This window comes from Microtus oregoni, unplaced genomic scaffold (genome assembly GCF_018167655.1).
Source record: "Microtus oregoni isolate MIOR12 unplaced genomic scaffold, Mior012 000092F_000, whole genome shotgun sequence".
Lineage (NCBI taxonomy): Eukaryota > Metazoa > Chordata > Mammalia > Rodentia > Cricetidae > Microtus > Microtus oregoni.
Window position 1 is genome coordinate 1,579,987 of NW_024544601.1, and position 114,931 is coordinate 1,694,917.

At 41.7% G+C, this 114,931-nt stretch overlaps 1 protein-coding gene across 1 annotated transcript; it reads right to left on the bottom strand.

Moving 5' to 3' along the window:
* Nucleotides 1-4,137: 4,137 nt before the first annotated feature.
* LOC121442573 (sushi repeat-containing protein SRPX) lies at nt 4,138-80,059 on the bottom strand. The gene is made up of 10 exons (XM_041644157.1): nt 79,954-80,059; nt 28,649-28,708; nt 24,051-24,242; nt 22,023-22,199; nt 14,749-14,875; nt 12,937-13,058; nt 12,161-12,340; nt 10,420-10,553; nt 8,129-8,250; nt 4,138-4,616 (listed from the first exon to the last, which is right to left on the bottom strand). Exons 1-10 carry the CDS (start codon nt 80,057-80,059, stop codon nt 4,433-4,435), a joined length of 1,404 nt encoding a protein of 467 aa, XP_041500091.1. The 3' UTR covers nt 4,138-4,432.
* Nucleotides 80,060-114,931: the final 34,872 nt, after the last annotated feature.

Below are 114,931 nucleotides of genomic sequence, written 5' to 3' on the forward strand. Positions count from 1 at the left end.
TTTTATTCCCACAAAAAGGCATGGTTCCATTCAAGAATTTTCCAAGATGTATGGTACCCAGTGGAATTAAGCCTGAAAATAGCCCCCAGTGATTATTGTCTCTTAGTATCCATGTCCTTTTATGCTGTGCTTCCATATCAAAAAGGGTTGACCTTGGGCACACACCTTTAATTCCAGCACTCAGCAGGCAAAGGCAGGAGGATCTCTGTGAGTTCGAGGCCAACCTGGTCTACAGAGTAAGTTCCAGGACAGGCACCAAAGCTAGAGAGAAACCCTATCTCGAAAAACAAAAACATAAATACAAACAAAAAAAACACAAAAAGAAAGAAAGAAATAGAAAAAAGGAAGGAAGAAGAGAGAGGGAGAGAGAGAGGGAGAGGGAGGGAGAGGAGAGCTGACCTATGTGGCAAACTGGATACAGTAAAACAGTTTATCTCTTGAATCACTGTCATAAAAGACAATGTTTCTATTTTTGATCACTCTTGACTCATTTCCACTAGAAGAAACCAACTGTCATATTCTGAGAGTAATGAAGCCCATGTGGGCAAGAACAGAGGCACCTTCCAAGAACCAGTCATGAGAGTCACCATGAATCCTCTAGCTTTAGTCAGGTCTTCAGATGACTACAGCTTCATCAGAAACTTCAATACAAATTTGGCAAGCCAATACTCCCCCCAAATCCCTGACACACAGAAATTGTGAGATAATAAAATGTTTATTTCTTCAAGTCACTGAGTTTTGGAGTAATTTCACTGTAATAATAAATGACCAAGATAAATATCTACATCCTGGACTTGGGTCAACCTGCTTCTCCACCCCCTACTTCAATGTTCATTAACTTTTTGATATAGGTTAAAAAACTCCCATTGAACCATCCACTTATAGAAAATTGCCATATCTAGATTTTAAAAAAATATACCATATTGAAGTATTTAGGGCAATCAAAAAACTAGCAAACTAGAAGATTGTCATCACTTATCAGAAGTCAAATAAACTTCAGTTTTGAGATGTTTGATTAAGGATAAATTACAATATATACCCCTGTAGGTGAGAGGATGTTTAAATGAAGATATAAAATGTGTAGCCTTTTTATTTTAAAAGGTGAAGAAGTCAGAGAAATGATAGCAATTGAAAAATGATGAGGTATCTCAGAAAAGAGCCAGATGAGAAGACTCAGATTCTGTAACTAAAACAGACAAGATAGATTCTAAGCAGGCCTGATAACTTAAAGAATTAAATGAGAATTTCTGCTGACATCTACTGAGCAGACAGCGTTTTCTATTGGACTTTAGTTCATTTAACTGCCTATTTCTTCCCTATACACATGTGCTCAAGAATATGTATCCTTTAGTGTTCTCTCTCTCATGAACACACAACATGCAATGAGGGTTGTTTGTTGTTTCTATGTGTGTGTGTATTCATGCTGTTTATGAAAATATATATTTACACATGCATGCTTTGATGTGGAAGCCAAAGGTTGAGAAGTGGGAGCCTCCTTGCCTGACGTTTTACATGGGTGCTGGAAATAGAACTCAGGTCCTTGTTTTACACAGCAAGTACTTTACCAATTGTTATGAGCTATCTCCCTAGATCCAGCTGTTTCTTTCTAGGATTTCACAATGTACATGTAAAATATTCTGTGAAATTTCCAGGGAGAAACTTGTGTTCTAGAGATAGCAACTGATAACATTTTTGAAGTGTTTCCCATGTCATCCTATAGAGTGTTTAATTTTCAAATATCACAGGTCACACATGCATTCATTTGTATTCAAATAATCTGCATATTTGGGGGTCAGGGTCAAAGTGCTATAATATTTCCAAGTAACCAGAAAGACTAGTTTGAATAAATCAGATAAGTTCCTCTCACACTGTCCCATGGCATAGGGTACTTTGTGAAGTTCATCACCAATTGACATTCCTCCCCCGTTTATACTTTTTACTTTAAGCCACTATACGTTGGAACTTGAACTTTCTATCATTTCACTATTTTGTTTAAGAATAGATTATAGGTCAAACTGATACCAGAAATGTTTGGAAATGGTTGCCTAGGAATAAAATCTAGCTTTTCATTAAATTCCAAGGTGTGATTTTTCAGGCTCAACCACTAACAAATACAAATACAGGCCTAATAAGTAAAGCTGACCTCCCCACAAAGGGATCTGTTATGCAACCAGTGAGTGGAAACTTCTGTGGGTGTGTTGCAGTCGAGAGTTCAGCCCTACTTTTACATACACACAAACTGAGGACCGCAAAAGTTACTCAACTTCTCATATAAAATGGCATAGCACTTACCTTTAATCTATAAACTTAACCTGTATACTTTAAACATCTCTGAATTCCGTATAGTAGCCCATATAAGGGAAATGTTTAGACTTATGTTTCATACTTTATTGGTTTGGAAACAGTGAGGGAAAAGTCTGTACAATTTCAATATAGGCATCATGTGACCTTGTCTGAATATTTTCAATACAAGGTTAATTGAATCAACAGATGTAGTAGGTACCAAGGAAAAACGAGGTCAAGTGCATTTACACTCCTGCTTCAGTGCCTTCATTTCTAGGACCTTGTCTTTTTTCTAATTAAAAATATGGCACCAGGATTTATCCCTACTGCTTATACTGGCTTTTTTGAACCTATTCTCTTTGGATGGATACCTTGCTCAGCCTAGATACGGTAGGGTGGGCCTTGGACGGTTTCCAAAGCAGTGTATCTTACCCTCTCTGAGGAGTGAATAGGGGGTGGGGTGGGGGTGGGGTAAATGGAGGGAATGGGAGGAGGGGAGGGAGTGGGAACTGGGATTGGTATGTAAAATGAGAAAAGATAGTTTTCTTTTAAAAAATAAATAAATAAAAGAATCACAACAGAAATAAAAAGAGATGACACATTTTAAATCACATAAAATATATAATTACATCATTTCTCCCATTCCTGTCCTCTCTCTAATCTTCCCATATCCCTCCCTCCAAAACCCTCCATGTTTCTTCCCCTAACTCCTTCCCAAACTGATAACCTCTTTTTGTTATTATTGGTACAGATGTATGCATAAATACATAAATACAACCTACTGAGTCCCTTTAGCCTAGCTTGTGTTATATAGTTTCTGTCTGACATTTTGATTTCGGTAACCCATTTGAGGAATCATCCCTGAGAGAAGCTAATTCTCCTTCTCTCAGCAGTCATTAATTTTCTGTAGTTCCTTGTCTTGTAGTGATGTTCTGTGATATTTCTCTACCATTATTAGCATGTCCTCTAAGGAGGACATACTCCAAGTATCTCTGATACGATCTCTTACTGAGAGTAGAAGGAAATAAGGAGATTTGAAGACAGTTCTCAGGATTCTGAGACAGTACTTTTCCACTCCTAAACTTCAACTTGACTCCAGTGTCTGTATGACTGGTAGATTCATTTGTTTGAAGCTCCACCCATCAACAAACACTGAGATGCGCAATGTTTCACCTTCACATACAGACTCTAGAAGTGAATAATGGTTCCAGGACATTCAAGCATAACCCAATCTGTGGGTATTGAACTGTTTATATAGAATCTCATTATGGTTGCCTATAACCTATGTGTATCTTCCTGTATGCTTTAAAACAGCTCTGGATTACTGAGAATTCCTCATACAAGGGAAATACATTGTTACGTGGGGAACTGCAATTAGGGGAGTCAACACCTTCTCTAGCTTTAAGCTCTGACACCATTAGCTGCAAGACGTCAAAGGTTTGTTCTTTGGTTTTTGGATTATTATATTAATTTTCTATTCTGTCACTTGGGGTCTCAGCTCTCTTCCACTTCACTTGGCCCCTTGCCAGGACTACAGTTTCCCTTTTTTAAGATAAACAAAGAATGGCGGTTTAAAACTTCTAACTACTGGACCAGGCGGTGGTGGCACATGCACTCGGGAGGCAGAGGCAGGCAGATCTCTGTGAGTTTGAGGCCAGCCTGGTCTACAAGAGCTAATTCCAGGACAGGAACCAAAAGCTACGGAGAAACCCTGTCTCGAAAAAAAAAAAACAAAAAAACTTCAAACTACTGAGCACATGAAGCACGTAAACTTGGTGTTTGTAAGTTTGCTTCAAAATATTTTATTAACAAAAGTCTTATATAAACAATAAAAGGAAAGAAAAGTATGCTTGACAACGAATAATACGCTGAGAGTATGTGTGCGATTGTAGTTTCTAATACCAGACTAAAGGGAGAGTTAGAAAGAGTAAATATATTCCAATACTTTGAAACATTTCAAGGTTAAAAAAACATTGTGCCAATTTTTAAGGGCCAAGAAAGCACATAATAAAATAGACTTTAAAAATTACAAATGAAAATCTGTACATCAAGGATATTTTTAAGGCCTTCCCAGGTAAAAGGCACTCACTATGTAAGGCAGGGCACTACGTAAAAAGAGATGAGGAACCACCAAGAATGTAACATCACATCAGGTATTGCAAGTCTGGCCCATCTCAGCTTGTAGGATCATCTCTTCTTTTCTCAAGGGGAAAGTGTCAATGAGGTTGAAGAGAGCCATTGGTGTCACTAGGGAGACATAGCGTTCTTTGTCCGTTCCATGCTTATCCACTAGCACCATGCTGAAGGAGTAGAGTGGGATTCGAAGCAACAGCCTGGAATAAATAAAAAGAAGACTTGTTAAACCCTGACCTCCAGGACTTCTAGGGAGCAACCAGATCCCTCTGGTAATACTTTTTAGAGAAATGCTTGATGCCTAGATGCTATGAAGGAATGAATCATTTTTAGGCCCCCACCACTCAAAGTGTGGACCTGGGACCCATAGCATCACATGAAAGAACTTGCTAATGTCTGACCTTAAACCTAACAAATTAGAATCTGTGTTATTAGTAATATCTTCAGATACTTGGTATTCAGAAGAAAAGTTGAGAAATTCTGCTTTAGATTATTGGGGTCTGAAATATCTCAGGCTAGCTATGGTACTATAAACCAAAGTTGCTACACAGCATGTAGAACAAGGCTAGATTTGGGGAGCAGTAATGTCAGAGCTATAATGGTGATGATTATCCAGAAAAAGTATTTGAGCACTCAGGGGACATTTGTCCATGTCTAAACACACTTTTGGTTGTCCTAAGAAGGGAGTTATAGTTACTACTGGCATCTAATTGATAAGTGTAAGACATACTGCTATATTTAAACTACAATACAGGCCAGCTTTCTAAACAGGCAAATCCAGCCTCCAGTGTCCAAAGGGCTAAGGTTGAAGAAGGTACAATTGATTAAAGTAACATTCAAAAAAATGATAGTGATGACTATTTCAGGAATTAAATTAGAACTGTCTGGGTGTAGCCCAGACATTCCTCCTTATTTGACTATAATTAGTTCCACAAATAAGTTTTAAAAGTATTCTGGCATGGTTTCAAATGTGTGGTAGTTTTTCAACATATGGATTTCATCTATGTAGATGTTTTATATCACTACCAGCAAGTTAAAATGAGAAAGTCAAGAGAAAAGGAAGCAGATAGCTGAGCCCAGTGAAATAACAAGGCCACCCAGTCTCCTCTCCTGCTTTTGTTCCAGATGAAATAAAAGAGGCAGAACATACTCTGACATATAAATTTAAAGTGATTTCTCCCCTTATGAACGGTTCCGTGATTTTTTTAATTGTATAAAGAAAAAGTAGTGAAATGGGTAGGCCAGTCAGAGATAGGGGAAGAATTAAAAGAAAACATAATAATACACATGCATGAAAATGCCTTAATGAAACCCATTCATTTTTATGCTAACTTGAAAAATTAATAAAGATATTATTGCATAAAATATAAACTGACTGGTCTTCTCAAAAAGCAGTTTCATGAAATGAGGAAATAATTAGTATTTTCCCCCGTGGAAAGCTGACTTGCTAATACATATCTATTGACTAGAAATCCAAAGGAAGATGACTATACTGCCTCCACCAGGCACCCCACAGTCGAAGTCGCTGAGGTAAGTTCAAGCACAAGAAGGTTCCAGGAAACTAAGCAGGGATGGAAGGAGAAAAGCACCAAGTGATGCCACGGCTGGAGCCTCGAGGAAAGATAGCTGGATGAAACACTGCTCCACGTGGTTTTAGAACAGTTCTGAGGCCCAAATGGTAACATCCCCCTGGCTATTACACACATTCTTCATGTGACTCTTGTACCTTGATTAACACAGAATATTAACAAAAAAGGGAGGGGGGACAACCGCCGTGGGAAAGGAGAAGTGGTCACATCAGCAACAGCAACACAAGTGGGTCCCAGTGGAGATGTCTCAGAGGTGGGTGGTAAAGTACCTCATGGATTGTGAGGTTGCTTTGAGGTTGGCAGCATTTCTGAACTACAAGATGACAATTATCAGATTGGAAGGAACTCTTCCTGGCTCACCTTCCATTGTGAAAATACTTGAAATAACTATTTTTCAAGTCTAAAAATAATAAGATTATTAAGGTGATGTCCTTTTTGCTTCCTGTATACTCTGTTCTTCATTTAACAGTTTAAATTACACCAAGAATTTATTATTGTTGTGTATGCATTTATCATGTATGTGTGTATCTGTGTCTACCACCTATTATCCTAAGAAAGTAATTTTAAAAACTGCAACAAATTTTATTTTTATGTATGAACGGGTTTGTGGTATATATGTGTCTGTGTTTGTGCTTGCATGTGTGTATACTATATACTATATATGTGCAGGTACATGTACATATGTGTGCATGTGGCTATGGTAGCCCAAGGTTGGCATCAGGAGACTGATTCAATGGCTCTCCATCTTATTCATCAAACTGGGAGCTCTCAATTGAAACCAGAGCTCACTGACAAGGCGAATCTAGATAGCCAGCTTGCTCCAGAGATCCCTGTCTCTGTCTTCTATGGCTGGTCTCTTTGTCTTTCTATCTCCTGGCCATTGATATAAGTAACTTACATGACCATGTGTTCCCTTCATGAGAGGTGACCTTCACTAGAGACTCAAAGCAATAGAGTTTCCCCATCTCTGATTGTAGCCACTAGAATTATGAGCAAAAGAAACAACTGTAGGAGTTGCTTGCCTCTGGTATTTTGATGTAACAACAAGAACCTTACTAATACTATTATTTACTTTTACATTCTTTCTTCCCCATTTTCAGAAAACTGAAAGGATATGTGTGCTTCAGAAGTTAATGTAAAAGATAGTAAAGCAATCTGAGACTCCAAAAGACAAGGAGACTTCTGGGACCTTGAGAACAGAGACTGACTCTGTCCCCTGCAGTATACCAAAGATAAAAGCTAGGCAAGAAAGGAAAATTTTAAGAAGTGTTAGTTTAGCCAGGCGGCAGTGGCGCATGCCTTTAATCCCAGCACTAGGAAGGCAGAGGCAGGCGGATCTCTGTGAATTCAAGGCCAGCCTGGTCTATAAGAGCTAGTTCTAGGACAGGCTCCAAAGCTACAGAGAAACCCTGTCTCAAAATACCAAAAGTAAATAAATAAATGAATGAATGAATAAATAAATAAATAAATAAAAAGAAGTGTTAGTTTATCCTCATTACCCATCTCAAGGTGGCCAAGAGATACAAGAAAAAATGTAGGTTATTTCTGAAATTGTCTTTTAGCTGCTAAATATGGCTTTAATACGTTACTCAAGGTCTAACTATTAGGGATCTAGCTTTATAAGCATGACAAAAAGGAGATACAATTGTTGAAACAGAGATATGGACAAGTGCTCAGGAAAGAATGGGGCGGGGGGAGATCAAGCCTGAAAGGGCTAATTAGTATCTATCCTAATATGGCAAGAACTGCTGCTTATGTCATTTTGTTTTCAAATCATCCTCTCCTTCTAACAGAGAGAGAGAGGGAGAAGGAGAGAGAGAGAGAGAGAGAGAGAGAGAGAGAGAGAGAGAGAGAGAGAGAGAGAGAGAGAGAATATGCTTGGTTGGAAGGGAAAGAAAACACTAACAATTTTCCACTGCATAATTCAGTTGAACATGCAGAAACATGTCAACTAGCATGATTATAATACTCCCAGAATAAAAGTAATTAAACACTGAAGGTTGCCTGAATTAAATACTGAATAGAAAAAAAAATCAGGGAACCTGACTGGGTACAAGAGCAACCATGGTGAGATCCAAGTGTATTCACAGGGAATGAAATTTAAGGAGAGAGCAGCTCCTTACCTGAGCTGCAGAGCTAGAGCTGGAGGCATAATCTTTGCTCTGATCCTGCCAATGAGGGTCGGGAACACTCCTACCAGCTCCACCACTGTGACATGCCGAAGATCCAGGCCACACTGTGCTTGCTGGGGGTAGAAGCAACAGAGCAGGTGTGAGTGAGTATAACTAAGGAACTGCAGACTGGCACCCCAGCAATGGTCCTGTGGGTGCTTCTTTGCCCATTCCAAATTGTACTGAAAACAGCTGAAAAACTAAGTCTAATCTGGTGCCTAGAAAATCTAAGTATCTTCCTAGTGGAATTATGCAAAACAGCTGGGCAATGGGATTTTGGAATCCTAAACACAATGGTTACTCTAAGGCACTTCTAGACATGGTGAGACTTTACATGAGTCAAATTCCTAAAACTATCCCCACCCTGAAGTTTCTAATCTCATTCTTATAAGGAATTAAGATTTTTCAGAGTTCCCCTTTCTTTACTAATTATCCATCCCCCACACACTCCTGCCCTATGTTCCCCATACCCAAACCCCAAGGAAACAAGGAGAAACTCGTAGAGGATGTGGCTCCGTCAACTACATGTTAGGTGGTCTCACAAGGAGCAGCAGCGACAATCAAAATAAAAAAAATTAACAGAAGATAAATAAGATGAATCTGATTGAATGGGAAAAGCAATTTTTAAATCCTGAACTTTTTCAACAATACTATATGAAGCAATACAATTATTACTAAGTCAACCACATCCTAGAAGGTAAGTGTGAATGAGTTGGTAAGAAGAAAAATATAAGAATATCTAGATCCAAAATGCCATAGCCAACTAGCTAATCAGGAGTTTAACTGGGGGCTGGGGGAACGTGAATGGGCTAAGGTTGAGGGCTAGCAATAGGACAAATTTGGTCATGAGCCAAGGTTTACTGATATAGAAGGCGAGTTTATGGGTTTATTCATTTTTTCAGAGATAAGGGCTCAAGGCATGTGTGGCCATGTCATGCTGCTATGCCAAGGACCATAAAACCAGGTAAGTATATGCATTTACCTTTTATGAGGAGCAAGGAGGTTGTGCTGGCTAGTTTTATGCCAACTTAACAAAAAGCTAAAGTCATCTGAGAGGAGGAAACCTCAATTATGGAAATTCTTTCATAAGAGTGAACTGTATGCAAGCCTGTAGTTTTCTTAATTAGTGATTGATGACGGAGGGCCCAGCTTATTGTGAGTGGTGCCCTTCTTGGGCTGGTGGTCTAGGCTGTATAAGAAAGTAGGCTGAGCAAGTCATGGGGAGGAAGTTAGTAAGCAGCACCCCTCCCTGACTTTTGCATCAGCTCCTACCTCCAGGCTCCTGCCCTGCTTGCATTCCTGCCTGACTTCCCTCAGTGATGGACTATGAATGTGAAACTGTAAGCCAAATAAACCATTCCTTTCTAAGTTGCTTTTTGTCATGGTGCTTCAACATAGCCATAGTAACCCTAATTAAGACAGAGGTAGGTGTACAATAGCAGGTAGGGTGCCAGGGATTTATGATACAGATTTAGTGAATTTGGCTCTTATAAAGGTAACCCAAACATTTCATGTGGCTCTTCATGGTTCGTGGGTGACCTGTTCAGATGGTAAAAAAGTAGTGGAAGAAAGACTCACTAGTCATTGTATTTACGCTGACGTGGGTACTAAACTGCTGCCTTCGATTAAACCAAGATCGTTCTAACAGGAATTAATGAACGAGAGATCCTAGAAAGGAAGTGCAGCAGATCCTGCTTCTTTAGCGTTTGGTGAAGTTGACCAACTTCAAGACAAAAACAGGCAACTTCTAGTATGATCCTTGCAGTTTCTACCCTCCCCCAACATGTTGAGTGTCTCATTGAGTAGAAGCAAAATTCACTTTCATTAGAATAGGGGACATTCCCAGGGAGGGATATGGTGCCTAGAGGCTCTCGGATGCTTTTTATCTCCTTAGCCAGTCTATCGGGAAGATAACTGATGGATCACCTCGTGTCTATGAATGTGCTGGATAGGATCAGCAAAGCCAATTGTTCTTGGGCTGGGCCTGGACAGCATGTCAATTAAGCTTATTAGCAAAGACAGACAAACCTCGATGGTTGGAGAATGATTGGGTTAACTCTGGGGAGTCAATGTTAATAAGGTTATACACCAGCACCAGAAATGAATGACTGTCTTTAAAGTGCTGGTCCCTTAAACTCGCCCTAAATGGATTAGGCACTGAGTCTGGCCTTTGCTTTTAGCGAACTGCCCATCTTCTTCCTGTTAGAGGTCTCCCTCCCACCTTAGCTTTGCCAAGGCCTCACCTGCAGCATCCCCAACTGCAGTCTGTAGAGGAGGTTTCGAGCTGTGGGTGTGGACACAATGAGAAGTCTCCTTTTCTCGTAAAACTGATCCAGGAGTGCCGCTGCTGTTCTGACACCAACATTGACATTCATTGCTGTAATCAGAAATGGTCACATAAGTTCACCGCGTAAATTCTGGCTTAGCTTAGCCAAGCACATACAAAACCCTAAGTAGACCCTGAGATGAGAATTCAAATTTAAGCAGTTGATTTCAGAAGTGAGTTCCTGAAACACCAGTAACAGACAGACGAGGCGCCCTAGCTTTCTCTTGTTGCTGTGATGCATCACATTAAACTCAGTGGCTTAGTCTAACATAAATTCATCGTTCTTTTGATATGGCCACGAAGAACAGGAGCCAAGTTTAATTCTAATTCTTCCATGGAAACTGATCAATGAAAAACAGCTCTAAATGATTGGCTCAGTCCACATAGCAGCAAACAGTCTGCCTCTGAAAAGGAAATTACAAAAGAAAAATGAGAACACACTAGGTAGGTTTTATGAACTTGGTGCTAATATTTCAAACAAGGTTAGCTTTAAAATCATTGTTCATTGCAATTTTCATCCAGTCAACTACACTGAGTGATAATTATGTGTCAACATCTGGGCTATTGCTCTGAATGAGAGGCAGTTATTATCTCTAACATTGCCTTTAGGGCTCACAGTCTAGGACAGTTTGGGTCAATATAAATAGAGTTTACATAAGTCTACAATTTAAATTTTTCTAATAGCTTCATTAGACATGTACAAATAAATATGTGACAAGAGCTTTATATGTCAACCCAATATATTCAAATATTTCAACATGCCACCAATACAAAAAATTAGGGGTGCTTTATATTCTTTATTGTGCTAAGACTTTTAAATCAGTGTGTATTTTACACTGACCACATACCTGAATTTGGACTTATTTCAAGTGCTTCATGCCCATATACTGTTAGCAGGTAGATAGATTTATGAGATCATTTGATAATGTACTCCAGGCCTCAGTGTCACAAAAATGGGTATTATGTACTTATCTGAGGAGTCTGAGACTTTTCTGTTTTAATATATTAAATAGAAGAGCTTCATCCACCTGCTCTGAATGGTAGAGTTAAAGGAGGGGAAAAGGAAGAGATACCCGGGATTGAGACAAGGGGAAGCATACAAAAAAGTTAGTCTAGATTTCACACTCTCAGCCCAGTTGCTGTTCATCAGTAAGAATGACTGGCATACCAGGCAGTGGTGGTGCACACCTTTAATCCCAGCACCCGGGAGGCAGAGGCAGGCGGACCTCAGTGACTCTGAGGCCAGTCTGGTTTACAGAGCTAGTTCCAGGACAGCTAGAGCTGTTACACAGAGAAACCTTGTCTCTGGGGGAAAAACAAACAAACAGAATAACACTGGTACATTTTGAAGGCTTACCATGTACCAGGAACTGTTCTATTACAGCATTCAGTAGATGATCACATTTAAGAGAGGTATGATTTTCCTCATTTTACACAGGAGGAAGGATTTCAAATGCCCAAGTGGGGAACCAGAGAACAGACAAAAGCAAGATAAGGAGGCAGGTAAGATGAGCTACAGCATGGGCTTTTCACCTGCTCAGATGAGCAGAGCTGACACTGAACTTTAGAACGTGCAGGAAATGAAGCTGCTTTTTCCTGCCCTGGAATCAGGGGACATCAGATTCTCATGCTAGCTGGAACAAGAACTGCACGCATACCTGCACAGCTGGGCTCCGTGCCAGACCAAGCCAGATTGGATTGGCAAACCCGGGCAGGACTACCCTGAAGTTCATAGCCACCAATACAGGAGAATTCACAGGTAGCTCCGTAGTTGTCACCATCGCTGGAACACTTCATGTAACCATTGTCTGGGGCATTGAGTTTGCCACAGCGTCTGACTGTAGGGGACACAAACCCAGAATAGCCTTAGTCCCGAGCCCTCCTTCCATAAAGGAACCAGAGAAAGTGAGGTTTGTCATGACGTTACGCAACTAGTGAAATGAGTGAGAGGCAAGGAAGACTATTAAATGCCGCATAATGCTCACCGCCCATACCAAGGTATTCTTGAGATAGATAGTGGCATTAGCCACCTCGTGTTACACATGAGGAGCCTGAACCCTGAACAGTAAATGATACTACCTGTCCAAATCTTGAAACACGAAGTTTTCAAAAACGATTTACTCACACAGACAAAAAGAGGGGACTCCTAAGCACTCTGGTTATTTATCACAAGTACTGGAGATATCAGCTCAGAGACAGAAGCATTACTAAGTGGTAGTCTTCTTGGACAGACGGCGGTGCGCTCCTGTGAAGCTAGTCCTGTTTCCTACATAACCCACCCATCTTGGCATTGGTGGTAAGATGAAATACTTCCATCAGCATCACCAAAACCTAAGGCAAAGCTGGCAGCAGCCGTGCTACAAGGGGCATTCAGAACAGTCTGGCTTGGGGGCCTGGCCCTTCCTTTGACAGTCACAGGAAGCAATGGTCTCACCTCTTACTTTCACTCGGAACTTGCAGGTGCCCTTGTTCTCAGCTCTGTCATGGACTGTGTATTCAATCTTGTGGTCCCCTTCTGGAAAATTCGAGCCTGGAGGGAGGCCTTTTAGAATAACACTTAAGGAAGAAAGCAGAAATACCCAGGGTTATGCTTGTGTACCTAAATAGCAGCTGTTGAGTCTGGAGTCTGCTTCACAGGAGCAATTGGATCTCAGCTAAGAGCAGATTCATGGTTTTGTTCCTTCGTTTGTTTGTTGCTGAAGGATAGAATGGGGGTTGGGGGCTGAGCCTTCATGTTTTCCTTGCTGGGCAGACAACACAATACTTTATGAGGAAAATTCTTTCAGAGTACAGTTTAGTTGGCCATTTGGCAATTTAAGCCTGCAATAGGTACTAGAATGTTCTTTGCTTTTTCCATCTGGGTCAGTTCTCTGTGAATCCTTGACTCTCCTAACTCTTTGTTAGTAAAAGCAAATTTTTATTGTCTAACTTATATACATCTTAAAAGTATCAGGTATGGTTTATTATCTATGATTTAATTTAATGCTCATAGAATTTCTATTAGGCACGTAAAATTCTCCATTTTGTAGGAAAGGAAACTATGGCGACAAAAGGCTAAGGAACTTGACCAAGATTGGACAACACATGGCAACTATAGCATCTATCTTCTTAGCTATTTGAGAGCAACGTCAATTGGTATAACAATCAACTGACAGTTTCTGGTTAGTTTTCAATGTATAGAAAACTCACCTATTCCCTGTGGCCTCTAGGAGTGGTGATATTTTATGATAATAGCCATATGAAATAATCATTGTCACCACTGAGGAAAGCTTTACACACAGGTGGGACACACTTACAAGGCATGTGAACTGAGGAGTCTTGAGAAAGTATTAGAAATCCCACCACTCAGAGGTGTCACTTTTGACTTTAGATCCTTTAAGATCTTAAGATCCTTAGATAGCAAATGTAACTTCAGATAATCTTTCAAGTAGGCGTGATTGCTAATCTCTCTGAGACTATTTCATCATGAAAATAACAGGCGTCATCAATGGGACTCAAAAGAAACACCTATGTCAGAACTTTTAGACAAAAGAGGTTCCATGGTGACCTGATATTTTACATTTTGAATTTGTTGTACAGGACTTCAGCTGTTGTAGAAAGCTAAGAAATGATTATATGCCAGCAACTGAGTCAGGCATTGTACAAGACTGTAGTAATAAGTTAAGGGTAAAGAGTTCCCAACCCCAAATTATGCCAATTCTGAAGTGATTTTTAAAATTTTGTATGTACGCACATATGCACATAGTATAGACTATATATACAAGTACAGTATATATAGTATAATGTGTACGCATTTCATGTGTGTATAGTTAGTTGCTTTTTTCATATGACTTATTTTTAAACTCAATTTCATAAAGTTTCCCCTAGGGATTTTATGATCTTTATATATAGCAAGAGAAAATGTTTTTAATGATCAAACTTTATCTTGGAGAAATTACAATTAAAAAAAAACTAATCCTCTTGTTTAAAGAAGAAGATATCTTGGGGATTTTTAGAACATGGAAATAAAATATCCTGCTATGAATAAGAGACTTTGGGTAGTGACTGTCTCACATTTAGGAAATGGCAGAACATTTCCTAAGAGACAACATAGACTGGTCATATAGTTCAACACTCATGCTTACCTATAATGTACAAGGCTTTTAGGAGAGAGAGAGAGAGAGAGAGAGAGAGAGAGAGAGAGAGAGAGAGAGAGAAGGAGAGAGAGAGAGAGCATTCCAGCTGCCAAGTGTCATGGTCAACTTACTCAGTAAGAATACCATCTGCTGTATCTCTCCCCTCTGGGGTTTCCCAGGACACCCGGACTGTCAGCTTATTTGGTTCAGCAATACGTTCTTTCACACTTGGGCACTTGATTCTCGGAGGTTCCACATCTTGAAAACACAAAGGAATCCAGAAATAATTTGTTGAAGCGGTGGTCAACACTCAAAATCTGACAAACCAAGACCTCTAGACACTGGCCATTTCCAAAGAGATTGTTCACTCTGGATTTCTCTCTCTTTTTACCCTGTCCTTTCTCTTTGCTGAGTTTTAAAGGCCTTTTAGGACTCACCCACACAAAAACAGACCTGCCGTTCCCTCCCATTGCTACATGTGCTGGGTGTATATGTCCTAACTCTGCACACTGACTTGGCACCAGCATAGTTACTCAGCTAAAGCCAGAAGTCATTCAGTTTTAGCGAGCCTGGCCTGATTTAAAGACAGTGTTGTAGTATACCGAGCAGCGGTACCAACACTATCACCTACTTTGATTCAATTCAATGCAACAAAACTTTTAGGAGTGCCAACCTTATCCAAGGGTGTCATTTTAAATGCTGGCATTTGAGGTGAAAGTGAATTTGATGCTAAAAATTTATCAGCGTTCAAAGTGTATTGGGGGTGCTTATTTCACCAAAATGTACATCTTTCAGGAGGCAGAGAGCAGCACTGTTCTGGATAAGGCAAACTTGAATGTTATGGCTGTGTAATGGAGACACCTCTCTCAGTTTATATATGTCCACACTGAGGCTCACAGGGTTTATGTGCCTTATTTAAGTTACTCCACCCCCTCATAATCAAGACGGGTTGATAATGAGGGCTGGAAAAAAATGAGATGTTAATTCTACATTGGGTTGTGTTGCCTGTAATCAAAGCTGAAGTGCAGGCACCAGGGGAAATTTGGAAGTTTACCGGTTCTCCTGATGTCAAGCAGGTAGAGAATGTATTCAAAGACAGCACATGGCAGCCCGCTTTGCATCGTTTTACAAACCAGCCAATAATAACCTAAATGCTATTACAACTTAGGTGAAAACTTAATGTCCTCTCTGATACTGAATCACATCTCTCAGAAACTGGATGCATCAAGTAAATCCCTTCACACACTTTCCCCTGCTTCTTACAAAGATTCCTCATTTTATGTAGTGTAAGAGATAATGAATACTGAATAGTTTTTCAAACAGTTTTACCTTTATGTATCTAAATTTGCTTTCCTTCTAGGTCATGCTTCAATAGACTGTGAGTTTGCAGCCTTATTACACAGATCTTAAGCTGAATAACTATCATATTTCATTGAACATAAGTCATGATAAACTATAAGATGCATCCCAGCCCCAGTGACATTAAAATATGAAAGTTATGCCTTAAGAATAAAATAATGTGTATGTGTCACAATGATATGGAATACAGTTAAATCTATCTGAAGTATCCTTTTGTGACTCACTGAGTTCTTAAAAATAATCTTTTTTATTACTATGCTAGGTAATAGAAGACATGCTTCAGTAATTCAGGTGAGCATGTCAATGCTTTGGGTGAATCAGGTAAGTGTTGAATGTCTGCTGTCCACTTGTCAGAGAGTGTCAGCAACTGCTTTCTTGAAAATATGCTTACATAGAAGGTAAAGCAAAAGAAGAGAGTTTGAGGATGGTGATTAGGTGGAAGCCCCATCTCTCTCTCCCCAGACCCTGTCCCTTCAGAAAGTCCGCCATCGGCAGTTCCTCTCCCAGAGATACCAGGGACCACACCTACCAGCTATTTCAAACCCTGCTCATAAATCTGCTACGTGTGCCCTCATGTTCTGTCCCCTGCCTTCCTGAGGGCCACCCAGGAGTGCTCTGCTTTGCATTGCCCTGTTTATTAAATCTAGATTTATTAATTCTGTCTGATTTGGCTTATTACATCAGCGGTGGAGGAATCCAGCAACCGAGGATCCAATACTTAACAGATGAGTTACTGATTTCTACATAAAATTACACTATTTATGAGTGAAGAGAGATTCTTAGCCTCTGCATCAGGTAAACTAAATGTGGATGATACACTCTCTGCTTTCCTGTGTCGACTAGGTGAGCTGACAGTGCAAGCTCACTCCCCAGTAGGTGATCCGGGAGGGGTAGGGGGAGAGTCTCAGAGCTTCCCAAAGACAGCTTGAGTCTGCCTAACAATGACCAGTAAAATGTGGCCTAGTTGTTCCAAAGGAGGGCTTTTCTAAACATGCAACAAATATAAGTCATACCATATAAGAAGCAATATTTTCTGAAAGTTACTATAGAGACATAATTACTAATCCCCTTGAAGTCCAAATGACTGCAATGTCAGTTATTGTGTGGAAATCCTGAAGCCTCTGTGAGACTCCTATTCTGTGTTTTCTGTCCCATTCGCTGGAGAGATTTGACAAATCATGTCCCTTCTCTATATTCCTCTTTCATTTCTGAGTAGAAAATGCAATAATCAGAAATATTGTGCTGGCCAACATTGGTAGCAAAACTATTTACCAAGGAATCTTGAACACGTGTGTGTGAAACAAGGAAGAGTCACAGGGACAATGCCTTGGTCAACAACTAACAATAAACTGAAAGATCCTCTGTCAGTTTCAGACCTAGGCTGCTGTGGCAGAGTCTGGCACCTTCAGATTTCCCTAGCTTGGGGCAGTTGTCATGTAAAGCAATTCAAAGGGCTTTAGATCACAGTGGGTGGTAAGAAAAGAGGGGAGGGAGAAGAAGAAGGAAAGATGGAGATCCAGTCAGAGTCTAGTCCTGAGTCTAATTGCTTTATATGTGCAGGAGGCTCATCTTGGATCCTGCAGGCCGTTAATCATCACCTGAGCCATAATGGATCGCAAAGAGCAGCCATCCCCATAGAATGCCCAAATTTCCGACCGACAGTATCTCTTTGGTCAATAATTTAGCTGTCTGAAACCACTGTGTTCCAGGCAGTCTGTTGCACACAATGACGAGGGAGACAAATCTAAGAGTCTGAGGACTGGAGGGAAGGGATTGAGAGGGGCTGGAGGGAGGAAAGGGAGGGGAAACTATACAATTGTATTGCAAATACAAGTATACTTTTTAAAGGAATTTGAGAGTGATGATGGAGGCCAGAAACATCTATTTCCCCGGGCACATGAAGCAAATGACTGCCAAGGGCAGAACAAAACTTGTCTTTGAAAACTTGCCCAATAGTTTTCCTTTCTCCAGCCAGAGGACAATCCCTGTGGATGCCTCTGGAAAGTGGTTCCATTTCTTTGGCACTACAAGATTTCAAGAAACTTTCCAGAAACAGAAAGAAAGAAAGAAAGAAAGAAAGAAAGAAAGAAAGAAAGAAAGAAAGAAAGAAAGAAAGAAAGAAAGAAAGAAAGGAGGGAGGGAGGGAGGGAGGGAGGGAGGGAGGGAGGGAGGGAGGGAGGGAGGGAGGGAGGGAGGAAGGGAGGGAGGGAGGGGAGTAATGCACAAGCTCCACAACCAAAGTTGCCCGACTAAAAACTCATTTCTATTAGAGAAGGCCACACAGCAAAAGTTGGCCTGTGTGTCAGTTGCAGTGCTAAATCATGTGAGGCAAAAATGGGAACAGTATTTCCATCAACCAAGTGGTCGTAAAACTGGAATTAGATTCCTGATGGTATGTGTATTTACCAGCCTGGGGAAAAATCATATAAAATAATCTTTAACAATGCACTGGTTCATTTATTCCTACCCCTGCTGATATTTGTAGCAATGGAATAATGACTTGAAGCCGAACAACTATCCCCATGAGCCACTGGTTAAACAAAATCACCACACAGCAAAATGTTTGCCATCAATTTCCATATGTTATTTCTCAAAGATATATTTTATTCCAGGTTTTTAAATTTTTATTTTATCATCATCATTATTATTATTAGATTTTCAAGACAGGGTTTCTCTGTAGCTTTAGAGCTTGTCTGTCCTGGAACTAGCTCTTATAGACCAGGTTGGCCTCGAACTCACAGAGATCCGCCTGCCTCTGCCTCCCGAGTGCTGGGATTAAAGGTTTGCACCAACACTACCCAACTTTATTCCAGGATTTAACTTATGTTATTCTACTCTGCAGAAGACATAAAAAAGAAAGAGGAATTTCAGCAACCAAGCTGTTTGTATATTGTCCTTTGTTAAAGCAACAAAATGAGTATTCTCTTCATGACAAAAGGCATCTACTAATCTTTCTTCTTCCATGCTTTTAAAACTGTAGTTTTTTTCTTCTTGTTTTGAAGGAGGAAAATGTTTTGGTCCATAGCAGAGAGATACATCTACTGAAAATGGGGTCTCTAAATGAGGATTTGTGTTTACTCTTACTGTTCATTGTTCTACGGAATCAAATAAATAAAAAAATGACAGAAATGAAAATATCTCTGCACACAAGGTAGTTTCAGCGGATGGAGGAAAGGGCTTCTTAACGTCTTCACTCCCCTGCAGCTTACAGTAAGCTTTCTCTCCACCTACATGACCCTATTCATTTCGTAAAGAACTGAGCTTGACGTTAGTCTGAGGCAGAGAATGAATCCTGACTTGTGGCACTTACAAATGAGCCAGACCGCAGAACTGGCCACCTTGGAGTCAAAGACGGCCCAGCCTTCCCATTCCCTCCCAGTTTGCAGAAGAACTGGGTTAGCTTTCTTAGCTCTCAGCACAGTTCGGGCCAAAATGTGCTGTTGAAGGTTGTGTGGAAACCTGGGAACAACTCAAGCGCCATGTGTCAATTCCTAAAATAGGCTGAGGCTCTGAGTTATGCTCAAGGAAGCCTGTTCCTGCCAGCACACAAGCAACTTATTAATAAAGCCAAAGAAGTAAATGATAGCATTGGAGCAAAATTCACTGGGGACAAACTCCAGGTTGTCTGTCTCTGAAGTCAGAAAGCACTGCCTGCTTTCTCTGTCTGTTCTTTTCATTCACCTTGGAGCTCTAAGCTCTTGGGGACTCTGCACCCCACTTCCCATTCCCATCGAGTTGCATATACATTTTCCATTTCTCCAATACACTTGAAACTTGTCTCAGCAAACGGTAAGATAAATTGCCTGAAATTGGGGTTCATTTCTTACTTCCTTCCCTCTCCCTCTGGGCAAGTTCCAGGGCCATCTGGGCTGGCTTTAGACATGCTTGCTGCTTTTTGAGAACAATCAGCATTTTCTTTCCATTGTTGTGCACAATCTGGAAATCTGAACAATATGTCCCCAGAGTGCTTGCCAAAGCTTGCTTAGCAGAAAGAGCTTTGGGCTTCTCCTCTCCCACACCGTGACCTCTGCTCCTTCCAATACAAGGGAACAGAGATTTGACTGATTTCCTTTGGTTTGTTTTCAAGGGCTAGTTTGCACACAGCAAAGCACAAGATACATACCAAAAGCAGCATCTGTGAGGTGCTCTTCTGCGCTGAACACATGGGCTTAGCAATGTGCATGTCCAGATCTCACCATCACCACTGCCAGCACATTCTGTCTGTCCTCACCAAGGAGAACTTCTCAGCAGTGGAGACACCTCATCTTTAGAGAAAGGTGTATCCGCTAAATATTTTGTTGGCACTCAGCTTTGTCATATTGTCCCCTTTGGGGCCATCACTACGTCTTAAAGCAACAGTTGTGTAGATTCTTTTGTCAGCTGGGTGCCACACAGGTCTCGCTGACATGAGATAGAGGGCAGGAAGGCAGTAGGAGCCATTCTATTTCTGATAGCACCTTCAGTGGTTATTGGCTGAACTCTCCCTTCTCATCCATCACGGTGTCAATAACATGGGAGCGTAGAGTTGTGGCCTACACTACCATTTCGCTGTTGCTCTTCTAGCCTATGCTCAGCCCTTGTCCACAGAAAAGTGGGGAGTGGGGAGGAGTTGGGGTGAATGTGTTCCAAGTACATTGTATGAAAATCTCAAAGAGTTAACAAAATCCACTTAAAAACAATGCGAGATTTTGTTTTGATGTTCTCCAAGGGCAGGGTCTGGCAGCTCCCAGAGCTTAGGAGTGAATGGCCCTCTGTGACAGTGGTTCTCAAGGGCTTCAAGAACTTCAGTACAATCCCAGCACTTCAGAGACTTGGGCTCCAGTGGCAGTCAGCTGCAGAAAACACTGCCCTAGAGCTGGCTGTCTCAACCTCTAAAGAAACACCAGAATCCAAAGATGTATTTTGGTTTTCTACATCTGTGACCATTTCATGATTTTGTGTTCCTTGGTCTTTCTCCTGAGGTTGACGCAGCCTATCCAAGAACAGTATTTTTGAGTATAAAGATTTTTAACTCCTTCCTAAATTTGAACTCCTAAAGCAGGTTTTCTAACTTTGGCTCACAACGGAATTACCTTTGTTGGCTTTTAGAGAAGCAGACTGTTGGGCCGGCCTCAGCTGGGCAGGGAATTTGCATTTTCCTTGGGGATTTCTAATGCTGCTTTCAGAGCCTGAGCCTAGATCTCCAGCAGGAATATCACCTGAGCCGATTTTAGAACCCTATTGGCCTCTTCCAACTGCCTCTTTGTCACGTTAATTGAATCAGAATCTCTAAGGGAAGTCACAGAAAGGTACCCAGCTGGCAATTACAGGTAGCTATGGTGAGAACCCACTGCCCCTAGGCATGTGGTTGTCAATGGATGGGTAAATTTTCTTCCCCAGAGCCACTGAAAATATCTCTAGAGACATTTCTGATAGCCACGATTAGGTTGGGGACAGGGCATGGAGACATTGTCTTTAAGCACTTAGTGGGTTAAAATCTAAGAGCACTCTCCGATATCACATGGTACAAAAAGTAAAGGAACACAGTAAAAATTGTCTGACCCCAAATGTCTGCTGTTCTAATGTTCATGAACCTTCTCATACAGGATGAATCCCCCCAAGCCTGACTCCCAAGACTGACTGAGTTGAAATCTGCATTTTTCTCAAGGTTCCCAGAAAATTCTCAGGCACTGAAAACTTTCAGTACCTGAGTTTAGTGGCCCTCTATTTGAATACTTGAAACTCTCTAGAGGGCCTCTGAAAATGCAAAGTGCTGGGCTCTACCTCCAGAATTTTAAATTCAAGAAGTAGAGAGGAACATGAGAGTCCCATTTCTCATTAGTTCCCAGGGTGACAGCCTAGGCACTGACAACAGTCAGCCTAAAAGCAGGCTGCCTTGAAGTCAGCTAAGATAGAGTCTGAGGTCTTGGGCTGGGCCTAGGCACTGAAACACTATTGAATGCAATGCTGGCTGTTTAAATTGTTTCCCTTAATGTATACTATACCAACAAAGACCCACTGCTCCTCTCCCAAGAAGTGGCTTCTGAGGTCTGTGACGTTTACTTACCCACACAGGAGGCTGGTGGGCCACTCCAGGTCTTGGTGTCCATACACGTGACTGTCCGCTCCCCTTTCAATGTATATCCCGGTGAGCAATAGTACTCACAGCGAGAGTTGAAGTAGGCACCATCGACACACTTAAACCCTCCATTTGCTGGCATGGCAAGGGGAGGGCATCGCTTTTCTAAAAAGGAGAGAATCGGGTATTCAAGGTTTCCTAGTTTTTGTCCACAAGTTCAGAATCCAGACACTTGGAAAGCATGCAGTGAACAGCTTGCTGCAATATAACATGTGGCATTAAACAATGGCTCCTCATGTGTCACATAGAAGACATGAAGTTTCATATCACAGTTAGGTGGCTTTCGTATCCCAGCTGCAACAAGGTCTTAGACCGAATTTGCCAGAGGCAAACCCTGAGAGAAGGATTTGCATGCTAACACTTTTGGAAGGGAGTGTTGCCAGGGGAGACCAGTGAAAAAGTGGGATAACAGGAGAAAGATGAGGAGAGTGCCAACAAGGGGTGACAGATAGCAGAATCAGCCTCAGCTTGCTCCTTCAGGGGCACCCTGGAGGGAAGCTGCCAGTTCCCATTCAACCTCCACACCTGGAACCGCCATTTGTTACTTAGTCATTAGACAGAACTGCCCATGGGAGAGCCTTTCACTTGTAAAAATAAAATAAAATAAAATAAAATAAAAGCTGGGCTGGTAGTTCACACTGGTGAAGGAGATTCAGGAAACCAAGGCCGGACATCCTAGGCTACAATAAATAACTAAACAACCAAATAAACAAATAGGAAGTGGGTAGAAAAGCAGCAGTGAGAAAGAGTTTTCTGTAAGACGTTTTCTTCTTTCTCTGAAGAAAGCTGAAGCGTGGATAAATGTGGCTGTGTCTAGTGACACAGCCCTTCAATCCCAGCTTCTTAGGACATTGAGGCAGGAAGATGGCAAGTTCAAAGCTTGGGCTGGGCTACAAACTGAGATTCCAACAGCTTTCCAAGTTGGTGAGATCCTGCCTCAAAATAAAGAGGGTTTTAGTGAGTGAGTGAGTGAGTGAGTGAGTGAGTGAGTGAGTGAGTGAGTGAGTGAGTTAGTTAGTGAGTTGGTTAGTTAGTTAGTTTATAATGCTAGGAATATAGCTGAGTGGCAGATTTACCCAGCATTTGCCAGGCATAGGCTCACATCCCAGTTCTAGGGAAACACAAAAACAAACAAACAAAAAAAGAAAACCAATGATAAGGCATTCAGAAGTTGGGGAAGATACCAGGAACTAGGAACAGGAGACAGGGAAACCTGGTGAAATATTGCTAAGTGTATACTACACAGACCCAGTTACATCACTTACATATTCTGAGCCATGTGACTACAGTCCTGAGACTTAGTTTCCCCAACCATGTCTATCATATACTGTGAAAAAAACTTGAATGCATGTTAAAGACTTGGAGAACATTGAGCAATCAATAAGGCATGGCAACTTTGTATAATAAAGTCCCAAACTGGCTTCCCAATGCTATAGCCTCCACAGCTTTAATATGGGAGGACTTGTCATGAAGGTAGTCTACCTGCCTCCAGAGTTAGCCAGCAAGTCAGAAGCTATACAGACCATCTTTAAGACATTGTCCTGGAAATACGCCAACTTCTTCCCAGACCCACTCCCTCATGGATTTTCTTTTATTTAATCTACTACCAGGGGCCCCTGGTTTAGGGTCTTCCTTGTACCTATCACATGGATTTCACTTCTACCCAGTTACCTCTGTGGTAGTCTGACAAGCCCTGGAAGTGTCTTATTTGCTTCTAAATCACCAGCAACTCCTCGAAATCCTGTATTTACTGAACAAGTAACCTGTGCTGCGAAAAGTCTCTTGTCCATTCTTTCCCCCCAAAATGCACCATACCCCTCCCCAAAAAGATGCATGCATCCCTCTGCTATAAAGGAGAAATCAACTTTAAAAAAAAAAAAACCCTCTGTGAAAAGCTTCATATCATAGCAAAACAGCTTTGCCCCTGGAGACTCATCACAGGTCTGGTCTACTTACGTTTGCAGATGACCTTATCCGACCAGCGCTTGTTTGACTGGCAAATCAACTGGGAAGAGCCATGAAGCTCGTAACCCTTCCTGCAGCGAATGTCACACCTGGTCCCCAAGGCCGTTTTGTAGTATCCCCCCGGAGGGGCCCTGCAGTACACATCCCCATACTTCACCTTGATGGGGGAGCACCACGGAGTGTCTACAGGCAGAAACAAACGAAGGGAGACATAAGAAGTGACAGGTTTAGACAATGCAGCCCTTCACGCTTGTGCTCTCAGACTGGCTACAGTCCAGATTCTGGACTTCCAATCGCGCCCTATGCATTAGATATCTGTAGATAAGAAGGTAGGACTGGGAGACTGTGTGTCAGACATAACTAAAGATGAATCCAAGTGTCTCTAATTAGTTGTGTGATGCAGACAAGCTACCTCAACTCTCTGAGTGAGCCCCTGTGCCAATGATAGCAGGCAAATACGATAAGATATAGAAAATTGCCTAGCACAGTGTTGAGCACAATGTAAATGTTCAATAAGCACTTGTTCCTTCTAGCATGTCCCTTAACATGATATTCTAATCTCTTGGGACTAATTGATGCCATCGTGAGTTTCCACCTTAGCCATCAACGCACAACAAAGTGTCAACTAACTGTGTCTTCCTCCCAGCTATATGTGGGTTCTCTAGAAAGAAAACCACAGTACTCCTGTCTGCTCATTTGAACCAAGCTACACCAGTGTTCATAATAGAGTTCCATTTTGGCTTACACTAATGGAACTATTGCTCCCCTTTTCTATACATCCCTAGTTAAAGACAATGACACCCTCCTCAGATGGAAAATTTGTAGAGTGCTTTGATATTGGTCTCATAGTTGCTGTGTTGGTTAATTTTTGTGAACTTGACACAAACTGGAGTCATGGGGAGATAGAACTTCAAATGAGGAAATGCCTCCATCAGATAGGCCTAGGAAAGTAGTTCTCAACCTTCTTAATGCTGTGACCCTTTTAACACAGTTCGTCACATTGTGGTGACCCCCAACCATAAAAATATTTTTTCTCACTACTTCTTACCTGCAACTTTGCTACTGTTTTGAATCATAATGTAAATATCTGCTATGTGACCTCCAAAGGGATCCCAACCCACAGGTGGAGAACAGCTGGCCTATGGACATGTCTTGCTTAATGATTGATGGGAAATAGCCCAGATCACAGGGATGAGTGATGTCAACTCTGGGCAAGTGACCTTGCATATCTTGTAAAAGCATGGTATGAAGAATAAGCCCAGTTAGTAGCGCCCCTGTATAGTCTCGGCTTCAGTTCCTGCCTTCAGGTTCCTGCCTTGGCTCCCCCTGGTGGTGGGCTGTAATCTGTATGTCCAAAAAAAAAAAAAAAAAGCCTTTCCTCCACAAGTTTCTTTGATCTGTGTTTTATTACAGCAACAGGGAAGCAAAGTAGGCCAACTGGCCAGAGCATACCTAGGATGTCACTAATAATGATGAACTTCTCCCCTGTCTTTGGATGGTACTCTCTGAGAGCCATGCTAAAGAAGGACAAGACTGCCTTCTTAGTTGAGGACTTCCCGCAGCTGCCAGTCTATCAGTTCCCTGCACTATCTGGGGGCCAACAATAAGCCCCCTCGTCTCAGGGTGGGGTGGAGTTAATGCTACTTTTCTACAGTTCCCTGGCTCTTCATTGCCCAAAGGCACCACAGCTGCCAGAAAATGGAGAAAGTTCGCCATCATGTGGCCAGGAAGGAACACAGGCCTTGTTCTGCTCTGCCCAGGAACCCTCTCCTAAGGACATGTTTCTGATTGCTAGTCAGTCCTGCTAAAGTCCAGGGTTTGGCAACACAACAGTTTTTACTCTAATGCTTTCAGGCTCCCTTTGGCTAATTTTTTTAATTATATAATGGTTTGCAGAAAGTGGCAAGTGGATCCAAAATTGAAGACTCAGTAACGTTCCCTAGCTAGTCTAGTTGGATAGATGGGAGCTTACCCTAGAGCTTATTCACTTCTACCATGTGGATATAGATGTACAGGGCTCACATCAGGCCTACGGGCATTCCTGGAACTCTTTCTTTCTGGAAGACTTTGTACGTGCAGTCTTCGTGTACTATGTATATTTACGTTCTGCGTGAGTAAGATCTGTGCGTGCTTTCACGTATTACAAATTTACATATTTGAATACAGCATAATCAGATACTTCTCTCCCTCATTTTGACTCTTCAAATTCTTCTATCATTGTTAACCACATATCCAAAAGTTGTGCTGTTGTCACTCTGTGAAGAAAACAAATCTCATATTCATTTATTTGCAAAGGGCATTTTATTTTTTTCTTGCTTTCCAGGAAGAATCTTTGGCTAGTGTTTTAATAAGTTAACAGTGCTTTAGTACCAGCAATGGGAATGTGTGGGAATGACTCAGATGTAAAGGGTATATAAGCACCATGGGTTAGTCAAGTAAATTAACAAATGTTTAACATAGAGGCTTTGAGGAAGGAAGATCGTATGCTGTTGAAGACAAGGTTTAGCAAGTAGACATTCAAGTTGATGAATCAGGAAAGCCTCTGCACCCCCCCTGGGCCAATGTCCTGAGAACTTGAATTAAATGTAGTCTGCTGAGTAGGCAGCATGGTGCGGAAGGCTAATGGGAAACGACTAGTGCACTGCAGACGGGAGCCACAACGCCTGCGCAGACTCCAGTGCAGCATCTGTCAGCTGAGCGAGTGACACAGGACTGACTTGCTTCCTCCTCTCTAGAACCCTTGGTCCCCTTTTCTATTAACAGGGGATAATAATGACACATCACCGTGTACCTTCTCCTTCCCTCAATTAGTGCGAATAGATTATGCTATCCCAAGTAAAACCATCAAGGCTGTGTTCCATCCACAGCACTCAAGTCAGTAAATAAAGACAAATCAATAAATAAGATGTCACATCCTAGGAATCCAATGTATTCTGTTTAATCTTTCTCTCTACTTTTAAATTTGATTTAATTCAAATCATTTATTGGCGATACACTCTGTGCCAGACACTGAGGAGCTTAGTATTCCAGGGCGAACCTCACAGTTAATCATGGTTGACATCTAAGTTTTAGCATTAATGACACCTAAAAGCTGAGGTGTAACTCTTGAACAGAGCAGTTGTCTAGCATGAGTAAATCCTGAGGTCCAATCCTTATCATAACAGGAATACCAAGAAGAAAGATCCTTAGCTCTCTATTGCAAAAACTGAAGGTACATGTTTTGACATATGTGTACATACATATGATTGTATAGTGTGATGATTCCTGCCAGCGAGCTATTTAACTGACAACACAGATAATTTATCACAAATAGATTTATTCTTAGACCTCCAGGGAAGGTTCTGGGGTAGGCATAATTTTAGGTATATGATCTACTGGGAGGTAACTGGGCACAATGTCCTTAGGACACGAGGTAACCCCTACTGCAGTCTTTCTACATTGCGTGCGTTTTAGGAACGTTTTCAAGTAGGGACTCAAAGAGACCTGTAAAAACCTTTCGGGAAGTTTTATGAATCAGAGTATCTCCTTACCACAAACATCTGACTAGAACCTTTGTGCTTGATTAAATTACCTAATGCCCAAGACAGTGAGGATAGAGATTATTTAACAAGTGAGCTTTGGTGTGCAGAAATCAAAGCAAATACAGAAATACAGCTAGGCATAGGCACCAGTCCTTGTTTAGAAATCTTTCCCATTTCTCTGGAAAATTGAAGGACAGTCTTTAGGCAAAGGCTGACCGGAACTATTTCCATTCCCCGATAGCTCAGAAAAGTGTCTGCAGTCTAGGGGAGTACTTTGGTTTTATTGCCAGGGTATGGATGAATTTTTGGACCAAATGTCAAAATGGAACTTTACCAGCCTATTTTCTTCAGAGTTTTCCTCTACAGTAAGAAGGAGCAGTTTCACATAAAAAGCATTTAAATGTACCTTCGTTTCTATCCTGAGCTCCCTGCCTTCAGGGAAGCAGCAGGAAGAGTATTTGTGGATATACTTACCTGAGCCAGTATAGAAGGTCTGGGTTAGGCTTTATATACCTGCTGGGAGTGGATACTGGAGGAAATGTGGAGAGCTGGATTTCTTACTATTAAGTTCAAATTCATTTGAGCAACAACACACTTTACTTATCATTTTAGGAGCCATGCTGGGCTCAGAAAGAGCATGAGATGACCTGATGAAAATCAAGTTTCATATTCTCCATTTGCTCTGGACATTAGCAGCACCGGGTGCAGAGTTCACCTTGAGGGGTTTGCTCTGGACAGTCCTAGCTGTAATGTACCAATCAGCCTTGATTTTCACTTTCACCAGCCTTTGCAGAAGTAAGGAGAGCAAAGAAATGTAGGAGAATAAAATGACCACGGGCTGCTGAAAGACAGCACTTCTGGGATGTCTTTTTCTTCCCTTTGTTTTTCTGTCAGAAGGATGAGCGCCTATGCACATTTATTTTTTTTTAAACATTTATCTTCCAGGACAGAGCATTAGAACTCCAGTGTGTTGTCTGGTCACTTTATTACACTCTGCTCCGCACAGCCTTAAAGATAAATTCTCCTGGCATCAGCAGGTCCTTGTCAGCACATAAGCAAAGCATTCACCTTTATAGAGAGAGTGTGAGTACCAGACTCCATCATCTTCTAGTGGTGAGTCTCCAGATCCTACAATAAAAAAAGAACAGAAACTGCAGCAAGAAAAGCCACAAGTAGGGGCGCATTATTTCAAAGCGTTGCTTTGGAATAATCCATGCAAGGGGTGCTATTAGAACGCAAACCAGAGCAGAAGCTTCGGGTGGCCATTCATGAAGGGACAGGAACCTCTCAGAGTGAACCTGGCTAGGCTATGCTGGCTAAAGCCAATCCAAATGGGCCTCAGGATGCTTTTGGAATCACACATGGGGCCACCTGAAATTATGGAATCGGGAAAGAGAGTCAACTTCACTCGGAGACAATGCCAATGTATATGAAGCTCATGCCAGAGCAGACGCCGTAAAATGTGTGTGACTCAGACTCAACCCACAGGTCCTCCAGTAGACAAAGACAACCCAGTAGAAGCTAGTGTTTGTAGTACTTGAAATGGGTCCATCTGTTGAAATGAATGTGGGCAGAAGTCAAGAAGGGAAGCAAATGTCTTATCTTAATGACAAAAGAAATAGCTTCCTTGGGACATCTGTAGGAAACAAAGGCTGAAACTGAAGACCTGGGTTTTTATTCAGTTTCTCACCTAACTGAAGATAAAGTAAATTTCTTAAGGCTTCTTACTACCATCAAAGCCCATAGGCTCAGAGAAAGAAAAAGACAGAAGTATTTGTAATGAAGTCATTTGGCAGTTAAAGGCAAGTCGTTTTGAGCATATTAGATAGTGAGTTCCTATAAGTAGTGGATCCTTATCACTTATTCTTATCACTTGAAGCAGTAAGCAAATCTCAGACTTCAAACAAAAATCCTATATTTAAGTACCTCAGTCTGATTATCAGCCCTTAATCCGGCACCGTTTTTGCCACACATTTACTCCCAGGTACCTTCCACTGAACTAGAAAAAGAATGTCTCTCCTAAGAGATTACTTAAACTTCTGTGCAGGGGAAGCTCATAATTAAATGCCCCTGTTTCACTGGTATCTTTGACGAAAGACAGATAATGTAGAAATAAGAAGCGAGGAGAGGAGACCAGCTGAAATGTGACCATTTGGAAAGAATTTCCCAGCCAGAGAAGGCCATCACTTTGTTCTGCTCAACTGCAGGTTTCCTCACTTGACCCCAGGCTACCCGGGCTGTCTTGGTTCCATGTCAAATAATGAATGAGTGAACCTGAAACTTAAGAATGCACCAGAGAAACATAAAGTTAAAAAAAAGCCTGGTGTTAGCCCCCTTTATCCAGTCATTTCAATGCTGCAAGTCTATCCCAAGGAAATAACAAAATTCCATGTGAATCTTTAATCACTCAAATTTTAAAAGAAATAACACCGTGAGCAGTGAACACACACATACACACCACACACATACACATACACAACACAAACACATGCACATACCACACATTATCCTCTCGGCACCCTAGTTTTATAGTTCAGAGGATTCAGCATGAATTGGCACCCACCTATTCCATAAATTTTTCGTCCTCACTGGCTTTAGTTTGTCTCCTGTTCTGAACAGTGTCTGAACGGTTTCTCAACAGTCTGCCATGTGGACATCAGTATTTCTTGGGGCTCCAGATTACGTCCTTTTCTCCACACATTTCCCCCACACCAATCCTATTCATGTAGTTCACTTTAACTGTCCCCATGTGCTTATGAAAAATCCATTATTTCTAGCCTTAAACTTTCAAAGGCTCAAACTTTAATGGTTGTTGTGACTCCAAAACACAATGAGAAAATAGCTCTCAAACTACAAATTCCAAGGTCCTTAGATTGGCCATACTTCCCCTTAGGAAAAAATCTCTTTGACTACACATACCTAAATTTCTGGGCCAGGTTTGAAGTTTTTTGCACAAATTCTGGGAATATATGGATGTCTAGCATGTAACTAACAATTACCCTGGACAAACATAGAAGTATATGTCTCAGGATCAAATATGGCCTGCATGGTTGATCTTTTTTACAATAAAACATACCAACAGGCAAGCCAATATTTTCAGTTCTTATTATTCTGTGGGTCCTGATAGAGAAAGCCTCAGCTCCCCCAAGAACTCCATATTTCCGGAACACTTTAACACCACTGCCCACAGCACTTAGTACTGTCTGGGGCAAGGTTTACATTTCTTGGTGCCTAGGTCTAATATCTCAGCTGGACTGGACTAGCAAATCCTTTGTGGAAGGCCCTTTCATCATGTATACCATAATAATACAACCAGATGTTCAAGGCCTAGAGAACCAGAAACCACAAAGAGGTATTTCACAGTGGCCTGTTTTCAACCACAAATCCTTTTAAGTTATCATGGTGTAAATATCTATGACTAGATGAGCCCCCAAAAAACTTTGTTTAAGGGCTGTCCTGTTTACAAGCCCTTCTGTTTCACTGCTTCTCAGTGTTTGGAGGCAGGAAGTTTACAAAGCACAATCCTAGATTCCCTCACTCCTAGACTGGGAGGGAAAGCCTGTATTTTAGAGATTTGGAAGATGAAAAGTGTAACGAATTAGGTCGGAATAATAAGTAACCAGGCTAGCTCAAGAGTAACAGGAATACTTTAATGGTTAAAGAGGGGGAAAACTTACACTACAAGAATGGGAATTCCGAAATCCGATAGGTCCAGCGGCCACCGCAAAGAGAGAGCGCCCACCTGCATCTCCCAGTTTTTCTACCTGAGCTCCAGGCGGCCACACCCTAACCAGATGTGATTGGTTGAGCTTCCCCATCAGAAAAGAGAGGCATCACCCTATGTATTTGCTATTATTTGAGAATCTCATACAAGCATGTAATGTGTTTTGATAAGATCCACCCATTCCCTCCCTTCCAATCCATCCTATATTTTCACTACCATTTTTCTCTTCCAAATTCATGTGATCTCTCCTCCTCCTCCTTCTTTCCCTCTTTCTTCCCTCCATTCTCCGTTGATGCACGTATGTGAATGGGTGAAGCCTCATCTACTGGAAGATGGGCAGCCTCTCAGGGGTTGTATCCCTGAGGGGAAAAAAAAAACAGAATCTTCCTCTCACAGAAGTTGTGGAATAGAATTTATTTAACCATGTAAAGATGTTTTGTACTCATTTGTGTTGCAGAATAATTGTTTAATTATAATAAAGATGTGTTGCTTCTGTTTCTGCTGCATTTGTTTACCTATGTAAAGATGTGTAGCAGTTTCACCTTGCCTCCCTAAGGCACCTGATTTGTCTAATAAAAAGCTGAATGGCCAATGGCTAGGCAGTAGAGGAATAGGTGGGGCTGGCAGGCAGAGAGAAAAGAGAAGACAGACAGACAGACAACCCAGCCATCCAGACACTGCGGAAGCTGGAAAGCAAGGTGGCCAGTATGTGGATGAGGTAAGCAAGCCTGGGGCAGCACATTGATCAATAGAAATGTTAAGGTTTTGTTTTTTTTTTTTAAAAAAAAAAAAAAAGCTAGCTAGAAGCAAGCCTAAGCTAAGACTGAGAATTTGTAATTAATAATAAGTCTCTGTGCCATGATTTGGGGGCTGGCAGAAAGTGTGTTAAAGGAAGTCATCAATTGTTTTATTTATTTATTTATTAAAAATTTCCATCTCCTCCCATCCTCCCATTTCCCTCCCACTTCCTCCTTCCCCCTCCCCCTTATTCTCCAGTCCTAAGAGAAGTCAGTGTGCCCTGCCCTGTGGGAAGTCTAAGGCTCCCCCTCCATCCAGGTCTAGGAAGGTGTGCATCCAAACAGACTAGGCTCCCAAAAAGCCAGTACATGCATCAATTGTAATAGCACTTCAGCTGGAGAAGAGTCCTCCCTCATCAGTGCTGGCTTGATCTGGTGCATGCAGCAGCATCTGCAGTGAGCTCATACGTGAAACAGTCTTGCCATGTCTCACAAATACTTCTTTATTGTAGACATCAAGTAACCTGTGGTTTTGTGGAAGCCCTGTCTCCCTGTGCTATGGGTAGTTTTATATCGACTTGAAATAAGCTAGAATCATCACAGAGGAAGGAACCCCAACTGAGAAAATGCCTCCAAAAGAGTTGGCAATAGGCAAGCCTATAGGGTATTTTTTAAATTAGTGATCAATGGGAGGGCTCAGTCCATTGTGATGGTGTCATCCCTGGCCTGGTAGCCCTGGGTTCTATAAGAAAGCAGACTAAGCACGTCATGGGAAATACACCAGTAAGCAGCACCCCTCCATGGCCTCCACATCATTTACTGACTCTGGTTCCTGCCCTGGTTGAATTCCTACCTTCATTGCTTTTAATGATCCAAATGTTATATGGAATTGTGAGTAGAATAAACCTTTTCCTTCCGAGTCATTTTTTGTCTTGGTGTTTCATCACAGCAATAGTAACCCTAACTAAAACACCCTGTTATATAAGGATAGCTCTATTTAAACTCTTTATATAGGTTCATACTATGGATAGCTTTTAAAGTAGTGGGTTTTCATATGACTTTCCAAAAAGTTCTCAGATTAGTTATCCTCTTCTTTTATCCCTTCCTCTGCTCTGCCCTTCTATCCCCCATTCCATTGAGTCCTTCCCCCTTTATACCACTGTATTCTAGCTGTTCCTCTTGAGACTCTCCACTATGGTCCCTTCCTATATTCCTGACTTCTTGAGATACTCCAATTTCAGCATGCATATCTGAAAATGGTTTATCTCACCCAGAATGATTATTTCCAGCGCCAACCATTACCTTAAATGTCATAATTTCATTTTTCTTTATAGTTGAATAGTACTCCATGGGTAAATGTGCCACATTTTCATTTTTTTATTCAATAATTGATGGGCATTGGGTTATTTTATTTTCCTAGCCATTGTAAATAGAGCAACAATGAATATATATATATATATATATATATATATATATATATATATATATATATGGTCAGGTATCTCTGTATTAAGATATAAAGTCCTCTGAGAGTATGGTGGTGATATAAGGGATTGCATGGCTGATATATTTCTAGCTCTTTGAGAAAACTCCACACTGATTCCCATAATGGTTGTATCCGTTTGCACTTCCACCAACAGTGAATCAATGTTCTCCTCTCCCTACAACCATGCCAATCTTTGTTGCTGTGCTTTCTATCTTAGACATTTGGACTGGAGAAAGATGGAATTTCAATGCATTTTAAGTTTGTGTCACCGTGATATATAAGGATGGTGAACACTTTAAAAAAATAGTTCTTGGCCATATTCCCTTAGGAACTCTTTGAGTTCTTGGTCCCATATTTTATTGGGTCACTTGTTTTCTTGATATTTAGCTGTTTAAGTTCTTTATATAATCTAGACTCTAACACTCTATTGGATGTAAAGCTTTTTTTCTCCCATTCTGTAGTCTGTCTCTTTGCTCAAATAGTGTCTTTGCTCAAATGGTGCCTTTGCTGTCCAGAAGGTTTTAAGTTCCATGAAACCCCATTAGTTGCTCTTCAGGAAGGTATTATTCTTTTCCTCAGTGTATATGCAGGAAATTGGCAGGAGCGAGATGCCATATCCACTGTCCTCTCACCAGCATTGTGGGATAGACAGAATGTGACACTGGCAGTGATGGCCGTCAAAGAAACAAGTTTCCTAATCTTAGCGTGACAAGATCATGGTGACCTTTGACCATTGATACAAATTTTCTGACTTCCCCTGTTAGAGTTCATCTGATTTCTTTTCTCCTTCCATTTACTTTCCTTTTGCCCAAAATACCTAGTGAGGATTTTGTTCCCTATATCAAACATTGGCAAATATTTAAGCACACCAACTCAGTGATGAGCGTGTGTGTTTCTGCTGCAACAGTTAGGTTTTGAAATGTCCCTCAAGGCCTGTGTGTCTGAAAACCTGGTCCTCAGGATGGCAAGATTGGGAAGTTATGAAACTGTTAAGAATCGGAGGGTCCTTAGGTCATTGGTGGTGGGCCCTTGAAGAAGATTACAGGACTGTGGGACTCCAGCCCTGCCTCTGCCCCAATTCCTGGACATTACGAAGTGAGCAGCCTTCTCTGCCTCACATGCTTTCGAATAATATTCTGCCCTGCCACAGGTAACCAAACAATGGAGACAGCTGACCATGGACTGAAACTGTGAGCCGAGAGAATCCTTTCATGCTTTAAGTTGGTCTTTTCTCAAGTATTGTACCACAGTGAGAGAGAACTGAGCAGCTTTCTCTGAGTAACTGCTACCACCTACAAATTTTTTGACAATGTGAGAGGGGACTTTTATGTGGGTAGGCTGAGTCAGGATTTTGTTTTCTTTTACTTTTTAATTCTTCTCTCTTACGTTATATCCCGACTGCAGTCTCCCCTCCCTCCACTCCTCTCAGTCTCCCCTCCAACTCTCCTTTCCTCCTGTTCCCCATTTTTAAAAAAAAAAAAAAAAGAAGAAGAAAAAGGCATGTTGGGGGTATCTTCCGGTTGGGCCGAGCTGGTGGCTGGGTTTGTTGAAGGACATCAGCTGCGGAATTTGTGATTTGGGTGAAGGTTGAAATCATGGCTGGTCATGAAAGTGATGCCCAATTCCAGTTCACTGGTATTAAAAAGTATTTCAGTTCTTATACTCTCACAGGTAGAATGAATTGTGTACTGGCCACATATGGAGGCATTGTTTCGTTGGTCCTATACTTCAAGTTAAGACCTAAAAACAACTCCAGCTGTGAAAGCATCATAACCGGGTCTTTCAATGTCTGACCCCATCTGTAAGTTCCATGCCTGAAGAAGCTGATTATGTAATACTCTATTTGTACAATAAATTATGGACCTGGGGGGGAAAGGCTCATCTCCCAGCCTTTTTTTGGTATCAGCCAAACTCAGCATAACAAATACAGTAAGACTAGACATACACCTTCATATCAAGGCTGTAATAGGCAATCCAGTAGAAGAAAATAGGTTCCACGAGCAGGCAAAAGAACCAGAGACACCCCTACCACTACTCCCAGTTTTAGGAGTCCAACAAAATCTCCAAGCTAAAGAACCATAACGTATATGCAGAGGGTCTAGTGTAGCCCCACAGGCTCCATGGCTGCTGCTTCAGTTTCTGTGAGCCCCTATGAGCCCTGCTTACTTAATACTGTGGACTGCATTCTCCTGGTGTCCTCCACCTCTCTGGCTCCTACCATCCTTCCTACCCCTCTTCTGTTGGGTTCCCCAAGTTCCACCTAATGATTGGGTATGGGTCTTTGCATCTACTTCCACCAGTTGCTTAAAGGCTTTCTGATGACTCTTGGGCTAGACCACAATCTATGAGTATTGCAGAATATCTACAATTTCTGTGACACCTTTACCTCAGTACATCTTGCAGGCAGGACAGATTGTAGGTGGAAGGTTTTGTGATTGGGTTGATGTTCCAGTCTCACTGCTGGGAGCCTTGCCTGGTTATAAAGGTGTGGGCTCCACATCCGCTATTAGTAGTCGTCTTTCCTAGGGTTACCCTCATAGATTCCATAGAGTTTCTATATCACCGCCCACCCCCGCAATTCCAGTAGTGTCTCCTGGTTCTCTCTCCCCCCATCTGCCATCCCCTCCTTACCTAATTTCTCCTGTTCCCATCCTCACCTGCCCCCAGTCCGCCCACAAAAGCTTGAGTGAGGATTTTAAAAGCAGTTGAACTTTTCTTCGACTTCCTAACTAGTTTATCCTTTCACGTAACAGCCAGATGTTTTCTGACAACTGAAGTCTTCTGGGAAGAGAAATAGCAAACACTGTGAGCTTATGACAGGTACTGCTTAGATTACCTGTGCAAGTTTTTACAGCTAATGCATGGTAAATTGGAGACTCAAATCTAGTTTGTCTGACCTTCAAATCCACCAGGGTTGGGGAAAATAACCACACGCAGGGTGGTGAGCTTTGGGATTACTGACAGGAAAGTGGTCTCTTAATTAGTACCAAAGCTAGTACAAAAGGAACAAGATGAGAAGAGCAAGATGAAGGATCTGGGTATGGCAGAATCTCCTGATCCAATGTTCAGTAGCCACGATATCATTCCTTCTTTTCACTTTTCTTTTTGGTGCAGTTCTGAGGACCAAATGCAAGACCTCTTGCTTACTAGTTGAATGATTGATTGACTCATTCATTCATTTATTTATTTTAATCCTGGAGCTTGAACCTAGGACCTTTTGTATGCCAGGGAAGCATTCTACCAGTGAGCTATATCTTCATTTTTTTTTTAAATTTGAGACAGGGTCTTGCTAAATTGCCTAAGTTAACCTTAAATTTGTTCTGTAGCCTGCACAGACCTTGAACTTACAATCCTCTTGCTTATGGTGCTTATCAAGCTGCTGGAGTTACAGGCATGCAGCACCAGACCTGGCTAGTCATTTCTTCTTAACAAAAGATTAGAAGCTGTGTTAGCGCTAAGCTGCCTTTCCTTGGGGGAGAAATCATAGCTCCGTGTAAAAATAGATTGCCCTTTCCAATAATTGCTCAGGAATCATCATGTAAAGTAGCATTAGGCAAATGAAAATAATTATGTTTGTAGAGAATCATACTGTGAGGAAGTTCGTTCCCCATGAGAAAAGACACACTCTCAGAAGGACAACGAAAACAGTTCTGTTAGTGCAGGATGATACTGCAAAGATATTTTCCAAGAGAACACACATGTGGAAAAGGACAAGACTCTCATCCCTTTTTTTCTTCCTTCCTGTTTTGGAAGGCATTGTATATGGGTAATAGTTGAGGCTGCAGCAGCCATTTTGTTAGCAAGAAGTGCAGTCTTTTCATCTGAGAATGGTAGCAGGGGTGAGTAAAAAAAAAATCCTGAAGTCTATGATGATCTCATTTGGCTACTAAATAATCTTTAGATATCAGTGACCTCTGTGCCTATTTTGTCAATAATAAATGTCCTTTCAATCTAAGCCACTATGCATAGCATTGTTGGTTTCTTGCAGTTGAATACATCCAAGCTGATACAAACTTGGACTTAATAGCTACTGTTAATTTTTTTAAAGTTCAAAGAAAATAATTAGTTGTTGCTAATTGTTAAATTTATTAAATTATTTAAATGTATAAAATTATTAAAATTAGTTGTTGCTCCAAAAACATTTCCAGTTTCTATTCAACCTGAATATGTAGATCAACTTCTATAAAACATCTGGTGAGCAGTCTACAAAATAGAGATAGGAAAAAAAAACTCAGTGTGTTCAGAAAGTTGGGCTTACTGAAGCAAAGAATCATACACATTATCTAAAGATTTTTCACAAGATAATAAAGGAAGAAAACAGCCAGGCAGTGGTAGCATGGGCCTTTAATCGCAGCACTCCGAAGGCAAATACGGGCGATCTTTGTGAGTTCAAAGCTAGCCTGGTCTACAGGACAGCTAGGACTGTTACACAGAGAAATTCTGTCTCAAAAAAAGCGAAAGAAAAAATAAATGAAGACAGAAAGGAAGGAAGGAAGGAAGGAAGGAAGGAAGGAAGGAAGGAAGGAAGGAAGGAAGGAAGGAGCCATTTTAGGGTTGGCTCTAGAGGGGTTCTCAGGTGTCCAAGGGGATTTCCCCAGCTAGGTCCGTGGGTAGCAGAAGAGAGGGTGCCTGAACTGGCCTTCTCCCATAGCCACACTGATGAATATCTTGCATATCATCATAGAACCTTCATCTGGCGATGGATGGAGATAGAGACAGAGACCCACATTGGAGCACTGGACTGAGCTCCCAAGGCCCAGATGAAGAGCAGAAGGAGGGAGAACATGAGCAAGGAAGTCAGGACCGCGAGGGGTGCATTCACCCATGGAGACGGTGGGACTGATCTAATGGGAGCTCACCAAGGTTAACTGGACTGGGACTGAACGAGCAGGTGATCAAACCGGACTCTCTGAATGTGGCTGACAATGAGGGCCGAATGAGAAGCCAGTGATAATGACACCGGATTTTGATTCTACTGCATGTACTGGCTTTTTGGGAGCCTAGTCTGTTTGGATGCTCACCTTCCTAGACCTAGATGGAGGGGGGAGGGCCTTGGACTTCCCACAGGGCAGGGCACCCTGACTTCCCTTAGGACTGGAGAGCGAGTGGGAGGGGGAGTGAGGGGAGTGGGAGGGAAATGGGAGGATGGGAAGAGGTGGAAATTTCTAATAAATAAATAAATAAATAAATAAATAAATGAAGTAAAACAGACAGGGGACAGAGAAAAGGGGGCTTTTCCTCCTAAGGTCTTAATATAAAAGGTGATTCTTATAGAAGTCTCTTAACTGAGGTTTAATGTGACACCCATTTTAGTCTGCATGTGGTTCAGATTCCCACTCTTTGGAAAGCAGGCTCCAGACTTCTTCCACACAAAGGCAAGTTGGCTCAGAAATCAGGAATTCAAAGCCATGGGCACTTTAAATGTAATCATTATGACCGAGGAAGTGAGTATTTTACTTTCTGCAGTTTGTCAGCCATGCGTAACTGAGGTTCAACAATACTATATGGAAAATTCAAAGAATGTTACCCCAAGACTTTACACTGCATACCATCCTAAATAGCATGATGAAATCGTATGGTCTGACCTAGAACCTGAATTATCTTCATTCAGAGTATGCACATTGTTTATAATGTTCACCTGTTCATCATTCTGGAACTACTGATCAAAATCACGTGGCCTTATTTTACTTAATGATGGCTTCAAAGCATCTACTAGAGAGAAGCTGTAAGGTTTTACCTTTAGGTTAAAAAGTTAAAGTTTCCACGGTAGGAAAGAAAAAGCATGTATGCTGAGGTCGTGGTGGTCTATAACAGGAACAAATCTTAATCCATGAAGTCATGAAGGCTGTACTACCTCCAAATGCGGAAGCTACAACAAGAGCTTACGTGCTTAGTCATTCAGCTCATTTCATGTTATCGTGTAGGCATTGGATTGCCTCAAATCATCACAAGAAGTATGAGCAGAGTATGAAATATGTGTTTAAGAGAGACCATATTTTCATAACTTATTATAATATAGTTGTTATTATTCTTATAACTTATTATAGTACAGCTATGATTATTCTATTCTAAAATTGTTGATCTCTTTGCATAAGTTATAAATTGGAAACTTATCACGGGCATGGATGTACATGTAAGAACAGTAAATAAAAAGTTTGGCACAATTCAAAGATTCAGGCCACCCCCGGGACCATGCTCTCTGCTGATCAGGGGAAAACATATTTGATTAGCTTCTGAACAAAGATCAAATACAGGGCATTGCCAAGGAAACATTACCTAAGGATGAAACCAAGGATGGGGCTGTAGAATTCAGTGTTAAACTAATAAGGTAACACAGTGTACCTTTTGCCATACAAAAGTACCATCAAAGGGATTAAAGGTAGACCTCAGAACCCCCTAAAAACAATATTTTGTGACGTTCTCATCTGAATCTCTCCTTCCAAGAAACCAAGAGAGCATCTGTCTAAACCTCAACTACTCCAAAATTATTTCATTGTGTAATATGTTCTTAAAATATACATTAAAATCAAAGAAGTCATTTTATCCTTGTTTTTTTAACCAGTCTCTAGTTTGATGATTCATAATCACATTTTCTACTTAATTCAGTGAGTATATATTTTTTTTCTTGATTTTTCGAGACAGGGTTTCTCTGTGGTTTTGGAGCCTGTCCTGGAACTAGCTCTTGTAGACCAGACTGGTCTCGAACTCACAAAGATCCACCTGCCTCTGCCTCCCAAGTGCTGGGATTAAAGGCGTGCGCCACCACCGCCCGGCTCAGTGAGTATATTTTAAAGGACTCTATTACCTTGTACTTGCAAATGAGCTTCTGGAGAAAATAGCAACATTATATGATCATACATTACTAACATAAAATTTAAAGTATTATATATAGTACAAGAATATTAGCACTATCAAACTTTCCTGTATGTTTCAAAAATGTCTTAACCATCTTATATAATTTATAGTTAAGAAAAGTATATTTATGTATTTATTCAATTTAATAATCAGTAGGAAAAGCTACTCAGTCTTCTCTAGTGAAATAAATTGTTGTCAAGGTTTAGTCTATAGATTCAGTGGTAAAATTGGTGGTAAGGGAAAAAAGTCTTTCTGGCTCAAGGTATTAGAATATTTTATCCTCTGAGACTATGGTTTGCTATAGGTTTTCATAACTTAAAATTCCTTAAGAAATGGGAGCCCACAGAAAACTTTTATCGTGGAACAATATTGTCACTTAGTCTCTTGAATTCTTCTGGTTGTTAATGCATGTGAGCAGACAAACATGTGTGGTGACCTCAAACAAGGGTCAATCTACAAGACGCATGGACAGAGGGCAGAAGATTCCATCAGTTGTTATTCTCTTTGTCTGCTGCGTTTTTGTGTCACTTGGGTATCTGGGTAACTGTAGCCGCATACAAAGAAGTTGGCAATGCTCCTTTTGTTTCTAATCTGAGAAGTATTGATACTAGCTCTTCTTTGAAATTCTGGTAGAATTCTATGCTAAAACCACCTGGTTTGGGGATTTTTTTTCCTGATTTTTAGGAACCTGTTCCTCATGTTGGATTTCCTTGCTCAGCCTTGATGAAGGGGGAGGAGCTCAGTCCTGCCTCAATTTGGTGTGCCCATGCTTTGCTCAAGCCCATGGGAGGCCTGCTCCTTTCTAAATGGAGACGGAAGAGGGGTGGGTGAGGGGGTACATGGGAGTGGGAGAGGGAACAAGAGGAGAGGAGGGAGGGGAAACTGTGATTAGTGTGTAAAATAAACATGCTAATGAAATTAGAAAAACTGCAGGAAATTCAAATGCATGGAGGACTATTGGGAAATCCCAGCACCTACAAGGCAGACCACCAGACCAGCTCTGTTAAGTTTTTGGCAATGTTTTCCCACAGGAGAGAAACCAGACCAATATGCAAATGAAGGTATCAGAGGAGCAGTGCTTGGAAGAAACAAGCTTTTCAGGCTGTTTGCTTTGCTCTCAAGAAACAGGCCCAGACAATTATTCACAAAAGCAGAAACTGTAAAGGGTATCTTCCTTGGATGACTTGTTTCTCAGAATCCATGGCACACTAACAAATAAAACCCTAAAGGTGAGGAAACAGAGGGATGCCCCTGGGGGAGGATCCTTGTTACACATAGAACAAAAGCAGTCAGAGACCCTTTGACTAATCACAAGGAATAGATGAAGAAAATGTTTGCTGACAATGTTTCCATTGAGGGGAGAAGATTCACGGAAAGGTCCAGTGGAACAAGTCCTTATACCCCTTTTATCTTCTGCTACCACCTCAGGCGCCTCTCCTGCATCAGCATCAACCACAGACTGCTTATGACTGAAGAGTAGTAGAATTGGAAGTGTCAGAGCACATAACACAAAACAAGGACAGTTGCTGATGTGTGCATTTGGGGTTGATTTATATAGCTCTCTGCACAGCACAGTTCTGTCTTGGGCCTTTAGTTACATTATCTTCTCCAGCTTTACTATTCAAAGTGGATATATTGTGAAATAGTCACCACAGCCCAGTTTTAGGTAACATGTCCACCAGTCCATGTGGTTCTCATTCAGCATTATGACGAAGACCACTCAATTTTACACCCGAAACTTTTCTCATGTGAACTGGTAATAATGTAGTCACCCTGCCAAAAAGTCACAATAGCAGTTTACTCCTTCCCGTGGGTCTTAGCGTCATGAACTAACAAGATGGTGATTTCAAAGATCTTAAAACTTACAGATTTGTCTAGGTAGTTCTCTGTTTCTTTATTCAGAATGGAAGACTCCAAAGATTTGAGCGGGGCTTTGGGGGACTGGCTGGTAATGGCTTTGCTTCTACCTCATTGATTCAGGACCTAGAAAATATGTTCCATAGGACATAAGACTGATACGATGCTTTCTTATCTATCCTTGATCTTTTTCTCTCTAGCAGGAAACAGTGTTGAGAAACATGGTATTAAGTTACTGTTTCTAACTAAATGTATGGCCCAGACTGAAGGAGCCTTTCATTTATGAGTTTCAATTCCCTCCTTTAAAAACTGCAATGCAAAGGGTGCGGGGTGAATTTCAAATTGTTTTCCCTCACTCAGAACACTCTCATTCTCAGCCTTTGCCATCAAATGAATCGATTTGAACGCCCCTCCTCCAACAAGCAATAAACAACTAGCATGATGTGCAGTTTCCAAAGTCACAACGTTCTTTCACGTAAATGAAAGGCCCTTTCATATACTGCTTCTAAGTTCTCAGTGAAGAAGCCCCGTTTTTTTGGTAGGTGTCATCAATGACTCAGAAGTCTTCCTGGGAGAGGCAGTGACTCTTAGCTACCTTGTTCATAACTGCATTATCAGGTCAGAGAATGATCTCAGCATTAATTAAATGAACTTAGTTTTTCTCAATTTCTATTTTTTCAAATGTTAAGTGGGTTCATCATTAGTCAGTCTTACCATACATCAAGGGAGTGTCTGAACTTGCTTCTTTGTCCTTTTTTATGATCCACATGAAAGCCAGTCCCCTCCCCTTAGTTTCTTTTCTATTTTATTTATTATAGTACATGAATGATTTCCCTGCATGAACACATTTATATCAACCATATGCATGCCTGATGCCCACAGAGGTTAGAAGAGGACATCATATCCCTTGGGACTAGAATTATAGGCAGTTGTGAGCCACCATATGGGTACTGGGAATCTAACCTGGGTCCTCTACAAAAGCAGCAAGTGTTCCTAACAGTGAGTCATTTCTCCACCCTATCTTCTCAAGTGCAAAGGAGAGTTCAAAACCTAGTTACTTGAGTTTGTCTTTTTCCAATGATCATAATTAATTTGTGAAGCAGCGACTCCCTAAATGTTCAAGCATTTTTAAACTTACTATGTAGCCCAGGTTGGCCTCAAATTCTTGATCCCCCGCCACAGCCTTCCAAGTGCCCCATGCTCTAATCAGTCTTTAAAACTCAATTCTCCGGGGGTTCCATTCCCTTGAGATTTTCTCTGTTTACAATCTTGCTTTAGCATGGAGTCTATGTTGTTTGAGTTTTTTCAGAAATCATTTCAGTAGTATATAGGGCCTGTCTCTCAGGTAAGCATCTAACACTTCAGAGAATATGACAGGGGCTTGCATTGTCTTACAATGAGGTGCCCCTCTCTACAAGAACCCTTCAAAAGTGTTCTTCTCAAGACGTTAGTGAACAACACACTACTCATTTGCTCAAGCTGTTTGCTTAGTATCAAAAAAAAAAAGAGACATTCATCTCCCTCATGAAGGGTGTACTTACAGAAACAGATACTATATTTAAAGTTCAAAAACACTGCCCAAATAAAGCTGTGATGGGTACACAGTTCTTGGCAGTCAATCAGTGCTATAATTTACAAAATTCTGGCACATCATGGCAAAACTGAGAATAACTGGATTGAAGAGACGAAAGGTACTAAGAAAGTAAAGTCAAGTCCCTGTACTGTGTGCCCAGAATGGTAGGCAGCAGCCCTTAATTGCCAGCTGCAGAGTGATATTTTAATGCAGTAGATTAAATGGTGCAGAGAAAGAGAAGAGACTGTGTGGAAAGATGCTTCCTCCAAATTCCTGAAATGAACATTATGAAATGCCTGTAAGTGACAGATTACAGCCTCCCTAGCTAAAGGGCATCTAAGATGTTTTTCTTCTGGAATATTTTCTGGAATATGACTTGGACTTCACTTGAAGCCTTTCATGAAAGACTTTTAAGAGAGCTCTGCCTGTAGTAAGAGGTAGGTGGTTTCTTCTCTGGAAAGTTTCTCTTGTTTGAAAGCATCCATTTTTCAATCAATGTTCTCAAGCTGACAGACATACTGTCTGCTACTATTTGTGACTGTCACTGAGTCTCAAACTCTGGTGGAAATTAAAAAAGAATGTAGAATTGAACTAATAATGATTCTGGTTTTGAGTGATAATCTGTAGACTTTGTTACATCTATCAAGGGAAGTGGGAACATACCATACAATACCCGGACCCTCTGCTTTCTAGGTATGATGGACATCTAATGTATTTTCCCAAGGTAACACAAGTGCTAATGTTTTCTAGAATCACTTTCACTTCAATGAAATCTTGAGCAAGGAATTGTAAGTAAGAAATTAAAGCAGGCAGTGAATGGATACCATAATAGGTGGACCTTTTCTCTCTTCTCCTGATGAACATGTACACAAAATTCTCAAATATTACCAAAGTAGCACTTTCGTTTTATTATAAATTCTTGATGAAATGGTTGGTTAGTCATCTCCACTGATAAGTTTCTAGTTTTTGAATCAGAGGAAGGCAGTTACAGGAGGTAATGTGTCCTTCAAAGCACCAAACCACTAGACTACTTTCACCCAACTCCATGAGATGCAATGAAAAGGAACTATGCTAAAAAGAAATCAATTCCAAAATCAAGACATTAGAAGTCTATTTCAGATAGCGTAATGAACCACTTCGCCTGTGTTCATAGGAAAAGCTTCTAAAAATTCTGGATAAAAAAAATTAAAAGCGTTTTAAATTTTACATTGAGTTTGGAAAAATGCACGCAGGCAGGGGCCAAACCTTCTAATGTAGCCAAGCTAGCCAGATATTGAGGCTCCCCTTTCACTCTGATGACACTGGCAACACAGAGCTTTGATGTCTGTGTACTGGTGAGCTCTGAATTATGGAAGACAAACTCAAGAGACCATTCAAGTCAGTATATTAGAGAAGTTCTCCCACCTTCTTTGGCCACCCCCAGATGCCTCAGTTATTTCACATTTATTGGTTGAAAACATGTAGTTATCAAGTGTTGACAAAGGGTGTCAGGCATTGGAAGCACACACTGGTAGCACAAAATTCAAGTTAATATAATCTCTTCAGTCAACAACTAGCTAAAATCAAAGCTATGCACGCAGTATGGTCTAGGAAACCCACTCCTGGGTATTAATTCTGGAAAAGTCCTGTGCATTTTACCAAGGAACTTGAACTTTGTAAGTTCATAAGACCAACACCATCACAAATGCACATGAGGGTAACATAGATGAACGATGACCCATGGCCATGAGAGTTCCCCAAGGAATGTGAATGCTCTTTGTCTAAGTCACAGCCTCATGCAACAAGATGAGTAAATTCCCAAAATAGCACTTTAAATGAAAATAAAAATAAATATTAGAAAAATACAGTCAGTATGATTCCAGTTATACTAAAGTCAAATGCCTGTTTTCAATCACATTTGAAATATAAATATATTCAGTAATAATATAAAGAAAATCAAAAAAGGTAACTGCAGAAATTAGGATATTGGTTACACACAAGGAGGCAGGGGAAAGCAGAGCATCCAGCCAGGACTAGCAAACACTACAAAGTCAAACTTTATGCTCTTTGGGAGACTATGTTCTAATTAGCAAATAAGCACAGCAGTGTTTGTTGTATTTTTTACTTTATTCATATTATATATGCTAATTTATAGCTGGGAACATAGGTCAATGGTAGAATACTCGTCTAGCACATGTGAGACCCTTAGTCCAATCCTCAGTGCCACAAACAAAATAGAGACATATTACATAAATATTCTTCTGTTTTTCTTGATGTCTAATTTAAAAAATTAAGTCATGGCCATTTAAATAACTTTGATTCAAAGAGCTTGATTGTTAGCTTTGTTTATCATTTGTTTGCAATTATCAGAATGTGTTTCTCCTGAAGTACTTAAAAAGAACCATTTGGGCTTCCATCCAGAAGTCCTGTTTGCCAATGAACTTAGAGTCTTAGCTCTGGAAATGCTTTTGGGGATCATCTGATGCATGCACCAACATTAAGGACTAAGAGTGTCCTGATGCAAACCCAAAGTTTGGAAACAAAACCAATATAGTCAACTCACGAGCTGTTATCCACAGTTTACTTCTGGGACAATCAAAATTTCTTTCTCAAAATGCCCCCCAAACTTTCTTGTTTTAACATATGCGCTAGGAAAAAGAGATCATGCTTCACGTGTTGTTCTGTAAAACTTCGATTTCAGTTGTATAAGTTTATAAATGTTTGGGGTCAGAAGACGAAACGTATTTCTCAATGTGATTTACAATAAAAAGGTAAAAATTAAGAAGAACTCAATAGTACTGAGACCACAGGTGGTGACTTGACTTGAATTCAAATTTCTAGTTCCAGGGAAACTACATCTGTACACCTGAGAAGTATAAAAAGTCAACAGTGCAATCCCCCCTTTACTTCCTTGCATTCAAAGACCATGGGTGGGTAATCCTCAAAGCTGTTAAAACATGGGGTGTGGGAACTACAGACATAATATTTTCAGTTCAATCCTTGGACTCAACCTGAGAATATATTATTACCCTGAAAATTGAAAGATATTTTTAGAATGGTGATAATTTTGAAATTGTACGGGTTTAAAAAGAGCATGACGAATATATATATATATATATATATATATATATATATATATATATACACACACACACATATAAGTAACATTATACAGGCTTAGAAGGTTAAATTTATGTGTTTAGGAATATAAACATACATGTATATATGTAACAACAGTTAATGAAAAAAGACATCATGAATTTGAAAGCAAGTAAGGAAGGGTATATTGGAGGATTTAGAGGGAGGAAAGAGAAGAGAGAAATCATGCAATTATATTATAATCTCAAAAGTAAGAGAAATAAAACTAAAAGAACAAATCAAACCAAAGTCGTTTATTTCTTTGCTCTATTCAACAGAATGCCATGTTTGATATAGTACATGTAACGTGTGTAAATGTATACTAATCTTTTAAGGAAGTACCGATTGATGAGTTATATTAGCAGAGAACAATATTTATTTTTACCTTTTTATTGTAAATCACATTGAGAAATACATTTCGTCTTCTGACCCCAAACACTTATAAACTTATACAACTGAAATCTAAGTTTTACAGAACAACACGTGAAGCATGATGCTCTTTAATAGTGAATTCCATTTGGTCTTGAAAAAGAACTGATCAAGCCGGGCGGTGGTGGCACACGCCTTTAATCCCAGCACTTGGGAGGCAGAGGCAGGCGGATCTCTGGGAGTTTGAGGCCAGCCTGGTCTACAAGAGCTAGTTCCAGGACAGGCACCAAAGCTACAGAGAAACCCTGTCTCGAAAAACCAAAAAAAAAAACAAAAAAAAAAAACTGATCAATACTCCCTGAACAAAATTCACACCCCAAGAATGGGTACTATCATCTCTCGGGGTATTTTGTAGATCTGCATAGGTCTAGGAATGAAAGAATAAGAACTAGAAAGAAAAAAATAACCTGCAGAAGAAAATTGGAGTGTGTACCTTCTTGGGTTTTGTTTCTCCCAAAGTGGACCTTACCTGAAACAAGAAATTTAACATTGGTAGTCCTTTTAGGAGGTGATTCTTGGAAGCAGAGCAATGCAGTAGAGAACATGATAAAAGAAAACGGGAAAATTCATGAAAGCAATATCGTGGGCAGGGTATTTCTAGAGGTAACCTGGACTTGGCTTCACTGTGGAAATGCACGAGATGCAACCCAGGGACATAAGAGCTGAGATGTCTATCCACTCACTCCTGCCCCTTCTTGGCCCAATCTCCTATTCTTCTGGAACTTCCTGCTGAGCAAGGTGTCAAAGCACTGAGCAAAGTCTGGAAAGAAAGCCTCAGAGCCTTGCAAACATCTGAGGGGGAAACCATAAGCAATGCAGGAACTGCCCACCTTAGCTGAGAGAAGATGGTGCAGAGTATTGCCAGTGCTAGATAGAGCTGCTTAAAACCAGCAGACGAACAATCAATGTGGTCCATCCTTTTAAACACACAATAAGGAACGCAATAGACATATAAGCCTGAAACCTTGTGTCTTCCTGTTCATGTTAACCTGTACATACAGCTTAATGCGGGCAGATTTACCTTCATAAACTTTGAAGAGAGCAGTCAGCTAGCTACCCACATGATGAAGGTAAAGCTGCTTTTGGGGGAAAAGGAGAAAGCAAAGCAACAGTGAGGTGGAAGACAGGACAGAGGCTAAACTACAGAAGGCTGACTTCCGGAACAGAATCAACCACGTGAGATTTTGAGGCACACATTAAGAAGGACAGAGATACCATGAAAGATGCTGTAAATCAAAAAACCAATAAGCAAAGAAAGTGAAAGGCAGCAGGCTTCACACCAAGCATTTATCTCCGCAGTTACTTGAAAGGCTGAGGTAGAAAGACTGATCAGGAGTTTGGGAATAGCCTGGACAGCATACCAAAAGTTTGACTTCAAAATCTATCACCATGCACAAAACTCAAGTCCAAATGGATTAAAGACCTCAATATCAGTCCGAACACACTGAACCTGATAGAAGAGAAAGTGGGAAGTACTCTACAACACATGGGCACAGGAGACCATTTCCTACGTATAACCCCAGCAGCACAGACATTAAGGGCCTCATTGAATAAATGGGACCTCCTGAGACTGAGAAGCTTCTGTAAAGCAAAGGACACTGTCACTAACACAAAAAGGCAATCCACTGACTGGAAGATCTTCACCAATCCCGCAACTGGCAAAGGTCTGATCTCCAAAATATATAAAGAACTCAAGAAACTAGACCGTAAAAGGCTAATCAACCCAATTATAAAATGGGGCATTGAGCTGAACAGAGAATTCTCAACAGAAGAACTTCAAATGGCCAAAAGACACTTAAGGTCATGCTCAACTTCCTTAGCAATCAGGGAAATGCAAATCAAGACAACTTTAAGATACCATCTTACACCTGTCAGAATGGCTAAAATCAAAAACTCCAATGATAGCCTTTGCTGGAGAGGTTGTGGAGAAAGGGGTACACTCATCCATTGCTGGTGGGAATACAAACTTGTGCAAACACTTTGGAAAGCAGTGTGGCGGTTTCTCAGGAAATTCGGGATCAACCTACCCCTGGACCCAGCAATACCACTCTTGGGAATATACCCAAGAGAGGCCTTATCATACAAGAAAAGTATATGCTCTACTATGTTCATAGCAGCATTGTTTGTAATAGCCAGAACCTGGACACAACCTAGATGCCCTTCAATGGAAGAATGGATGAAGAGAGTATGGAATATATATATATATATATATATATATATATATATATATATATATATATATATATTAGAGTACTACTCAGCAGTAAAAAAACAAGGACTTCTTGAATTTTGCATGCAAATGGATGGAAATAGAAAACACTATCCTGAGTGAGGAAAGCCAGACCCAAAAAGAGGAACATGGGATGTACTCACTCATATTTGGTTTCTAGCCATAAATAAAGGACATTGAGCCTATAATTGGTGATCCTAGAGAAGCTAAATAAGAAGGAGAACCCAAAGAAAAGCATATAGGCATCCTCCTGAATATTAACCTTCATCAGGCGATGAAAGGAGACAGAGACAGAGACCCACATTGAAGCACCGGACAGAAATCTCAAGGTCCAAATCAAAAGCAGAAGGAGAGAGAGCACGAGCAAGGAATTCAGGACCGCGAGGGGTGCACCCACACACTGAGACAATGGGGATGTTCTTTTGGGAACTCACCAAGGCCAGCTGGCCTGGGTCTGAAAAAGCCTGGGATAAAACCGGACTCGCTGAACATAGCGGACAATGAGGACTACTGAGAACTCAAGAACAATGGCAATGGGTTTTTGATCCTACTGCACGTACTGGCTTTGTGGGAGCCTAGGCTGTTTGGATGCCCACCTTACTAGACCCGGATGGAGGTGGGTGGTCCTTGGACTTCCCACAGGGCAGGGAACCCTGATTGCTCTTTGGGCTGATGAGGGAGGTGGACTTGATTGGGGGAGGGGGAGGGAAATGGGAGGCAGTGGCGGGAAAAAGACAGAAATCTTTAATAAATAAATAAATAAAAACTAACAAGTAAGGGGAAGAAAATGTTCAAAACAAAACACTATGGACTAGATTTTATAACAAGTAAAAAAATAAGTAGTTTAATAAATGCTGGGGAAACTTTAGATATACACCCTGTAGAAAATCATATTTACGAGAACTGTAGCCACTGTGTTCTGACCTCTTCATGGCCATTGTGTTGCGGGAGATATGTTTGTGTTTTTGCTCCGAGACCAACAATGGAATCGGACCTTGGTTTAAAGGACTGAGTCCACCTTCAGCTGGCCCGAGTAAATCATAGAATTTTCTTACGGACTCAGAGGAAGATGGAGGGACACACAGAGGAAATAAGGAGGGGCCCAAAGAGACGTGCAGGGTTTTCAATCGGAAAGGTGGAGAAGAGGGAGGGGATGGTTCCCCATTGCTCTGTGGATCTCTCAGGTTTATTGCTAACATTTAACTTCTGAGTTTTATGTTTAATAAAACAATAAAAAGTAGTCACAATGCTATCGCAAAGTGAAGCTGCATGTTACAAGGTTTTGAGAACCTTTTGAGCTGCCATCCAAGCTTAATGTACCAGAAAGCATCCTCTGAGGCTGAAGAATGCTGGTGAGAGAGGAAAGGTTGCTGCACTGGGCACAAGAAAGGGACTCTGACTCCAAGGTTGACTCTGTAAAGCTCTAGCATCGATGTTTCTCACACAGATGCCAGATTGATTTGTTTGTTGCGGAGAATGAAACTTTTGGGAGGACATGGTTAGCAGAAAGGAAAGAAATAAAATAAGATTCTAAAATATGAGAGAGAGAGAAAATTAAGTAAAGTATAAGACACCAATGAAGAATAACTTCTTCAGCCCCAGGAAGGAGAGAAAGATGTGTGGCTTTCAATCTGCTGGCGGTTATAAACAGACTCCTGTTCCTTGTGTCCTGTGGAGACAGGGAGAGAGGAGAGGAGAGGAGAGGTAATACTTGGAGGATACTAATTTCATTTGTCATGAAATTAAGGTTTAAAAGGGAGAGGGAGAGAGAGAGAGAAAACAAGAGGTTTGGGAGCTGTCATTTAGAAAATTAGCCTCAAGCTCTTCATTGCACATGTTGCTGGGAGCCTTGAGTACAGACATGCAGGGAGGATAGAGAACCAGATGTGCCCTGGCTTGTGGAAGCATGGATACCGAATATTAAGCAAGTGAGCACCCTGGGGTGGGGACCAAGATCACCACTTGATTATCACTGTGCCTCTGCTCCATGGCAGATGCCTCCTCTTAAGTAAGATCCTGTACCACTCATGGCACAAACATCATGTAGGCACCAGGAAGGAAACGTGCTCTGGAGAGCAGAATTGAAAAAGTGCTGCAGGAGGAAAATGAATCCTTATGATTGAAGAGAGAGATGACTTGTTGCACAACATAGGGCATTAGTAAATATTTCAATGACATTCAAGTAAAAATCAGGAGTCAGGGTCATAAACCACTGGTCTCCCAGCTTTCCCTAACACATTCGCCAATGAAATGATCCCTTTTACGCATTTTCTTTCTCCTTGCCCCCATATAGGGTCTTTCTATATAGCTTAAATTGGCTTGGAAGTCTCTATATAAGGGCCAGTCTCAACCCTACAATCCTCCTGGTCCAGCCTCTGGAGTGCTGGTGTTATAGATGTAACCAACCGCGCCCAGCTGCCACACTTGCAACACCTTTGTGTGGTGCTGGAGAAGGAATCTAGGACTTTGAGCAGTCCAAGTGTCTTAGTTATTTTTCTCTTTGCTGGGCTAGAACACTTGACAAATGACTTGAGCTTGGCTCACAGTTCCATCAAGATCAATCCGTTATGGCAGTAAAGGTGCCTTTGGTGGCAGTGGCTCCGCAGTATTGGGAGTAGGTAACTGCTGCTTCTCCTATTATGGCTGATCAGGGAGCAAAGATAAGCCTGGAATCGGGGCTGGGCTAGAATTTTCAAATGTCTACCACTTTTCTAGTAGTAGACTCACCTCACTCCCACCTCACTCTTAAAAGTTCCATGACCTCCTAAAGCCATACCACAAGCTGAAGAGTTAAGAGGTCAGATATAATGAGGGACATTGTACATTCAAATGTCATAATACTAGGCAGGAACTCTACAACTGAAGCATGCCTGCCCACAGCTCTAAACATTCATTTTCTTTTACAAACACAGAAGTCAATACACGAATTTCTAAAATCTGAACATACCCATGTAAAATCACTATAAATAATAAATAGAATAATACCAGATCCCACTACCATCATGATTTCTAGCATAATAAATTGGTTTTATTGCATATACTTCTGAGGTATTGAAAGAAACTTATGAGTGAATCAGAAACTCAGTGAGCAGTTGGAAAATGGTTCAGGAATTACAGGGTTTACTGTGTAAACAGGAAGCATAAAATTTGGATCCCCAGAACTCAGGTAAATGCCATGTAGGCGTGGTGACCTTCCTATAATTCCAGCACTTGGAAGGCAGAGACAAGGTACCCATGGAGCAAGCTGGATAGCTAGAGTAGGCTTATCAGCAAGTCTGGGTTCAACTGATAGGCTGCATCAATGAATAAGGCCCTAAACAACATGCTCACAATACATGTGCAAGTATACACACTCATGCACTATTCACACACACACAAAAAAAAACTGAGAAAAAAACACTACCTCACTGTGCTATCCTCTGAAGTGAGATTTTCTAGAAATAAGTAGAGTGGGATGCTAAGAGTTCTTATGACTCTACCCTATGACTGACAAGCCCCACCAGTTTTCAGAAAGCCTAGTTTGCATATGAAATAGGTACATGATATTGAATATCTTTATAATTAAGACACGGGCACTGCAAGAAATGGAAAGACTTGATATCAAGAGTCTAACTAGAAAGCAGATGAGGAGAGAGATGAGAAAAAGTCTTAGATATGAGGTTAGATGCTGCCTTAGTTACTGTTCTATTGCTGTGAAAAGACACCACGACCAAGGAAATATTTAGAAGAAACTTGCTTATAGTTTCAGACCATGGCCATCAGGGAGGGGAGAGTGGTGACAAGCAGGTACTAACATCCTAATCAACAAGGAGCAGGTAGAGAAAGAGGTAGCTTGGAATGGCATGGTCTTTTGAAACCTCAAAGACCAACCCTAGTGACACACCTTCTCCAGCAAAACCTCCTAATTCTGCCTAACTAGTCTGCCAATTGAAAGCCGAACACTCAAATGTACTAACATTCTCACTCAAACAATAATAGATGTTTTACTTGAAACATAACTCCATTTTAAGCTTTAAAATGACTTATATACCTAAATTGTTTTTATGATCAAATAATGGATCCCATGTCAACATAGTTGGTATACTGATGTTTTGAATAAAACCTGGATATTAATATGAATTTGTTTTCTGAGACTCAGCTATCATTGAAATTAAGCTGAAAGTATTTTCAAATCGTTGTCTGTTTAACATAAAGCTATGAGGCTGGGGCTGGAGAGGAGGTTTAGTTGTTGAGAGCTAATACTCTTGCACAAGATTCAGGTTTTTTCATTTACATGATGGCATAGAACCATCTGTAATTCCAGAACCATGGCATCAGAGGCCACTCTGGCCCCCGTGGGTATGGCATGCATGTGTGCACTTACATACATGGAGGCAAAACATTCATACACATAATATAAAAATAAATATTTTTTAAGAAAAAGGTTGGTTCATTCCTGATTAGAAATACCTTAGATTGGGCTAGAGAGATGGCTCAGTGACTAAGAGCACAGGCTCTTCTTCCAGAGATCCTGAGTTCAATTCCCAGCACTCACATGGTGGCTCACAACCATCTATAGTGGGATCTGGTATCCTCTTCTAGTGTGGGCATACATGCAGTCAGAGCACTCACTCATACCTAAAAAATACATAAATAAATAAAATTTTAAAAAGAAATAGCTTAGATTGAATAAGAAGTTGAGTTAAACACTTGAAGTGGCACATGACCTGGATGGTCTGCTGCAGGAAGTGCTGTTACCTGACTCTACTACATAGAAAACCACTCTGGTCCTCACAGATGGCTCTTTAATGAAAAAGTAAAGCATTTCAGTTACATTTAAAAGCTGTCTATGTCTAATAGGTGATATTACCAATACAGGGGCCAAAAAAAGTAATCAGTTGGTGTGATGATTTTACTGAACCTTTTACTGAATTTTCCCAATTCCCCAATTTCATTTTTTTTTCGGGCTTGCTCCCTACTTGGACGAGCTATCTAATGGTTTAGAAACACATCTGCATTTGATATACAGTCCTTATTCATTTTATGCTTCTTTCATTGTTCAAATATAGTGACATTGCCTTATGAAAAAATTCTTTGGGTGGGATTATGTTCACTTTTTGAAAACACTTATTTATTTAGTGTACACATGTGTGTGCCTGAATATATGTATATGTACCATGTGCATGAAGTGCCCAGGAAGACCAGAAGAGGGGACAGATTCCTGAAGCTGGAGTTACAGATGGTTGTAACTTACATTATGTGGGTGCTGAGTCCCTTGCAAGAGCAGTAAGTGCACTCCCTCTAGCCCCCAGGACTACATTTACTTTGAGGAAGCCAACCTCTGGAACTATGACTCCAGAAAAGAATTATCTGCCACTTTTTGGACTGTGGATTTTTCTTTCTTCTATCATCCTAACAGATATATCTTTAAATAGTAGTTTCTGGCAAGAGAGCATTCCAATCATTTCTCTGAACTATAATATTTATTAAGCTTCAAGATAAAGACTTTGCCATCTGAGATGCATCTAAGACAAGAGCCATTCATCAAAGCCTAATCATTTTCTGTAGGCAGTAGTCCAAGAATAGTACTGGAAACCCAGTCTAAAGCCCATGTCCTAGAGAGGTCACTGACCCTAATGGGCAACCTACTTCTGTTGCTTTCCTAAGTGTAAATGATGTCAACTCTTTCCTTCTAAATATTTATTAGACACTTCTGCTGGGGAACAATGATCTTGTGCCCTGTCACTTCCATTGTTTTAATAAAATACTGATTGGCCAGTAGCCAGGCAGTAAGTAGAGGTGGGACGACAAGAACAGAAGAATTCTGGGAAGATGAAAGATGCAGTCTGCAGTTGTTACCCAGACACAGAGGAAGCAAGATGAGAATGCCTCACTGATAAAAGGTACCAAGCCATGTGGCTGACACAAACAAGATTTACGGGTTAATATAGGATGTAAGAGTTAATAAGAAGCTTGAGCTAATAGGCCAACTGGTTTATAATTAATGTAGACCTCGGTGTGTTTCTTTTTTTTTAATATTTATTTATTTATTTATTATGTATACAATGTTCTGTCTGTGTGTATGTCTGCAGGCCAGAAGAGGGCGCCAGACCTCATTCCAGATGGTTGTGAGCCACCATGTGGTTGCTGGGAATTGAACTCAGGACCTTTGGAAGAGCAGGCAATGCTCTTAACCACTGAGCCATCTCTCCAGCCCCTCGGTGTGTTTCTTTGGGACTGAATGGCTGCAGAACCAGGCGAGACAGAAAACTCTGTCAACACCATTCGATTAGTGTTCTCTCACCTGAGAGAAACTTCTTCTGCAGTGGGCAATAGTGAATGCAGAGACTCAGAACTGGTCAAAGTGCTGAGAGTGAGAGACTGTTGAGTACTCAGCCCTAAATAGGACATCTGTATCAAAACTCCCAAGGCTTAGAGAACAGAACCAGACAGGGGATAGAAAAAATATAAGAGCCTGAGGATGACAAAGAGTGCTATGAAATTCTGTCATGAAATACTTGTTACACTATTTAACTCACTACAACTGTGATGAAATTTTACCTGCTCAATATCTGACCTGAACAGAATCAAGTCAGCAAAATAAGTCAGTATTCTCCCCCAGTGGGTTAAAGAGAGCATGAAAATGAAGTAGGGAGGGGTGTATGTTAGAGAGCCCAAGAGGAGTGTGAGGGGAGAATTGAGGTGGATATTATCAACACATTGAATACTTATATGGAACTGTCAAAGAATAAGTAAAAGACATCCAAAAGTAAAAATGAAGGAACAAATTTAAAACAAAATACTTACAAATCCAATAAAATATGTATATTATCTACTTATTGAAAACCAAAATAATGCCAGTGAACAATGCCAAATAAGACCCAAATAAGTGGAGAGTTATACTGTGCTTATGGGTTGAAAATTACAAAAAAAAAATTGACATTGATTTTCTCCCCAAGTTCATTAATAGAATTAAAATAATTCCACTAATAATCTCAGCAAGATTTTTGTTGGAATTTATATCAAAGTGATTTTATAAAAATCAGAATAAACTTGGAGGAATGATACTATTCAACCTAAGACACTGCAAAGCTACAGTAATTAAGATGTTACTGACATTGGGGCAGGGATAGGCAGGCAGCACATTAGGGTAAAAAGAACAGAGCTGCTTCAAAGTGTATGTCAACTTGAAAAAATTATTGAGGTAATAGATGAAAACAAAAGTCATGAAATTCACAGGTATATGGGTGATTCTGAAAAAAATACCATATCAAGTGGGGTCATCTAGACTTGGGAAGATGAAGGTTACAAGTTCTCTCTCATATATGAATCTTAACTTTGAAGTTTTTATGTGTATATATGTGTGAGGGGGGATGGGCGTAAGTCATGAAACCAGGAAGAGAATCATGAGAGGAGAGGAAGAGTGCTTACAGCAGATAAAAAGGGTGATCAAATATAAGAGATATTAAAGTGGAAAGGAGACATCTGGTGTGGGGCAAAAGGATACAAGTAGGAGATTGGTGGCATATACAGATCTGGAAGAGAAGTAGGGAAGAAAAATCAAACAACCAAAACAAAGTATGCATGAAAATGTCATAGTTAAATGAAACATTTGCTCGGTATGTTTTTTTTTAAATTAAAACACTGCTTGGCCCATTAGCTCTAACTTCTTATTGGCTAACTCTTACATATTAATTTAATCCATTTCTATTAATCTGTGTATCACCACGAGGTCATGGCCTACCAGCAAAGTCTCAGCATGTCTATCTCTAGAAGTAGGTTTATGGCATCTTGCTGATTCCACCATTCTTTTCCCCAGTATTCAGTTCTGTCTCCCCGCCTACCTAGGTTCTGCCCTATCAACAGGCCAAGGCAGTTTCTTTATTCATTAACCAATGAAAGCAGTATATAGATAGAAGGGCCTCCTTTACCATTTCCCCTTTTCTGTTTAAACAAAAAGGAAGGCTTTAAGATAGTAAAATTACATATAACAAAACAGGTATCAAGCAAGAATTACAGTTACAATATTTATATCTCTAATATCTTTTATCATAACTAAGAAAAACTATTAATTATAAATTCTTCTACTCCATCAAAGACTCCAGAAGGTTATAATATTACCTAAATAAACAGGAAGTACATTGTAAGCAACTTCCAAAACTTTAGAATTGACAGAGACATCTTGCTGCTTGGGCAGTCACCCAAAGTTCTTCTGTACCATTGGGGCATCCAACTTCAGCCTACAGGCCCATAGTATCCAACAGACTTTTCCATGAAGCAGAAAATTTCAAAGACAGTTCCGTCATATTGGCAGCTTGCCAGTTCTCACAGACTCTTTCATGAAGCAAGAACCCCGAAGGACTGTCTCACCTTTAGGCAAGTTCAGTAGTCATTTTTCTGTGGGTCCTGCATGCCCAGTTCAGCAGTTCAGGCAAGAGCAGTTTCTTGCCCAAATTGCTAACCAACTCCATAAGGAGCCTCTTTGATACCCATCTTTTTCTTGAAGTTGATTGTGCTGTCGGGAGCAGATGTGTCTCACTGTCATGAAAAGTCTTAAGTTCTTAAACATTTTAAATGCCATATTCTGAAGGTCCCTGAGAGATTTGAAGAATACCTATCTAACTGAAATATATCTCTATACATCTAGAAAAATCTAACCAACATGACTACAAGCTTGACTATTATAGATGAGTATCTATTAACTTATACTTCTTAATTATACAATATATTTTTAAATGAACTACACAAACACAATACCTTAATCAAGGGCAGAAATATATATCTACCAAAATTGGCCTTAAATTTGTATCAATAAACCAAGATCCATACTCATGTAAATCTTTACAGCATATTCCCCTTTAAATGTAAAAGGACATTTATAAACAATATTTGGGAATATGGGCTTAGTTTTGTCCATACTTCTTCCTGCTGTTTGGGGGCACTATTAATCAGGTCTTTTACTGTGTATCCTGTGTGCTACATTTATCTTAATCAGCAGTTGGGCAAAGTAATTTTTTGAGGGTGTTCATGGTGACCTTTCAGGGGGACATGATCTATCAAACCATATTGGTCTAGAAGTTATCCACAGGTTGTCGTTTTCTGTGAAAACAAAAGAAGAATCTCTTTCCCAAAGCAACATATCCTTAGACTCAATTTTGAAATCAAGATACCTTTATGTTGGTTTAACTTAGCCGTCCATACAGTGAAATGTCTCTCAGTACTCAGCTCCTTCACAGTCAAAAAATTCAAATGCATAATCCAGACTCTTTTTGTATTCTCAATCTTTATGTGGCTTGTATTTCTTTACTCCTTTTAATCTATGACTATCTGTACTCTGTCTCTTTAAATATTTTTTTAAAAAAAACAATTTACTTCTTTTCCAACTCTCTATACTTTTTATCATCTCTCTCCCAAGCCTATGTATATTTATCCAACACTGTGATCCATTTAGAATTCCTTTATGTCTGAATCTGTCCTTATTGAATTATCTGTAATTCTTTGCTGTCCAGGAACGCTTTTGTTTTGTACTTCTAAAATTTAAGCACTTAAGAATCTAAGCTTCAGGCTTGCCCTACCCAGTCCAGCATGGAGGAGTGGTGCACACTGTCCCTCTACCAGGCACACAGCCAGTCCAAGTTGTCATCAAGCAAGCTGCAGCACTCTGCTCACAAACTGCATCCAAATACTTGGTCTCCTGAAAAAGCCAGAGGTCACACTGGCAGCATAGCCCAGAAAGCCAGCATTTAAAAATGGCCGTGGCTTTTTCTCTGCTGCTGCTGCTAAGTCAGGAAAACCTCTCTTAAAGCAGCTGTGGCACGCCACCAGCAAACAGCAAGCTGTGGTAAACTCTGTACTTTTTGTCTAGAATTCATTTTCAAGCTCTCTCAGATTTTTTGTGGATTTAGTTGGCCACGTGGGCACCAATTTGTAATAGGAAGGCCACTTGTTTGTCCTGGCTGCCCAGAACCGAAATAATCACACAGAAACTGTATTAATCAAATCACTGCTTGGCCCATTGACTCTAAGTTCTTATTGGCCAACTCTTACATATTAGTTTAACCCATTTTTATTAATCTGTATATCACCACGAGGTCATGACCTACCAGCAAAGTCTCAGCATGTCTACCTCTGGCAGCAGGTCCATGGTGTCTCCACTTTGTATGTTTATTACAAACAAACTATATACATAATACATACAAACATACATATCTAAATAAAATCTCTGTGTGTTCTCATTTTTTTTCATTCCAGGAATTTCTGGAATGTTAAGTGTGTGAAGACGAGCCTTTGGGATTCACAGAAAAGGAAGATTGTTTGGGACATAGCAGCTGTTCATCCAGGATGCTTGTTCCAAATTTAGAAACTAGATGAAAAAGTTTGTTTCTTACTCTTCATATAATCAGCATTCTTACTTAGCACTGAACATTTCATTTAGCATTTGTTTCTAGAAAAAATATAAAGTAATACATTTCAGACTTTAACACTAAGTATAAGTGAATTCAAAGAAAGAATTTCAAGGTGACATTAATCTCTTATGTATTAGTAGTACCAGTAGTACTGAGGACACTAAAGCCCTGTGTCATAAGGTCAAAACAATGCAAGTTACTTGAAATGAGAGGACATTAGGTACTTGAGGACAGAAGAAGTAGATGAAGGGAGGTTTTTTTGGGAGTCCTTGCAACCCAACAGGTTTGGGAAAGCATGGTGGAAGACACCCATATCCTCTTGAGCTTACAGTAAATGGTCTGGTTCAAATTATTAGTGGCCAATGAGACCCTGGCTAGCAATTTGTGGATGTGTGTCACATAAATTCTAGTAAGAAAAACATAAAATAGCTAGTCAGCTCTGCAGAGGGATTGGAAATGTGTGCAAATCCTTTCTTGATAGTAATAGTCACACCTTATCTTTGCACTGTACAGTACAAGTCTGTTTCCAAAAAGAGAAGGTGTCTGTATTCCAAGTTTGGGCAGATGAAAGGCAAAGTTCTATCATCCATGTTCATCCAATTGTTAGTAGGTGAATGATGGTCAGCATTTTCTCATATATCCTCTTTTGTGTCTGTTCAAACATTTTGATTTCTTTATAATGGGTTGGCTTATTTCTTGTTATTGACCTGAGAGAGTTCTTGGTACATTTGTGGTGAGAGCCCTTTCATCAGACATGTCATTTCAGAATTTTTTTCTCCATTCTGAGATTTGTCTCTTCATTCCCTTGGCAACGTTCTCTAAAAAGTAAACAATTGTAATTGAGATGAAGCACATCATTGCCCGTACCTTTATAGACCCTATTTTAGATGTCATATCTGAAAACCCTCTACCTTACTCAGCCTTACAAACAGTTTCTCTGATGTTATCATCAAGAAGTCTTACAAGTTTCGTTTTTAAGTCTGTAGTCTATTTTTAGAAAGTGTCCACTTAATCCTGTTTTGCCTTGGTAAGGGAAGAGAGAAAATCTGAGGGAAGGGGAGGTGGGTGTGCTAGTACTATTAACTACTGGTAAATGAACCTTGCATGTTTCCAGAGGTGTTCACTGACTCAGTTATATGCCGTGTCCATGAATATATTCTCTGTCTTCATGCTTCATTCTTCCTAATGTGTCTAATACCATTGCTGTGACAGCCATTTTTCATCACTGTGACAAACTACTTGAGATGAAAAATATAAAGACTACTTGTGGCTCATGGTCTCAGATTTTCCAATCCATGGCTATTTGGTCACTTAGTGTATGCCAAATGTAAACTTAGTATATGGCTTAGTGGTAAAGCAGATCATGGCCAAGAGAGCATGAGTAGAGTTGAGCTGCTCACTTCATGGAGGTCAGGAGCCAGAGTGAGCCAGGTAGAAAAGATACAGAAATGAGATATATCATTCAAAAGTATGCCTTCAGTGATCCACTTACTTAAACAAGGCCCCATCTCAATTCCATCATCTCTCAATAACGCCATCTCATTATGAACTGACTATGTCAGAGGCTTCATGATTCAGTCACTTCCCAAAAGCCCTACCTCTGAACGTAGCACTGGGAATCAAGGTTCAACTCATGACCTATGAGGGACTTTTTATATCCAAGCCACAACAGCTGCATGATTAATTTGGGGCCGATTTCTGAATCAGAAAATTCCCAGAAAACAACCCAGAAAGTTAAACTCCTCTCTCTAATTTGCATCCTGGAGATGCAATTTGTTCCTTCAAAGTCGACTACCATCAATTTCTCCCATTTACACTACCACTTCAATCTATTAAGTATTAGAATCTATCTACTATTACCACCAGCCTAAGACTTGACCTGCCTCATCATTTTCTTTAACTAATAAAGTTCAACAAAATTGAGACTGTGTCAAGTCCAGACCTATGCTTTACAGCAGAAACCCGACAGGCTTTGCTTTTACTCTATCGGGAAGCTAACTAATACAAATATGTCTGTTTATCCTCCTGGACAGTTGGGAAAAACAGAGAGATTGGTCTGATCAATGAAAGACCGAAAGGGGTGAGGGCTAGGGAGCTTGGCCATTGCAGATGAAGTACCAAACACGTGACTCTTAGATCTAGCATACCCATAAAAAATGAGCCTTCCACACTGAGCACTGACCAAACTATATCACAAGCAAGTAAATAGTTGTCACTGACTTAAACCACCAAATTTTAGGCAGTTTCTTGCATAATAATAAGAAAGACAGCCCTTAAGCTTCTATCACAGAAACCCCCAATTACACATCTCTATTTAGCAGGTACCAGCTTATCAGATGAAATAACTTCAGGAGGGAAATCAAATCTCTGGGTTGAATTGCAACATAGCCAATGTTTGTCTTCTCCCAACTCAGACCTTAAAAGAGGGCACAAGTTGTTTATTTGGGGAGGCAACCCAGAAAGTGTAATGATGGGCAGACAAACAGAAGCAAAGTAGGAAGGGTGGGCCAAAATGACTGCGCTTACTGCGTAACTGAAGAGGGTTTCCACTGTGGGCGACCAGAGTTCCATTTCGCTGAGGAATTTCACCCGCACTCTTGCACCCAATCACTGCCTTCTGTTAAATTTTCTCTGTCAAGAATGCTCCTACATGTTCATTGTAACTTGATTTCATCAAGGAAAAAATGGTAGTCTAGTGGATGGAGGATGACAAAGTAATCCTTTTGAAGCATGAACTCTATAGCTGCTTCACCTAGGGCAACGTTCCACCCTCTAGTCAAACACTTCTGCAGAAGAGCCCCAGAGGAAAACTATAGTCAGAGTAGATGCCCCCCTTAGTCTCCAAGCACTCTGTTTTCAATTAGCACAGACAATGAAGACAGCATGTGGCTTGTGAAATTTTAACTGTAGCCATATTTTAGATCTTTAAAAAAAAAAGAAAGTCAAAAGGATAACTTTATAAACGAAGGCATTACTCTAGTCCAAAGGGAAAGAACACTTTTTTTCCAGTATAGCCACCTATTGTTTAATAGTTTGAAGGACCAAGTGTGTCTCTGACCATTGTTTAGACCTTAGAAATGAAGGAGGAGCAGGAAAATCACAAGTACCTAAAAGTGAGGATGTCAGCACAAAGCAGGGGACCTTAACTAATGCCAGCTCCTGTTTCCACTAAGGACCGTTTCCAAAGCTCTGAAACCTAACTGTTCCCACTCAACACAGAAGGAAGAAGACTACCCTTTAAAGTAAAACCAGATGACGGAACAAAAGCAATTTGTGGTGTGTCATATGGTCATCCAAATGTTTAACTGTCCACACAGATTGCCAGGGACACAATGAAAATTGAATAAAGGAAGGGAGGCTGCAGCCAGGCTTTGAAGAAGGCCACGGGCGGACCAAGGCACTGGCTAAAGACTCATGGTATCTGACAGTTAGTGAGCACAGCAGAGAACTAGAGAGGAGTTGCCTCTTGGACCACAGTCACATCTAAAGCCATCTATCTCACTGGCCTCTGTTTCCTGGCAAATGAGATGACTGCATGTATTTAGCATCATTGTTGCTTCATGTGGTAATACATTATGTTTTCACAACCTCTTGCTTCTTTACAAAAAAAAATCACACACAGAGAAAAATGTCTAGGAGTCCATACTAAACTGCTCAGAATGGTGATTTTAGGGGAAAAAAATGAAGTCCAGAGGAAAATGAGAGGTGAAGCTACTGCCAGGTTTGCAGGTCTCTGAGTGTTTATGCAATAAATATGATTTACTTTTCTTGTTCTTTCATGTTGCAGCTCAAACTCAGGGCCTTGCAATTGATAAGTAAGTGCGCTACCACTGAGCTGCATCTCCATTTTCTCTTTATCAAATTTCAAAACATTATTTAAATGTGCCCATCGGAGTTCTACCTTACCTACAACAGCAAATGGCCTGTTTGAAAGGTGAGCATAATTTTTCAGAGTGCAGGGCAAACAAAAGTAAGATACAGCACAAGAGTTTTATTTTCTCTCCCAAAAGAAGGATGGAAATGAAATTTATCTGGCGTCTTACCCATTCCCACTGAAAATCACGGTCCTCATCCCGAACTCCCCTCAGTTGCCCTCTACAGTCAGCCCTCAGAGGAAGTACAATAATTTCGGGGTTCCTTCCACTTCTCCAGACACCCAAATGACTCAGTGTCACTGGAACTTTCAGACTAAGCAGCAGTGAGGTAGATAAAAACCTACTGCGAGCAAAGAAGAAAGAACATTTATACAAGGGTGTAAGGCTGTAACACCTCTGGCCCTCATAGACACCCCACATGAGAAGTTCTGGAATGAGGTGAGCTCCAAAGCAAGGCAGCCATCTAACCTGACAGTCACTGCCTACAGACCTGCACCCTCGTCCACAGGTCAGTACCCTGAAAGGATGAACTATGCACAGGAGAAGGACTAGCCCGAGGGCTGTTCCTCAGCCTTCTTCACATCTCAGTTCCAAAAACACACTGTAAAGAACACGTGTTTGGGCCAGGCGGTGGTGGCACACGTCTTTCATCCAGCACTAGGAAAGCAAAGGCAGGCGGATCTCTGCAAGTTCAAGGCCAGCCCAGTCTACGGAGAGAGTTCAAGGACAGCCAAGGTTATGTAAAGAAATTCTGTCTCGAAAACAATAGCAAACAAACAAAGAAAATGTGTTTTGCATCAGCCGTCTTCTGCTGCCTTTTCACCAGGGAACTTTTTTCCAACCACATGTGCACACAAACTGCTTCAGGAGAAGACTCTCAGAGAGATGATTCAACTCAGGAGTTACTCCTGATGCCTGTTGTATTCATTTCTACTCAGTAAGGCCAGGGTGGTGTTTCCCAAGGTCCTGTCCTAAAACTTAAAAATGAATAAACAGTTCTCATTAAAAACAACATGTGAAACACTAATCGAGTTAGAAATTGCCACATGAAAAATTCTCATACATGACTGCCTGAGAAGTACTTGGAGTGTCTGTTAAAACAGACTGCTGGACCCTAACTTTCTTAGGACCCTGTTTCTGATTCAAAAGTCCCAGGGTGGGGCCTGAGAATTTATATTCTCACATATCCTTTGTATTTATATTCTCACATATTCTTGGGTGGAATACTGGAAGTGGTCTTGGGGTCATGCTTTGAGATTATTCTTTCCAGCCCTCTATCGGAGGGTAACAAGCTATTTTAACATATTGATGATTGTGGGCAATCCTATGTTATTGGACATACTCAGCCTTGTGTTTGGGGGCACTTTGTGTTGCTACAGCCAAACACCAGGGACCAGGGATTGAAAATGGACTTATTTTGGTTGGCAATTCTGGGGGATGGGAAGTTCAAGGTAGGAAGTTACATATGAGGATAGCCTTGTATTAGAACCCTAAGTGAAAATGAGAAGGGCAAGTATGTCTCTACCAAATGAGAGGTAGCCTTGTTTTATAATAATCCGAAATCATTATGCCTGATCCAGTCCTATGAAAGTAAGGACCCACTCGTGGGAAAAGCATTAGTCCTTCCTGGTGTTCTAATAATCTCTTCAAAGTCTCACATCCTAACACCACCACAATGGCAACCAAACTTCATCCTGAGTTCCAGAGGGGACAAACTCTATTCAGACCTTAGTACTCAGCATGTCTCAACTTAATGAAAATGCAACATACACAAACAGGAGATACCTATGCACCTCTGGAAAGCACTTCAAAGAAGTGTGTAGAAGATATTAGAGGGCCTTGAGCCATATAACGCAGTAAGATCCTGGGAGGGCAATGGATCTAGAGAAACCAGAGTCCGAAGCCGCCAAACTCTGGCAACATCAAGGCAATCTGTCAACAGGTAACAAAGACCAGGCCATTTCTGGCTCGGATTATCACACTGTGACTTAGCCAAAGTCTGGAAAGAAAACAAAGAAACCTTAGTTTCTAGAGAGTTTGAGATCTATGGGTATTACAGTCTCAAACCTAGAAAAGTCGATCTACAGTTATGTGTTGTGTGCCATATAGATTGAGTACAGTGTTACTTATTGTTATGGTTTTCTGTCTCTTTAAGAAACAAGCCACGCCCACTCCCTCCCCCATCTGCTGAGGCAGGCTGATCTTCAGCTTCCGGCCTGAGCTCGCTCTCTTTTCCATCTTCATATCGGAGAGGCAGCTTCGCTTCTGCCTCTCTCCCCACTTCTCCCCTCCCCCCTTTCTATCTCTTTCTCCTCTTCTCTTTCTCTGTCTCTCTGTCTCTGTCTCTGTCTCGCTCTCTGCTCCCTCTTCTCCCTTCCCCCTCCATAACCCCCTGAATAAATATTCAACCTCACTCTGCATATCGTCTATCCATGTCTTTGTCTCCTGCCGGCCGGCCATGTGTCTCCCTGCCTGGGACCAGCCACTGCTCGGGGACCAGCAGCTCCCAGGGCCCATTGTTTGCTGCCACATGGCCCGCTACCACCATTTGAGACCTACAGCATTTCTGCTGCCTACTGCCACCAGGGATCTTCCAGAATTTTTTAAAAAATTATAAAACGTATGACGTGTTGGTCTAGACCTCCAAGATGAACCCTGAGCTGAGTCTACTGGTGGGGAAGAAGCAAGTCCAAATACGTTTCTCCAAAGCTACCAGAAAAACCTATTTCTCCAGTTACACTTTAAGAAGCCAGACCTTACATTAGGCATTGGCAAACCTTGTAGGCAGACTGCTTTTAGTGTCATAAGACACGATCTCTGTCAAAATGAGTCAGGATTACCTTTATGTCACCAAGTGGACACATACTGTACTCAAGTGAATTAATACAGCTGTGTTCCAATGATAGGAAAATAATCACTAATTTCCTTTTGGAAACATTTACCACTTAAAACTTTTGCTTGACTGATGATATGAAAGCAGGAGAGGGCCAAATGTGGCATGTCTGGACCAGTTTGAAGACTGTACCCAAATTAATTATGCCCTCCTCCAGATCTTTCAAATTAAAATTCACCAGACTGCCCAATTGAGTCTTCTTATAGACCATTGTTGGGCTCATAACCACATGTCCACCCCAACATAACCCACAAATAACCCTCTTAGGTACTTTTAAACAACTAGGTCATTCTAGCCTTTCCAATCTGTAGACTTTCCAGGGCCAAAAGTAAGCCAAGTAATATGTTCTGCCCACCTCCCCATTGGTCTTCCACCCACCCACCCTCCAAGCTGCCACCTCCCCATTGGTCTTCCTCCCACCCACCCTCCAAGCTGCCACCTCCTCTAACCTCATTGACATTGTTCTATTATGATGGAGGTAATTTCAACCTCAGCTTTAAGGGCCAGTTAGTTCGAATTATTCTCAGAATAATTAGAATCAAGTCTTGATAGGAGGAGGAACTGCAGCCCTGATTGATCTACATTTTTTCCTCTCCCTATTCTTTTCCTCTCCTCTCCCCCTCTTCCTCTTCCTTTCTGCCATTTGCAAAACAGAGGGTTAAACTTAGGACCTTGCATGCGATAGGAAAACACTTTTACCCTGAGCCATATCTCCAATTTCCTTCTTGCGTTTTGAGCCAGGGTATCACCAAGTTACCCAGACCGACCTTGGGCTCACTCTGCAGCCCTGGGAGGTCTGAAATTTAGTAATACCCTTGCTTTAGCTTCCCATGTAGCTGAGGGTACAAAGTGTGCCATTAGACCCAACTTAGTGTTTGTTTTTTTTTTTTTTTCAGACTAGTTAAGTTATTGGCTACAAAGGAAAGCTATGCAAGGCCCCTGGTAGCAGTCAATCTAAAGATATGCTTTGCTGTTGTTCTGGGTTAGGCCAGGCAAGGGCTAGACAGGTCAGCAGACTTACAAAGAAATACTCGAGGGTCTCAAAGAGAGGGGGAGGGAGGAAGGAGAGAGGGAGAGAGAGAGAATACCATAAAGTAACCAAGAATCACGGGCTAAACGTTTGTGTTTACATTTGAGTTAGAGAAGGGCAATAGAAAGCTAAAGGTGTACATCTTTGTCTCGGGAATGTGAAGGCCTTACAAATGCAAGTCCCGAAGATGCAGCAATGAAGTCAAAACCAACCACAAAAGGGGGAGGAGAGGAAGTGAGCCATTGTGTGGCGATTCTAAATAGGCAAGCCAATCTGTTTTGGCAAAGGTCTGTGCTCAGTCATCACACTGGTGTTCAAATTTCCTTGTCTCCAGATCCCCAGCAGGAGCTTGTTAAAGGCAGATGCTGATTCAGCAAGTCTTGGGCGAGGCCTACACAGCCAAATTTTTGACTTCTTCCCAGATGACCCAAGGGTGCAAGGATCACGCTAAATGCAAGCACAGCTTTTTGTTTTATTTTCCTTTTAAATACTCAAGGCTTTAAAAGAATATCAGACCCAAAGCTTTGTCTCATTTGGGGCTAAGCCACTATCATTCAACATAGCTTACATGTCTGTCCAGGGAGTTTCCCACACCATACATAATATCCACCAAAAGAGCAACTATGCTCACCACACCAGCCAGCCTTTCTTTTCCCAGTCTCGAGTTCTGGACCTGCCCTTATTTCTACATTAACCCAAAGTCTCTCTTCAGATAGAATTCTATGTCTGTGTAACTGGGTATCCTTTTCTAATTCATTGAGAGGTGCATTGTAGGCTAGCAGTACTCCTCCAGCCAGCAATGAAAGAGCAGACACCATTGGCTTTCTCTGGCCAGTATCCTTTTTGTGTTTGCAGAAAAGACACAGTTTTCTCACTCAGTATGTGAGGGGACTACTCTGAATGAGCAGCGATCATAGGATGCCACTGACTAGAAAAGACAATCAGTGTGGGGTTAGTGATGCTTGAGTTGTATGGATGTTAGACTATACATTGCTAGTGGGAAGGTAAAAGGGGGTGTCAGCCTACAGTGCACATATGAGCCAGAAGTTCTATTCCTAGGCATCTAGCCAAAAGAAATGACAGTGGATGTCCCCACAAGGATCTGTACACAAACTTTCACTGCAATATTATTTCAAAGAGACCAAAGGTGGAAGCCACCGACTTGTGCATTCACTGATGAACAGGTAAATATAATGGAGTGTATTCGTAAAATGGAATAATCATAGGACGGAATCAGGTGACAATAAGGATGGACCTTGAAAGCAGGTGCTAAATGAGAGTCGTAACTCACAAAAAGACAAGTTTCATGTAACTTCACTTTATAGAGAATGTCAAGAATAGGTAAATATATAGAAGCAAGTAGGATAGTGGTTGCCTAGCAGTCAGGGTGATAAGGGTTCAGGCAGTGACAATCAAAGGACATAAGATTTCTTGGGGAGGATAATAAAAATGTCCTAAAATTAATGGAGGTGATGGAAAAAGAACTCTATAAATATGCTACAACCACTGAAGCACAGTTTAAGTGGGTGAATGGTTTAGTAGGCGAATTATGTCTCAGGAAAGCTATTAAACTGTCACCACAAATCAGGTGTGCAACTCAAAACAAGTGGTGTAGAGACAAAGCATATAAGACCCTAATGTCCTCAAAAAGATCAAGAGCTGGCCTTGGGGCAGGAGCATCTCAAAAATACTGAGTAATACTCAAGTAGTCCAACTTAAGATGGATGAGTAAGAGTTCTCCCAAGGATTCATATAATTAGTGATGCTGAGTTACTGGCCATGGGGTCTCAGGAGGTGCTGCCGCATAATCTATTCTAGTTTGCCTAGTTCTTGAGCCCAGAAAAGAGCTTAATATATAGTGGTTACACCAAATGCGAATTCAGACGCCAGCCTCCAAGAGCAAAGGCAAGTCACCTCACTGAGCGCTAACTGCAGCTCTACTCCCAGCCACCTATGCCACTCCAGACACAGCAACTGGCCAGGCCTGGGAGGCACCTCCCTAAAATGCAAATGATCCCATGTCTGAGGCATCCTCACTGCCTGGGCCACCACAGCAGGTGAAATGGGCAGCCTGCTCAGGGAACCTGGGTAGGAAAGAAAGAAACTGCTGCAGAAATCTAGCTAGAGACTGAGAAACGCATCCAGGTGGGTGGCTTGAAGCTGGTCAGAAGCATTCCCTCCTGGACATCATAACCTTTGGAGACAGGTTCCCTGCTAAGCTATGACACTAGAAAAACTAAGACTCGATATGGGTGAGAGCATTAGATCTACACATAGCTAATATTGAAAGAATATGATCCTACTACCTAAACAGCTGAGTCAAAATCTGAGAAGAAACAGCATTCTACCACTGTCAGTAAGAGGAACCGGAGCCTGGGTCTGACAAATACTGAGTCAGTGACAGTGTGGCTACAGAGTTCCCATAAGACCGTGTGGGAGCTGAGTTTTAGAAAATGGGGGATGGGAACAACACCACCACTTCCTCAACAGTCCACAATGGGCCTGAAAACTGATGGCTTGATTCTCACTCACCCTGTGGCTCCAATTTAACTAGTGTGCTTGAATATTCCTGGAAGCCTGGACCAGGCAGGGTCACTCAGCTCAGCCACCCACACAGTAAATCACACACCAAGGCCAATCATTAGAGGACACTAGGGTTCAACTTCATTGAAGACATGTCCACTAAACACAACTTGGAGAGACATTGTGATGGGGACATCAGAAAACATCGCATGCTGGTACATGTGACTAATCACACTACAGGGCACATAACAGGACAGAAAAACCATTGCAATGATATTTGAAAGCCAAGCGAAAAGTCTGCCATTGTCCACTCTCTTCATATATAGTCAATATGGTACTGGAAGTTCTAGCTAGATCAATGAGACAACAAAAGAAATTCAAGGGGGTACAAATAGGAAAGGAGGAAGTCAAACTTTTGCTATTTGCAGATGATATGATAGTATACCTAAGTGACTACAAGATTCTACCAGGGAACTCCCTACAGCTGACAAACACCTTCAGTGATGTGGCTGGATAAAAAATTAACTTAAAAAAGAAGCAGTAGCTCTCCTATATAAAAATGATAATCAGTCTGAGAAAGAAATAATGGAAACAACACCCTTCACAATAGCCACAAGCAATATAATATATCTTGGAGTAATTCTAACCAAACAAGTGAAAGACCTGTATAACCAGAACCTTAAGTCTTTGAAGACATTGGAGAAGATACCAGAAGATGGAAAGATTTCCCATGCTCATGGATTGGTAGAATTAGCATAGTAAAAATGGCAATCTTACCAAAGCAATCTATAAATTCAAGGAAATTCCAATCAAAATTCCAACACAATTCTTCAAAGACCTCAAAAGATCAATACTTAACTTCATATGGAAAAAAAAAAAAAAAAAAAAAAACCTCAGGATAGCTAAAACAATCCTATACAATAAAGGAACTTTTGGTGGTATCACCATTCCTGATTTCAAGCTCTACTATAGAGCTATAGTAGTAAAAACATCGTGGCATTGGCATAACAACAGACACATGGATCAATAGAATAGAATCAAAGACCCTGACAAAAATCCACACACCTATGAACACTTAATTATTGGCAAAGAGGCAAAAATTATACAATAGGGAAAAAAGTATCTCCCACAAATGGTGCTGGAATAAGTGGATGTTGACATGTAGGAAAATGCAAATAGATCCATATCTATCACCCTACACAAAACTCAAGTCCCAGTTTATCAAAGACCTCAACACTAACCCAGTTACACTGAGCCTCATAGAAGAGAAAATGGAAAGTCGCCTTAAATGCATTGGCACAGGATACAACTTCCTGAATAGAACATGAGTAGCACAGACCCTGAGATTGACAATTAATAAATGGGACCTCCTGAAACTGAGAAGCTTCTGTGAGGCAAAGGACACTGCCAATAAGACAAAACAGCAGCCTACAGAATATGAAAAAAAATCCTCACAATCCCACATCTGACAGAGGGCTGATTTCCAAAATACATAAAGAATTCAAGAAAATAGACACCAAAAAAAAAACAAACAAACAAACAAACAAAAAAACCCCACTTAAAACCTGGAGTACATTTTGGTTGTGAGCCTATCCTTTAACAGTTAAGCCATTTCTCCACCCTAATGGGCATACCCACAGAAACAGCTGACATGAGCTACTGAGAGCTCACTGATTCTGATCTAATAGTGAGGGAACCTGCAAAGGACCAAAGTAGGCCCACCGAATGTGGGGGACAGTTATATGGGCTGGGGAAGCCACTGACAATGGGACAGGATTTTTCCATAGTGCTTGAACTGGCATTTTGGAACCCATTCTTTTTGGAGGAATATCTTGTTCAGCCTAGATATAGGGTGGAGGGCCTCGGTACTGCCTCAGAGTGGTGTGTCAGACTTTGGTGATTCCCCTTGCGAAGCCTTACCCTCTCTGAGAAGTGAATGTAGGGTGGGATGGGTGGAAGATGGGGGGAGTAGAGGAGGGGAGGGAGTGGGAACTGGGATAGGTATGTAAAATTAGAAAAGATTGTTTTCAAAAATAAATATAATAAAAAAGAATAAAAATTGGGGTACAGATCTAAACAGAATTTTCAACAGAAAAGTCTCAACTGTCTGTGACACACTTAAAGAAATGTTCAACATCTTTAACCATCAGGGAAATGTAAATCAAAACAGCTCTGAGATTCCAACTTGCACCTGTCAGAATGGCTAATCTAAGAGCCAAAACACTGATGCTGGATGTGGAGTAAGAGGAACACACCTCTACTTCTAATGAGAGTGCAAACTTGTACTGTCACTTCAGAAATTAATGAGGCAGTTCCTCAGAAAATTGGAAATCAATCTACTTCAAGACCCAGCTATACCACTTTTAGGCATATACAATCATACCACAAGGACACCTGCTCAACTAAATACCCCTCGATCAAAGAATGGATAAAGAAAATAGAGAATCACTCAACTGTAAAAGAACAAATGACATAATGAAATTTGCAGGCAAAAGGATGGTACTAGAAAAAAGTCATCCTGAGTGAGGTAACCCAGATCCAGAAAGATGAACATGGTATGTACTCACTCATAAGTGGATGCTAGCTGCAAAGTAAAGGAAAGCCAGGCTATAATTCAAAGCCCCAGAGAGGCTAGGTAACAAGCATGGTCAAAAGATGGAAGCATAAATTTCCCTGGGAAGGGGAAATAGAAGAGATCTCCTGGGGAATTGGGGAACAGGGAGGATGGGAACATGAGAGATTGGAAAGACTGGGGGCAGGATGGCGGGGAGAGTAGTGAAAAAGATGTCTTGATGGGGGGCATTTCAGAGTTAGGGAGAAACCTGCTGCCAGGGGAACACCCAGGAATCCACAAGGATGATCCCAGCTAAGACTCCTAGCAATCGTGGAGAGGGTGCCTGAACTGGCTATAATTCTTTTAGCCACCCGTAAGGCTGCACTTCTGGGTTCTAAAGGAGGTGCATGTACCCCCTGTGTGCGCATGCGTGGGTCACCCGCCATCTGCGTCATCAGCGTCTAACGCAAAAGCCCCTGTATGTTGGTGCAAGATGTAGTGTCACCCATCATCAGCGTCTGATGTAGGCATGTCTTTCCCCTCGTGTGCATGTGCTAGGAAGCCTTTAAAAGCTGGACGTGCCATTTTTTTACTCTCTTTCCTTCCACACCGTTTCCCCGGGCCCATTGAGCACAACCTCTCCTAATAAACTCCTACGTGGGTTCGTTTTGCATCTCGTTTCCGACGGACATTTTTACTGGCCTTCCCCTGTAATCAGATTGGTGACTACCCCTAACTGTATCAGAGTCTTCGTCCAGTAACTGATGGAAAGAAATGCGGAGATCCACAGCCAAGCACTGGGTTGAGCTCAGGGGATCTTGTTGAAGGGGGGGGGGGGGGAGGATTGTATGAGCCAGGGGAGTCAAGGTCATCACAAGGGAACCTACAGAATGAACTAACCTAGAATTATAGGAGCTCACAAACTCTGGACCAACAACTAGGGGGCTTGGATGGAGCTGATCTAGACTCTATATGTGTGACAGTTGTGTAGCTTGGTCTCCTTGTGGGACTCCTAGCAGTGGGATCAGGGCCTGTCCCAAATTCTTGAGCTGGCTTCTGGGAACCTATTCCTTATACTGGCTTGCTTTGTCTGGCCTTACTACAAAGGGAGGAACTTAATCCCACCTGAACTTGATGTGCCATGCTTTGTTGACACCCGTGGGAGGCCTGCCCCTTTCTGAACAGAAACAGCGGAGGAGTGGATGGGGTGGGGGGGTGGGGTCAGAGGGGAGAGGGGTGATGGGACATGAGTAAAAGAGGGAGGGGAAACTGCGAACAGAATGTGATATAAATAAAAAAAATTAATAAAAAGGGTTTTTAAACAAATATATACAATTTATAGCTCCAAGTTTCTGGGATAATCCAAGTCATTGGGTTCAAACCCATTTATCTTCTTCCTGGAGAAAAATGCACAGAGAACATCCAGGATTAGCTAAGAATTATGGGCGAATGCATCATTTGGCTGAGGAATGTGTGTTCCTGAGCTTCTTGAGGCCAGAGTATGTCATGCGCTCTTAAGATCCAGGTGCAACCAATTATTACCTGAAGCGCTTGGCGGCTTAGCAGCTTGTGGTGCAAACTTTCCTTTTATGTGAAATTCTCAGAATTTTTAAGCTTCCCAGAGTTTCTAAATCTCTTAGCGTAGTGTCTTAGGTAAATGCCACAAAGATATTTAAAATCGAATAATTTGGGTCTTGTTCAAAGCTACTTCAGACAACCAATATCCCCAATATTGACTCAGTATCCTCCCCCGGATCTCAGGCATTGTGCTAATGAAGGGCAGGGAACAATTTCAATCTATGTTTATATCTACTTTGTTTGATACTTTATCTTTATTTATCATTTATTTTTACTTGTGGCGGGAGCTGCTGGAGTTTGAGCTTAGGGCATCAGATGTGCTATATCTACACTAAGCCTAGTGTTGCATTTTAAATGAGGAGAACTTGAAACTGTATAGCTGGCATTAACTAGATAGGCCACCTCCACCTACTCATTGGTTGAATAAAAGTTCTCCTATTTTGGTAATTTCATCTTTTGTATACTTATCTGTTTATTTATTTAGCCTGTTAAGTGTTCATATTTCTCAGAGAGCTCAGGAAGACAAGAAGACCGTCTAGTGAATGGTGGATTTGAATTGGCACAAAATTTTTTCCCCATGGGGGACATAGCTGCCCAGACTTCTGGTTTCAATTTAGTGAAGGCCAAAGTCATTCTAATGCAACTGTGGTCCTTTCACATCACCATCTAGGCAGCAGCATTTCCAAGCGTCAGCCTTTGTTCAACATGCAGATCAAGTTACTGCGTGACTCCTCAGTGCTTCCAGGACCATCACACATTACATTACAGTGTTGGCCACTCTAGGTAACTGTGCCTGGTTCCCCAGAAGACAGTAAACCGCTGCAAAGAAGGAACTCAGCCCCCTTTTCCAAGCACAGAACCTCTTCATCATTCATGGTGACTCGATCAAGTAAGTCTCTGAATTTAGCTCAGTTTTCATTAGAGAAGGCAGAAGCCCACTCTATTTCAGAGCAGGAGAGGAGGTGCCCCTCTCAAAGCCAAAGGCCCACTAAAGCTGGCAGTCCTGAAATCTTACAGTTAAAGATGGAAAGGCTGGCTCGAGGATCTCCCTACAAACCAGAACTGAAGAGGCAATTATTCATTCTGCTATTTTGTAAGAGAATCTTCAATCTGAATGCTAATCATAACTATGTTACTGTTTGGCAACACTAAACCTCTTGAAACTCCCTTTGCTTTCAGTTACAAGTTTTAGTTGTGTTTACTGAAAGGGGAATTGATGTAGCACATACATATGTGTTTACTAAGAAAACCATTCAACTACTGTGGAAAGATATGGAATGAAGTGGCCAACAAAAATAAATGCAAACTCCAACTCATGCCTGCACTCAGTCTCTCATCTTACAGCCCCCAACAGAGACAGTTATTGCTTCAACAGAGGGTACTCATGAATTTAAAATGAACCTCTGTAGCCAACAAGCCATAGTTTCTATGTATGTATATTCATGGTGGCACAAATTCCCACTTACCCATGCACCTTTCTTGCAGATCATCAGAGTTTCAGGGTCCATTAAATTCCATAAGCATAAATATCCACCAGGAGTGGATATTCTACTAAGCATTCTCAGAAATACAGATAAGGGTGAAACACAGTACAAATGTAGTTTTTAGGGACTCAAAGTCTAGAAGAGGAGTACATAACTTATAAGGCATGGAATGTGTGATAAAAACCACAAAACAGCCACAAGGAACTGTGCTTTTTAAATAAAGAGAGGAGGCTTCCCCTTCGGTGATCCAGAAATGATTACAAGAGCTGGAGTGTAACTTAGCCACAGAGCACATACGTAGCATACACAAGGCCATACGTCCCATCCCCATGACTGGGCAGGAAGGGAGGGAAGGAGGGAGGGAGGGAGGGAGGGAGGGAGGAAGGAGGGAGGACTGGTCAGGTAATTTCATCCAAGTGTGGATGTTGTAGATAATGGGGAGAATTTTGAACGGTTGAATGATTGGGTGGGTGCAGACAGTGGCATCTACAAAGAAAGAAAATTAAATTGCTATAGGGCCACGTAGCGCATATGGACTAGGTTATAGGTACTCAAGATTGAACACTTGAGAACTGTGCTGGGACCATCTAGCCCCCTGAACATAATGGAGAATCTTCCACTTGAGAGTGGATGTGGGAAGCTACTGCTCTAAGTTTTTGTGTAGAGGAATATGGGATACAAATTAGTCCAGTTAGGGGCTGGGAAGAGAGCTCAATCACTAAGGTGCTTGCCACATATGAATAAGGATTACCGCCAGGAATGGGGGCATACACTTGCAATCCCAGCACTGTATAAGAGAAGCTAAGGGCACTCCTGTAGCTCTTTGGCCAGTTAGTCTTGCCCAGTTGGTGAGCCCCCGAGAGACCTTGCCTCAGAGAACAAATGGAAAGAAACAGGGGAAGACACCTGACACTGACTTCTAGCTTCTACAAGAACACACACGCATATACACATATGCACACACCTGCACACATGCACATGTACACACACACACACACACACACACACACACACACACTCCACTTAAAAGACCAGCATTTGGCTGTCAAAAAGGACAATGAGTTAACTTCAGAGAGACCAACAGTGAGATTGTTATGATCATCATGTAGATGAGAAGGAGAGAAGGGATGTCCTTTGATTATGGTGCAAGGACTAAGGAGGCAGGAAGGTCTGAAATCAGTGTCGTAATGATGGTGTCTGGTACCTTGTTCAACTCACAAATCTGTGAAATGAGAAGTGGTAACAATTTACTGTGGGGAAGTGTTCTCAACAAAGACAATGCCAGACGCAAATGCCCTCCTCTCTCTAGCATATCCCCTTTTATATTGCAGAGTAATTTTGTCAGTTGATTATATGCTTTAAACACAAATAGAAATTTCTACCCAGTTTCTGGTGAGACCTTAATTGTAGAGCCTGAGCCAGGTGCTTGGCTCCTAACACTTATCTCCAAATGTGGCCATTCTGAAGACTGCTTTGACTGCCATGGTCTGATGTGGCTTTAGGTTTTCCTAACTAACAAAACTATAGTACTTTACCAGCTTTCTCCAATACTAGGAAGACTTACAAAACCTTTCTCTATGGCCACAGCATCCGTTCTCCACCTTCAGCTCTGTTTGCAGGAGGTAGAGTGAACTTCCAAACTCGGAGACATACAGAGGCTTTCAAGATTCATTTCAGAATAGAATTAATGAAAAGTTCCATTCCTTAAAAGGCTCCAAACACAAACACAGGCAACTTTGCTAGGAGCACTTCGCTTGCTTCCTGTGGGTTTCTATAGACACACAGTCTTTGCTAGACTGCAAAGACTACATCAGAGGCCTGGAAAAGCTGCACCAGATTCATGGTTGGAAGAACTCCAGAGAGCTTCTCTGAGTAGGAAAGGGAAAGATTTGCCCCTCCTCTGACAAATTTGCTATAAGAGCTCAGATAGTTACATAATTAGGGTGCTGATGGGACCGTAAATTCTTTCACTGGCCCTTCCTGGAGACATGATGTCCACTGATGAGGGAGTGCTCTGAGACAACGTTTAAAACCTGTCACCCCACAGCTAATAGGGAACCCAGCTGATGCAATTTGTGTCCAGATGTACAAGTCTAGTGTATTTCCCTTCCGCAGACTTTTACAATCTCTGACTTGGACCGAAATCCCCTCTGTTGGGATTCAACAGCCCCGGCAGAGCTCACTTCCTAAGACACTCCTTTGAGATGTGCCGAGAGAAGGCTCCGGATGAATAGTAAGTATTCTTAGTGTAGAAAGCAGGAGTTGAGGTATACAGGAGGGTTTGGATTGGGAGGAAAAAGAAGCAAAAAGGATGTGATTCTATTATATCAAAAATAAAATAAGTAATTAAAAAAGAAACCGTCTAGAAATATGTTTTTTTTAAAAAAAAAAAAAGTAGAGGGGCTCCAGAGAAATGCTTCCTTAGTGCTGAGAAAAGCAAATTGGCAGGTTAGGAATCAGCAGAAACAGTGGCAAAGAGGAACCTGGTGACTGCCTGAGGGAGGGAGGAGGGACCTGCAGGCTGTCCAGCTGAGCCTAGAAAGCCAAGGTCAAGCCCCAAAACATAAGCAGTAGTAAGTACCTGAGCTGGCCAATTTAGGATTCCCTGAGTGTCTGAGGCTGGGCAGCAAGCTCAACTTTGTAAAGGTAGACACTGAGAGAAAGGAGGTGGTGGGGGGAGCATCTGAAAAAGAAAGGGGCGTCTGCTTGGGACAGGCTGGACCAGAAGTTGAGATTTAGACTGTCTCTTCTTCCCCTCTAAGCTCCTTTTAACGCAATTGTTGTGGAGATGGTAGGAGTGGGGACACCACCATCATAAAATGCTATTTCCCTAGCAAAGGAGGAGATAAAGCCTCCTTTGCATTCTGCCCCTAACCATTTCCTTCAAAACTTCAAATGTGCATACGTCACCTCAAAGCACAAATGTTCTTGTCTATTAAGTCACGCGTCATTCATCCATTCACTCTGAAAATATATCCTCTATCTACATCTATCCAGCTCCTTGCCCGGGAGCTCCTTCTCCTTTTATTTCAGTTCCGGAGGTTTCTTCTTCTCAGGCCCCAGGTTTAAGCTGCCCATAGTGATGTCGAACACATAGGCAAGTATTTGCATACCTTAGCATTTATGGCACCACTTCTCTAATAAAAGAAAGCTAAAACCTCTGCAAAGATTGATTTCATTCCAAGGTCACAGGGGTGCATGACATGTTACTCTGAAGTTCTCTGTTAAGCGAAGACTTCATTGTGAGGACGTTAACTAAAGATTTTTAAAGAGGTATTTCCAAAGAGAATTTTCCCTTCACTGTAAAAGCCCAGTAAATACCAGGGTCCCCTTAGAAGCTGGAGACCACGCCCTCCAGCACAACCCCGAGCCTTTTCCATTTTCCCTGGTGCTAACCGAGTGCATGCCACACGTCACCACTCTCAGTTGGCACTTCTCCCTCAGAGAAGCAAACTTTCTCGGAATTCCAGAGTATGGAGCCCGGGGCGGGGGGTGGGGTGGAATAGAGTTCGGCCGGGGCGGCGGGGGGGGGGGGGGGGGGGAGCACAGGACAAACGAATGCATGAAGGCTCCTCCTCGGGCTGGCGAAATCTTGGCAGCTTCAGAGGCAACCAAGATAATGGCTCTTTCCAAAAATAAGCTGCCCGACCCAGAGGGCTGACAGCCATCAAAACTTTAAGAAGCAAAAATAAATGAATAAAATAAAGTGACGCGGTGTTGTGAGAAAGAAGAAATGAGCCTGTGGCCAAACTTTCCCGTCGTAGCCTTCAAGAGGGTTTGCTTTAAACCTCGGAGCCCTGGGAGCAGAAGGTGCTCAGGCTCCGGTTCCGGGCGCTGCATGATCGGATAGTACTCCCTCTCATGCACCCACTTGGGAGCCCGACTCCTCTTTACCTGCTCCCTGGGACCGCGAAAGCTGAGTTCAGAGAAAACAAAGGGCGCCCCCACACCTCCCTCCCGCTGTTCCGAGCCACGGTGTCAGCAGATGGCTCCGAGGTTCCTAGATGCCCCGCTGGGGAGACACCCCCACCTCTAGCTCCTACCTGGGAAGCCCCGGCTTGGCGGGACGCGAAGCAGCAGCAACAGCAGCAGGAACAGCAGCAGCGCTGGAGGCAGCAAGAGCACAGGCCGGAGTCCCGGACTCCCCATGGCAAGCCGGCGCTTCCCTCGCTGAGCCCGCTGTGCAGGGCACTTAAGGGGCGGGAGGAGGCCAGGAGACCAAGGGTCTGTGTAGTGAGCCAGAGGCGTTAAGGCCAGGCTGGAAAACTCCTCCTTGGCCTCCTTCTTCCCTCCCTCCCGTCTGGGGCCTGCCCCCCTTCCTCCTCCTCCTCTTCCTCCTCCCTGAAACAGAGTGGTTCAGGGCTCCACGCCCCACCATTTGCCCACCCCTTCTTTTTGTTCCATTTTCTGGAAACCCGGCTGTTCCTCTCGGAGCCACAGGTCTCCAGCGAGAGACCCCAGAAACCCATGATATCCAAAAGTATCTTTTGCTTCATTTGCATGCCCCTCAGCTTCAATACACAAGCTAGTGTCTCTGTGACTTCAGGGTTCGAGCCCTTAGAACGAATCCACGCGTGCTAGAGGCTGAAATCCCTATGGGTCACAGAAAAAAAAAAGACAACCCAGGAGTTCAGAGTTGCCCTCTGAAGCTGGATATCATGGCCACATTTGTGGGTTGACACTCACGACTATGCCCAAAGTTTATTATTATGCCTACTGTACCTGGAAAAGACCAACAGCCACTCACAAACTTGTTATGGACAGACCTGGGTTTGGAAACAAGGTGTGTGATTCCACCAGCGACAAGGCTTGTATTATAGGGTTTTACGTTTTCCTTTTGCAAAGGAATGAATCAAGGACGAGGCTTTCTGACTGCCTTCTATGCTGCCTTTTAGAATGGGATTTAAGGGTCAGCTGACAGGGCACACAAGGCCCAGAAAGTTCTCAGTCTACCTCCAACCTCACAGATTTCGGTGGGAGTTTCCTGCATTCAGACCCATTCATCTCCAGTGTTGTAAACGACCTCGAAGAACTGCAGGACTAGTCCAGAGGCTCCACCCTGTGGGAAGGCATGGAGGCATTCTGGCATCAGAATAGGGTTTCTAGGCTGCTCCCAGGATGGATATGGTATCTTTGAGACTTTTGTGGAAGACAAAACCCAGCTAGTTGCCATTGGGATCAAAGAGCCATGTGACTAGACAAGAATCATATCTATTGCAGAACTACATCTTTCTCCTTGCCACGATGGTCCCTTTGCAACGCCAAGGTCTTTGGGAGCAATGACCCAGAAGATTTTTTTTCTTTTTCTTTTCTTTTCTCTCTCTCTCTCTTTCTCTCTTTCTTTCTTTCTTTCTTTCTTTCTTTCTTTCTTTCTTTACTCCTTCCTTCCTTCTTTCCTTTATGTTTTTTGGGGGGTGGGGTAGACTGGACTCAGAAGATTTTTAATTTGTTTATTCAAAAGGGCCTTTCCATTTCTCACTAACGCCTCAAACTTGGGCTTCCATGTTGCCCTCTCCAGTATTTGAGAAAACATCTTCCTACCTAGTTTGGGTTTTGCCGTTGATGCTACTTCCTTCAGTAACCTTCCAGTTGCAAGATATGGGGAAAGTTGAACCCTTCTCTGACGTCTCTCAGATCAGACTCTTCAGAAAGTAGTTGTCAGTCCTGTCACAGACTGGCAGAAACCCAAAGGAGCTTCATTATAACACTATTTAAGATACTAGTCTGGATCAATGAAATCAGAATCCTCAGGGATGTGAGACAATGCCGATGTACCTGCTCACTCTTCACTGCTCAGTGGCACTGCTTTTGGAATAGGCTTCTCAAGCTGGGTGATATTGACATTTGGGGCTAAAGGCTTCTTTCCTAGGAAAGAGCTTCCAGGAGCATTAAAGGGTAAACAGCAGTATACTCAGCATCAATACACCAGATGCCGGGAGAAGCCCCCAACCCCCAGTTGTGACAACCAACAATCACTATGAGACATTATCAAATGTCCCACTTAGCAGAAGTTGCTACCAGTGAAGAACAATTTTTCTAGGCCCAAAAGCAAGGGTTAATGTGTATCCCAAATTACAGGTATGAGTTAGCCTTGTTCAGTGGTCTTCTTTTCTGACATGGCCACTAAAGTGAGGTCTCTTCATGAAGATCAGCACTCATTGAGAAGGAATATCTGGCTCTCTCCTATCACCTGAATCTGTCTTAGCCACGGGAAATGAAATACTAAGTGGTAAGAATCACTCAACTTAGCCAGATGTGGTGATGGCAGGAAGATCACAAATTTGAGGCCAACGTGGACTACATAGGGAGACCCTGTCTCTTACATTGTTATCCATTAGATTTTTGATGCTGCTGTTATTATTATTATTTTGACAGAAGGAACATTCAGATCTACCATAATGATCCTATGTTTTGTTTTGTAGTACTTGTTTTTTTTCTTTTTTTCTTTTGTTTTATTATTATTATTACAAATTTTACCTCGTTCCCTCCTCCCATTTCCCCCCTTCCCCCACTCCCCCTCCCTCTCCAGTCCAAAGAGCAGTCACGGTTCCCTGCCCTGTGGTAAGTCCAAGGTCCTCCCCCCTTCATCCAAGTCTAAGAAGGTGAGCATCCAAACAGACTAGGTTCCCACAAAGACAGTACATGGAATAGAATCAAAACCCAGTGTCATTTTCCTTGGATTCTCAGTCAGCACTCATTGTCTGCCACGTTCAGAGAGTCCGGTTTGATCACATGCTCGTTCAGTCCCAGTCCAGCTGGCCTTGGTGAGTTCTCATTAGATCAGCTCCACCATCACAGTGGGTGGGCGCACCCCTCGGGGTCTTGACTTCCTTTGTATACAAACCCAAAACATTGGTTCTTATTGGAATAAGTGGGAAACCAAGTATAAGGCCATAAGAGGAGTTTGCCATGATATGTTGCATTGATATTTGGCTAAAATTATTGGGCATGGGAAATAGTTTTTTGGCTATAGCAGATCAGTTTCTTGCTAACTAACAGTGTTTACTACATATGTCATAATAATTTACTGTTAACTGATAGGATGTCTTAACTTTTGATTTTAGTATGTTTTAGCTAAATAGCCATGGCCAGATTCTTGAACTGAATATGTCTATGAGACAAATTGTTTAATGGATCTGCCGTAAAAATAAAATATGATGTACAATTAAAAATGAATACTTTTAAATTAAATTTCTCAGATATCAAATGACTTCCAAATTGTTATGACAGGTTCTAAAGTCTTATTCTATGTCTCTGTACTTATTGCAGTTAGTACAGGATACTTCAGAGAGCAGCACCTATAAAAACTGCAAACTGTGTTAGACTTTCCAAGAACAAAGAATAGAAGTACAAGGTGATTGGACATGTGCCTACTGGAATTGTGATGAAGGAATACAAGATTGGGCCAGCTCGGTTAGTATTGGGCTTATTGGTTTCTGTTTCAAAACCCAGTTCTGGGACAGCTCTGGTGAAAATGCCCAAAGGCAAGCACAAAGTAATTAAGGACAGTCTAAGGGTAAGGCCTGTTTACAATCTTCTGGCTAAAGAGACTTCTCTTCTCTTATACTTAGAATGACCTACCACAAGAAATGGAGACTATGTCCACTCTGAAGATTCAAAGGAAAGCAGATCTGTGATATAAAAATAAATCACAGAAAAGCACAGAAAGCAGACACAATTTCAGAAACTGTTGATTTGATGTTTTTGTAAAGATTTTTTTTTAAAAAAAAACCTTTTTATAAAGGACAAAGAAGAAAGCACACGGAGAAAGGAGAAATGAAAGAAGGTAAAATTTAAAAAAGAGAAAAGTAAGCAACTTTTGGTGATAGCTGGCTTTTGTTTAGAAACCATCATTGTTACCCTTATGACCAAAGGAGGTTGAATATCCTAAAAATGGACAACTTTTCTTCTACCCCAAAGAGAATTGAGGTTTCAGGGCAAATTGCCATCTTTCACCAACATTTGGAAAGACAGGTAAGTCAGAGAATCACAGCTGAAATCTGAAGCAGAAGGCATGTTGATGTGGAAAGGTCATTTGTCTATCTGTTGCTTTCATTGGTTAATTAATAAAGAAACTGCTTGGCCTGATAGGTCAGAACATAGGTGGGTGGAATAAACAGAACAGAATGCTGGGAAGAAGGGAAGTTAGGCAGACGCCATGTTTCTCCTCTCCAAAGCAGATGCAATGGAGCCAGCCGCAAGGTCTGACATGCTGAATCTTTCCCGGTAAGACACTACCTCGTGGTGCTACACAGATTATTAGAAATGGGTTAAGCAAGATATGAGAGTTAGTCAAGAAGAGGCTAGATATAATGGGCAAGGCAGTGTTTAAATGAATACAGTTTGTGTGTTGTTATTTCAGGGCATAAGCTAGCCAGGCGGCCAGGAGCGGGTTGCGGGGGGGGGGGGGGGGGGGCAGGAACGCAGCCCGCAGCTCTTCACTACAGCATGTAGTGGTCATAATTTAAATAACAAACTGAAGATTTGCTGGGAACTTAGTGCGGGATAAAGTGAAAATAAAGTGAATGAGTAGAGTTATAGCAATTGCCCCTGAGACTGGTGAGGACGTTACCTTCAGGAGTCCTGCCTGCCACAGTTCTAAGAGGAAGGTCTAAGAGAAAGCCTTTCTGCTCTGGTGTGGGGGCCGAATTATGCAGGCCCATATTCCACATTATCAGGCAGACAGAGAATCTGAGCGCCCTACAAGGCGTAATCTGCACCTTCCACACAGAGAGTGGTCACTGGCTCTTTAATTGTAAAACAACCTGTCACCATCCTCACAAGTGGCCAGGTATGCTAATGACGTTTTTCTCCTTCTATTGTAATTTAGGAGGTTACCAGGGGAAGAGGTGTTTTCAGTCTATGTGACAAAATAGGCATAAACGGGACATGATCTAAGTCTCTCTCTTTCTCTCTCTCTCTCTCTCTCTCTCTCTCTCTCACACACACACACACACACACACACTCACACACACACACACACACACACACACACACACACCTAAGAAACAATGTTAATGAAGTTTGCATTACATGCCCCATCAGTTTACCTTGATATAAAAGCTGTTTAAGACATAAACATGGGTGATTTCAGGATTTGAATAATCTCTGTAACTCCCTCCTGATACTGTTGTGTGAATTGTGTCTTCATTTATTCCCACACCTCCACTGTGGTACGAGAAATGATTTATGTCTGGGCTGGTCCCTGACACTCTGGCAAAGGGAAGAAAAGACTGAGCATTCCAAGTGTTGAGAGATGATTCTATAGAAAAGGGGAAAGACCCACTCAACCACAGCCTTACTCCATCTAGGGAAGGGCATATTCCTGCTTTCAGGTCTCTTACTAACATCTTAGATTATCCATGAGAGAAAAAAACAGAACAAAATCTAAGAAACACTTGTGAAGGTTAGAGCCCAAGGACACAGACACACTAAAAGTCTCAGATTTAACCTTTAGAGGACAAATCACATGCCCTCCCCATACCTTCGCACCACACCAGAAGGACAACAGCACAATGGGTATAGATTTCATCTGGGCTGGCAAAACAGTGAGAAGGTTTAGGGAAGCACAAAGTCAAGCGAGGACGCAAAAAATGGAAAGTTAAAGAAGAAAGCATCCAACGTCAGTGGCTACAGCAAACATTGACCATGGTTCGTGTTCTAGGCAGTCAAGGACTTTCCACTTAACAACTGATGTCAGGACTTCTCTTAGTAAGTAGACTCCTGTAGACTGCTTCACCTCTACAGCAGAGGACATGCTTTGTAATTTTAATAACACAAAAACATTTTCTATGTCACATAACATAACATAAACATAGGAGTAGTTTCCGGAAGAAGTAGTAAAGAGAGCCACTCCAGAATTCTGTCTCCCAATCAGTTCAGTGGAGCATACAGGTTGAAACTGTATGCTGACTAATAGTTTTATCATGTAGCCAATCTGTACGTATTCTCAAACTTATACCTAAGAGATCTAGAGAAGTACTTAAAGAAATAGATAGACACATTGTCTCTGTGGGTGAAGAGAGAGTAAAAATGAGTAGGAGCTCAACCCTGGCCTGGGTAGACTTTGATTTCTTTTCCAAAACAATGTTATTTGTAAACTTCTTCAACTACAGATCCTTTAAACCCTTGTCATAAGTGTGAACACATAAATTATTCTGGGTGGATAATAGAACTTGGGTGCCAAGTTGTTGTAATTAGAAAGGTCAGCCCAGGTACCAGATAGATGGACACTTGCTCAGGGATCTTTAAAATAGAAGCTGTTGAGTGAACACCTTTTGCTTTCCCTTTTGGCTGTAACCCAGGAAACTCTGCTTTTAAATGGGTGTGACATTTGTATAGGCCAAGGTGCAAGGCGCCTGGATGTTGGGGTACATATGACCCAGCAGGCGCAGGGCTAGAAGAGGCAGACTAATGCATTTTAAAGTGTGTGGCTCAGCCATAGGCCTGCAGCTGTCTATGACAAATGAAATATTGTTACACTGGCCAATCCATAAAACTATGTATGCATAGCTTCACTCTGGCATCCAGTGGAAGAGGCATAGGTGGTCTGAGACTCTCGTAGGCCTCAAGGGCACAAGTAAAATGATTGGAAGCTCTAGCAGGCCCGAGGCACAAGTAAATTGCATAAAGAAGTATAGCTCTCTACTCATGGCCTCTACTTCTGATGGAGGAAGGTCATTGGCTAATAAAGGAACTGCCTTGTCCCATTTTATTGGTTAGAAGATAGGTGGGAGGAGTAAACAGAACAGAACGCTGGGAGGAAGAGGAAATGAGCTCAGTCTCCACAGCTCTCCTCTCGGGAGCAGACGCCTCAGAGAGACACCATGCTCCCAACTCCCAGGCAGACGCAAGCAATGAAGCTCCGACCCAGGATGGACATAGGCTAGAATCTTCCCGGTAAGCACACCTAGCTGTGCTACATAGAATATTAGAAATGGGCTAGTCCAGGTGTGAGAGTTAGCCGAGAAGAGGCTAGATAGAAATGGGCCAAGCAGTGATTAAAAGAATACAGTGTCCGTGTAATTATTTCGGGGCATAAGCTAGCTGAGCAGGCTGCCGGGGTGCTGGGAACGCAGCCCCGCCGCCCTTATTACTACGTACTTCTGCTCTATAGAGCTCAAGTGGTGAACTGACTCGAGGTGAGAATAACAATCAAGGTTTATGGGTGCTTCTGTATGACTTAAAGTACTTAGAGGAGCAGCATTTATATCCCTACACGGCATCTCTGAGAGACGAGCACTATTGTGAGTACCTGCCTGGTCATTTGAATGGACACTTAAGCTGAATATGGATCGACCATTTCTATCCATAAAACTTTTGCCCACAGTACCATTTATAAACTGATAGATTGAGAATACCTTGTCCACTGTCAGACTCTACAGAACAGAACTTTCATACCAAACTCAAACTCAAATCATAACAAATGAGATTCAGTCATGGGCCATATTAATATAAGGGTTTTATCATTTTATCATGTTCTTCATTACCCTGGATTCATAGATGCAGACTGGTCCTCTGAAGACATAGTTTGGGCATGAGATAGAGGCCATCGCCTTACAGGCCTGGACAATGTCTTCCCAGATGTTTTGAGTTAGAATTCTATGCTGCTTCTCACTTAGCCAATATTCATAAATCTAGGAGGCCAGGTTGAAAGTAGGAGAGTTACCATGTCAGTGCACAGTACATTCCTTGAATTTGAGAGATGGAGGCAGGAAGACTTTCAAGTTGCAGGCCAAAAGGAGCTGCATAAAGGAACACTGTCAAGAAAAGAGAAATAAAGGAAGTGAAGGGGAAGGAAGGGAAGTGTAGGGAAAGGAAGAGAGAGAAAATAGGAGTGATGCCATTCCGTATTACCTTTAGTGATCTGCTAGCAAAATGTACCTTCCCATATCTGCCAGTCAGGAGATTGTAGTTTCAAAGGGACCAACACAAATTCCATGAAAGTTGAGACTGTTGCCTGGCCACTGTAGGTACAGCATAGCTTTGAATTAACAAGCAGGAAAGAAAGTTGTTGTCTGGATGCGGTGTTTAAGGCTCCCAAAGATATATTAGATTGCAATTATCACACAATAGGTGTATAGCACAACATGCCTGGAATATAGGAAATTCTCAATTGTATCTCTTAATAATGCCATGTCGTATATTAAAATCAATAGAAAATTATAATTCAACTCAAGCAAGACTGCTAATATTTCTAGAACTTTCAGGAACAATATTTTGGGTCCATCTATCAAAGAAAAAACAATGAACACCTGAGGTACTTGCTGAAAACCAAAAGAATAAGAGTAAGGGCAATACAGGAAGAAAACACTTGCTGCTATCATCTGCGAGCTTACGAGTATTGTAGGAATGAGGAATATCATACTTGTGTTTCTTCCTTGGTTTAATGCAAACATATTTACATACATAGTAGCCAGATACTTTTGTTTTCTTTCAATTTTCATCACTTATTATCTATCACAAAATAAAATCTTAGGAAGCCTAAGACATTACAACTTAAATATGCAAGGGACAGGATATCAAAGGAAAAGTCTGAATCAGCGTGGAAAAAAAAATGAGCATGACTCAGAGATAAAAATGAACTTTGTAATCTCTTTCGGGGAAGGAGAATTTTTCTCAGTTGTATGAGGAAGAAATGAATCAGGCAGCAGAAGGGCCTAATATCTTTATTCAGAGGTTAACTATATGTTTGGGTGTGCATGGACTCTAGGTTGACTAGGGTAGACTTTGATGGTTTTCTAAGGTATCAACTTGTTTAAGCTGAGGTACATTTCCCAGAATTCACTCTCTTGTTTGTTTCCCATTGGGATCAGCCACAGGGGAGATTTCCGGGAATTTTGAAACCATTAGCGAAGCATCCTGAAACGCACATGTTCCTGCTCTGCTTAATCACCACATCCTTGGTGTGAACTAACAGCTGGGCCTGCAAATGACCGCCCTTTCCCCCCAGATCCTCCTGCAGTGGCTCAGACTTCTAGACCATACTATGCTTTTAATCTCTAAGACAAAATGCAATCCCACTTCTGTTAGATGTCCTCACCACTAACTAAGGCCAGAAACGAGAAATGTCATGATTGCCATTTCTTCCTTGTGGCATCCCCACTCATCCTTGTCCGTTCTGGCCTGTTCTGGATCTCCTCCAATTTAGATTGTCTTTTCTGCCCCACTGTTTGTTCCCCTGATCTTCAAGCTTCGGCCGTGAAAATATTCAGAGACAATGGCCATACAGAGGCCTGCTCAGTCAGTTGTCACAGTTCTGTGAAAGCAGTTGCCTTTAACACATGCATATTAGACTGGCTTCATGTACTTCTTATGATTGTGCTTTTCTGGCCAGTTTCGTACGGAAGCCATTGAGGAGCCAGCACTGAGGAAAAATGTGTTTAATTTTACACATGTCAATATTACAACGGAAGTGGAACAACCATGCGGGGCTATCTAGGAAAACAGACTGATTAAAATTCAGTAGAAGAATGGGAAAAGATCAGGGATTTGAAATGTTTGATATGAAGGTCACAGCTGTCGTAATCACAGTGCACGCAATCCTTGAAAATGTTGGGAAAGTAGGCTAGCCAGACCGGAAAGGTATGGCTAGGACTAATTTCTTCATCTCAGTGGTGGTGAGACATCTGAATCTCATATCAGTTTGGCTCCAGGTATACCTGAAGAAATATGTACAAGAGAACATGACTCAGGACAAAGGACATATGGGAGTATTATCTAGGGCCAGAAAGGAGAAAAGAAAAATGGAACAAAGTGAAGGAATGTAGGCTAAATGTTTTCTTCATTAAGGATTGAGCACTGTAACTCCAAAGACTTCACTGAACTTAGGTTGTAATTTGGTTTACAGCATAGTTACTCCTCTTTCTTTTTTTTTTCCATTTTTTTATTGAGAAAAAGAGAAAAAAAAAAAAAACAAGTTTCCACCTCCTCCCAGCCTCCCATTTCCCTCCCCCTCCTCCCACCCTTCTCCCCCTCCTCCCACCCTTCTCCCCCTCCCCCCCACTCCTCTCCCCATCCCTCCCCAGTCCAAAGAGCAGTCAGGGTTCCCTGCCCTGTGGTAAGTCCTAGGTCCTCCCCTCTCCATCCATTTCTAGGAAGGTGAACATCCAAACTGGCTAGGCTCCCAAAAAGCCAGCACATTATGTAGGTTCAAAACCCCGTGCCATTGTCCTTGGCTTCTCATCAGCCCTCATTGTTCGCCATGCTCAGAGAGTCCAGTTTTATCCCATGCTTTTTCAGTCACAGTCCAGCTGGCCTTGGTGAGCTCCCAATAGATCAGCTCCACTGTCTCAGTGGGTGGGTGCACCCCTCGTGGTCCCGACTTCTTTGCTCATGTTCTCCCTCCTTCTGCTCCTCATTGGGACCTTGGGAGCTCAGTCCAGTGCTCCAGTGTGGGTCTCTGTCTCTATCTCCATCCATCACCAGATGAAGGTTCTATGATGATATGCAAGATATTCGTCAGTATTGCTATAGGATAGGGTCATTTCAGGTTCCCTATCCTCAGCTGCCCAAGGAACTGACCGGGGACCTTGGCTTGGGCATCTGGGAGCCACTCTAGGTTCAAGTCTCTTGCCATCTCTAAGGTGGCTCCCTTAAGTTACTCCTCTTTCTTATCAGACTAGCAGTGAAACAAGAGGTCAGAACACTTCAGGGGCAGAAATAGCTTAATATGGTAATGAGGAAATAATTCGTGCCCTTGAGGCTATGAACTTGAAAAGGACTTTTATGCATACAGACTTATCTCAACACATATGTCATTATTGATTTGCACATCCCCCAGAAACACACACACACACATACACATTTCTAGGTCTAACAGGATTGGCTCAGGTGTCTACAGAAGTACTAGACAAACTGGGACAGGCAGTTGAAAGAATACAGCCTTCTGCAGGATGGCCGCTCCACCATCTTCAGTTGGCAACCTAAACTCCCTGCTCTTCCTAAGCTTTGCTAATTCTGGTGATGCTTTGATTCATCCCTGGGGGCTTAGCTTTTTGGAATGGTGATTCATCCATAAAGGGTTTGCTGGAAGTAACAAACCTAATGACAAAGAACAATGATTTGGAGGAGATGGAAAAATTTGGTGTCCCTTTGTGTAATCAGTTCAAAAGTCAGCATCACTGCTGGGTCTTAAGCTAGAAAATTCGTCCTAGAATATTTAAAGGGGCTTCCAACTGCAACAATAGGTAACATACATCACTGTTTACTCCATCCTTCTTGCTTCCTCTGTATGCTATTCATGCTTGTGTGCATGGCTTTTCTCTTTCTTTTCCTAAAAACTTTCCTTGGCTGTGGAATATCTCTGACTCATTGGGACGTCCTCAGGGAAGACAGGACACAGAAATACTGCGGCTTGGCCAGAGTTCTGAGGGATAAAGCCAAGTGCAAAACCAAAGCCAAGTTAAAAAACAATGAGTTAATAGTCCTCCCTGGCTTTGCATCATGTTGTTAATGATAACTAATCAAATGCTTCATTTAGCCAAATCCTGTGGGACTTTTTGTTCCCAGTGTTTTCCAAGGATCAATCTTTCTCTGATCCTAATAAAGAGCCGAAGCAAAGTTGATGCATGGAGCGGTTGCATGATTTGCACAGAGCTGAACACACTGAAGCCAAATAAAGATTTTGAGTGATCATTGTTGGCATGCTACAGAATATTTTTCAAATAGCTGCCTAAAGTTTCCATAATTTTCTCTAAATCCAACCTCTGCCCATGGTGACTGTAGGTCCAAATTACATTTGTCTGTATGACATAAGATCCCCATTTTCCTCATGCTCCCTTCTTTTAGAAAGGAATATACCATAATATCTTTAGGTCATATGATCTAATATTGTGAAATCCAGTGTTCGGTATATATCTTATTCTCAATGGGTTATATAGTACATATATGTCTCTCTCTCTCTCTCTCTCACACACACGTGTGTGTGTGTGAGAGAGAGAGAGATAGAGAGAGAGATAGAGAGAGAGAGAGATAGATAGAGAGAGAGAGAGAGAGAGAGAGAGAGAGAGAGAGAGAGAGAGAGAGAGAGAGAACCTCATTGCTACACCCAAAGCAGTCCAAACTCCCTGTTTTTGTTTTGAAAGGCTGTCTTTAGGATATGGCATGGCCATTGCTTTCTTGATCTCTCAGCAGCTGTGAATACCTGCACAAAATTGGGTCCATTAGCATGTCCTCATGGAGGGGAAAGGAACTCATAATGTCTTGTTTCTCCCTAAGGATCTACAAGCAGCTAACCAGTTGCCAAGGAAGGAAGAGATTTTTCTCAGTGGTATAGCCACTCCCAATTTTTCTAGGCTCCTGCAAACAGCTCCTCATGAATGCTTTTAAAAATAACCTTAATTAAACTCACCAAGTTGGACTTGAGTGGAACTGTTTCTTTGGTCTGTCATTACTACCTGGAAAAGTTGGCACAATAACTTACACATCATATTCCTAAGGGAAAAGACTTCTGCTGTTATGATATGATCTGTATACTGTTGACTCCAGTAGAAATATTTTAATCATCACTCTTATAATACCTCTTGAGAGCATTAACCATTGAGAACAACTTACTATGTCTAGCAATATGACCAGCTTTAAGCCATCAGTAAGCAAAGTATACTATTTATCCTCTCTGCATTCTTTTTGGCAAGCCATCATTTTTCTGGAAAAACATCAAAGGTATTGTACAAGAAAGACTCTCTATATTATCTTTCCATTATCTTATCCACACTTATGCCATTAATTACTAGCTAGACACCACACACTCACAAAATGTATAGTTAGGCTCACATCTGTTTCTTGATTCTACTGATTATATTCATTTTGATTGTTTAAACTTGCCTCTAACTCCATGTATACCAAACCTCAACATTTCAAATCTACTTTTTTCTGTGGCTTTATGGCTGGCACTACAATCCACCCTTGATTTCCGCCTTCCACTCATCCCAATCACCAGCCCATCTGTACGTCCCGTTCGTTTTTCTTCCTTACAGTGCTTGGATCCAGCTGTGTCTCTCCAGCTTCTTTGCAACTCATTTAGCCAATGCTAGCTCCAATCTTGTCTTGGTGCCATCCATGGCCACCTATGTGCTTCTCTGCATCCATTCCTGCTCCTTCTGCAATTTTAGAACACTCTCCACTTAGTATAATCAGAGTCACCAAGCAGCTTAGGACTCTGATTTGTTTATGAATTAAAGAGAAAAACTCTGGACATAGGCAAGAAAGTTCTGTTTAATCTGGACTCTGGGTACCCACTATACACCACCAACTTGCCTTGCCCATCCTTTCCATCTCTGTACCGCACCTTCTTTCTGTTTTGTGGGCTGTTCTGTTCTGTCTGAGGTCTTTGAAAATATTTTGTCTGTTTTTCCTTCTTCCTTTTTATGCATAATATCTCCTTGTTTTTAGATCTTATCTTAAATTACACTTCAGAAAACTTTCCTTGATGCTAGCAGGATCCTTCTAGTATGCCATAGGCTGTGTATTCTCCAAAGTGGCTGTAGCTGTCAGTAGAGCTCCTTAAGCTAAACTTACTGTGTGGCATTGCCACTCATACAGGGTTTCCCTACTCTTTTCCTATTAAGACATAAGAATAAGGAAATACACAAGATTACCTTAACTCCAATCATTGTTCCACTGCAAAGACAAGAGAGTTATGTGCAAAAATTGTCCAAGGAAGCCAAGTGACCTACAGTCAAGAAATGATCAGTGTTGTTTAAATTTTGAGTTGATTCATACACAGCACTAGAAAAGCAAAATTCTTTCTTTGTAGCATGAATCTATTTGTACAAACTATTTGGACTCCATCATGGAGTTTGCTTCTCTGCATTTCCCAATGGGCTGAATTGTTTGGGTGCAAATGGAGACAGTGTCTCATTTATTCATCATTGTTCTTGTACTCAGAATCAGTGAAGAGAACATGGTAGGTACTCAAAACTATTTTAATTACTGATTTAGTTATTATTTATATCGTTTTATAAGTTCTGAAAAACTCATCCAAAGGAAAACTTGAAATAACATTTCAGGGGGCTGGAGAAATGGCTCAGAGGTTAAGAGCACTGGCTGTACTTCTAGAGGCCCTGAGTTCAATTCCCAGCAACCACATGACGACTCACAACTATCGGTAATAAGATCTGGTGTTCTCTTCTGGCATGCAGGCATACACGCAGACAGAACAGTGTATACATAACAAATAAATAAATCTTTAAAAAAGAAATAACAGTTCAAATAAAACTAGTTACATAATTCTAAATATATATTTGATATGACATTTATTACAAAAATGCTAATGGCTCAAAACATATTGTATGGTCACGTGCAAAAGCAATCTGAGAATACTGTAAAAGTACATACCAAGAACTATCCTGTAGCAGTATTTCACTGTGGTGTTTCATATCTGGAATGTTTCAACAATTTGCCCAGGACCATTGGTATTCATGCATCCTACAGTTACTGTTGCTGTGTCTTGAATGTTTGCACTTCTCCAAAATGCATGTATTGAAATGCTAAGCACCAAGATAATGATAGTAAGAGATAAAAATCGTGGGAGATAATTCAGGTGATCAGATACTTTATGAATGGGATTTGTGCCTTTGTGAGAGAGGACTGAGAGAGCAATTTCACTCCTAACATACACTGCAATGAGTTGGCACCATCTATAAATAATTAATCCCTCACCAGAATCAAGTTGTCTGGTGCCTTCATCTCAGATTCCTTGGCATCTAGCACTGTGAAAACTAAATTTATGTCACTTACACATTACTTACTTTATGATATTTTGCTATATAACCCTAAATGTATTAAGGCACTTGTTTAATTTGGGGGTTAGAAATTAATGAATTAATTATTGGAGTGTATGTTAAAGGTTTTGATGTTTAACTGATGTTCAAATTATCTTAACCCAACAGTGGTTAAATGTCCATTGCTCATGGGAGTGCAAACTTGCACAGCCACTTTGGAAGTCAATGTGGTGGTTCCTCAGAAAACTGGAGATTAACCTATCAGAAGACCAGCTCTACTACAGTTGCATGGAGGGCCCACTTGTTCATCCTGTCTGCCTGGCTAGCTTAGCCCCAAAATAACCACACAGAGATTGTATTAATTCAAACACTGCTTGGCCCATTTGCTCTAGCCTCTTATTGGCTAACTCTCACATCTTGATTTAACCCATTTCTATTAATCTGTATGTCGTCATGTGGCAGTGGCTTACAGGGAAAGATTCAGCTTATCTGACTCTGGCAGCTCCATGGCGGTTCTCTCTTACTCTGCTTTTTTCCTCCCAGCATTCAGTTCTTTTTCCCCCGCCTACCTAAGTTCTGCCCTATCAAAAGACCAAGGCAGTTTCTTTATTCATTAACCAATGAAAGCAACACACAAACAGAAGGACCTCCTACTCCAAACTACTCTTGGGCATATACCCAAAGGATGATCCACCAAACCATAAGGACATTTGCTCAACTATATTCATAGCAGCTTTATTTGCAATACTCAGAACCTACAAACAACCGAGGAAATGATAAAGAAAATGTGGTACACTTACACAATGGAGTATTACTCAGCTGTTAAACAAAAGGAACACAAGGAAATTTGGAGGCAAATGAGTGGAAATAGAAAAAAAATTCATCCTGAGTGAGGTAACCCAGAGTGAGAAAAACAAAAATGGTATGTACTCACTTATAAGTAGATATTAGCTGTAAAGTAAAGGGTAACTATGCTATAATCCAATGACCCAGAGAGACTGCGTGATGGAGGAAGGTCATTAGTTAAAAAATAAAGAAACTGCCTTGGCCCATTTTATTGGTTAGAACATAGGTGGGTGGAGTAAACAGAACAGAATGCTGGGAGGAAGAGGAAGTGAGCTCAGAGACGCCATGCTCCCCTCTCCCGGGCAGACGCGACAACACTGCTCTCTGAGGCACACGCAATGAAGCTCCAGCCCAAGAGGGACATAGGCTAGAATCTTCCCAGTAAGCGCACCTCGGTGCTACACACTTTATTAGAAATGGGCTAGTCCAGGTGCGAGAGTTAGCCAAGAAGAGGCTAGATATAATGGGCCAAGCAGTGTTTAAAAGAATACAGTGTCCATGTAATTATTTCGGGGCATAAGCTAGCAGGCTGCCGGGGTGCTGGGGACGCAGCCCCGCCGCTCATATTACTACAACTGTGGAACAGGTAATAAGGAGAGTTAATGGGGACACACCCAGATTTCCCTGGGAAGGGGAAATTGAAGAGATTCCATCAGTGGACTGAGGGCAGGTGGGAATGGGAATATGAGTTGTCAGGTTGGGGTGGACAGAGGGGCAGAGTGCTGAGGGGCATTTCAGGGTCAGTAGAAGCCTGATGCAGGGGAATCTCCCAGGAATCTACAAGGATGATCCCAGCTTAGACTCCTAGCAATAGTGGATAAGTAGTCTGTATTGATCTCCTGGGACCATATTGGTGCCTGGCCTAATTGATGTTAGAGAGTCTTCATCCAGTAACTGTTGGAGGCAGATGCAAAGACCCACAGTTGAATATTATGAGGAGTTTGGGAGTCCTAAAGAGGACAAGCAGAAAGGAATGCAATAGCCAGAGGGGTCAAGGACACCACGGAAAGGCTCACAATTAACCTGTGCTCATAGGGGCTCACAGAGACTGAATCTACATCCAGGGATCCTGCATGAGTCTGACCTAGGCGCATATATATATGTTACAGTTGTGCAGCTTGGTCCTCTTATGGTTCGTAACAGTGGGAACAGGGGTTGTCTCACTTACAGGCTTTTGGTACCCTACTCATCATACTGGGTTGCCTTGCCCAGACTTAATACATGGGGAGGTGCTTAGTTTTACTGCAACTTGATATGCCATGTTTTATTGACAATTATAAGAGACATGCCCTTTCCTGGATGAAGATGGAAAAGGAGGGATTGAGAGGTTGGAAAGGGAATTGGGAAGAGGAACTGGGAGGCAAGGATGGGAGGGGGAGGCTGAGGTCAGCATGTAATATAAATAGATGAATTTTTTTAAAAAAAGGAAAATAATAATAATAATGATAAAATGATTTTAGCCAAGATCATCAGTCCAATATTAGGTAACTAAAGAAACATACACAGATTGGGGAGAAGAAAGGGAAAATACAAAGACCATTTTGGTGACCTCAGCCAAATCTAGTTTATGGCAGTATATGTTGTACAATGATCATGTCTTTGTGTCAACACTGCTTGTATTTGGAACTACCAAAGAAAGTAAACAATAGATTCATTCCTCTAGAAACTATTTTAAGTGACTGCTATAATAGAGATGTATTTGGTCATAGTCATGTGCCTCTTCCAAATGTTTCCCCCTTCTTTTTAGAAAATTTTCTCCTTATTATCAAAAAATATGGTGATATGAAAACCCAGATTTATCCCTTTCCAAACTGTGGAAAATAAAAACTTCTCCTTTTCTTATTTTTAATTAAATAATTACTTTTCAATTTGTATACAAACCCTAATTCCCCCTCCCTCACCTTCTCCTACACCGCATCCTCCCCCATTCCTATCCCCCATCCACTCCTCAGAGGGGATAAGGCCCTCCTTGGGGAGTCAACAAGGTCTGGCATACCAAATAGAGGCAGGAACAAGTTCTTCCCTCCATATCAGGATTGAGCAAGGTATCTCACCATAGGGAATGGGCTCCAAAAAGCTAGTCCATGCACCTGGGATAGATCCCAGTACCACTGCCCGGGGAGCCCCCAACAGATCAAACCACATAACTATCACCCACATCCAGAGGGTCTAGTTCAGTCCCACAAAGGTCCTCCAGCTGTCAGTCCAGAGTCTATGAGCTCCCACTAGTTTGGGTCAGTTGTCTGTGTGGTTTTCCCCATCATGCTCTCTCAGGAATACACAAGGATGACCCCAGCTAAGACTCATAGCAATGGTGGAGAGGCTGTTTGAAAAGGCCTTCCACTTTAAGCAGATTAGTGACTACCATAATTGTCACCATAGTACCTGCATCTGGTAACTGATGGAAGCAGATGCAGTGACCCACAGTCAAGCACTTGACTGAGCTCCTGGAGTTCAGTTGAAGAGAGGGAAAAGGGGTCATATGAATGAACTGAAGAGTGCAAGAATAAGAATATGAAATTGTAGATTCCAGAAATAAGAATGTAGAAATAAAACAATATAAAATTGTAAGCCTAGGAAAATGAGAGCAGACTCTTAGCAGCTTAAGGAATAACTATTAACAGTGGGTTACTTTGCTTTACAACCAATAGCTCTATCTGAAAGGCTGAAGTAGCCCTCTGCAAACTGAGGGTCAGCTCTACAAACTGAAAGTTAGCCCTAAGATAACACCCTGGCCACCCGTGATCAACAGTGGATATGAACCGAGTTAACCTTCAAGTGGTGGGGTGTATGTGCATTTTCCCATACCCTTCCTCACTATGTGAAGCCGGCAGTATCAGGGGAAGTGCAGAGCTTTGGTAAACACTACCACAGAATCCCAGGGAAAAACAATGGACTAAATACAAACACTAGTCTAACTGAAAAACTCTGTTAATGGAAATTGTAAAACAGGCAATTTGTACCTGAGTTTTACCTTGAGATTGCAAAAATTCCTTTGTTCATGCCTAATGCTTATTGCTTCTTGCTATAAAATGGGGGAGTTTGGAAACCATCCTTTGGCAGAGCCTCACAAGTCCATCTCTGGCTGTGGTCTCAGCTAGCTGATGAGCTTTATGTGCCCAATGAAGATTTAGTTTTTTTTTTTTTCCTGAAATAAAGTTTGCTTATGGTTTACTAGATTTTGGTGGTCTGTCCCCATCTTTGTGCAACCCCCATGGACCCAACATTTCGGTGGCCCATACAAGGAAGTGCAAACCTTGTTCTGAGGGGACACCTCAGTCTCTAACAAACTTTATTATTTTGGTTTCTACCAATTAGTAAGTTTCTGGTTTTATCAGGTATCTGGTGTCTGGATAATCTGTGGGGGAGGGGGGCTCAAATGAGATCTATCAGATGTGTTTCTAATCTCTGAGCCAGAGGAAAATGGAGGATGCTCCAATTCCTCTTCTGGCCAAAGGGTTACAACCCTTTGGGACTGGTACAGGCTCACATAACCCAAAGTACAGTGTTTCCCCTTCTGTGTCTGCTGGCTTTATGACTCCTTGTTTTCATTTTCTTGTTGTCGTATTTGTTGTCAGTTTCCTTGTTGTGGTTATACGTGAAGTAATTTCCACTATGGGAAAAGCTTCTTGTAAACCTAAGCTCCCCTGAACCTTGTCCTTTCTCATTTCCAGGACTTCAAGGAGGTTGCTGCAGTCTCCGCAGCTCTCTATATTGGGGTCTGCTGCTACCTCCTGATCTAGCCCCCTTCATGACTAAAACTTCTTCTTCTTTCTTTTTCCTTCCTCAGAGAATGAGACTAACAGTCATCCTGTCCTATCAAAGAAGTCAAAAGAAAAAGCCAGTGGATCAAATACTCCCACAGCCTTGCTTGTACCTGCTGATCCTGAGAGGGACTTTTCCCCCACCCTTATATAACTCTCTGCTTTGCAGATGGGCTAGGAGCCCCCCTCTAAGAGACAGCACAGCTGTTGACTCTACATCTGCCTCACTTTCTTCTAAGCCTCCTATTTCCCTGCAGAGCACCTCTGCCTCACCTGAGCCTTCTGCTCCCCTGCGGAGCACTTCCTACAGGGAAGCTGCCAGGGTGGTAGTGCCTGTTGTTCTCCCTCTTGGCACTCTGGGACCCCTGAGGAGGGATGGGGTGAAAACACAGCCAAGGGTAGAGAGCAGCTAAAGGTCTATTGCCAGATTTTCATAGGTAGTCTCTGAGCAGCTGCTAGGCAGCTCACAAATTTGTTTAAGGTAAGTCAGGTAGTGCAGGGAAAGGATACGTCCCTGGGCACATTTCTTGAGCGCCTCATGGAAGTTTATCGCACCTACAGTCCATTGAAGCTGGAGGCTCCCAACAACCAGATGGCAGTCAATCTGACTCTCATCAACCAAGCCACCCCAGATATCAAGAGGAAGAAACTTCAGCAGCCCAAAGGATTTAAAGAGAAAAATCTGACTGAATTGAGTGCTATAGTCACTAACGTTTATAACAACAGAGAAACACCTGAGAATAAGCAAATTCAAGGGCTGGCAAAAGTTTTACTAGCAGTTAAGATCTAGGGCCCCGAGTGGCAAAGGGAACCTAGACTGTACCAAATAATCAATGAGAGAGGAGATTGTTATGGTTAACTGTCACTTTAAGACAAGCCACACTCACTCCGGGGGACCCCTGCCCCTCTCTCATCATCTTGATTCTCACTGCTCTCTCTTGGCACTTGTTCTCTCTCTCTCTCTCTCTCTCTCTCTCTCTCTCTCTCTCTCTCTCTCTATCTCTCTCTCTCTCTGGCCCTTCTCTGTCTCTCTCCTCTTCTCTTTCTTCCCCCCCAAGTAATAAATATCCAATTCTATTCTTACAACGTGTCTGTCCACGTGTCTCCCACCCACTCACCTGCCCAGCAGCTCGCCGCTGGAAAACTGCACTTTCTGGGGACTCACTGTTGCTTGGACCAGCCCAGTGCCACAGGCTGGGCCCCGCCCGGCCGGCCAGCTCTCCTGGTCAGGGACCCGCTGCTCAAGACCAGGCACCGGGACCCACCACAAGCTGCGAGCTGCTGGATGCCTGCTCACACCCCCGGGCTCGCTGGGACCAGCCCACCCTGGACCAGCCACTGCTTGGGACCAGCAGCTGTCTCTGCCTGGGACTGGCTGCTCTGTGGGCCTGCCTGCCTACTGCCACCAGGGATCTTGCAGTATTTTCAACAGAGATAATAAAAGCCACGAACACCCCTTCCTCAAAATGAATCTGTTGAAGCCCGTGTGGGTTCAACACAGATATTTATCTCCCCTAACTGGACTGAAATGGAGTGGCAAAGAATAATCAGACACAACTTACATGGTCATCATGTAAGGGCATCTCAGGGCTTTCTCTCCTGACGATTTCCCTGAAGATCTCTCTGGTTTATCATCCAAACAGCTTATATATCGTCACATAAATTGAGTGGGAAAATACATTAGACTCATATCCTAGGTAACCAGGTAAATGGCCTTCTGTCACGTCCGCATCTACCTGTTTGCCGAGTATGCTAGCTGTCATGTAGGCCTGAATTAGAATCTCTATAAGATATCCTCCAAGCATCCTGACCATTGTTAGGCAGAGACAGCTTGTCTGCAGTGCTATGTGACCACCTCAGATCACCTCAGATCGGGCCTATGGCTTTTGTGCCATACAGAAATAAGGGCTTACATGAATCAATGCATTTATTGCAAAGAAAGGGGCTATTGGAAAAAGGAATATCCACAAAGAAAGAGAGGACAAAAGGCCTGGAATGGCTAGTATTGATATTATTTTTCTTTGAAAGTCTTGTAGATTTCTGAGTTGAAACTATCTGGTCCTGGACTTTTTTTGGGAGACTTTTGATGACTGTTTCTATTTCTTCAGCAGTTATAGGTCTGTTTAATTTGCTTATCTGGTCTTGATTTAATTTTGGTAAGTGATATTTATCCAGAAAGTTGTCCATTTCCTATAAGTTTTCCAATTTTGTATAGTACAGGTTTTCGAAATATGACCTGATGATTCTCTGGATTTCCTCCATGTTATTATGTCCCCCTTTTCATTTCTGATTTTGTTAATTTGGATATTCTCTCTCTGCCTTTTGGTTAGTTTGGATAATGACTTGTCTATTTTGTTGATTTTCTCAAGGAACCAACCCTTTGTCTCATTGATTCTTTGTATTGTTTTCCTTGTTTCTATTTTGTTGACTTCATCTCTCACTTTATTTCCTGCCTCCTAGTTCTTTTGGGTGAGTTTGCTTCTTTTATTTCTAAAGTTTTCAAATGTTTTGTTAGTTCACTAGTGTGGGATTTTTCCAGCTTCTTTATGTAGGCATTTAGTGCTATGAACTTTCCTCTTAACACTGCTTTTATTGTGTCCCATAACTTTGGGTATGTTGTGTGGTCATTTTCATTGAAATTTAGGAAGTCTTTAATTTCTCTCTTTATTTCTTCCTTGACCCATTGATGATTCAGGTGAGCATTGTTTAGTTTCCATGTGTTTGTGGGTTTTCTGGAATTAATATTGCTGTTGACTTCTAGGTTTAAACCAGAGTGATATAATAAGGTACATTGAGTTATTCCAATTTTTTTGTATGTGTTGAGGCTTGTTTTGTTACCGAATATGTGGTCAATTTTTGAGAAGGTTCCATGAGGTGCTGAGAATAAGGTATATTCTTTTCTGTTTGGATGGAATATTCTATAGATGTCTGTAAAGCCCATTACATTACATCTGTTAGTTCCCCTATTTCTCTCTACATTTTTTGTCTGATTGACCTGTCCAGTGGTGAGAGGGGAGTGTTGAAGTCTCCCACTATTAGTGTGTGGGGGTTAATGTATGATTTAAGCCTTAGAAGTGTTTCTTTCACATATGAAGGTGCCCTTGTATTTGGGACATAGATGTTTTCTCTTGATGGATTTTTCCTGTGACTAATATGAAATGACCTTCTTTGTCTCTTTTGACTGATTTTAGCTTGAAGTCTATTTTGTTAGATAATAGGATAACTACACCCACTTGTTTCTTAGGTCCATTTGATTAGTATATTTTTTCCAACCCTTTACTCTGAGATGATGTCTGTCTTTGAGGTTGAGTGAGATGTGTTTCTTGTATGCAGAAGAAGGATGGATTCAGTTTTCATATCCAGTCTGTTAGGCTGTATTTATTTAGAGGTGAATTGAATCCATTTACATTAAGGGATGTTAATGACCAGTGATTACTATCTCCTATTAATTTAGTTTTCATCATTGGTGATGTTAATTTGTGCATTGCTTTCTTTGGGATTTGCTGTTATGAGCTCATCAATCGTCTGTGTTTTGTTGGTGTAGTCATCTTCATTGGGTTGGAGTTTTCCTTCTAGTATTTTGTGTAGGGCTGGGTTTGTGACTAGGTATTGGTGAAATCTAGATTTGTCATGGAATATCTTGTTTTGTCCTTCCATGGTAACCGAAAGTTTTGCTGGGTATCATAGTCTGGGCTGGCATCCATGCTCTCTTAATGTCTCCATAATACTTGACCATGACTTTCTGGCTTTCATTGCCTCAAATGAGAAGTCAGGTGTAATTCTGATAAGTCTACCTTTATATGTTACTTGGCCTTTTTCCTTTGCAGCTCTTAATATTCTTTCTTTATTTTGTATATTTAGTGTTTGGTTATTTTGTGGCAAGAGAACTTTTTTTTGATCCAGTCTATTTGGTGTTCTGTAAGCTTCTTGTATCTTCATAGGCATATGTTTCTTTAGGTAGGGAAAGGTTTCTTCTATGATTTTGTTAAATAAATTTTCTGTGCCTTTGAGTTGAACTTCTTCTATACCTATTATTCTAAGATTTGGTGTTTTTATGGTGTCCCATATTTCCTGGATATTTTGGTTTAAGCTTTTGTTAGATTTAATGCTTCCTTTAACTGATGAGTCTATTTCCTTGATTGTATCTTCAGTGCTTGAGATTCTCTCTTCCAATTCTTGCATTCTGCTGTTCATGCTTGCATTTGTGGTTCCTGATCTTTCTCTCATGATTTCTGTTTATATAATGTCTTCATCTTGTGTTTTCTTTATTGTTTCTATTTCAGTTTTCAAGTCCTGAATAGTTTTTTATATGTTTGATTTCTTTTTTTTTGGTTTTCTTTAAGTGATTTGCTGATATCCTCCAATTTTTCACTTGTCTTTTCCTCAGTTTCTTTAAGATAATTTCTTATTTCATCTTGAAGAATTTCAAACATTCTCTTGAAGTTATTTTTTATGTCATTTTCTTCTGGTTCATCCATTTTTGGTTGTTCAGGTCTTGTTGTTGTAGGGTCTTTAGGTTTTACTGGTGTTGTATTACTCTTTGTGGTGTAGCATGTAATCTTACCTTTTCTATTCATCTTTTCCTCTAATAGGTGTGGTTTGGGCTGTCTGAAATTCTGTTGAATAATCTTCTAGGTGCCAGTGAATCCAAAGTTCAGATGGTTGTTCCTTGTGGTATAGTCAGTATCTTAGTTCTAGTTACCCTGTTGGTTACTCAGTGTTCCTGGAGATAGCTCAGCATTCCTATGCCTTGCTCTGCTCCCTTGGAGTTTGCTTTCTCAGGCTTACTTTGGACTAGGTTACCTACCGGTGTTGCCCTGTTTCTGTAAATCCTGATCTGGATTCCCTCCTGCAGAAGTCCCTGGCTTGGAGTTGAACCTATTCTGGTGGAGATCTCTGACTCTGGATCTGGTTGCTGGGTCAATCTTGATCTGCAAGTGTCCGGGACTAGGTTGGCTTCTGGGACTGGATTTGCTCCTGGATTCTGCTCCTAGTGGAGCTATTCACTCTCTGTCCTAGGTAGCTGGTTCTGTCCTACTCCGGTTCTGGTAGAGATCACTGACCCTTGAGTAAAGCTGCTAGCTCAATCCTGGTCCACCCCTGTCCTGGGACTGGGTTGGCTCCCAGGGCTGGATTTGCTCCTGGCTTCTGCTCTGGTGGAGCTTGTTTCCTCAGGCCTTCTCTATTGTAGGTAGCTCATTGGAGCCACTCCTGTGGAATTTGTTGCACATTGTGGAGTTCTTTGCCTCAGGGTAAATGTGGCCTAGGTTACCAGCTTTGACCTGTATCTGTAAATCCTGGTTTGAATTTCATCCTCCAGAAGTCCCTGGGTTGGAGTTGGACCTGGAAAGTTTTCTGGCTCCAGTCTTGGAGGTCCCAGGCTCAGGTGTGCCCAGACCCGCAGAGGACCTGCTTACTCCCTCAGAGGTCCCAGACTCACGCCCAGACCACAGAGGTTCCAGGTTCCTGCCTATTCCCTTTGATGTCCCAGACCAATTCCTGGACCCACAGAGCTTCTGGCTCAGGCCTACTCCCTCTGAGGACCCAGACTCATGCCTGGCCCTGCAGAGATCTCTGGTTCCTGCCTATTCCCTCAGAGGTCCCCCTGTTCTGAATATAAGTTTCTTAAGTCTATCCAGTATCTCCAGACTATCAGGATTATGTCTTCCCACTCTTGAATGTGGTGCCACCTACCAAACCTCACTGCTATAAGCCACATGTGAATCCACCATTCACATCTCAAGACTGCTCCTGATGGAAGATTGGACAGTGCAGATATCAAATAAAACCTTCACACACCACAAAAAAAAAAAAGTTAAAGATAAGACAAAATGCTTTCAAGCTAATCTGATTTACATATGCCTAGTTTCCTCTGTAATGGAAAAATTAAAAATGCTGCAGGATCCCCAGTGGCAGTAGGCAGCAGAAATGCTGTAGGTCCCCAAATGGTGGTAGCAGGCCATGTGGTGGCAGGCAGCGGGCTCTGGGAACAGCCAGTCCCAGGCAGAGATGGCTGCCAGTCCCTGAACGGTGGCTGGTCCCAGGCAGGGAGATACATGGCGGGTGAGCAAGAGACAGAGGCATGGATAGGCACGACATGCAGGGTGAGGTTGAATATTTATTCAGGGGGTTATGGAGGGGGAAGGGAAAAAGAGGAGAGAGAGAGAGAGAGAGAGAGAGAGAGAGAGAGAGAGAGAGAGAGAGAGAGAGAGAGAGAGAAAGACAGAGAAGGGGGGAAGCAGAGAAGTGGGGAGAGAGGCAGAAGTCAAGCTGCCTCTCCAAGAGGAAGACAGAAAAGAGAGTGAGCTCAGGCCAGAAGCTGAAGATCAGCCTGCTTCAGCAGATGGGGGAGGGAGTGGGAATAGCTTGTCTCTTAAAGAGACACAACAATCATTACACCCTCCCAATGCCCTGTCCTGTTAATCTCTGTTTCAGTCAAATCTCAGAGCAGCTCCAATCTTTCTGGTGCCAACCTGGAGCCCCCTCTTAGAATATTGATAAGGACTCCATAGTAGCTGTCGGGGCAACCAGCTAGAAAGTCTCTGTCATTGTTTAAATCAAGAACTTAGATAAAAAATATTCCTCTCAGAACTCTGATGCTGTTTGATGACTAATAGCTTTGCCAGCTTAAAAGCAACAACCAAGGCTTCAGCTTCCTTCTCAGTTCTCTGTAAGATTCAGGTCACAAGTCTCACTCTCTTAGAGCCAATAAAATGTCTAGACACAGTTCACCTTGTTACCAGACTTCAGGAAAGAGAGAGAGAGAGAGAGAGAGAGAGAGAGAGAGAGAGAGAGAGAGAGAGAGAGAGAGAGAGAGAGAGAGACTCACAAAACATATTTCAATATAACTTTTTACCATTCCTTTGTTTAAAGGAACTTACTTTACAGTGGCTGCTCTCAGTGGTCAGTGACCTGTACCTACTGGTAAAGTAAATAAAATATGTTTTATGATGCAAAGCTTAAGGTGTGAGGATCAAAAAATGTTTGAGGGTCTAAAAAGTGTTTTAAAGTATGCAAAAGAAAGTTATTAAGGTGTGTAAATGCAAGTTATAAAGGTCTGAGAATAAGAATGTTTCAGGGTACAAGAAAGTGACTTGAGATGTGTAAATGAAAATTATAAAAGTCTCAGGATGAAAAGTCTTAAGTGTTGATGAAGAGAAAGTGATTTGAGAAGTTTATAAGAATCAAACATATTCCAGATTTCTCTCATTATGCTGCTGTTATATTTAAGGCTCTAAAATTTCATAGTCTTGACATTAATTGGCAAAATTAATCAAGCTCTGGCAGATTAATCATCATATTCATAATCATCATATCATCATATTCAAAAGGTCAAGATTTCAAATTCCCTTTGGTTGTTTCCAAACTATCAACCTCAAAGATGCTTTTCATTGTGCAAAAAACATCTGTCATAATTTTCTGGATAAAAATGTTAATGAGATATGGGATTCCCCTCTGTATGCTGTGAATATGTTTTGCTTCCATTGGTTAATAAAGAAACCGTTTTTGGCCAATGGCTTAACAGAGCTGATAATCTGAACAGAGATGTAAAGAGAGAGTAGGCGGAGTCAAGGGATACCATATAGCTGCTGATGGAAACAGATGCCACCAGAACATTGTCGGTAAACCATGAACCTTGTGGTAATACACAGAATAATAGAAATAGGTTAATTTAAGATGTAAGAGCTAGCTAAAAATATGCTTAGGCTATTGGCCAAACAGTGTGGTAATTAATATAGTTTCTGTGTGATTATTCAGGTCTGGGCAGCTGGGAACAAATGAGAGGCCTCTGTCTACATTAATGTTTTCAACCAGATCCATTTCTGATATAACTTTACTGCCATTTCTACAATGTAAATTTCAGGACAGATTATAAACAGGGGGATTTTAATATATCTAAAACTTATATCTTTTCAAAAAAAATCATATAAGCTTCAGAAAAACCAAGGAAGTACTGAGACTTAAATCCACTTCTCACAGATCAAAAAGACTCCAGATAAGTAAAACCTAATATTCCCTTCCTGTCTATTCCTAAGAAGATTGAAAGATTTATGGCAGTGTGGCCCTGGCAGGTGAGAGACCATGGCAGATGGGAGACAGATAGATACGCCATGCAGAGAGAGCATGAGTATAGAGTTTATTTAATGAGTAAGGGGATTATGGAGTTAAGAGATAAATAGAGAGAGAGAGAAAGAGAGAAAGAAAAGAGAAGGGGGAAAGAGAGATGCAGTAGTTAGTTACCTCTTCAGAAGAGGGAGAGATAGAGATAGAGACAGGATGAAGAGAAGGCAGGAGATCAGCTAGCCTGGGAGGGGTGGAGATTGGGGTGGACAGAACTTGTCTCTTAAAGGGACAGGGTACCCAGGTGACAGGGAAGGTCAGCAAAATGATAACATTTCCATCTTTTTCTTATAAAAAGGAGTTAAGCATAGCAGGTTAAGGGATGGGGACATCCGGTTCTCAAGACTGCTTCCTATTATTTGTGGAAGTTTAGTCTTGGGGGGTGGCTGAGAAATCTGGGTGCTGGTTATATTCTTAAGTAGCTGGTTGCTTTACTCCTGTCCTGGATTGATGGTGCGGAACTGTCTGGTGTCTCTTAGACCTGGCAAGGTGTCAGCAGAGCAGAGGACAAGGTTAAATTTAAGAAGAAAAAATCTTTAAGTCCTAATAATTGAAGAGGAGGGTGGGTTTCAGGAGTAGGGAATTGAAAGAGGGGTATATCTGACCTGTTTAATCCTTTAATTATACTTCCTGGAACTCATACACTTTAGTAAGTTGCATTTGTATATCTTAAAACACCATTTTGGTTTGAACTTCTGTATCTTAAAACACCTTTTATTTAAAACATGGTAAGACTTTTGTTCCAAATAGATAGTATTAAAAAAAAAACATGGTAAGAAGTTATACTGAAAGTAGTATTACCTCTCAGCTGTCAATTACACCAGAGATCTTTGAGAAGGATAAAACTTTATCTGAGTTATTGATTTAAAATGACAGAGAACATACTTGATTGGCTACCTAGAGCCACTCCTCAGGGTCCTCCACGGTTATTGAGGGCAGGGACTTTTAGAACTGTATTTGTCTTTTACTGTTTAGTTCAGGGTCTGCCAGGTTTTAGAAGATCCTATGTGTTAGGAAATCTGTAGAAAGATAAGCTTAACTTGCCCTGAGCAGCTAGGCCAGTGATTCCACTTTTCCTTTATCTACTGTCTGGAGAGCTTCAGGAGTTTAAATGAAAGACAGTTTTCCCAGTGGTTAGTGTTTCACATGATGAAGTGAATTGCAGATGTTTTCTCTACCCATTCTGTGCCCATCTGCCTTCTGTCTCCTTTGGAGAAGAGGTGCTGCTGCTAGGAGCCAACTTGTTTCTCTATTATGAAAAGTCTTTAAATAATTAAACACTTAAATGTCATATTCCTCAGATATCTGAGCACTTGAGGGCTTTTTATTGGGTATATATTTAAAGTTATGACTACAGTATAGAATCTGCCTTCAGAGCTGGGCCAAATCTTGAGTGGTAAGATTTATTCTTGTGAAAGACAAAGAAGAAAAAGATATTTGCAATAGAAGCTTAACAGTGGAACTGGCAATAGTGAAGAACAGCTTACAGGAAAGGCTGTAGGTTAGCTTTTGTTAATCTGAAACAGATTTTTATAGAATATTTTTTTAAAGCAGAGTTGGATTACATATATAATATTTTGTAAGAGATTAAAAGTACATACCAATCTAAAATATTTGAGACATTGCTTTCTTAGTCTGGAATGAGATACAATGAACAGACTATTAAAACATTTAACAGTAAGTATACATACATTTACATGCAGTTGAATTTAAGTTCTGTGTAAAGTAAAATGAAAAGTGAGCGGGGAAACCTGGCCATTTTATTGGGAAAGTAGAGTTGTTGTAGGGGAAGAGATACATGGCAGGTAGGTCTCTGCGTGTAATGAGTGCCCCAGCGGGCCCCGCCGAGGTGAACCATTACAAGATACACCAAATGCAATAGTGCATAAAAGTAATGTTTAAAAGCATAAAGAAGGTCATGTGGGAAATCTGTTGCTGGCTCCATTTGGCTAGGGGCGAGACCTCATATAGAGAACCTCATGGTGAAAGACCCCCACAGTATAGACAAACAGCTAAGCAGCAGCAATGCCAGGCTTAAACTTTGGAGCAACGCAAGTAACATTAGAGCAGGGAAGTTCGACTTGAGAACAAGGGCGGAGAAGCCAGGCAAGATATCTGCGGTCAGCCGGTCAGCCATCTGGCCCCAAGCGATAAGGAACCCGCAGCTGGCCTGCTCTAATGAGAACCTCCCGTTTGCTTAAGGAAACAGGATGCCTATAGTCAGCACATGTGCCCAACTTAGAATATCAGTAATTCACAGAAGAGACAACTCCCCCTATGAAAGATCCCAGCTTGGCTGCTGTAACGTCATTTCACAAAGCTTTTGATGAACGACTGTAAGTGCAGAGTAAGGTCAGGGTCCCTGGCTGCAAAACAGGATATTTATATCCATAGATTCGGGCAGGACATCAATTAACAGGATATCTGTTCCCATACATCTGTGCTGGGAGAGGAAAAACCACCTGTGCCCCTTGCCCCATTCCAACTGACCACTAACGATGCATTTGCTTCTGTAATCTGCTTCTGCTGCCCTCTTTCCTATAAAAAGACCTTCCCCCAGTCTGCAGGCGCGCTTTGTCTTTCGAGAGACTAAGTCGCCCCAGGTACCTGTGTACTGAATAAAGCCTCTTGCTGTTTGCATCCGAAGAGTGATCTCGCTGTTCCTTGGGAGGGTCTCCTTAGCCTGAAAGACTGCCCACCACTGGGGTCTTTCAATATAGAGAACCACTCTTTGGCTAGGGCAGAACTTCACAAAGCGGTGATGCCTCCCTGTCTTAAGCTCAAACAAAATGGCAGGTGGTTGCCTATGTGGTGTAACTCTTTACATTTAACCTACGTGGTGTAACTCTTTACATTTAACAGTCCTCTGGTAGAAGTTAGAAATGAATATGGTTTTGTAAGTCTGTTTCCCACAGGTGAGGCAGAAAAATAAATGACTGACTCAGGTCATTATCCGTTAATTCACAAGATAATGGAAGCTGAGAAAGCACCGTTACCCAAGAGGCACTGGACCCAAAGGGAATCATATCCCAAAAAGGATCCATAGATCTGCGAGGGGTCCTGGGCCGGAAAAACAAATGCAACACTCAGTGAGTGCGGTGGTAGGGCAGTGCCCGAGAGAACTTTGCTCATGGGAAGTGTCGGAGGTGATCTTACCAATTGTCCTAGCAGAAGGATGGAAAGATGGGAAATGGCCTGGTAGTAGGTCCAGGTCCAGGATTTTCACATGCCTTGGACCTTGCACCCACAGCACAGCAGTGGCAGAATCAGGGATCTGTGAATGAGAGAGGTTCTGCCACCACCGTTTATGCCACCTAGCCCTCTCCCTAACAACCAGTCTCCCTTTCTTTACTAACATAATTTCCTTGTTTTAGCCAGGGACTAGGTTTCTCAACTCAGCATGGTAATTCACACTTCTGTGAAATTTGATGTGCTCATGAGATTAATTTTTGCTCTTTGTAGGTAAGCAAAAGTACAGTACTTCCAAGGTGTCACTCCACAAAGGAAGTTTATGTGTGTTCTTGAGTATTTCCCTTTATTCTTGGCTAGATTATAATGGGTGATAGACAACTTGCCTTGCAAACAGAAAGGGATGGCCTACGTTGAGGATCTTAGAGTAGCTTTACTAGGCTTATACCATTTATGAATGATCTGTTACAAAAAAAAATCTTGAATAAGCAACTAAACAGAGTGTGATAGTTTTTTTGTTTTTTGTTTTTTTTTCCAGCCTGACACAATTTAGTCACTTGCAATGAGGTACCTTCCATTAAGAAAATACCTCCATAAGATTGGCCTGTGGCAAGCCTGTAGGGCATTTTTTGATTCATGATTGAAATGGGAGAGTCCAGGTCATTGAGAGTGGTGCTTCCTCTGGGCAGGTGGTCCTGGGGTGTATAAGGAAGCAATCTAGCAGTCAGGAGGAGCAAGCCAGGAAGAAGCACTCCACCGTGGCCTCTTCATGAACTCCTGCCTCCAGAGTCTTGCCTTGAGTTCCTGCCCTGATTTCTCTCAGTGATGAAGTGTGACCTTGGAAATGTAAGCCGAAATAAACCCTTTCCTCCCCACGTTGCTTTTCTGTCATGGTGTTTATCACACCAACAGAAACCTAACTAAGACACAGTGGATCTCTTTTGGTGCACACAGCATATTCCTAAGACACTTTCCAATATAATCTCAGTCTTAAAAAAATAAAATAAATTATTTTGCATGAGTGATAAATTAATACTAAAAACATAAATGTCAAAAATTCAAATATCTATAGGCTTTTTGTAGTCCCAATATTGGTGGATATAAACAGTTCTGCAGCCAAGAGAAGCTGTCGCAGACACTGGAATATTTATAGTGGAAGACACGAAGAATCATGGCATTTGAGTTTCCATAAGATGAAGGAACCGTTTTTATCTTGGATCTACTCTAGAATAATTTCCCTGCCAAAGCCAAACTTGGATAAAGTCCTTTACAAATGTCAAGCTGAAGCCATAGGAGGAGAAAACTGAGTTTCCACTGAATAGAGAAGAGTCATAACTCAAGCAATGAGCTATTTTCCGAGTTGCACGATAAAAGGGAGGCCTTTTGGCAGAGCCCTGCAGGGAAGAAACCAACATGTGACTGCTAAACCATCAGAGATTAAAGCAAGCTTTGAGTAATTTTGAATGTGTGCATAACTTCTTATACATTTTCAGAAAGACCTAATGTTCTTTTTAAATTTTTCTTAAATTGTTCATGTATCCATGTGTCTGGTGCATCCACACAAATGCATAGAGTTTTTTGACTCTGCATCCCTGAGGAAGCCAGAAGAGGACACTGGACATCTTACTCCATCACTCCCATCCCTGTTGGTTTAAAATAGGATCTCTCACTATTTCTGGGGCTCAGCTAGTGGACAGCAAGCCCTAGTGGCACTCATGTCTCTGTCCTCTACTGTGTTTGGGTTATAGGCATGTACATCCATATGTGGACTATTTTTACATTGATGAAAAGATTTAAACTTAGGTCCTGATTTCATATTTCACAATAAGTTCTCGAGCTGTTGACCTGGATATTTAATGAATCTATGTGTTCCTATACATTTCAGAAAGCTCTTGCAGTTAAATGGAACCACACAAATGGTTCTGATGCTAAAAGCCTTTCCAGAAAGAAAACTCCAGACCCAATTGACTTTATTCATGAATTATACCTATTATTTAAGAGAGAATTTATATTCTCACTAACTCTGTAAACTGAAAAGGGAAGAATATTTCTCTGTTCATAATAGGATGTCAGAATAATTTTGATAGTAAAAGACATTACTAAAGAGAAAATCATTATCAATTTACCTTATGAAAGTGTCCATAAAATTTCTTAATTTTCTGGTGAAAGACCCCAGTGGTGGGCAGTCTTTCAGGCTGAGGAGACCCTCCCAAGGAACAGCGAGTCACTCTTCGGATGCAAATAGCAAGAGGCTTTATTCAGTACACAGGTACCTGGGGCGACTTAGTCTCTCGGGAGACAAGCGCGCCTGCAGACTGGGGGAAGGTCTTTTTATAGGAAAGAGGGCAGCAGAAGCAGATTACAGAAGCAAATGCATCGTTAGTGGTCAGTTGGAATGGGGCAAGGGGCACAGGTGGTTTTTCCTCTCCCAGCACAGATGTATGGGAACAGATATCCTGTTAATTGATGTCCTGCCCGAATCTATGGATATAAATATCCTGTTTTGCAGCCAGGGACCCTGACCTTACTCTGCACTTACAGTCGTTCATCAAAAGCTTTGTGAAATGACGTTACAGCAGCCAAGCTGGGATCTTTCATAGGGGGAGTTGTCTCTTCTGTGAATTACTGATATTCTAAGTTGGGCACATGTGCTGACTATAGGCATCCTGTTTCCTTAAGCAAACGGGAGGTTCTCATTAGAGCAGGCCAGCTGCGGGTTCCTTATCGCTTGGGGCCAGATGGCTGACCGGCTGACCGCAGATATCTTGCCTGGCTTCTCCGCCCTTGTTCTCAAGTCGAACTTCCCTGCTCTAATGTTACTTGCGTTGCTCCAAAGTTTAAGCCTGGCATTGCTGCTGCTTAGCTGTTTGTCTATACTGTGGGGGTCTTTCACCCCCCCTTTTTCTATCAACTGAATAAAACCCTTTATTCATTTAGCTGTGGTATCCATGTCTTCGGGATCAAACTGTCTAAGCTGATGATACTGTTGTGTCAGGACCAGAGCCTGGATGACAGACAGCCTGTCCTTCATGAATTGGACCAAGCGATTTAGGATACAAGGCCCAAAAAGCAAGATTAAAAGTATAACGATTAGGGGGCCTATGATGGAGGAAACCAAGGTGGTAAACCAGGGAGACCTGTTGAACCAGCCTTCAAACCATCCCTGCTCTGACTGGAACAACTGCTGTCTCTGCTTAAGTCTTTCCCTCAGTTTTGCCATATTGTCTCTGACTAGGCCAGTATGGTCTGCATAAAAACAACATTCCTCTTTCAGGGCAGCGCATAAGCCTCCTTCTTGCAGGAACAATATATCAAGCCCCCTGCGGTTCTGCAGCACCACTTCTGACAGAGAGGTTAGGGATTTCTCAAGGGCGCTGACTGATTCTTCTAAGGCCTTGATGTCCGTATGCATTGCCGCTTGAAGCTGTCTGAATTGGCTGGTAGCTACAAGGGCAGAAGCACCAGTTCCTACCCCTGCTGCTATACCTCCTGCAGTTAGTCCTCCTAACAGCAGGGCTAAAGTAAGGGATACTGGTTCTCGTTTGAATCGAGGTCTCCCTTCAAAATGACTGTAAATATATTCAAGATCATGATATGTAACTTTAGGCCATAATTCAACTAAAACACAGTAATCAGAGGTCAGGTTAAGTACAGTTGTTGATAGACAAGGGGTGATCCCAGTGCTACAAGCCCAGTAGGTACCGCTTGGTGCGGTTAAATAATAACCGGATGGGACGGGCTGTCGAGTATTGCATAAAGCTTGATGAGAGCTTGGGACCGTTCCCATGCAGAGTCCTTTTCCTGATACCTCCGACAGGGTTAGTTTGTGCTGGGGAAGACCGATGCACTGTGTGGGTGGCGAGTTATATACGACATAGGTACCTGTCACTGCTATCCCTTCATAATAGGGGGGTCTGGAAATCAAGCATAGCCAACATTCCTGGGTCTTATTGGGGTCTGTCACATTTAAGGCTAGATATGCCCCCTGGACTAAATCAAGTAACCTGTCCCCGGTCCCGGATTGGTAGGGAGTCGGGGAGGCTGTGAGTGGGGTAGAAGCAGTTGATGGGGTGGCTGGTACATTGAGGGGAGCTTCTGGGAGCACTGCCTGGCCGGGCTGTGATGGGGGTCTTTGGTCAGAAATAACTAGATTAGGACCAACTGCTTGGCGGGCCGTTTCCACTTTTAGTTTTATAGTGAAGATGGCACCTAGGTCCTTCTTAGTCATTCTGTTTGGGAAGTAGCATCGGAGGCCCCAAGTCCTCCCTGTCATCCAGTTAGACTGCCCTGATGCTCGACCTCGGGGGGTGAAGGTGATGTTTAAGGGCAGGCAGGTGGGGTTGCCTTTACATTTTCCAGTATTCTTTGCGGAACACTCC

Bases quoted from the DNA above. Each gene is read 5' to 3' on its own strand.
- LOC121442573 (XM_041644157.1), bottom strand. From the start codon at position 80,059: ATGGGGAGTCCGGGACTCCGGCCTGTGCTCTTGCTGCCTCCAGCGCTG. The intron at 22,200-24,050 runs GTAAGTAGACCA...TCTCCTTTTTAG, and splicing joins GGATAAGGTCATCTGCAAAC to AAAAGCGATGCCCTCCCCTT. The intron at 13,059-14,748 runs GTAAGTTGACCA...TTCTTCCTTAAG, and splicing joins GCAGATGGTATTCTTACTGA to TGTTATTCTAAAAGGCCTCC.